This window comes from Neolamprologus multifasciatus, chromosome 13, assembly GCF_963576455.1.
Source record: "Neolamprologus multifasciatus chromosome 13, fNeoMul1.2, whole genome shotgun sequence".
NCBI classification, from domain to species: Eukaryota; Metazoa; Chordata; class Actinopteri; order Cichliformes; family Cichlidae; genus Neolamprologus; species Neolamprologus multifasciatus.
The window spans coordinates 22,129,256-22,248,755 of NC_140451.1; the positions used below are offsets into that span (position 1 = coordinate 22,129,256).

At 39.8% G+C, this 119,500-nt stretch overlaps 5 protein-coding genes and 1 long non-coding RNA gene across 10 annotated transcripts; 4 read left to right on the forward strand and 2 right to left on the reverse strand.

Moving 5' to 3' along the window:
- Nucleotides 1–469: 469 nt before the first annotated feature.
- zranb1b (zinc finger, RAN-binding domain containing 1b) lies at nucleotides 470–25,929 on the reverse strand. 2 transcript variants are annotated; one of them, XM_085181785.1, is made up of 10 exons: nucleotides 25,845–25,929; nucleotides 23,697–24,779; nucleotides 16,188–16,375; nucleotides 13,446–13,599; nucleotides 12,570–12,641; nucleotides 11,618–11,816; nucleotides 7,666–7,786; nucleotides 7,137–7,266; nucleotides 3,239–3,468; nucleotides 470–2,310 (listed from the first exon to the last, which is right to left on the reverse strand). In XM_085181785.1, exons 2-10 carry the CDS (start codon nucleotides 24,685–24,687, stop codon nucleotides 2,089–2,091), a joined length of 2,307 nt encoding a protein of 768 aa, XP_085037911.1. In that variant the 5' UTR covers nucleotides 24,688–24,779; nucleotides 25,845–25,929; the 3' UTR covers nucleotides 470–2,088. The 2 variants fall into 2 exon arrangements, with proteins under 2 accessions (XP_085037911.1, XP_085037910.1); XM_085181784.1 differs by having other exon boundaries at nucleotides 25,693–25,852.
- A 500-nt stretch (nucleotides 25,930–26,429) lies between these two features.
- On the reverse strand, nucleotides 26,430–37,086 carry abraxas2 (abraxas 2, BRISC complex subunit). Of its 2 annotated transcripts, none has more exons than XM_085181786.1 (9): nucleotides 36,978–37,086; nucleotides 33,970–34,060; nucleotides 32,976–33,012; nucleotides 32,489–32,555; nucleotides 31,987–32,177; nucleotides 31,586–31,705; nucleotides 30,898–30,982; nucleotides 30,647–30,764; nucleotides 26,430–30,342 (listed from the first exon to the last, which is right to left on the reverse strand). In XM_085181786.1, the coding sequence occupies exons 1-9, from the start codon at nucleotides 37,047–37,049 to the stop codon at nucleotides 29,768–29,770; spliced, it is 1,356 nt and encodes a 451-aa protein (XP_085037912.1). In that variant the 5' UTR covers nucleotides 37,050–37,086; the 3' UTR covers nucleotides 26,430–29,767. The 2 variants fall into 2 exon arrangements, with proteins under 2 accessions (XP_085037912.1, XP_085037913.1); XM_085181787.1 differs by having other exon boundaries at nucleotides 31,586–31,708.
- Nucleotides 37,087–37,133: 47 nt separating this feature from the next.
- On the forward strand, nucleotides 37,134–45,341 carry eef1akmt2 (EEF1A lysine methyltransferase 2). Of its 2 annotated transcripts, XR_014877427.1 has the most exons (7): nucleotides 37,134–37,267; nucleotides 38,790–38,855; nucleotides 38,959–39,073; nucleotides 40,557–40,664; nucleotides 41,908–42,124; nucleotides 42,482–42,649; nucleotides 43,984–44,040. XR_014877427.1 is itself a non-coding variant. In XM_085181790.1 (6 exons), exons 1-6 carry the CDS (start codon nucleotides 37,158–37,160, stop codon nucleotides 44,079–44,081), a joined length of 714 nt encoding a protein of 237 aa, XP_085037916.1. In that variant the 5' UTR covers nucleotides 37,134–37,157; the 3' UTR covers nucleotides 44,082–45,341. The 2 variants fall into 2 exon arrangements, 1 of the variants encoding a protein (XP_085037916.1); XM_085181790.1 differs by lacking the exon at nucleotides 42,482–42,649 and having other exon boundaries at nucleotides 43,984–45,341.
- A 106-nt stretch (nucleotides 45,342–45,447) lies between these two features.
- Nucleotides 45,448–73,157, forward strand: LOC146505546 (protein FAM53B-like). 2 transcript variants are annotated; one of them, XM_085181789.1, is made up of 6 exons: nucleotides 45,448–46,577; nucleotides 49,504–49,566; nucleotides 57,251–57,503; nucleotides 59,173–59,227; nucleotides 61,259–62,091; nucleotides 69,320–73,157. In XM_085181789.1, exons 3-6 carry the CDS (start codon nucleotides 57,429–57,431, stop codon nucleotides 69,656–69,658), a joined length of 1,302 nt encoding a protein of 433 aa, XP_085037915.1. In that variant the 5' UTR covers nucleotides 45,448–46,577; nucleotides 49,504–49,566; nucleotides 57,251–57,428; the 3' UTR covers nucleotides 69,659–73,157. The 2 variants fall into 2 exon arrangements, with proteins under 2 accessions (XP_085037915.1, XP_085037914.1); XM_085181788.1 differs by lacking the exon at nucleotides 49,504–49,566.
- On the forward strand, nucleotides 62,098–65,598 carry LOC146505547 (uncharacterized). The gene is made up of 2 exons (XR_014877428.1): nucleotides 62,098–63,691; nucleotides 63,769–65,598. It is a non-coding gene; the product is annotated as an uncharacterized LOC146505547 (long non-coding RNA).
- Nucleotides 73,158–75,832: 2,675 nt separating the features above from the next.
- Nucleotides 75,833–107,642, forward strand: nkx1-2a (NK1 homeobox 2a). The gene is made up of 2 exons (XM_085182498.1): nucleotides 75,833–105,111; nucleotides 106,368–107,642. Exons 1-2 carry the CDS (start codon nucleotides 104,922–104,924, stop codon nucleotides 106,976–106,978), a joined length of 801 nt encoding a protein of 266 aa, XP_085038624.1. The 5' UTR covers nucleotides 75,833–104,921; the 3' UTR covers nucleotides 106,979–107,642.
- The last annotated feature ends 11,858 nt before the right edge of the window (nucleotides 107,643–119,500 follow it).

Below are 119,500 nucleotides of genomic sequence, written 5' to 3' on the forward strand. Positions count from 1 at the left end.
ACTTTCCACATCTGCTCCAGTTGTTCCTTAAGTTCCTGTTACGTCATTACGGTCTTTGAAATAATTGGGCGGGGGTTCAAATCCCAGTCGATGCTTGCATCCAGTAATGGTACCCAGGTTAGCCTCCCCCCACGCTACACATGCCACTACCCTCTGATGCAGGGGTGTCAAACATCTAATCCACGAGACCTTATGTGCTCCTTCATTTGACCACAGAGTTTGACCTTTTAACTGTTTTCTGTAAATTAATGGAAACTTTATATTTGAAACTACAATAACTTATGATGAACCTTCAATTCACCTGGTTTTAGTTCCACTAGAGGGAGCTGTAACCTGAACACATGACATAAAGCTTCAGAAAGTAGGACCAATTAAAAAAAACAAACAAACAATACAAAAAAAGTGACACACTTAAACCCGTGGACATGTTGAGGACATCATTAGCTGATAAATGAAGTGACAGGAAGCGTTTTAGTTGGACATTCAAAAAGGTTCTTTTATTTATTTTTTCCTTATTTTTGCCCATTTCTTTGTGTTACACTCTGTTTAGCGAAGTCACGCCTAAATCCACAAACCATCGTAGTCACAACTGCAACTATTGCATAAATACAAAGCAACGTACAGGTGATGCTCAAAAACGTGTATGACTTGAATGAAACACAAAGAGGTTACAGAGTGCGATGGCGAGAGGAAACAAGATGCAAACACTCACAGCAAAAAGAGAGAGAAAGGAACAACTTTTTTTTTCTTTTTCTGTCAGCTTTGGTTTTATGTGGTGAAATCTGTCACTAATCAAAAAAAGTGGGTTCACATGATGACAACAAACGGGCTTTACAGAGGCAGCGATGTCACGTGTACCATGAGGGTGACCTCCACAACACAGGCTGTAAGGAAGGTGGGGGCAAACAGGAACTACAAGACAGCGATTAGACAAGCGTGACTCAGAGTGGGTGGGGGGTGGGGTTATGTCCACACTCACCTGCCCAGAAAAAATAAAAGCACCAGGTTTTAGGCATCCATATGAGGTACTAAAAACCATAAGCAAAAAACCCAAGTAAACTTTTTCATTGATGGTTATGATTGGTTCTTTCCTCGCGGCAACAGTGTTTCTGTGCAATGTGTCTTCATCAAGATTGAATCATTAACAAAACCACAAAAAAGAGAGAAAATAATAATATACAGAAAGCTCTTATTAGCTCAAATAAGTTTCCAAACAATAAATATGTAGAATAAATTCATAGAAGATAAAACACACACACGACTTCAATCAGTCTGAAAAAGGTAAACCAAACGATCCAACATGAACGTTAGTGCGCTAAAACTTAGTGAGTGTAGATTTGACTTGTGAAGGGAACATCTCCCTTTTCAAGAGCTTCATATGTGACCTCAATTCAAGCAACGATACTGTATTTATATAGAAATGTTTTAATAAATGTGCAGTGCTTAGTATTAAGGATTAAAGTCATTTGTGATTACAGAATCTCTTGTTTTTTTCATTAATCTTCTGGAGATAAGATTTATTGGTTTTGTCCCTGCCTGTTTGAAAACAAAAAGCCAAACAAGCCAACTCTTATCTGGAAAAAACTTGGATGTGCGCTTCTTTTTTTCCCCCAGTGCCCATATTGAATGGATATAAAGTATTTGAATCACTGCTGGTATATTTCCTTACACTCTTTTTTTGTTTTTTGTTTTTTGTTTACAACCACATGCATTTACATCTATGGATAAAGATTTTTTTTCTTCCTTTACATTTAAAACTCAAATCAAAATTTTGCATTCGTAAATCTTTTTTCTCTCCGTTAGACTCAGGCTGGTCTGAGAAAAGTGTTTAATGTGTATATCCGAGTGCCTGTGTTTGCCAGAAGAGCGGTAGTGTCTCCTGTCAGGTGAAGGTCGGGTGGGGGTTCGTGGTTCCCTGCCCTCTCCTGAAGATTTTTCACAGTTTGTCCGTGTCAGGAAAAGGGGGGGGGGGGGGAATACTACAACAACAACAACAACAAAAATCCCCAACTCAAAGAAAAACTAAAAGAGAGAGGATGGGGGAGGAGTCCTGCCCCCCAGCAGATAGCCTCCTCCACTTCAGCTTCGTCACTCCTCGTCGTCGTCGTCTTCCTCCTCCTCGCCGTCGGACAGCGAGGCGCAGGGGCGGATCTGCCGGTAGCCGTCCAGCCACTTCTCCACCATCTGAGTGACGAGCGGGTGGTTGCGGCGGCGGGAGCTTTTCTGAAGCGCAACCAAAACGCCGCCCTCTGTCACGCAGCAGTCCAGCCACTCCCGCAGGAGCTTCTCCTGTTGCTCTTCATTACCCATCTGAAGGACAAGAGGGGACAGACATGACCATCAGAGGGAGCCCTGTCACCTCACTACAGCCCAAACACCGCTTACTCCTTCTGAACAGTAACTCAGAACAGAATAAGAGAAGCAAGGCTTACAAAGTGACACGGTCCAGACCACATCTACCTGCTGCTGAACTTCCTGAAACTGCTAGTTTGTAGTACAGGTTCTTTCCCCACGGCTTTTCTGTATGTAACACATTTGCATAACGCCTCTAGTGGAGAGTTTTAACACCCACAAACAAAGAATGGCAGCTCCAAGTCTGACATTGTTATTTACTGGCTAGATCTGCGTTTGCTAACTCCTCAGATACTTTTTCCTTTCTGCACGTCTGACACCAGAGGAACTGCAGACTGAGTGAATTTCTTTATTATTGGCAGCACCGACCCTGGAATAGTAATTAAATCCTTAATGTTAAACGCTGTGTGGCTATGCTGCTGTTAGTTTTGATCATTTAACCATTGCCCACAGCTACGTCAAAGCTGTATTTCAGAGGAACCACCGCCACCAGTCCAGTAAACAACACTGGAAGTGGGTCACTGTGTTTTCATACCACTTTTTATGCTGTAGAAAGAACTAAACTTAACTTCAGTGTTACTAGTTAGCAAATCTCTGTGTGTTTGTTGCACACATATAGTTTATGGAAGCACCACACTAACCAGCTGATAACAACTCCCCACCCTTTGGTCTAACTGTGGCCATTTCTGGCTCCTCTAACTAACAGCGCTGGCCAAAACACTCACACTGAGGCTCCAAAATCTGGAGTCCAGAAATCATTGAGTAACATCATGATGGGTACATCCATCTTTTAAATACAGTCTAAGCAATTTAGTTTGTAGTTTCTAAAAGCAGGTGAAAAGCTAAAAATAAAGTATAAAAACACCATGTCTGTTGAGTGCCTTACTTCCTGTGCTGAGAGGAAGTGAATGTGAAGCAGCTTCCTCTCGCTGTCGACCAGAGGCAGGAACGTCACTGTCACGTCATCGTCCGTGTTGAGGTTGGCGCCTGCGCCGCGATTGTCAAAGCCATCGTTCTCCATGGCCACCAGCGCTGAGAAGTGGCCCCGCGTGTATCCCAGAGCGATGGGGCTCTTCCAGCAAAAGCTCTGCTCCCACAAAAGAGGCAGGTACACACCTTGAGGGACGTAGAAGGACACAAAGAGATTTGGCTTGACAATATGCCAAAGTAATTCACTATACTATATCTTTTGGTACGCCATAAATATATACTGTACAAATAAAACAACATATAACTGTACAAATATATAAAAAATAGACTACTACACTACTGCAGCAGAGTCTGAAACGCTGACAAAAAAGGATGCACATCTGTTTACTACTTTTTTGTGAGGAAACTTAAAATATTTAATTTGAATATTTTGAATAACTTTGGTGTTATGATTCAAGGAGAAGATGAATTATGACGTACTTCCTTTAAATAGAAAACAAAAAAGATCCAAACAACTACTAAGTACACCTCATGATTTAATGATTTGTAGCAGCGATAACTTGACATAATATTTTCCCCTACGACTTTATCCATCTCTCACATCATTGTGGGGGAATTTTAGGTCACGTTTCTTTCTGATATTGTTTCATTTTATAGAAGTTTGTGGACATTCGTTCATGCACAACTCTCTAAAGATCCCACCCACAACATTGTAGTCAGTTGGAGATTGGCATGGTCTTTTACTAGTCCATTGCAACAGCTTGTGCATTTTCCAGTAGTTCATTTTGCTCAGTTAAGTTCCTAATCGATTTACATAAACTGGAAGTACCATAATAGGAGCTGTTTGACTTCTCCAAAGGCATTTCAACACTTTCACTAACTCCTTTAGAATGGGATACACTGGGGCTGTCCTTTATGAAAGGATCATTGCGATGGACCATCTGACCATGCATTTTCCATTTCATATCATAATCTGTTTTGTATTTTCAGCAATAACCTGTTAAATGCACAACTGGACTCTGAAGATCACGCTGCTGGAAGAAAATCTGCTTCTCATCCAGGTGTAGCCTTGCAAGCACTCTCTATGTCTGATCTCTAAATCCAGATTATGAACTAATTTATCAAAGTGTATTCTGTATAATTCCAGGGCATTAGTAAGGTCTGTTTTACTTTGAGTCAGCTGGGAGGGAAGGATTTACAATCACTACATAAAACATGATGCATTTAATTTCACACATTTACTAAGTGATTATTGTGATGCCACAATTACAGGGGAATAATCAGCCTTCTTTGGTGAGCAGTGCAGATTAGTGTCTCAAAAACGAGCTGACCCAATGAGGAAGCTGAGGAAGAGCTTGATGCAAACCCACCAATCAAAATACAGCGTACGTTCAGGTTTTACACGTTCCTCTCTGAAAATGCCATTTAGGTCAACAAGAGGAGGCTGAAGGAGGATTAAAATGTGCATGAGGTCCTGAGAACTGAGACTCAGGTGGAGCTCTGGATTTATTCAAAGAAGAGCTGCATTGTTATGAACTAATCCACCATATAAACCTGAGATCTGTACGTACACAAACACTATTTACAGTTATTAATGAGCCGTCTGTCTGTTAATGAATACACTGACACTGACACACTTTTATTTGTTCTAGAAATAGCAGAGAGAAGTCGTTCACTGTGTGAACACTGCTGATGAAAAATAAACAGCTTAATTCATTTCTGCTTTGTTTCATGAAAATCCCAGTATTAAAGTAAGTTGGGCTCAGCTTTAAATGCTCAAGTGAAGAGTTTTAGGACAGAGCCAAAGTGTTGGCACTGTACTCACAGTTTTGAGCCATCGAACCAAAATTCCAATCAGGCACTCCTTCTGATAAAATCTCCCCCTCTCAGTCTAAATAAATAAACATTCCTAGAAGCAGCGATCACGACCAGAACAGGCTTTTTTTGGTGTTAGATTTAGGGGAATTCGCAGTAAAACTGCATGCTATGAACATTACCAAATCATGCTCGACTGACTGAGATATTTTCCTCTTCAAAGGGAAACTCCTGCAAATACATATGCCAGAAGGTCAACTGCAAAAACAGCCTGATCCACAACTTGCAGTCACAAAACTGACACTGTGCCTCTTTAGTAAATCCAGAAGCTTTTTAATGATGAAAGAAAGCTTTGCACTGCTGCTGACTGTTAGCAAGTCTGGCTCTAGATGTAGACTCTTCTTTAAAATCCAGATTTTTGTAATGAATTGATATTTTTCACAACAACACGGTATGGATATGTTATAGTGACTTTAGATGCACGTTTTGCAGTCTACTCTCTGCACATTGTAGTTTCAACACAGCAGACACACTGGTGTCACACTGTTGAGGTGATTAGTGTATGGTCATTCAGATTCTCAGCGCACCCCTCCACCACCACCTTTGACAGCTGATATGAGGCATTTGTGTTTAAATGTGGTTGTGTGCATTACAGACAAACATCTCCACTCTGGTCTCAGCCGTCCAAATGACATTGTTCCAGATGTCTTGTGGTTTATTTAGCTCTAACACTGTGAACCCAAGCTCTGTTCTTTTTAGGAGAGAGGTGCATCATCTGACCACTTCTGGGAAGATTGTGGAATTGTCTGAACACATACCTGAATGCTTCAGACCAGCAAACTGCTAGAACATGTGCTTTTATAGAGGTACTCTCACTTGCTGATGGTCAGTAAACCAAGTGCATTTAATAAGCAGCTACTTACCGTGTTAACTCCTATGGAAGCAGCAGCTTCTCACAGGACAGCATACGGCCCTGTGAAAACTGTCTTTTTCACATACATGACTTTATGTTTTACACGAGCTATTATAATCTAGAGTAGGTACTAACTAACCCTCACAAACAAATGTAGAAATAGTTATGAGAACACTGTGTGCTGACACGCATCAGGGTAAAAGAATAGCTCAGCAGAAATTAAAACACTCAAAGTTACCCTGGATTAAAAGCAATGCTTGAATAAATGTCTCACAACAGTCGATGCTGACTTGCAAATACCAGACTGATTATAAAACAAAACAATGCAGGATGACAACACAGAGTGTCTCATATTTCTTTAGTTCCATAACACACAAAGGCAGCTCTGTAACTGACACCGCTATTGAGGAGCCTGTGTGTTGCTACTCTCCTAGTAACCGCTGTGGTTTTACTGGGTTCACTTGTTCACCACTTTAATTGAGGTACCCCACCCCTCTCTATAGGCGCCCATAAGCACGCCTTCCTCTGTGTGTGTGTGTGTGTGTGTGTGTGTGTGTGTGTGTGTGTGTGTGTGTGTGTATACATTGGCTCCTGGCAACAGTAAATCACTGGTCCATCAGGCAGGCTTTACCACAAGCAGTTGGCCCTTACATAGCACTTTCATCATCCCCTGTACAGCATCACTCAGCAGGCAAATTGAATCCAGACTGTTTTTACTGCTAGTTGTAAAGGTGGCCCCCGCTCTCAGTGCTCTCAGGATTGTTTGACTGTTGATGATTTTCATATGTTCAGCTGTATCTGGATGTCTGCAACTACAATATGAATTCTCTGTGCTCCTGTGACTCATCCTGGCATTTTATGTTGTTTTTGTTATTTTGAGCAACATGGAGCAAAATTACCCATTAAATGAAAGACACTAGACTAATAACTGTTGTAAACAATAATTACTGACTGATCAGAGGGGCAGTTATGTCACCTATGAAAGTTATACACACACACACACACACACACACACACACACGTAGGCTGGAACTATTTCACAAAGGAAGTCTAGTTCTACGTCCGGTGGAATGATGCTGAGCACAACAGCAAACAATATTTGACCGAAACGTTATTTCTTGCTCACCTTGAAAACGGGTGTACCCCAGTGTTTCACCACGGAAACTTTTGTAGTACTTTACTCCATAGACGATGATAGGCCTACGAAGTATGTGTGCAAGAACGAAAATGTGGGTCTGTTCCAAGCTGGATCCTGGCTGCAAAAGAAAAAAAAACACACACACAAAGTCAGAAAAATACAAAACAATGCTTTAGGACTCAGGGAAGCGATAAAATGAGGGTTCTTGAATGCAGCCAGGATACTCTAAATGTGAAAACATGGAAAACACTCATTTTAACGAGCTTTCACACCCAGATATAATAACAGCCCACCCAAATACTTAGTCAGTGAGGTCACAAAGAGCAGTGAGAAGCAGAGAAGTGCTGATGACAGACAGGATGCACTTTCAGAGGGCATTACAGGTTAAGTATACTGCACCAAGAGCAGTAAAACTTCTTGCATAATTCATGCATTATTAGTGTGTCACGTTTTAAGCACATCAAGCTCCTGTCCTCCATGTTTGTGTGTGAGTGTGTTTACTTCCATGTACATGTACCTGGCTGGCAAGGGACAGTATGAAAGCCCAGTCTTCCTGCCACTGTTCCTCTCGGAGGGAAAAGTGCAGACCAAAGCTTTGGGAATACCACGACTCCCACTCCTTCCAGCGGGTGTAAAACCTGCACAGACACACACAGATACACACGCACACAAACTGTTTAGCCTGTGACATTATTTGACCTCTGTGCAGCAAGGCGTGGGCTTGCAATTGACTACATTCCTCCACGTCTGTCGTGGTTTGGGCTGGATGGCATTACTCATTATATCTAAACAGCAATTATCTCACCAAAAAAACCACTGTTTCTCACAAATAGACGTGAGTCACGCTGGGCTTTGGAGTCAGACTCCGTGCCCCTCCACTCAAAAATGCGTTTTCTTTTTTTTTTTTTCCTGTCTCTTTCGTGTACAGAACAATTTATGTGAGTTTGACACCAGATGCCTGCATTCAATTTTCATCTGCCTGAACGCTTGCACCTATGAGCATGTTTTGGAACATTGCAATCATTTTGGAGCCACTCGTGATTCAAGGTGCAACTTAAATAATGTCATGTGGAAGTTTAAAGAAGAGAATGTTTTGGGGGGGGGGTTTCCAATTAAACTAAGAAGATGCAGGAGTCATAACAGATCTTTGAGGACATAAAATAAAAAAAAAAAGCCCTTGTTTCTTATTTCCAGATCAAAGTCTCTGATCTCTTTATAAGCTGCCAATCTAAACTTTGGATTCGTAAACCCCGGCCTCTAAACCACATGTTCCATAGACATGCTGAAGGAAAACAAAATGTAACTTGACACTTTTGAAAGTCAAGCTTTTGTTTTCCTTCAGTTGTGCACTTGAGCTCAGTCATTTCATGATCCACAAATGTTTCTGTGTAAAAAGGTCAGCTAAGCAAAAAAAAAAGGAAACACTGGACGAGACTAGAGATGGCACGATACCACTTTTTTATGTCCGATACCGATACCGATATCATGAATTTGGATATCTGCCGATACCGATATGAATCCGATATAGTGTGTTTTTTAATCAATAAAACGTTTTTTTAATATCTTGCTGCATTTTGTATAAGTTTATACTCAAGTTTAAATAAATAACAACACTAAAGCTATTCTGTTATACCTGTATGTAAAAAAAAAAATAAAAAAAAATACACTGTGCCCAAAATATTTCATAGTTCAGCAACACTGATCAATCTAATAAACTTAAACCTACTCAATCCTTCCTATTATGGTATTTTAAAGAGTACTTAGCAGAAATATTAAGCAACCTAACTAATAGGGTTGCAAACTCCCAGCAAAAAACAAACAAACCACCCTCCACCTCATGATGCTTAATCGATGTAATCAAATTTAATTTGATGCAGGGGGAAAAATGCACAGAAATAAATTATTTTTCAAGAATAATTAAATAGATTCAACATCTTTCTTCAACAGAATTGCAGACTGCACAGATGGTATCTTCCCAAAGGAAAAGGTACTATAGCTTACTAGGGTATATTAGACTTAACAGTTACTATATACAGTAATGGACTTCTATAGATTTTACATCAGATTAAAACTTTGGGTGTAAGAGTCAGATAATTATTTATTAAAAGCTAGACATTTTAAATGAGAATAAGAAAGAAAAGTATGTCTCTGTGCCCCCTTTTCCCTGTTCATGCCCTATCGGCCCCCCTGGCTAAACTTTGCTAGATCCGCCCCTGCACAGTTACCAGCCGTCGGCTACGTAGAAAAGGGTCCTGGTGTAGAAAGTAATATTAAATAAATTATAACAACAGCTTATCAAGCTTAAACGTGCTGCTGTTGTTCAGCCGCTGGTTTCCTCTTTCTGGTGAGAAGTGGGCCAAAAACTAAGAAGAGAGACGGACTCGCGACAGAAAAGCCGATCAGCTGATCATTAAGCAGTTTCACGATTGAAGTAGCAAAAGGAGAGAGAGAGAGAGAGAGGCAGTCGCTCCTAATATCTGTTGTTAAGCTTAAGGTGGGAACGCTTTACAGACATTCAGAGATGAACTTACACACTTGCTTTACTTCTCTCTGGGATAACTTCCTCGGAGATGAAATGCTGGTTTGCTAGTGAGGCTACAAATACACACAGCCACTCTATCACGTGATGCATATTGCTGCGACGTGCTACGGTTATGAGCCGAGTTACGCCGTGTAGCAAGTTTTGTGAGGTGCTTTTTTGATATTTAATGGATCGGATTACATTTTTTATTTCTCACCGATATCCGATCCAGTAATTTGGGTCAGTATCGGACCGATACCGATACGTAATATCGGATCGGTCCATCTCTAGACGAGACAGGGATGTCTGTCGGCAATAAGTTAAGAGTAAACATATCCCTGTTTATTCAGACTATAGTACTTAAAAAAATGGAGCTTTTTTGCCTATATAGTGTGTTTTTTAATCAATAAAACGTTTTTTTAATATCTTGCTGCATTTTGTATAAGTTTATACTCAAGTTTAAATAAATAACAACACTAAAGCTATTCTGTTATACCTGTATGTAAAAAAAAAAATAAAAAAAAATACACTGTGCCCAAAATATTTCATAGTTCAGCAACACTGATCAATCTAATAAACTTAAACCTACTCAATCCTTCCTATTATGGTATTTTAAAGAGTACTTAGCAGAAATATTAAGCAACCTAACTAATAGGGTTGCAAACTCCCAGCAAAAAACAAACAAACCACCCTCCACCTCATGATGCTTAATCGATGTAATCAAATTTAATTTGATGCAGGGGGAAAAATGCACAGAAATAAATTATTTTTCAAGAATAATTAAATAGATTCAACATCTTTCTTCAACAGAATTGCAGACTGCACAGATGGTATCTTCCCAAAGGAAAAGGTACTATAGCTTACTAGGGTATATTAGACTTAACAGTTACTATATACAGTAATGGACTTCTATAGATTTTACATCAGATTAAAACTTTGGGTGTAAGAGTCAGATAATTATTTATTAAAAGCTAGACATTTTAAATGAGAATAAGAAAGAAAAGTATGTCTCTGTGCCCCCTTTTCCCTGTTCATGCCCTATCGGCCCCCCTGGCTAAACTTTGCTAGATCCGCCCCTGCACAGTTACCAGCCGTCGGCTACGTAGAAAAGGGTCCTGGTGTAGAAAGTAATATTAAATAAATTATAACAACAGCTTATCAAGCTTAAACGTGCTGCTGTTGTTCAGCCGCTGGTTTCCTCTTTCTGGTGAGAAGTGGGCCAAAAACTAAGAAGAGAGACGGACTCGCGACAGAAAAGCCGATCAGCTGATCATTAAGCAGTTTCACGATTGAAGTAGCAAAAGGAGAGAGAGAGAGAGAGAGGCAGTCGCTCCTAATATCTGTTGTTAAGCTTAAGGTGGGAACGCTTTACAGACATTCAGAGATGAACTTACACACTTGCTTTACTTCTCTCTGGGATAACTTCCTCGGAGATGAAATGCTGGTTTGCTAGTGAGGCTACAAATACACACAGCCACTCTATCACGTGATGCATATTGCTGCGACGTGCTACGGTTATGAGCCGAGTTACGCCGTGTAGCAAGTTTTGTGAGGTGCTTTTTTGATATTTAATGGATCGGATTACATTTTTTATTTCTCACCGATATCCGATCCAGTAATTTGGGTCAGTATCGGACCGATACCGATACGTAATATCGGATCGGTCCATCTCTAGACGAGACAGGGATGTCTGTCGGCAATAAGTTAAGAGTAAACATATCCCTGTTTATTCAGACTATAGTACTTAAAAAAATGGAGCTTTTTTGCCTATATAAGTTGTCTCCTAACTACTAGTCATTAAAAAGAGCAACATACAAGCTCCAATTTCTGTTAACACCTGTCTAAATTTGGTGCACTGTGTCATTCAATGTAACATAATTTGAATTGGTTTAAAACAAGATGCAAATCAGCTCGAACTACACACTTAGTCCCCGTGGCGTTGCCTTACCAGTGAGAACAGTCGTGCAGACTGTCATGGAGGGTTTTGCGGAGTACTGAGTCCTTGTCATAGATGCCCCACGTAGCCTGCAGCACAGAGTCAAGGAGGCAGTCCCCAGCTGTGCGGTTCCACAGGGCATAAAGTCGACTGTCTAACCTAGTCCCCAATTCCAAGGACCAGTTGATGATGGGAGACTCCTCTTCAAGTTCTAAACAAGAGGGGAGACGACAGGATATCTCTTCAAAAATGAAATAAAATAAAATTTAAGCAATAACGATAATAATAAGGAAACATGCTGTACAAGGAAGTGCAACAGTGTGGTTGTACAGTGGTCATGGTGTTTCAGTATTAGCTAATGCCTGCTCACATCTGTGAAAGTAGTAGTGACATAACAATGTCTGTTTGTAAACCACAAAACCAAATGACTACTAAGGCTCAGGTTATGACAGGAAACCTAAAAAGAGATAAAGACAGAAATAAAGATACTGTATGGCCTAATATAATGTTTGACACACACTGAGACGGTGAACCACAGAGAAGGCTACACAAAAGAGCAGGGACCTTTAGGAAGAAAGGTGATGGCTTTTATAAGCGTTTATGTGTGACCTGAAAGGAAGTACAATCATTCAACAGTGATCAAAGAAATTCCTAAAACTCATTTAGGCTGATTAGGACAAAGGCAACTGGTACATATCCTGAAGTGAGAGCGCTTGGCAGATTGACAAACAGGAAGAAAACAAAAACTGTTTGCAAGCAAGAAAATACCAGTTAGACAATATAGCCAACCCTCTGCTGCCTCCTTGTTATAGTATACAGTTTGTGAGGGGACTCCCCTTGTGTGCCAAGCAGCCAGACCATCAGGGGATCTGGTTTCTCTCTCACACGCTCAAAATAAGTGCATGGATACTTGAGGACAGCATGTGATTTGTGTTCATAAAGCAGAAAAGAGTAAATATTTCACCTTTTTGTACGTCTCGGTCCAGCACCTCATCAAACAGTTTTTCCTGAACTGCTGGAGGCAAGTCCTCAATGTCTGAAACACAAAGAAGAGGAATAGGAGCAGGTCTTGGTTTGATTTACATTTTACCCTGATAGATGTGTGCATCTTTGTTTTAACTACCTGTAAAACTTTACTAAAATGACTGAAAAATTACTCTGACTCATTTCAACTCAAGCCACCATGTTTTGTTCTCTTCACAACAGCCCGTGGCTTTCACTCTCTGCCCTGAGCTCTGCTCAGCACAGTAGCTTATTCTTTAGCTAAAATAAATGAATGCATTGACTTAGTGGAACCGAACAGAATGTGTTTCTATAGTGGCCAGAAGCCAAGGTCGGCATGTCCTGAACACTCTGCAAAACAAAAATCCTTAGCTTAGCTACCAGCTTCAGACTGAACCACAAGATCAGTTCCACACAGTACAATTCAATAGAAATAGCACTGAGTGCCTACAATTTTACCAAAACACACTGGCTAAACACTAAATATGGCTTTGCTATGAATGAAAGTCAAGCATAGCTGGTGCATAGTTGGCAGTACGTGGTATTTTCGGTTTGCTATTACAATACACAAACAATGTAGCCTCCATGTTGTGGCAGTTGGAAACAGACAACCGTGGCATTATGTCCCCGCAGCGATCGAGCAACAAGCAATCTTATACGCCAGAAGTAAACAAAACAAGCATTCTGATACACACTCGGAAAGCCAGACGGAATGGCTTGGCTGGGTTTATTCAGCTACAGACACTTTGAAAGGCTTCTGGAATTTATGTTATGATATTTTGTAAACTGTTTTTTTCCTGGCTGCATTTACTTGTTTGTCTGCTAATGAGGTGCTGACCTGCAGGGAGGGTGAATGTCACTAGATCGGTGAGGAAATAGCAGGTGAAGTCTCCCTTGCGCTGGTGAAGAGAGGCCGCTACCTCACGACGGATCTGCTCTGTTAGCTCAGGACAAACCATGGCTGGAATACACTTGGCTGCCTGTTGGGATACCTGCAGAGAGGAGAGCATATACAGAGGGAATTTAAATCTACATAAAGTGTACAGGATGCACAGAATAAGGAAAAAGCAAGAGCATTTCCTGCAACTACAAAGAACCATAAAACCACAAACTAATGCAAAACCAACTGAATGCATTGCTCCACCGAGGCCTAAGAAGAATAAAATTTAACAGTCACAGCTTCAGCGCCCTGAAAGTCACTTGACTTTGATAATATCTGATGGAGTTAAGATAAAGAGATCTGGAGATATTATTCTGAACAAATCCTTTTGTCTGATACGTTATGTCAATGTAGAGAGGCCAAGAACAAGAAAAGAAGTCAGTTCAAGAGATCAGTAGGCCATTTTTATATTCTTACCTAGACTGAAAAACCAAAACCTTCTATGAAGAGAGAGATTATGAGCAAAGCGGTAAAATTATGACTGTGTGAAGCATCCAATTTATCTCTCCTTTTAAATAAACCTAGCAAATTTCTGGAGATGCAATTTAAACAAATTCTACCACATTTGCCGTCTGAATACTTGGGAAAGTCATTCATTTTGGGGTCTGTAGGCAGAAGACTTAGCTCACTGTGTTCTGAGCTAATTTTACTTTCACTAATCAAATCTAAATCACCTCCAGGACACAGCAAGTTCACGCAGGTGTCAGGCTTTGGGGCGTTTCAGGGACATGATCCAGTGGTTACTCACTAACCCTCTTGGAAAAGAAACTGGGGCAGCGGCTGAGTGTGGGTGAAGAGGTTTGTGTACAGATAATCCGTGATCACAGTGCTGAAGGCAAGAGGGGTGCAATCAACATCAGCACATGCACAGTTCAAGCAGACACACATGAACTCAGCGAGCCTCACTGCACAGACACAGCAGGATGCTGAACATACAATACCAATGCTATTAAATAATTACTGACAGAGGAAGATATTATTATAAAGTTTGCAGAGCAGGAGTGTGCAGCTGAATTTAGTCCCTCTCTTTTCTAAAAACACTCTGGTCCTAGGACTTCTCCTGGCTGATCTCACTAAATGAGAGTAGGAGAAAAAGCTTGATCCAATTTTGGGGTCATGCAGATACTCATATTCAAAAATAAAACTACATTTAATAGGTTGAGTAGAAGAGCTCAACCAATAGTATTTTTCTTATTTAATATTTATTTAAAGTATCCATGTGTAGGTGTTATCTAATTAAAAGTTGTTGTTTTTTTTTAGATTGAACCTAATTTTACTTTCCATCCGTGCATTTTCTTAATCGCATCTCCAGCTAGGGGCATCGGATGTATGAGTCTGTCCCAGCTGAGCCTGAGTGAGAGACTGGGTACACCCTGGACTACGTCTGCACAATAAATCGAATGTCAATCACGATTGTGATTTTGGCTACCCACAAAACAAATGAACACGAACAGCTCCTTAAATTACAGTTAGATGACGTGCCTGCCTGTGCCAGTCGTAGTGGTTTTCCCTGTATTATGCAGCGTGAAGTTTCCTGGATGTAGCCTGGACAAGTAACACTACATTAAAATGACAAAACTACAAAACAAATATTAAGTGTCTGGCACAGCAGGAGGTGAAGAACCTGTTCCCAGAAGTGGATCATCATTGGTTGGTTGAAAATATTTCAGATTTAGGGCGAGTGGTATTAACCAAGAATGAACCATATTCAAAGAGTCCTGTAGAGCTGCGTCTGCATGACAAACCAACACAACTAACCCATTCAACCACCTGAAAACACACCACTAACTACAGTGTAATCAATACATGAAGGCCAAGAAAAATAATTAAATGGTTGCTAGTATGAATTGTCCATCATCAAGCAGCAAAACAATGCAAATGAAATAAAGTAGAAGCAGTGTAGGGGAGTGTTATTTATAAATAAAACATTTTGTCGCTAAAATCAATAAATAATTTGGTAGATAACGGTGATCTTATTATTGATCCAAACAATTGTGATAACCATTTTGGCCATAATTGTGCAACCCTACCCTGAACATGTCACCAGTACATGTAAGCAGCGCTAACACAGACACAGACAACCATTCACACTCTCACATTCACAACTGCAGCTAATTGTAAAATTGCCAGTGAGTCTAACAGGTATATTTTTGGACTGTGAGAGGAAAGCAGAGCACTTCGAGGACACTTGTACAGACAAAAGAGACCACCATGGTTGTGTGTTAGTTAGATGCAAAGCTTTGCAGACTATCATTTACAGTTGAGTACATCCTACAAAGAACACAGAAGTTATAATATACAAAGTGTGCCTTTGTAGTGAAGTGAAACGGAGCGTTAAAAACAATTTAAATGCCAACTTAAGCCAACTATGCTCTTGGCGTTTTGAAGGACTTCAGGCAAGATCCCCAAATCCTTTACTCTGTGCAGCTGAAGCCCTATGAAAACAGACACAAACTGGGCACCACAATTTCTGCTACAAGGACTTAAAAGCTAAACATGAAGACCCCAGCCGACAAGGCGTCTTGTAATTAATCATCTACAGTATGACCTATATAGTCACGTATTTAATATGGTCTAGTGCTTTGATAATCTACAAACATAATTCAGAAAGTTCTGAAAGTGAAGCAAGTTTGCACTGACCTCTGTGAGCAACACTGCCAGCATGTCCTGTCTCTGGAAGCGGATGGCTAGGTGAACCAGCGTGAAGCCATCATCGAATGCTGAGGGCCGGTTTAATAGGCGCACCTCGTCGGACGTTAGCTGTCTTGCGATGTCACCTCCCGATGTCTTGTAGGCTTCCACAGCTGCCAGGTCACCTTCTACAACACCTTTCAGACAAAGAGGGGGAAGGAGAAAGCTCCCATCAATAAACAATGTTAACAAGTGATCACTGTGGACACAGTTTTGAAGTGAAGACCTTTTTTTTTTTCTGCTTTGCCCCACATTAGCACAAATTTTGTGCATTTAACTGGCAATCATTTTCATGAAGACATTTAAAATATAAAAATGAAAAGGCTCTGCTAAGAAAAATAAATGCTTTATCAGTCCACTTTTGGCTGTGGAAAAAATAGGAAATGAGCAGACGTGCTGACCGCTGCAGTCGAATCATACCAAGTCTTAACACAGCAGAGACATAAAAAGACAACCTTGCGCAGAGGTCAGTTTACACTACACTAAAATATATGAAATATTGGAGATCTGAATGTGCTTTATCTCTGTGGCAGCTGTAACAGCTTTGAGACTTTGCTGACTTTGAAGACAAGGGGAAAAGACATCAGGGGGCAGAGTGTGATCTTTCAGTTATGTTTTTTTCACCTCCTTAATCTTCATGTTTATGTTGTAGCATAAGCGTTGACGGATATGTTTGAGCAGCTGGTGGTGTGTCTGTTCTTTTCTGGTGCAAAGTGTAAATGAAACAACCAACTTCCAGAGAACAAACTCAAATAGTTACCAGCTAATGAGACACTACTGCAGGAAGAGTCATTCTGTGAAAAAAACCCAGCAGATTTTTTTAATATATTAACTTTAGCATATGCAATGAAGCACTGCAAAATTGTATGTTTACTTTATGCAAATTGAGTTATAGTATAATTAAAAGTTTTGTCCATGAACTCACACACGTGATTTGCGGACATGAACTGTTAATAGTCAGCTTTGTTTTGTGTTGACTGAGACTTAACACGTTCTGCTCAGAATGAAATAAATAAATTGAAATATTTGGTTTTTACATCCTTTGTTAGGGAAGGTTAATGAAGTTAACTTAAACTAAAGAAAAAGCTCAAATTAAAGGAGAAGCAATCCATGTGGCAAGCAGAGAACATAGAGGTGAGTGATTGAAGTGGCTACCAATGAGAGTGAAGGATACTAACTGACAAATCACAGGGCTGTAAATATGTTAAAGGGTTACCTAGGCAACCGGAGCTAGGCTCACCTGTTAGCAGCCAACCATCAGCAACAAACCAATGTGTGATGAGCTTCCTGCCTGAATAACTCTTAGAGTGTGAAGAACATTTAAATAGAAGCTTTATTTTAGAAAATAAACAAAAAACTAAAACTAACTCAAACATTATTGTGTAAATAAAAAAATAGCTATAATAATAATAATAAAAAAAAAACAGGAACAGGAAATATGCTCAGCTTTAGTCTTTGTTATTTTGATTTTTGCAATATTGAATTTTATTATTGCACTCGTCTGAACTTCGTAAATCTTACAATTTGCCAAATTATTATCAACATTATAATCACCAAACTAATCCTGACATTGCAATTAATAAAAAACATAATTAAAACACTTATACAATAAATGCTACATTTAAATAAGAAAAACCAATACTGAAACGGAACTGAAAACAAAACGTTAACCCCACAAAAAACAAAGAAAGTACTGGTATCCCTCAGCCTCCCCGTAGATGCACCTATGGTATCAATTTCAAAATTCTACGTGGTCTCGTTCTCGAGTTATCGCATTCACAAACTTGGGTGTCCACGCCACCTGTACGCTTGCCCTGCAGGGTGATGACAATACCCCATCAACCTTTTGCAACTGAGGGGTAAAAACTGATAGAAAATACAAAGCTATAATAACTCTTGTGCAAGCCTCTAGTTCTGTGATCAACCACAGTGAGACAAAATAACCTATTAGTAGTTTAAGCAGAGTAAAACATTGAGCTAAATGTGTTTTTATGAGTAATGAAAACAAAATCAAAGTGTAAATTTCTTTCAAATATGACAGCAGCCACAGAAATATCCTCTTCCCATTTCTAGCGTATACAGTAAATGCTCATGTGGTAGTCTCTCGTACATTTGATAGCTTAAAACAATGTTGCGCTTTTGTTCTCGTGTCAAAGGACCACACACAATGCTCAGCTGCATAATCTGCATGTGAGTGAGAGCAAGAGAGACATGGAGTGGGTAGAAGGACTTGCTGTGCCATGTGGAGCTGGCTAGCGCGGTGAGGGATGAGGAGAGAAACTACACAATAGCAGCGCAGCGTGATAGAAGGATCACAAAACCACTTTCCAAAAAACACTCCATTAGCGTGGGTGTGCCTGTAGCCCTGCAGTCAGTACTGTACTCACAGATCCTTTGGTGAACACAAAAGGCTCCAATATTCAAACAGACATACACTTAAAGACAGACTAATTAGACAGAATGGATCAGGCTAAGTGATTCTTGTCTTGTCTATTTCTCCTACAAAGGACGCACATTTCAATAATGGCGATAGCGGCCCTCTCCATCATAGCAGAATCAACAGATGAATGTGGGTGATTCAAAGTCTATTTGTGATTGGTACAGTTTCCTGTTTAAACAGCCGCTTCAGAGAGAAAAACAGAAGAAGTAAATATTCTGTCAGCATAGCTTCTTGTTCAAGGACACCTGGATTGGACATATTACATATCTTTATTTAACAGGAGCACTGCTGAAAAAAGTACGTAAAAGTAAAAGAAAAACACAAATTAATAAAGCACAACTGAATTTACAAACACATTTTATAGTAATAAATTCCTGTGTACTGTGTGGGTTGGCTAAGTGGCATTTCTTAGTGTATTGTTTTGTTACTGTTGGTGTAATAGTAACATGTTGGCTTTTCCCTGCAATCACATGTCAAAATGATGGCCCTGAATGAGGTATGTAGTAGTCTGACATTATATTGAGCATCCTGCTGGTATTGACACACCAGTCTGCTTTTTGTCTGAAAGGCTAGCAAGACAATCTCTAAGTATATCACACCTAACCAAAACAATGAAGTTGGCATTGTTTTAGCATTTTATAATATAACAATATGATTTATAAACATTGTGATATGCTGCATCGTAACAAATGTTAGCATTTCCTTCAGGATTAATAAAGTATTCTGATTCTGATCATTCAACACTACTGTGGAAAAACAGGCATTAAGAAACACAGTTTCATTGCATACACTTCTGTTGTTTTTCATATATTTAATGCCAGCTTGGAGTAAATATTACATAAGAGAATACCATAAAATTATTAATATTCATGGTCTTAAGGGAACTAAAAACAATCCATCATTACAACTGCATCTAGATAGAGACATTACAGATGGACCCTTACCATGGAAAATCTGCCCATACACTAAGATATTGTCCATATCTGACAATGAGACTTCAATAAAGACTGAATTAAATTAATGTTCTGATTGAACTATATCATAAACTATACAAGTATATATATAGCAATGATGTATAAATGTGTGGAAATATTACTGCATTATTACTTTTATCCTTCAACCGGGAAAGGAGGACATGATTTTGTTTGATGTTTGCACATTCCTCTTGTGTTCACATTGGCTTCCGTTGACTATGCACCTGTTTCCTTTCACATTCCTAAAGTAGGAGGATCCAAGCCTTTATGCTGGATGAGCACTCCCCTTTTGTACTAAAATAAAGAAATTTGCAATGTGTAAACGTAAATAAAACAGAATGTGATGGTTTGTAAAATCATTTGGATCCTATTTAACTGATAATTAAAAAAACAAAAAAACAAAAAACAATATATATCTGAGGAACAGTATTCTGAAAAAATGTATGGTTATTTTGAATTTGATGCCAGCAACACAAGAAAACAAGTTCAGGTCAAAGAGGAGAGAGAGTAAGCAAAAGTTTAAATGTCAGCATGTTATGGGGGCGCATCAACGCACACTGCATGAGTATATGCAGTGTGCGTAAATGTGCCGGTAATTCAAAATTACACCAGACTACACCTTTCTCAGGAAAGGCCTTGCTTATTTTAGGAAGATGTTGCCAAACCACATCCTGCCCATATTAGCGTGGTTCTCTAGTAAAACCACCGGGTATTTAATGACATAATACTAAGCATTTTGTTTATTTACCAACACAAATGCCACACATTTGTTCAGTTTAAGGATCATGGTCATGCCCACTGTAAGAGTGATGGTAAGTTCTACAGCCACAGGCATTTTCTATTTTTGACTTATTTTACATGGATCGTGCTAATTTTAGTGCATCAGGCTCCTCAGGAAACAACTTCAGGTATTGGGAAACCGTGACCACAGTTTCAAAACTATAGGAGTGAAATTTTAACTTCTTTGCCCCAGCACTTCATCACAGGTTTGATTTTGTGAGAGGCTCTTTGGCACATCCACTATTCTACCATAACATTAAAACTACTGACAATCTGAAGTGAATAACATTAACAATCTATTTAATATACAATGTGCAGATGTGGCTTGAGGACCATGGCAAACTTCACAGCACTGACTTGAACTCATCACCCTTATGTGACTGAGCATCAGCAAGCAGAGTCCAGCAGAACCATCCCAATTCACAGAGGACATCACTGTAATCACATTACATTTTTCTGTAATAATATAATGCATTTATGTACTAATTTCAATAATTACATTAGTCCCTAATCAACAATTATGATGTTACTTGTATTATATAAACTATTCAAACTGGCTTCTGTAGGAAAACGGTCTACAAACTTTGAAGAGCTCAGATTACTTTCATTTTTAATGCATGAAAGGACAAGAATGTTACTGTAAAGTGGGAGAAACAACTATCCACTACTGCTAATACAACTTTGTGTCTCTTTGTAAGCATCAGCAAAGACAGCATGGTCATATGAAGCTAGCAGTGAAGAACCCTGGATCCAGAGTGCATGCTGACCCCAGCCTATTAGCCAAAGCTTGAACAAATAATAAAAGCTATGATGAGCAGACGGGCTTGTACCCATACCTGGTGCGACGGGTATGGCCAAGAAGCAAGAAGTGCTCTTTGTGCTGTTTTTCATAAAACACTAAAAGAAAGATCCTCTTTAGGACTGGGATTTGTGTCAATGTGTGGGACTGTATGTTCGAATTATATGACAATAAATCTCAGGTCATGTTGTAGAGTACTGCAGAACATATCAAGTAATGTAATAAATTACCTTTCTGCAGGGAGTAATTAAGTAAGAAAAGGCTTTAGGTTTTTCAAAACATTATAAGTAATTACTTCAGTGTTGCTCAGGACACACCCTATTATGCACTGCACCCAAAGGATGTGCTGTGAGCATTCTGGTACCAGATGCCAAAAGACACCCCAAGGACGTGTCCATGTTCAAAACAGAGTTACTTTGAGAGCACCAGGGATTCCTACATATTATTATGCAGGTGATTTTATTGTTTATGCTGATTGGTGTATGTCTATGAACTTCAGCTCACGAACATTTTTGGCAGCACAACAGATGTTGTTTGTCAAAACATGAAGCCTTAAAAACATGTGATTTCTATTACTCTTGCATGACGTGTTATTTCATATTTAACGCTTTAGTCTGGCTTCATGCAGGATCAGAACCCGTGACCAGGCCTGATGTAGAACCACATAACCATAATCTCCCATTTGTTAGTGAAGACCTGTTATGTCTTAAGTCTCAAGCTGGGCGTTTTCACCATTGCCATCTTTTTTTCAAATGTTTTCTAATTAAAGCTGAAGAGCAAGGAGTGGTTCTGACAGTGAGGACACTGTAGAGTAATGGGCTAACAATTTAAGATTAACACATCATTAACCAATAGGGATAACCCTGGATGATCCTCATTTCTGTGTCTAATAACTACCATAATTTACAAACTGAGCTTCATGTTTTATTCAAAATTTCTTCAATCTAGTGACTTAACCAAAAAGTCATCAAGAAAATGCTCGAGATCACAAAGTGGGCTGAGGGAAGTTTTCCAGTAGACTTCTATACAAGTGGACTTTTTTGGCAACAAATAGAAGTGGCCCTGCTGGGTATGAAAAGGTTCTCAGGTTTAAGGCACATCGGCACATCTGCAGAGGCTTCACATTTCAGACCCAGAAGCTGCAGCCGTCTTTATAGCATGTATCTGTAGAACTCATGCTGAACATAGCCCAAACTAATAAAGGTTATCCAAAGCAGGTTTGATGTGTCAATGCTGACTGAAGTGACAAAGGTTGTATTAATTTGCAAAGCTTTGTAAAGCATCATTTTATACTTAAAAGTATACCAGATACTTTTAAAATGGAGGATTATTGACACTTTTTGTTATTTACTTTCTCTTATTAACAATAGTGCAGCATTTGAGCACCTTAACATCAACGACAAAACAAACAAAATGCGTGTGGTTCCACATGAGCAGCAGATCTAATACACAGAATAATGTCTGTGCTGATAAACACAGACATTATTCCTCAGATCAGAACAGATAGCATGAGGCAGATATTGATATAAAACTTTCCGAAGTATGTCTAGTGAACCTGCCAAATAGGGAGTGAATTTAAAGAGATGTCTTTGATTTCTTTTCCTTTAACAGAAGAGGAATGAATTAGGAGACATTTCCAATCAGATAGGGAATGTTAACACTTGAATACGCCTAAACAAAATCATGCCTACTTGCAAGAGAAATTTTTTGACCAGATGAGATTTTGTCCCACGGGAACAAGCGACACAGACATGAGGGAATTCAACATCTGACATGCAGCAAGAGACCCAGAGCAGAGCCAGAAACAAACTATCTGCAGTGATGTTGCTCTTACAGGTTTTGAGGAATGTAGCAGGATAAAAAGGCACGATTTTTAATCACTAAAAGGACTTCATTGGGATACCAAATGCAATTTGTGCATATATAACACAGTATATATAACACAGAATAATCAACTGTCAGAGGGACAGATAAGGAAAACAGACGGGAGGTTGAGTGGGCATACAGAACAAACGCTACTCATCCATGAAAAAGGCAAGAGAAAGAGTAAGACAGTGGTGTGAGAGAGGGAAAAAAAGCAAAAACTAGTTGTTCCTACAATGCGCATCCTTCCTCCCACTCTGCATTCGCCAGTGTACAGTGTGGGTGGCAGGACACTTGCTGTCTTTATAGTGAATTTTTTACTAGCTGAATGCAGAGGACTTCCAAGCATACATAGTGTGTCTGCAATGTTAAGATTACATTCAAGATAATCTAGATACAGTTCTATAAACTGCTTAGTAAATAGTTGCCTAGCAGGTTGTTAAGTGACATACTGTGAATCATTCACACAAATTTGGGAAAAATGTCATTTCACGGTGTTAGCTTGCCTTATATTATTCACTTGACTCACTGCCCATCTCATAACATAAGCAAAATACAAGTCAAACATACTTCAGTGAAGTCATCCATCCTTAAAAACTCACCAACACAAGCATTGAGGAACAGCCAATCACTCCGTCTCATCCTGTTCTTAATCTGCTTGAGTTTTTTGAAATCCACCTCAAGATCTTCTTTGCTCCCAATCCCAGCGCCTGATGCCAGTTCAATCCTCTGAAAGTCCATGTTCACCTCTGACTCCCGCTTTAACGTTGGCGGTGACCTCCTCTGGCTGCTGCTACAACTCCCTACACCGCCCACCACACCTCCTACTCCTTGACTAACCATGTGGCCAACAGCAGCCCTCCTGTTGTCCCTGTCCTGGTCAAGTTTTGAGGATGACTGTTGACTCTCAGGTTCCGATGCCAGTTCGATGGGCTCAGCCAGCAGACTATTGGGTCTGGGGTGATCGCACACAACACACTTGAGAGCCTTGGCCCAATTTTCATAAGTGCAGGCAGTGCAGGTCCAGTGCTGTGTATGAGTGTTGAGCCTGTTACGGTCATTATATTCCTCACAAGTGTCTGTAGTGGTGGTTGGGGGAGAGGGGCGACATCCAGAGCCTGAGGTCTGGGGTGTTTCTGTGGGGCTGCGTGGCTGCTGGGTATGATGTCCTTGATGGGCTGCATGCTGCCCATGCTGTTGTTGATGTTGTTGTTGTTGTTGTTGTTGAGCCTGCTGCCTCTGGCACAGGCACTGAGTACACCGGATAGCTCGAGGCCAGTTCAGATAGGTGCACATGTGGCACGACCACTTACTACTAGGCTCAGGTACGTCAGCAATGCGAATGCGGGGTCGGGCGCTGGAGTCTGGACAAATAAGTAAGCTAGATCCGCCCTGGGATGGACTGTTGCTTTGGTCTGCAGGGTCCCACTGATGCACACTAGCATCCAGGGCAGGGCTGCACTTGAAGGGCTCCTCAGTAATGATGGCACCCCCGCTGGGCCTCTGAGCGCGGCACATGGTGCACTTGATGGCTGACGGCCAGTTCTCGTATGTGCAGTATTCACAGGCCCACTTGGCAACCAGCTCGGTCATCGTCGCACCGCCGCTAAGGGAGGCTTCCTGCCGTTCAGAGGGACTCAGCTTGGCAGATCCACTCTCAAGGAGATCACACAGCAAGCAGCACACTAAGGTTTAAAGGTGGAAAAAACCCAAACAGATATGTTAAATAAATAATAAAAAAGACAAACCACAGTATCTTATTAATCAAAGGCAAACACTTCAAGAAGGTAAAGGGATTAAAAATTAGCTTGTTTCTCGGTTTAAATGAGCAAAATACACTGCCAAATGTCCCAAACAAAGCCTACTTATTTACAGCCACCTGTGTATTCAAATTATTGACTGGCAAACAAAATTTTAATAAACAGATATGCCCACTCTTGATCTGGTATTAATTTGTAGTAATAACCAAACTACTGTTTAGAGACCCACAAAAACAAAGTGCAAGGGCAAAACTGCAGCCTAGAGTGCAACACTGCTCGTAAACCTTGACACTGACTATAAACACATACAGTTAAGTTATATACACCAGGCACATGCGCCCTACAACAACCAGGCAAGGTAATAAGAGACAAGGACAGATGAAACCTGACGCCCAGCAGGGAGGCGCGTGACTGGTTAAGAGACTTATGCACTGAAAGCAAATTCGCCGTAAAGCTAATTAAGACCTTAAATGATCCAACTGTATGTGTCCCACGCTGTATTCTGAACACTATTTCCACGCCAAAATAAAAGATAAGGCTGGCTCCGACAGGGCAGCTCTGTAGTCCCGTTACTGTTTACGCCACGCCTCCCAAGTTTACCAACACAGTGAGAAATTCAACAATTTTTTGTGAGCTGCATGTTCTGAAAACAACTGTGTCAAGTAGCTTTGGTACTCACAAGCAACTAGCAAAACTGTCAAGACACTCCGCTATAATATACTTGAGTTTATTTAAATAAGCATTTGACTAGTGTGATTTACAGCCAGTAGTGGTAAACTAACAAATGACACTATACGGCTGTGTCGTGTCTTAACAAAACCAGCTAGCTGTCACTTACCTTCCATAACAACCGCTCGGTTGCCATCCAGGATTTATGGCCAAGCTAGCTGGCTGCGGCTCGCTAACGTTACGGGATTATGTTTTGCTCGTAACCGTCTGAGAGGCCCTTATCAACTCTACGAGAAGGTGTCTCAACGCTGTAACCCTCACCTTTTGCTTTGCTGTGTTTACACTCCTCGGTCCCCCCTCCCCACGCCCGGTGCAGCCAAAACCAATGGAGTTTCTCCCCCCACCCCACCCCACCCCCGGTCGGAGAAACCAACTCCAATCCGAACTCAGGCTCCTCTCACTTGGACGAAACTAGCCGCATATGTACTTCTTTGGGGGCGCCGTTTACTTGGCAGTTGACAGTCCACACATACCGCGTAGCAAGAACCCTCCCTCCCCCCCTCCCCAGGTCCCGTCCCTCGGCCTGTCTCTTCTGAGTTTTTAAATCATTTTCCCGTTTTCCACAAACACCAAGCGGACGGACTTTAATGGCGGCACAGGGAAGGGAAGCAACCGAGGCAGGGCTTAAAAATACACTACGAGGGAGAGCTGAGAGCTCTGGGCCGTGTTACAGTCAGAGGCAGGATCAGGATTTACCACCCGAATCTGCTGAGCAAGCCGATTGGTTGACACATGTGTATCCCTTGACACGGACCAATCACATTCTACGTCTCTCATTCCAATTGTTAAAAGGCTCAAAGCAAAACAGACTCGAATATCACAGAAATAACGAAAAGAGCCATTAGAGCGCCCGTTCTTTTAGTCGCTAGGCTTAGTTAGTCAGAGTAAAATGTGTTTGTTTTATAATTTATGCATCGCAATATGTTGCATCTCTGGCAATCAACCACGTGGTATTCCCCCGTAAAAAGGGACGAAAGGATGATGTCATCGTAAAAAATACTGCAGCAAGCAGTCTGCAGTAATGCATGACAGCTTGACCAACAGTTCCCAGCGTGAAACTAGTGACGATATTGGTGAGAAGCTCCTATCATCAAAGCAGATATTTATATTCCACAATAATTAATGATTCCCCAATTCATTTTTCACATGCAAAAATAATAATAAAATTAAAATCTATGCCTAGCTTTTTTTTTCTTCCCAGGAAATCCCAAACTCTTCTAAGCACAAAGTTTGCTTTACATAATAAAGACAATACATCCAAATAAAATGCACGTATGAGGATTTACACCCACTTACATGTTAATGTCTTTGAAAAATGGAAACTTTAAAGCATTCAATGAAGACTGTTCATCGCAATAAGAAAACAAAGAGGCATTATATCACATATGCATGTCTCATTTATTACCCTCCCAGTTCAAGAACCTTATTCTCTGTGCTCATCTAAGCAAGTCCTTGGTCAGCTATTGTCAAGTACACAAATCCAGATAAAAGCCAAGAAAATCTAAACTGCGCTCTGGACTTTGTGCTTTGGGGAGGCGTTTATGTTGCGATGAACCACTTGGGGGCGGAGGAAGTGAAAGGTCATCCTATACAGTAAGTACATGAGTGTATTGAAGCTTAAAAGGTATACGATCCTAACAATGTTAGGTCTCGCACTCTTTACACCAGTGGTCTTCTGCCCTTTTGGTTTCCTATTTGACCATCTGGTCATGATAGGATGGCAGAAGGGATTTTTGTTTTTAAAAAACAAAACAAATTTTCTAGGGCTTGAAGACCAGGATCAAGAGTGAGGACCAAGACTGAGAACTGCTGCTCGATACCACAACACTCAACTGAGACAAGCTCATACGGTAAGTTCAATTTAAATGCTACCCCACCCCCCGTGTTTACTATACATTCATTATTTATTTCCTTATTATATTCCAGTACTCAAAGGAAACACTCCTAACAAGTCAATTTTATCATTTCTTTTAACATTGCATGATTGTGTTACTCTGGGTGATTATTCAGCAACATTTCTGAGTGCCAGTTCCTGATCAGTGATGCATTGGCATTACACATCAGGGCAAATCAAATGCCTCCAAGGCCAAAAAAAAAAAAGAAAAAGAAAAAAAAAGAGACATAAAACAGGCTGTGTAAATAAAGCAGAGCTTGTTCACAAGGCAAAGTGTCTCCACCCTGAAATGTCTTCCAAACTGAGTGCAACCTCCTCACTATGTCAAACAACCTCCACAAACAGTGCAAACATCCATTCCATGCTTAATATAATAATGTCTAGAGAACACCCCCCCCAAAAAAAAAAAAAAAAACACCACTCTCACTATGGCTGTCCTCAAACGGGCCAGAGGTTTAAAAAGCTGTTTGTCACCTCACCAACTTTGCCCTGGGTGCTGCTAAGTCGTGACACAGATTCGTTCTGACTTTACATTTATGTTTCCAGTTTCAAATAATAAAGCAAGCAGTCACAGCTGCAACATTAGGATACACATCCACTCAGAAGCCACCAGGACAGGTAAAAAGAGGGGAAAAAAACATCTTTGGGAAGCAGAAAAGACAGTTTCAGGGAGACAAAACATGACATTATGGAAATGCATGCATTAAACTGCAAGGCTCAATTAAAATAAAAATTAAAAAACAAAAACAAAAACAAAAAATGTGTTGATTATTGCAAACACAACACAGTATTTTTTTTTAAAATACAACTTTCCCCCCAAAGAGAGGTCTGTGAATGTGTTTTGTGTGCAGACTGAAACTGCCCTGAGTGGAAGGCACTGAAGCAAGGTCATGATGTTTTCATCACATTAAACCAGGTCCTTATACTTTACACTGAATCAGGCAGATCACAACACATGAGGTCTGCATTCAACTTTGCAAAAACGTGAAGGTGATTGCTCAGTCTCTGTTCCCAAAGTTGCAATTCACACTGTACAGGGGTGCCAGCCATAATTTCATTATGATTTTAATAAAGGACATATTAGTGAGAAGTAAGCTCAAAGTGGTTAAATGAACACAAACATGGTCAGTAGTATTGAGAAAACCAGCACTGTAAAGTGGAAGCAGCAGCCAGGTTTTTATATGAAGAAGTACAGATGGATGCATTTTTTCTTTTTTAGTGGCAGCTCTCTGTGTGTGATGCAGCAGCAGAAGGGAACCATAAGCATCTGGTTAGTAAAGCTACAGTACACTGTTTGCCCTGTGAACCCCATACAATGCAAATAAGCTGAGCTAATTTTGGCTCAGGGTGGTCAAAGAGGACTACTCAAGTGGCACAACATGTCAGCATTGGTATAGCACATTATTAAAGAAATCTAAAATTTTGTTAAGTGCAGCAAAGCGCATACAATTTCAGTGTTATCCTAGAAGAACGAGACATTGACACTGTCAGTCAAATTAGATCAACTGTTAATCTGACAAAATATATATATATAAAAGCACCCATCCTAGAAGTGGCAGAGTAAATTTTGTTTGAAATCTAATCATTATTTTAATAGGCAACGGTACGGTTAATTAAAGACCGTGAAACATGAAAAAGACACTAACAAGTTGAAAATTGAAAAGACAAAATGTGCACATTGAATAAATTCTAGTTACATATATATTTCTTTCTTAAAATTAAAAAGTAAACAACCATTTGCCTACTTCACTGAAAATTGTTTGAAGGCCGCAGAATAGTTTCCCTTCATTTTCATAGTTGGTTTGTGTAGAAGAAAGCAAGAAAACAAAAATAGTGCAAGAGGTAATGTAAGAGTGGGTGCTTAAAGTCAGTGATCCAAATTTGAAACAAAAAGATATACACTTAACATACAGAAAGCATGGGCTAATCTCTTAGCCAACCAGTTGGCCTGAATAATGTTTAAATCTTCACTGCTCGACCTGAAATCCAACAACGCCACACTTAAATACCAAAACCGGCCCACTTTGAAACAAAACATAAAGACAAACGACTTTTCACCCAGTGAGATGCACCTGTTTAAGCCTGCAAAGCCTAGTAGGTTTCCCCTTAAAATGGAGATCAGACTAAGACAAGAATACACACAGTGGGACATCACTTGCACATGCCTTTCACTTTCAGGACTGGCACTTCTTTTTGTCTGTATTTGCCCATCTTTGATTGCTTCCGATGCCCACCTCTCAAGGTGTGTCACATATTTGTGTCCCTTACACATCCTGTGGCTTTTTTTTTTTTATGTGGCCTGCGAGCCATGAGCATCCCCGTCAGGGCTGAGGGCAGCTGGTCGACCTTGAGCTAAAACGCTGGCAGAGACCATTGGCAGGTGAGCACCTTCGCTCACTAAGTTCTCATATTCGCTACTGTCCTCGTCGTCGTCGTCCTCCTCCTCCTCATCATCTTCCTGCCCTGCAGCTTGTCTGTCTAACGAGTCAGAGCTTGAGCCGTCACCATTGCCAAGGTACGGAGTGCTGGGAGTGGTAACAGGATTTGAACTTGCGCTGAGGCCCAGGCCCAGCCCGTGGCCAAGACCCAAGCCCATCACCGTAGGGCCAGGGGTAGGGTGTCCTGGGGAGCCCACAGCTTGGGGTCGGGGTAACAGAGCAGCACTAGTAGGGGGGGAAGAAGAGGGTAGGAGAGAGTCATCTTGGGACATGAGGTCAGTGTAAGATGGTGGGTTAGGTGAGGTACTGGGCCGCTCCGGAGCAGAGGGTGTGGGGAAAGTTATCCCGGACAGCGGAGAACCCTCACAAGGTTCTGTGTTTTCCTCTGGAGTGGAATGGGAGTCTGCATTTTGGGCTTCACGGAGCCCTGCAGAGAAAAGAGAAAGATGTAGCTATTAAAAACATGTAAGGTAAATGTAAATGCCACTTATATGCATATTAACTGTTGACTGGTCTAACATGAACTTAAAAACTTAAAACTGAATTTCTCTGAATGTGTAGCTTTGCATTATTAGCTATTAGCTTAAAAGGATGTTATAATTTACAGGATGTTAGTTCACTGTCTGCATCCAAGTTTAAGCCTAAATTTGTGGTTCTAAAATTTAAAGCAGCACACATTTGAAATATTAATGACATAATTCCAGTATACTGAATGCAAATCAGTTACGTACTTCTCTCCTCTTCTGCAGTCTTGCGTTTCCTGAGAGCAATTTGTTGTTTGAGTTTGTTCACTTCCTCTTGAATTTTCTCTTTAACACGCTCACTTTGTTCTACCTCACCACAAACAGCCTAAAAATAGGGCAAACAATTTATCAGAAAAATAAACTCTCGTGCAAAATAGAACAAAATAAAATAAATATTCTACTGCCCAAAGAAGTTCATAAAATGTTTTAGGTGAAATAACAGGAATTATTCAACCCACCTGCAGTTTATCTTGTAGTGCACTGTAGACTTGGAATATTGTTCGGATATCCTTCATCACACCGTCTTTGTCAAAAAATTCAGCCCTGCAGACATAGTCACCAAAAAAGATTTCAAAGACATCTTTCAAGAAAACAAAACGATACACAGCATAAACCTACATATTTTATCAATCAAGACCACAGATAAATTGTGGTTTTTGTTGCTGTCTTCTATAGTAAAGTTAAACCGTAGCTAACCACTGACTCTTCAAAGTACAAGCTGAATAAGCTGAAGAGACAGGCCTGACCAAACTCTTCCTGTAACACACACGGTACTCTTCCACAGCAGAAACAGAGGGTCTAAGTTTAGATACAAAAACAGAAATAAGAGATGAAGCACGTGCATGCCTTCACATACCAGCTTTGCACTGCAGTCACCAACAAATATATGCTGATCCTACTTGCACAAAGTGTCAACCATAAACTTTCAGAAACACATACACACATTGGGATTTAGCTGCTAATTATGCCCTTAAGGGTAAACTATACTATGGCATCGGGTGAAAAACAGGTGGATGCTGCAGCCCCATTCTTATCATAGGAGAAAAATGGCTGTACAATCCGTACCCCCAAAATGGTAGTTACCAGTGGCATAGGATAAACAGTTAAACAAAACAAAACAAAACAAACTGGTAATTCAGACCTTACCCATGCTCTTTAATGACCTTTGCGTAGTTAAGTGAGGTATTGGGAACTGAAGAGACTTTGTATTCCTGCTGGCTCGTGTTACCAAGGTTTGGGATTGAGAGTGTAATCCTCTGGTTGTACCTACTGAGTGGATATAACCAGTTAGTGCTTTTAACCCATGAAAAACTTCTTCAGGAAACATAAACACTATGTTGCGCTTCATAATTTGCTATTTACACATCTTTAAAAAGTCCATTCTGCACCAGCTTGTTATCAGAAGTAACAAGTAGCACCAATCCATTTTTTTCTTTTAATAGCTTAACTCAGATTATCTTCTGATACCAATTCACAATACAATCCCATTGACACAGAAATGCATTAACTGTGGATAAGGCAAATAATTTATCAAAAGCTGTCATTACCTTCGATTAGGTCTGAAGAGCACATATTCCAGTGCATGTGTGGAGCTGTTGGCGGTGGAGATGAAGCTAAAAAGAAGGAAGACGAGGTCGGGTACACCGAGCAGCTGGGTCAGCTGTTTGTGGATGATCTGTTCCCTGAACGACATCTGTTGCTGCGTATTCCTTCGGAACCGGTACCAACCAATGACATTCTGCACGGCCACAGAAACAACTGTTTTAAAATATGCTCAAGCCTCTCTATGTCCTGTTTAGGACAAAGTACCAAGTATGTGCAGAGGCTGAATGAACAAAAGACATCATAGTATGTCTGCAAAAATAGAAACTTTTAGGTCATTATGAAACTTGTACATCCTTTGTTAAATGCATATGTAAAGAGGTGTAATGCCATCAAGCTCAACGCAATGATGATTTCACAAATAGGATTTGTTATGATTACTTTCAGCATAAATGTAACAAGACATTTCACAGCAATTCAGTCGTCTCACAAAAAAAGTTCACTTACTTTCCGTCTATCTTTAAGAATGCTGTTGAGACTTTCTTCATTGACTTTACCTGCGTAGTCATAAAAGCTGATGAGAGAGAGGAAGAAACATGTTTTAAATGGATTCATCATGTTCCCACGCCGCCTCTGCTTTAGCCTTGTCATATGGGGCCATCTACTGTCCAACTGTCAATACCATAAGCTACTCTTTACATACTCTGTTTTTTTTAGAGAAAAAAAAATGAGACTGAACAATAACACGTGGTTTCAATGAGTTAGACAGTAAGAATTCATCTACCTACCTTATCTTGTTAAGCGTGTGTTACAATAAAGTTTTACCTCAAGTTTTCCTAAACCCCTAATGGACCGAATTGCTGATGTACAATGTTAGCTTGCATGAAACAATGTCTGTACTACACTATTACAACAAAAAACTAGTACATATACTGTGTACTGTTCAGTGAACACTGAATGAAACCTGTTTAAATGAATTAAGGTCATATCTTACCTAAACAACTGTGCACAAGGATCATGGTGATGGATTTCTGGTGAAAATAAGCAGTGACAAGATTCTTTAGTTACTTATCATTATGTATGCAAATCTTTATGAGTGTGATGCAAATTTAAGGCAACATGTAGACCCACAATTTAAATATATAACACAAAACAACATCAATGAGATGTCATTGACACTGGTGTATTTATCAAATTCAACAAGACACGTGTAACTTATAAGAACAAAAACAAATGTCTATAGGGCCCCACAAACAGCAAACATGACCTTGCAAAGCAGAAATGCTTCTCTTGCTGATTATTTTAGACTTGCTTGCTATTCCAAATACTTTAAGAAGAGATTATAAGCAAAATAAAATAAAATAAGCAGAAGCACGAGAATATGTAGTGAACAATAAGAACACTGACTGTCATTTCTAGACACACTCAAGTATGAGGAGAAAGTCAGGAAGCAGTAAACCTAAGAACTCCACTCAACAAAGAATAAAAATTTTAAAAAAATCTTCAGTAACACCTTACAGAGGATTTCCCCAATTTAAAATGCCTGACTGTCCAAATAAATAATTTTAGACTCATAATGTTTTCCTTATCCCCAAAGTCCTTAAACATCCTATGTCCTGGCAGGGATGATGTGATGTAAATGTAGATATTTTTAAATTACATTTATTATTATTAAATAAGTTTAGTATGGAGTCAATAAAAGTTACAAGGTAGTAAAAGGGACGTTAACATTTGTCTGTATACACCTGCGCTGTCTCAGGAAATGGAAGTTTCTCAGTAAGCCATGGCAGTGTGACAGAGTCAGAAAACACATACAAAAACCCTAAGATCAAAGCATGACAATTGAAATACCGGTACTTAATTTTAATCTGCTCATTTCCCGCTGTCATGTGTGCCATGAGAAGGAGGTTTAAAACTGTGATGTGTGAGCTTCTCTGTCCTGTGTTAATCGGTCAACGCAAAAGTGTTTAGTCTGTTTCAGGGCTTACCTACTACCTGTAGCAGTTCAGCGCTGCTGATCTGTGTGTCACTGATGCTCACAGTCTCTTCTTGCCTTACATCTCCTAATAGGAAGCCCTCCTGTGTAAAGATGTTTTCACAGAATAGTGGTTAAGACACCGGTGTTATTAATTTCCTGATGAATTAACGGTTTAAGCATAAGTTTGCTTGTCTCTACCTGATAAAAACAAAAAAACAAAACAAAAACATTAAAAAACAACAACAAATCCATAATTACATAAATGTTCACATTCCCTGATTATTTTAAAAATGCTGCTTTACTCCTCAAATTCTCCATAGGTTGGCTTTTAAACTTAATACTCCATTTTATAACTCAAAGTCATTTGGATTATCAACCCAACAGCTTCTACAGTTTTGCCCTTATGTTTTTTTTAACCTATTCTTGCCCTTTGGACCAACTCCTGTTGTTTTAATATGTGTTACAAAAATAAAATGATCTGATCAAATGATGAAGTCACAAGTCACTTAGTAATAAATGCAACACATGATGTGAAATAAAGATCACTAGATTACTAATTCTGCTAATAACACTCTTCCATTAGAGATGCCCGGATCTTTGTTAAGAGTGGTGAACAGGCTGTACTAAATAGGATTTACAAAGGAGTCACACATAAAATAAACAAATGACCTGTTTTACAAGTATTGTTATGACTTCGTGTTATTGTATCTATTCTTTGTTTTACACAGTAAATCATCCGGTCCTTTTTGGCAACTTAAAATATCTTTATAGAACTATTACATTTTTTGCAATTTCTGCTGCCCTCTTGGCCAGATCTCTCTCAGAAAAAGACATTCAGAATCACCAAGAGAATTTTTATGTGGATAAATAAATAAATAATAATAATAACAACAACAATAATAATAATAATAATGGATAGCATTTATATAGCGCTTTTGGGGCCCTCAAAGCGATTTACAATTCCACTATTCATTCATTGTGACAGGAATCTTCTACCTACCTGAAAATGACTTCATATCAATGTAATAGAGATGCTTCAAGTGTTTGACAGAATATAGGTCAACAAGTCATTTGCTTTTGGCAAATACCTGAAATCACTTTTTGGCACTACACAGGAATCAGATTTTTCAGCATTCTCAGCCTCCCATATGGCTGACTTCAAGCTGGTCTGTTGAAGTCAGCTACATGCTGACATGCGATTAGTGGTAAAATGAGTAAAAAAGTCTGTCAAATTAAACCACTGGAGGAGCGCCAGAAACATTTACAACAACAAACCTAATCAAACCAAACCTAATTAAATCGCGCTCACCCAGCTGAACATAGTCATTTTAAAGAATCTAACAAAGTGGCTAAACATAAAGTTATCTAGCGCTCAGAGCTGGCTGCAAGCCAGCAGCTTCACTATGAGCAATAAAAGAATCAAAGCATCATCAGGAAAATTATGGAGACGAGTAATCTTTCATATTTAGTTTTATTATGAAGACAATATTTTGCATTCAAGAAAATGTGATTTTTATTTGCATGTGCTGAAAATTGGAATCTGATACATTTCTACTGTTCATAGCAAACAACAACATAAGCCAGACCTATTTCACAGTAGGTAAACACATGTAACTAATCACCTTCTATTCTAGAAAATAAACTGTCATTAATATCAAGTCAGGTCAGCACATTTCTATAGCACATTTTAATACAACAGAAGTTGACCTAAAGGACTTTATGGGCACATTCATTTGCAATCCAGGTCTCAAAAACCCAATTGCAAACATAGGACTTACTTAATCATGGAACATAATAAAATTATTAAAAATATAACTAAATTCTAACAACAGCAAAACAGTCATAATAACAGAAATTGAAAACATTTATGGCGGGTTTGACCGAACCACGTTTTAACCACAAATTAAAACAGTCTTTAGAGCTGGTTTCAAGGGCCCAGTTGCCTTTAGTTTTTATGCGAGAAGTGGGCTCTAACCGAGGTTGTAGGAATGGTAACCTCAGTAACCTGAAGGCAAAATGTTATTAGTAACACCTGTGTTTACCTAAGACTACATGTCAAAATATCTGCTGTGAAATAAGTCCACTGCAATTAAAAGACTCCTTGTAACCTGTAATATTAAACAACAAATACACTTTTTGTTCCTGTGTGAACATTCGGTCGCGTCAGCTGCTGGTAAACAATCAGCTCTTTCTGCCTATGCCAGGAATGCAGTCAGACTTGCAGCCCAGTCAAGCTGCAACTATCCACCTGCTCAGGGGCGACTATTAAAAGAGGAGAACGGATGTGAACAGAGGCTGTCGGCAGCTTGGTTTCCTTATTTCACATATGCTATTAAAATCATTTCTCATCGACGACGTTTCTTCGATGTTCTTAAAGAAAATAAAGAAAAACAAATCTGCGCATCCCAGCCGTTTAAATAGACACACTGGTGACTTAAGAGTGAAAATCAGCGATTTGGCTACCAAGCTAATCTAGCAATGCGGAAACAAGAGAAACAAATCTGTTTGTGTAACTCCGTTTGTTTGTTTTTTATTGCATTATCTCGTTTTTGAGGATATAGCAAATTCCTTTAAAATAAAAGGTCGACATGACTTTAAATTTTAGGAGTACCTATACACAGAAGTCACTTAACTTGGTAGCTTAGCTAGCATGCTAAGTAGTACGGGGTATTTCCTGGAATCTAAACTTTCCCAATATGATTGCCTCCATAGAAAACAGGTGTTCTTTTATAGGCAAAACTATGACTGTATATGTTACAGCTGTGCCACTGTAACACGTGACATCACCTTAAGATTACTATCCCTGTGATCATGTTGCCCAAACTGAACACTCTGATTAAATATACTTGCCGGTAAATAGACGGAACCAATACTAGCTAGCCAGCAACAGGATGATGACACTGGGAAAAAAAACAACACAAACTAACGTCGCCGGTGAACGAACAGACACACCGTTGAGCTACACACGTCTCAGCAACCATCGCATGACAGTTTGTAAGCACAGTTTAAAACACTTACATGATCCGCGTTGCTGTTGGCGCTGTGATAACACACAGAACTAAAAGTATAACCTGAAATGGATGCCGCCATGATGGAAACATCCCTATCAATCCCGATGACCCCTGCGGTTGGAAGCACGCCGTTTAGACGCAAAGTCTTGTGGGAACTGTAGGACACGCCTTGACAGGCTAGACAAGCATGGAAGACGCCGGAGAGAGCACGCGTGGCTGTGAAAATATCTCGGATTCCGAGGAAGACCGATGCTCAGAAAATGACTTTGGGACGTCCAAACTCGGAACTAAAGAGTTGTGAGTGTTTGTAACGTAAATTTATGATGGTGGACGTCTTGTGTCAGGCTAAACAGTTAGCTAGCGGATACTAGGGGTGGGTTTTTATAATCGATTTATCGATTAAAATCGATTCTGGCTTGGATTACGTAAAATCGATTCATTAAAATCCTGAATCGATTTTTTAATACAAATTTATTTTGCCCGAAATGCCAGAATCTCTGGTGAAATCTCACAAAATTTCAACAACCACCAAACAGCTAAAACAGTAAATGAGAGCAGGAACACGGATTCTGCACAAAGACTTAAACACACAGCGCAACCCGCGGATCAGAATCAGTTAGATGTCGAATTTCTCACAGTCGGGGCTGAAAGCCGACAGCTCGCTGATTCTGATCTGTCGGCGGGTCCGCGCTTTGTGTTCACGCCCTTTATGCGCTGATTGTAAAGCTGTTAGTTTGATGTCTCTCCAAACAATATTGACCGAACCAGCAGCAAAAGAAGATCCAAACTACGCTTCACATAAACATGGTCATGAACTCACTCTGACTTTTACTGTTTTGCTTCTACCATGAGGCACAGCTCTCTCTCTCTCTCTCTCTCTCTCTCTCTGTCTGTATGGTTTTCTGCATTATTCGCTTGCTTGTTACGCACAAGTCTACCGTTGTTTACAGCGCTATCGGCCGACTTTTTTTTTCTTTCCGTTTTATATACTTCCGAAAAGAAAACCTAATTTCTGCCGTTCAATGCTGAACAAATTTAAACTTTTTAAAATTATGCAAAATGCAAAACGCTTAGCCGTGTCTCTAATAAAACCGCTGTAACTTCAGAGGTAATGTTCATATGTTGATTAATGGTTTTCTTTCGTTTTTGATGTACTGCAGAATATTTTTATAAAATCCCAGACCAGGAAAAATCACCTTCATGTGTTTCTGTGTTTTATCTTCATCTACTTTGACACAAAGGCATCTGCTGTGACGCTCACACCTTTGATAAAGTCTTGCGTGTGTCAGCTTCCTTTTTATAGATACAAAAATATGTAACTGTACTGATCTGAATTATAATATTTCTGACTGTCAAAATTTCCCATATTCAAATCGAAGTGAATCGAATCGAATCGAATTAAATCGAATCGTGGATCGAATCGATTCTGGACCTTGTGAATCGGAATTGAATCGATTCTAGAAATCAGTGACGATACCCAGCCCTAGCGGATACCACTCTCAGAGTCACTTTACACATTTTGTCCACTGTGCTATAAGATAAACACAACTTATAGCCAACAAATCGAGCATGAAGAGGTTTAATTCTTAGTTACAAGCGTACAGGTAACCATTGATAGAGCGAATGGTATAAGTAGAAATGTGTAACACTTAAACCATTAAATTAGAATAGATTAAGTAAGCATTAAATACGAGCTTTTTAGCTTCATGCTGCTGACTTATTTATTTACTGAGCTACCTGAGTAATTTGTTTTGACCTAACAGCATGTCATGTGTATGCCATAGTATTAACAAATGATCTGGGGGGTTGGGGTTTGCAGCTGGGATGATGCATACCAAAAAGAGCTTGAGACGTTCAACGATATTGGAGATGTTGGTGAGATATGGTAATAATGCAGTGTATTGCCCACAGATGTCATAGCCATAATAATTTCTTGAGACAAACTGATGGCTTGCTTCACTTCACAATATCCTGTGGCTTCTTAAAAGGTTTGGTGAGGAAAGCATGAGCCGTGTGCTGCGATGGATGGACAAAGCGAACATCCCAGAAAATGCTGCCATTCTTGACATTGGCACTGGAAATGGAGCTTTTTTAGTTGAGCTGGTATGGATAAAGTAAAATTAATGACACTTTATGTTTGTTTTTTTTTATGTATACGATGCTACCTGGCCCTATGTGAAAGGGTAATTGCCATCTAAAACTAATAACTGATTGTGCCCCCTTTACCAGCAATTATAGTAATCAAGCATTTGCAATAACTGGCAATGAGTCTTTCATATTGCTATGAATATAGAGAATTTTATCCCAGTCTTCTTTTCGTTTCTTTTTTTTTCTTTTTTTAAAAAAAATGAACACAGTTGGAGGGTTTGAGCACAAATGGCCTTCTTAAGGTCATGCCAAATGATCTCAATCATATTTAAGTCCAGACTTTGATTAGACCACTCCAAATCATCGAGTCATTGTCCTGCTGCATAACCCATGTGTGTTTGAGCTTTAGGACACAAACTGGTGGCTGGCTAGAGAATCTCCCTGAGGAGGTAGAAGAGCAGAATTCATTGTTCCATTCATTGTTCCTGAAGTAGCAAAGCAGCTCCAGACCATCACACTACCACCACCATGTTTGACTGTTGCTATGATGGTCCCTCTATGACTTGCTGTGTTAGTTAGACAGATGGAATGGGATACAAACCTTCCAAAAAGTTTACATTTTCTCTCATCAGTCCATAGAATATTCATCAAGATTTTTTGGCTAACATGAGACAAGCTCTTGTGATCTTTTTTTCAGCAGTGATTTCCCATCTATCTGCTCTTGGAGTAATTTTGGTCGGCCAGCCACTTGTGGGAAGGTTCACCACTGTTCCAAGTTTTCTCTATTTGTGGTTATTGCTCTTACTGCAGTTCACTGGAGTCTCAAAACCTTAAAAAATTGGTTTGTGACCCCTTCTAGACCTAAAAATGTCAGTGACTTTCACTGACTTTTTTCTTTTTAAAAAATCCCCTCAAGAACAGAGATTTTGGCATGATGCCTTGGGTTTTGAGACCTTTTAGCTTTTAATACTTAGTCATACAGGTTCTGTTTGAGTAATTTCTTGATTCAGCATGTCTGACAGTAATCAGACTAGGTGCAGCTAGTGGGATTGAACTCTGCTTTCCAAGAAAATTGTGGTTAATCACAGTTAATTCATGATGGTCATGGACTTTCTGAAATGCATCCAACCCAGTTGTAGTTTGTTTTTTTTTCTTACCAGAATGAAACTGAGACTTTTGCAAACTATTTTATCCACAGCTATTAAACCAAAAATCTACAGCTAATGTATATTTCCCATTTCCATGCCTTCCTCTGTTAACACTTGGCGCTTCTGGTACCACTCTAATACAAAATCCCTTATCTTTTTCTCATTGTTGCTTTTCCTCTGAAGTATTTTTACAAGCAGCTAACTCAGTGTCCTGTTTTTACTAGCACACGCAGGGCCAGATCACATAAATTGTTTCGTTTATACCTTTACAGACATGTTAGTAAGGACAAAGGTTATTATTGTAACTGTTCATAATTTATTTTTTATTTGTTTGCTTTTCCCCCCACCAGGCCAAACACGGATACAAGAATCTGACCGGCATAGATTATTCTCCTGCGTCTGTGGAATTGGCCAGAAGTGTGCTTCAGGCAGAGAACCTGACAGATGTCACTGTAAAGGTGTGTCCAGTCAAGATTTGGAGTTCATTTAAATTTGTAAGGAAGATGATACATTGTGTTCATGTTCACAGAAATGACCAGCAGTAACGCCAAACACACTTTATAACTGAAATTTTAAACATGTGTGGATTTTGTGCATTAAGTTGCTGCCACTCAATGATGATCATAGCATTTAAACCTTTTAATTGATTCTGCATAAATATTTGGAGGGCTAAGTGAATCTTTTTTTTCTGCAGTGTACAAATCACACTTTGATACAAAAGGAATCCCTCCTAAGTTCCAATAATACAATATAGTTTTCAGCATACAGTGAGCCAACCTAGAGCCTGGGAAGGTTGGAGGAAACTTTCTTGTGTTTACTATGTGGGAGAGTTGGATAGGAAGAAGGCCTTGAATGTGGTGGAAGTCTGCCAACCTCATACCCCAAATAACTTGGCAGGCTTTAACACACATTTTCTATCATATACACGCAAGAAAAACAAGTTATGAATGCTGGCTGGTCTATAAGGGTTGTGATGAGTGACTTTTCCACTCCTTCATGTATAATACAGTTGCATATATGTTGTATGCATTTCACACCTATGATGCTGCCTGCTCTGCCAGTGCAGAAAGGCTGCCACTGAAGTCAATATTGACCTTAGCTGTGCAGGGGAGGGCTCAGTGGTTGTATGTGAGAGAGAAATATGTATGTTGGCATCTGGGTCATTTCTGCACAACTGCCAACGTAAGTTGTATGAACGTGCCTGTCACTCAGAGGTCATTCTTAGAACTATGTCAGAACCCCTTTGCAGTTTCCATTAGTCACTGTCTACTGCTCCTTTGACACTTTCACCTTCACGCATTCCTACAACGTCTTCCCACTTTTTTCTATTTTACAGACTCACACTAAAGTCAGTTGTAGCAGTATATAGCTGTACCTGTCCTCAGGGAATCTCTGTTGATCCTCCTCCATAAATCTAATATGTGTTGTGAGTAGGTAGCTCTAGAGCTCACCCCAGAGATCTGGTGTTCAGCCATCTGTTCAGATAAAGGAGTCCTTTCACTAGTGGTATGGTGGGCCAGAACCCTCAGCAAAATTAAGTGCTGTCATGTCAACAGTTGGAATTTAGTTTTAAAGTAAATCATTGAAGTATAGCACACTTCATCTTGGGATCTGCTGAAAGATTTCTTCTGCAGGTAACTGTACACATTTCTGTAGTGTTGATCACTACATTTTTACCTTCTCGCTTTTTCTTTATTTTAGGAGATGGACTTCTTAAGTTGTCCAAAGGAGTTAAAAGGTTTTGACGTCTGTATCGACAAAGGAACATTTGATGCAATAAGCTTAAACCCAGTCAACACCAACGAGGGCAAAAGACAGTATGTCCAAGCCCTAAAAGATGTTCTGAAGGATAATGGATTCTTTGCCATCACTTCCTGTAATTGGACAAAAGAGCAGCTACTTGACAGATTCAGTGAAGGTGAGAAAAAAATGAATTACTGTTTGGAGTGCACTGAGTTATCATGGCTGAGGATTGGTATTAAATGTCAGTTTTGTGTTGGCGGAAATTTCATGATGAAGACCTGAACGCCTTAAAAATATGTACATGCTCACTGGCCATATTGTTGTTAAATGCTGATATCAATGCCAGTCAAATGGCAGCAACCCAAGTTAACATGTTAACATGATCCAGATGACCTGCTTATATTTAACGGAGAAAAAGAATGGAGAAGAAAGGTGATTTTAGGCGACTATGAATGTGGTATGGTTGTTGATGCTAGATGGGCTGCTGTGAGTATTTCAGAAACTGCTGATCTGCTGGGATTTACCCACAGAGGCATCTCTAGGATTTCATGAGAATAATCCAAAAAAAAGAGAAAATAACCAGTGAGTGGATGTTCTCCTGGGAGAAAATTGGCTTGTTGGTGTCAAAGGAGAATGGCTAGACTGCTTCAAGCCAACAAGAAGGCAACAGTAGCTCAAATAAACACTTGCTACAGCTAAGGTATGAAGAAGAGCATCTGTGAGTGAATTACATTGAACCTCGAAGCAAATGGGCTACATCAGGCCCATTAGACACTTTAAGTAAACCTGACCTTTGATCACGCATTTAATTATGCAGCCACGGATGATGTTAATTAATTCCTCTGGCAGTTTTGTGTCTACCTTGATATTACTTAAATGCTTCCTGATTTTTATTTTTTTATTTTTTTATGGTGTTGCAAAAGGCCAGTGCACTGGTCTTGGAAAATTGGGAAAATTATATATGCACCTTATTTATTTTGTGTTGAAAAAATATTAATTAAATATCTAAATGTATTTAAAACACTTTACTAAGGCTTTAGTGGAGCTTTTAACTTCAAGTAATGTCATGGGGTTCTTTTTTTTAGTGAGCGAATCCTAACAACAACTTTAAGATACGGGAGTGAATTATTTCTTTGACCTGCTGATGACCTAACCCAGATCAAGAATTTGCTGGAGTAAATCACACAAAAACCTGCTTGGCTGTTTTGTTTTGTTTTCTTGTTTTCTTTTTTAATGAGAAAGGGAATACATTAAATTTGTTTGTTTGTTTGGGGGGGGGGTTGTTGTTGTTGTTTTTACTGAAAGGATTGATAAGTTCAGCTTTCTTGAGTAACCTATTTTCTATGGGGTTTTTATGTTTGTTTGTTTTTTTAGGGTTCTCAGGGACTCTACAGGCACACTTGCTGAGTTGTAAATGGGTTAAAGCATTTGTCAAAACATGTTGATCATTTGGGTGTGCGGCAGTATGATTTAGAGTCGTCTCTCTTTTTTGTTGTTGTCTCATTCTCATTTGACAGACAGACAGTTCCACAATCGCTACCTGGCAGGTTGTTAAGCTCCAGGCAAAAAGAGCCTGTTAAGTCAAAATTTCAGTAAGATAAGCTGTCATCTGTTCCCTCATTGTAGTCACTCTGGAGAGCCTGCAGGGGGCCAGAGGGCCTTGTGATTGAATAAGGAGTCTCTGCAGAACACAATGTGGCTTTCCTCAATTAAAAGAGGGTGTTCTTTAATGTTTTGAATGTGATTGGCTGTCATCAATTAAGTTGGTCCTAAGTCATTTCCACCTAATAGTTGAGCAATGTCCACTTTGGCTGAGGAGGGCCCACTACTTTCTGAGATCTCATCTTTCACAGTGACAGCCTGTCTTCACTAGCCCCCCAGGAAGCATCACAGATGGTCAATGGATCTTCACTCAGTTCTGCTCCTTTTTTTAGTAACAAAACCACAGAAGATGATAAAAGATTCTGGCCATCTGCTAGTTTTTTTGCAATGTACATTTCATAACTTGCACATTTTCTTTGTGTTGCTTCACAGGATTTGAGTTTGTGCAGGAGTTGTCTACACCCACTTTCCAATTTGGAGGCAAGACGGGCAACAGTGTAGCAGCGCTCATCTTCAAAAGAGTGCATTGATTTACGTCAGACAGGATATCACCACAGGAAATCGTCACATCTTTGCACTTTAAAACTCTTTTTTTTTTTTGACTGTGTAATGAAACAAAGTTGATCAATGGAGTGGGATGGTTTTTTTCTTAAAATAAACTTCTTCTTTTTTCTTGCTTCCTTTCCTTTCCAATCAGCCTCATTACTAAATGCATATTAACTAAACACCCATTTAGAAATATTTATTTTAAAAGTTTATGATCAGAAATGCACATACAAATAATACTGATGTTTGTCTGTACTTTAAAAAGTGCTGAATTGTTAAATTGTTAACTGTTAACTGAAATGTTAACTGCTTAAATGAGTTAACGAAGTTGGCACACAATGTATACACAGTTAGGTGTATATTAGAGGAGGTTTTCATTGAAACGGTTGGTTAACAAATTTGGTTTGATATGACATGTCCATCCAAAGTCTTTCCATCTGTTACAACATTATTTAATCCAGTGGAAAATATTTAATGGAAATTTAGCTTCGTCAAAGCTGATTGTAGCAGAAAGGCATCCAGACGATGGGTCAGTGTTTGATTTGATTAGTGATCATAAGCTTATGGGCAAAATGCATTATGTCATCTCTGCAGTAGCTTGTACTCAGTGTTTTTCCTTATTCCATAAATCATCTTTTGACCTTTAAAGTTGCTTTGCAGTGACCCCGTTATGAGTCCTGACACTCAGAAAACAAGTGTTCAGCCTAACAAGGTTCTTAATTACAGTCATCTTTCATACCATGCAAAGAAGCCCCTAACTAATTGGATAAACTGGAAGCAAGTGGCACTTGGGGGTCCTGGGTACTGTGATTAAGAGGTGCTAGCATAATGAATAAGCAAGAGGCCACGGCTCCAGTGGGAGGAAAGCTTGTCTGCCATTTCCTTTCTCAATGGCATCATTAATAACTGCCAAACCCTGGATCCTAATTGCAGGCTGGGACAGTGGCCCAATGGGAGCTGTCGATGTTGAGGCATGCTGTTGAGTAAACACATGCAAGCTTTACAAGAATTACTGCCTGGAAATTTACAAGGCTCTGGATATCCTGCCTGGATGTGCATGTTAGGCCCACATTTGAAGCTCTCACAGAGATTTTCCCATGAAGAGAAATGTGCTTCATTGAGCTTCAGCTAAATAGGCTGTCCTTTACTTTTATCAACATTTAATCTTTCTGTGTCTATTTTTTTAAGTTGTTAAGAAGCTCAGAAAAGTTTAACACCTGTTTAAATCAAGGGGGGGGGGGGGCATTAAAAAATCAAATAAAAACACATTCCTTTCCTAAGCAACCCCCCCCCCCAAAAAAAACAACAACAAATAAACAAACAAACAGGTAGACAGTTACATCAACTCAAATTATCTTTTTTTTTTTTTAAAGAGCTCGACTAATTTCATTCCTTCATCTTTAAAAATATTTTATTTCCAGCCACCCAATCATGAAGGAAAATTAGACAAGAAACTTGTTGGTTTGAACTCAGCTGTAGTCTGCAGCAGATTTACCCTCATCAGCGCTTTCACAGCCTTCGGGTTGGCACATGGCTCAAGCTACACTTTTATTCCATTCATAATGTTAGCCTATAAGGTTTTAGACTCTGTGCCATAACCCGCTGGCTGCACTACCAGCACGAATACCATGCTTTCATTTCAACTTCTCAAGTGTGATACTTCAAATATTTATGTTTTTTCCACTCCATCTCCCTGGAAACACGTTTGAAGGTCCCCTAATAGGATTTTTGTGGATTGATTGAATTACTTCAGCATGTAACGGTGAACATTCCATGGCGAGAGGTGGACGAACAAGTATTTCAGACCTTTTCGCACTGAGTAATGACTACCACTGGTACACTGGGGCGCAATAAGGCATTAATTAACGATTATAAACTTTATTTACTCGTGGTTCACGTTATTACGTGACGACATGTCTCGTTGTTTTAGGCAAAACGCATGGCTCCGCGGTAGCAACTTTTAGTTGAGTTGTTTATCTTTGCTTATTTTGACTCGTCAACACTCATTTACCTACTCAACATCAATGAAACGGGCTGCATAGTAATAAAACAATGACCACGAGTATTGTAAATGCCCGAGGGCACTGGAACGTACCAACTCGAAAAGGGTGGGGGTGCAAGTGGTAAATAAAACTTCGCCCCTTGTGTGTTGACATATTAAAGACTTTTAGTGTTTCTGGATTAATAATTATAACTCTACGAGAACACTGCACAACAACCCGGTGTCCCTGTGTCCGCATTAGTTTGCTAGCCGGTTAACTTGTTGCTCGTCTCTCCCCCCGCTGACTTGAACTGCATGTGTACGCGGATATTGTTACAATCAATGCTGAAGGCAGAAGCTCAGCTCTCAGCTGCTTGCAGTCTTGCTTGGTCCTACGCTGAGGACGCTGAACTGGCGGCTGCAACTGCGATAAACTTTTTCTTTTTCGCTTTCTGTTTGTTGAAGATGACCTAACCTCGAAAGAGCCTCTGCTAGCCAGGTAGTAGCACGTTAGTTAAATTGTATGCACTGAACGTCTTTGTCTTTGTTTCTTTCACTGCTCTGAAGTTTACTCTGTTCTTGCTGGGTTTCACCATATAACTTGTAAGGTTACTTTAAGGACACGTACTTTAAGAAAACATAAATGGCTTTTTGGGGGATGAATTTCTTAAAAGAGTATAAACCTTTTTTGTTCATATAAAAATAAAAAAAATAACAATGTGGCGTGTTGAACTCTTTTTGGGTGACTGCAACTTAATTGTTCTGCACTCAGTTCCTATGGAGCTTCTAAATAAATATATGTATATAAAATAATCTACATGACCGACCTGGTGCTGCTATAAATGTCCCCGCATAATTCCCGTTTTGAGGTTTAGGGGCTTCACACAGGCAGCAAGCTCTTTGGGGCTGCAAACTCCCCCTTCATCTGTCAGGCAATGCAGTGAATCTGAGACTGCTGTAAACTACACAGTACCTGTAGGTGGAGAGGCAGTGTGGTTGCTTTGCAGCATTGACACACAGTTCCTCACCACAACCCATGAGATGATGTTAAGAGAAGCTTTAGTGCTTTGAGTCATAAGGCTTGGCTGCACAAGTCGCACCAATCTCCACCGCACATTTAGGTTTTTGTTCTCTTTTCAGAGAGGAATCTGAAATTACTAAATCTTGTGCTTTTTTTCCCCTGAGCATCAGAGTAGGTACTTTTTTTAGGCTTAGGAGCCCGAAACTATTGGCCACTTTGTTCTTCCTCAATTTCAATTCTGTTTTATCAGCTAATATATAAGGCTGCATCCTTGAAGTTCAACCAAAATATACACTGTTCTTATGACTACGTGACAGAGATGAATGCATTATAAACTAAGACTATGATGTTATACATATATGAAACTGAAACCTACATGATAAGAACTGATAAGATGCTGATAAGAACAATTATAATTTAGGTTTGTTATCCGCTGGCATAGCTATGAGGCCTCTGTTTTGTTTTAGGCTCAAACTGTAAACGAGGACTCTGAATATAGGGCACAGTGGCAGCAGAGCACTAAACTGCTTATTTGTCATCTTTGTTTCCTTTGTGGGTTAGGAAGTGTTGCCGCTTATGTTTTGGTGCTTATATTTTGCCCTTTCCGATGCTAACCACAGCTGGCTGAGCTTTGTGGACACCATCAACACAATACCCTGAAGAACTGGTTTGGTATGAGGGTACATTAATTGGAAATATCTGGGAATTTTCACAGGGACACAGAAGCAAGAGGTCATCCTTGACTGGCTAGGTTGGTTGGTAAACTAAACGTGAATAGACGCATATTTGCAGAAAATGAAATGTCTTCGCAATTGCAAAGGTTAGCTGAAGTTCAGATTGGAAGTGAAGCAGAGTGCTTGAGCAGATTTAATCACCTCTATCAGCATGCCAATAGTCTAGTGACTATTGGCATGCTGATAGAGGTGTCTCACAAATGCGGGTTTGACTTAGATGTAACCTGTTCTGAGTACTTCTTATCTAATTTTCCAGGTTGGAGAAGATTTTGATCACTACACAATGCCTTGATTTCCAAAATAAACAATTGCTGGAATCTTTCAGCTTGATGTGAACAAGTTCGTGAATCTGCAAATGTGCTGTTTGCTCTTGCGAATTATTATGTCTGACTAGGAGCAGGGTGAAAGTGATCTGTCCTGGTGCCAGAAGTTTGCAGAGGTCCAGAAAACAAAAGCAATCTGTTGTCTTCTATATGTTACTTTGGCTGTTTTATTTAATTTCTAACACATTTGGAAATGTTGCTACTGGCTAAGCAGGCATATTGAAACAAGTCAATCCATAGGACTTTTTCCAAAAAAGTGAAAACACTCCTCGCGTTGAGTAGGAAGCAGTTTACACATTTTCATCACAGTTCCTGGCGATCGCTTTTTGTACTTAGTGTACTGCAAATGTGCTCAACAACAGCTCTGGTATTGTTCATCTGTAGGCTTGTTTTGGACATACTAGAAACATAATATATGGAGGCAATTAAGGGCGGTGGGTTTTTAAAGGGGATTGCTCTGCACTCCAGTGTGTGCTTAAGACGCACACATTTGCAAGGTCTTTGTGTTGCAGAAAAAAGGCCCTATTAGAACTCTATTCTGTCAGTGGGCAGCTGTGTGCCTGTGTGCTGAGCAAGCCACTGGCCCATTCTCCGTCTGTGTGAACAACTCTCACTCAGTCCACACGCTGACGCACATGCTGCCACTTTCACCCCTCTCGGTCCTTTGCTTTTTGCCTTTTTTGCATTTATTAATCATGCTTTTTCTCCTGTTTTTGACTGTTATTTGTCTTTCTGTTCCACTACTGCTCCACTGTTGCTCTCTTTCCCTCTCTTGTTCCCTGACCCAAGGCATTATGCAAACCTACCAGAAAAGGATTGTTAGCCATGGCTGTCTCTGCCACCATGGTACTCTTTATTCATTTCAGAAGCTTCCCTTTCTTCTCTGTGACCTGCAGTCATAATTGCTGTGGCTTCAGACACATTTAAACTCACCCCCACCTCCCCATTTAGTCTTAAAGAAGTTAAAAACAAATACCTCGGTTATTTGACTCTGTCAGTGTATTTGTTTCATTGTCAATATTCCTTGTTTTGTTTATTCCTTCCTCATTAACATGATGGATTTGTAAGTCTGGCGTCAAATCGCCCACAGAGCCACAGACCAGCAGCTGAAAAGAAAAGAAAAGAGGCATTCTCACATACACCAGAGAAGCACTCCCCCAACCCCCCAAGACAGGCACCAGACTCTACTTAAAGATGAAAAGCATTCTGGGATGCAATAGAAATGCTCCAATGAACACTCTGCTCTAGTCTTTATGTGGCGATAGTGAGGAATTATTTAAAAAAGGGAAAGAAAGGATGCCCACACCGTGTTTGACTCTCAAATAAGTATGTCTTTATTTTTTTTAGTCGTTTGCATATGTTGTGTGCATGTGCATAACCTGTATTCTTCTGGAAAACCCCAAATCCCAGGTGAGCCAATATTTTCTCTTGTGTTGCCTTGTGTCATCATAACACCACACTTATGAATGGCAGCAGTTGGCATTCTTCTGTTTATTTTCCTCGACTGCTTTGGATTGGCCTTTCCTTACAATATGAGCCAAAGCATAACTCCAGTCTCATTCATGCCGTTCTTTACCGTAGATCCAGGCTGATGAAGGAATCTCCCAAATGAGTCCTTTATTTATTTAAAAAAAAAAAAACAGACAGAGAGAACTGAAAGCTTCTGTTAGTGTACAGACAGCCTCATCTGATGCATTTTTAGAACCTGTTTTCCACAGTTGTGACAAAATCTAAGCATCTAACTTCCTCTTTCAAGTATTAGGACTCTAATTAATAATGACAATCATTTTTTGATATATACTAATGTGACACTTAATGTGTTACATCCTTTCACAAGCAGGGTTGTCTGGTCACACTGGCTTCTCATGACTAGCCTTGCACTAACATTATTATTGATTGGTAATCTAAAGTCATACTTTTTCCCCCCGTGGAGTTGTACAGCATACTGGTTCTCAGTATTTGGGATGGACTCTGTTTTACATACTTGTTTTACATGCACCTGCATGTCATTACACAGAAGCTCAACAAGTAGCTTGCTGTGTAACATATTAGATTACTTGAATCGGATGAGCTTATTAACTGCCAAATAACAAACAGTATTTTTAAGATGTTGTATATGGAAATGTAACTGAAGTATTACAATTGAGTCTTAAGTCAGAGACTGATTGGAATTCTACTGTGTATTACTATGCAAAGAAAGCTTCTGGTCCAACTAGGAAATGTAAAAGCTTTGTCTACGGACATTATCTTGACCTTTACACAGTAGCAGTTTACTTTATTCCAGCACCAATTTGATTTGCTTTCGTTTTTCAACAAAGATGAGTGAAAACAGCGCATCCCACAATTATAATGTGAAATGGCTTGTTTAAATTATTCCCAGTCATCACTGTTGAAACTAACAGATATGTTTTAAATTGATAATATGTCTTCTTCCTATTTAGCGCTGCTTAACATAGGACTCATGAGTCCAACATTTACTGTATGTGGTTATTTCAATGAAAAAAACTTAAAATGACACGTCTTCAGTGGGATTTTCAAATATCTGTTTTACATTCCTAGTACACATTATGCTGAGCAGTCAGACGGTCCATATGGTGAGCTGAGCCCCCTCATGAATGAATGAATGGGCTGATGGAATGCTGCTCATAGTTTTTGTTCTGAAATTCTCCCACCGATACTCACTAAAAACTCACCCACATCTCCAAAAAATGTATGTAATAGAGCAGCAGAAAGTAATTGATTAATTACTCAGTGCTGCCAACATATTTTAGAAACTATCGGTGGAACTTGGCTCCAACAGGGCCGCGTGGCTAAACGGCCTCCATCTCTCATGATGGTATGTGCAGCACTGTTTTGCATGGCGGCTTCATACACAAAGTCAGTGTAATTGTTGTTTTGTAGAGCCCTTCTGCTTAGACTCCTCTTGCATATTACAGACCTACTGTATATCTTTATGTTAATAAGCATGAGTATGCAAAAGCTTATGGCTAATTAACATACCATTGCATATGAATATTATAAAAGCTTATTTTTCAATCTAGATATACACAGTTTGGCATTTACACAAATGCCTTTTGTGCTCATTTGGACTGCACACTTCACCACAAAGCTTTTCTAGCTTACCACTAGTGTCGTATTCAATGTCAGTGAGGAAGCAATTCCTCCTGCTTCTCCAGTCACTGCTGTCACGAAATCATCTTCATTTGTTTGATTTGACGCCATTGTGCTTCACATAACAACAGAAGCACTTTTAACCTCATATCGGCTGCAGCACCATGGGCCACTGGCTCTATACAACACTTTCATGGACTACTTACATGCTGAGGACACTATATAGAAATCAACTGGTTTTAAGAAAATGTATTTGTAAATTATGAGCTCTATCATTTTAGTGATTACAGTATACATGATAATATTATGTGTTAGACTGAAGATGACTGCTGCTCTGCCAGAAGCATGCATCTCTTTTTCTAATAAGCATGGTTGTTAGAATTTGGTTAGCATTGCTAAACTATGATACAGTAGCCACATCTCTCTGACAGTTTTTCAGATTGACTTTGACTCATTGATGACTTATGCTTTGACTACTGTTAAAAATCTCGTGTAATAGCACTAGTCAAAGACTGTTAATTTTCAAGCATGTTGAATGTTTGGATTTGTATTCTTTTCATTAGACAATGTGGAGTTTGGATTGGAAGGGGGGGGGGTGTATTTGTCTTGTAATTTAGTAATTTGTTGTTTTTTTTTCTCCTTCAAACTAGAGTTATTATATTGATCTTTAAAAATCTACTATATAGGGTACTTATTAGATCATTGGTACTGACAGTGAGTATAACATCACTTGTTTATACAGCATAGGAATGGCCCCTCCTATTGAGCTAAGCAATTGCTTGGGATTGCTAGGAGAACTGGAGCCTCTGGTGTATGTAATGTACCCCTAATGGATTAGAGCTCTAGTGTGCATAGAACAGAAAATGGAAGAAACCACAGGCAGAAAAGCAAGGATTGCTGATTCAGTTGGAGAGGACAGTATAATTAGTGTGGTACCTACTCAAACACCTTATCCTATGCCTGTCAAGCTCCTTAAGCTTTCGGTTAACTAAACCCTAGTCTAAGAAACAGAGGTCAACCCCTAATAAATTTAAAGCTACACTAAATAGAAAGAGTGTGGTGTGTTTGCGGGTTACATGTCACAGTGCTTCACCTTAGTAAACTGGCCTTGCTCAATAGTCCAGTTTCCTATGACAAACAGATTTACTGATAAAGACTGATGAGCTGTCCAGACATTATTATTCACTAGATGGGTGACATCTGCCTTTTTCACATCACCAGTTGTCATTGTTGTCTTCTGTTGTGTGCTTGGCTGCTATGGCTACCTGTTAAAATCCTAGAAACAGTGTACTACCTAGCAACTGTTTTGTGTCTTAAGTCAGAGTGAAACTACCCCAGGAAGTATCAGAGATTCATTTTTGTGGGAAAAAAACCCAAAACGAAAACTTTGACAATTTTACCTAACATATAGTAGATAACATATCCGCTCTCAGGCTGTAATGTAGGATTTATTTAATCCTATGATTAAATAAATGCTAACGTGAAATGATGGTAGAATATGTGTATGTGAAGTTAACTCGTTGCCACAATGCTCTGTGGATATCACTTGGGGCTTTCTCCTTTCATGTATTTAGTAATGAAGTCAGTATGTTCCACACCCAATTCAGCAGTGGCATGTCATGTGACCACAAGGGAAGTAGAACTCCTGCGGTGCAAAGGGAAGTGTGCTTGCTTATGTGAATTATGTTAGTGTCTTCATGCCAACATAGTCGAGATAAGAAGACCAGTATTAACTGGACTTGCAAGTTAATTCTAAAGGAAGCTTTGGGGTTCATGTTTACTGCTCTTATTTCTATTGTAGATCTGTTGTTAAGAGTAACAGCAACTTAAATTGGAGCTTCAAGGCTGTATTCATGCAGAGATTAATGGTCACTGTCATGAGAGAAAGCATTCAGGGTAATCTCCAAAAAAAGGCCACAACTTGACTACTTAAAATACATAAAGTTTCACTGAATAAGCTTTTCAGTGTTTATGTACCTTTGAAGGAGTAGACGGTACTAGGGTGATAGCCAAAAGATTCAATGGTATGTCTTGACCTCACAGACCATTTTTACAACCTCGACCACATTATCCAAGAGAGGGGTCGCTGTGTGTTCACCCTGAATTAACAATGGACATCTTAGGCTTTCACAAAAGAAAGCCTCCTTTATTCTTTTTTAAGGCTTTCATTTAGTTTCTCATGGACATCTGAATTATTTAAAACAGGTGTCAGCGTCTAGCCTTTTCCGACATTAAGTGCCACTTTGATTAAGGAAAACTGTGACAGTAATTAAATTTAATCTTATCAAAACAAGAATATGATCTGCCGAGGCTTTTCAGCCATGCCATATTTTGAATATTTGGGCTTCAACATTTCATTAGTGCCAAATCAACTGGTTTCCTCCAAGTACAGCAACTGATCAAAGTCCTGACACCAGACGCACTCCACACAAGTATGCAGCAACCAGAGCCAATTAGTGATGGACACCAAACACCCCGTTACAGAACTTTAGGGGCGGCGCAAATAGGCTTCTATTTATCTGCCTGTACAAATCACAGCCTGGGCAAAGAGCCACATTATCTTAGCTGCTCTTTCTTGTGCCCTCCTGAGTCACTGACTATTGTGAGCCAAGATCTTCTTTCTGCAACCCAGCATACACAAATCAGTTCTTGAAGTACCAGTGGATTTGAACCCACGTATGGTCAAAGTTTTGTTAGTTCGATAAGTTACGACTCAGCAAATATCATATATATTTGAGATTTATTGGGAAAGATTTCCTTTATTTGAATCAAATAGGGCTGAAATGGGATCTGACAAAACAATTGATGAACCTCAGTCATTTTATCCTTGACAGGCAAAGCAGTATTGCAAGTTGATCTATAGCAAGTGGAAGTCTTTGACTAAATCAGTCGGTGCTTTGTGCAGTGTTCACTGTTTTGTACTGTTGAGCTATAAAAAAAGTAATTAGTATAATAAAAGTATTAAGTTAAAAAAAAAGCACCTGTCCCATCACATTTATCATAATATGAGACTCTAATGAAGGGAGAAGTAGCTCTTCCAGTTTCAGTTTTACGCCTCATTTAGTATCCACAATGTCTTCTCTGGTATCTTAACTGTAAAGGATGAGACAAATCGTCATTTAAGTCACTTGCCTTTGTTTGATGATCAGCCTGACTTATGATAACAAAAACGACATTTTTCTGTGTGGGACATCCAGCTGAGTTTGTGAGATTTTGTCTGGCTTTATGAAACATATTTAACTTAAAGCTTAGTAAAATTGATAGTGTAATGTAAAGCTGTTTGATCATAAATCATAATCACAGCTATTTAACAATTGTTCAGTTACTGTGGAAACACAAATTTACTGAGCAGTAGATTTCCTCAACAGTGCATTTCCTTCCTCAGGGGTGGGGTACAACCCTCACTATCACAAATCACTCAGCCCACAGTACAGGTTCCACCACCCTGCAGTATTGTGACAACTAGGCAGGCCTTTGAGGTGTTCATTTATGGCCCCACAGATTTTATCTTTGCACCATGAGGCAAGCACATGAGTGAAACAGGTCCATCTGCGGCCCTTTAAGATTGCTTTCACAACGACATATTATCCGTAGGATAAAACCAACTTCTCTTAAGATGGTATTTTTCAGATGATCCAACCTTACCTGTCATTTCACCAGTGCTTGGTGAACAATGCTTTTGTTTTCAGGGAGGCAAGACAGGAAAAAGGTTGATGTTGTGCTGGATATATAGAAACACAGTAATGATAGTTTTTATAATCTTTGAAGACCAAAGTTGTAAAAATGATATTTAATTCTTCTCCCAGTGGAGTGTAAGAGGGACCCATGAAACCTCAGATGAACTGATAATTTCCTGAGTTTTTGTTAGGACTGACATCTAGTGAAACAAAAAGGCTTTTCAAACAGTGTGATGTAGCCAGCAAGGACTCTTGCTTTGAAGAGCAAAAATCTGATCGGATCTGAAAATGGCTCTGCACAAGTGCTCTACACAGCCCATTAAGCTCTGGTTTCCCCATCATGAGAAGTCGGTTCATTAAATAAGCATGGCTCCAGGCTTGAATTCACACTCGGTCTGCCCTCTCCCATGACCCTGCTTGCCAGTCACTACACACACAAGTGCAGGTTAGCATAAGCAGACATGCATGTACAGAAACACATGCACAGCTAGCTCTTGTTCTCAGTGTGGAGATGCTGTTTCAGCCTTGATCGGACAAGTCACGCTTCCTACCTGCATCAGTCAAACGGCACAATATAACAACCTTTAAACACAACCGTCACGCTCCTCGACCCTTATTCTGATTAACACACACACACACACACACACTGCAATACATTGCCCCACTCATTACTCAGTGTCACTTCTAATCAGTAGAGTAATCTGCAAAACTGATTATGAAGAACATACTCTTTACTTTTTACTCCCACTAACAGTACCACCTTCTCTTGCTTGTGGAGGCCCGGTTGTGCTCCACCGACTCTCTGAAATGAATGGAGATAATGGGAGTCATATGCCGGCTGTTGGTTTCAGGCAGGCCTACATGAAACATTTATTTACTTAGTCTTTATGTAGTCATGGGGCTGGAAACAAGAAAAGGGACAGAGATGACATTGTTAAGTCGGAAGACATGACTAGACTGGTTTAAAAAAACAAAACACTTTTTATCGATCCATGTTGTTGTTTTTATTCTGTTTTTTTTTCCTCTACAGAAGTCAATTTTTTTTCAGTGGTGCACACTTCTCCCTAAAGCATCTTGTGTAAGTGCAACAACCCTTACTTAACACAAAACCACATGTTTCATGGGCAGGATAGCATAGTAGGCCTGGAAGATCCATTAGCCTCATGTGTTGCTCCGTCGAAAGTCGAAAGCTGTCATTAGCCAGCAGTTGATTGGGGATCTGAACTATGCTGGTACTCTCTAATTGGATACTGTCAGTGTGTTTGGTGGTTGGTAAATGACGGAGTCCAAAGTCACTGCAGCTACTTTTATTAAAGAAAGGATAACTGAACTTGCCCATCCTCCGCCATAGTCATTCACATGCATTGAAAAACATCAGAAAGGCTGAGTTGAGCAGATGTGACAAGGCATGTTTGTCCCAAAAATAAAAAAGATATAGACCATCTGCCATACATATAAAGCTTTTAACGGTTGTGTTTACTGAAGCAGCTTCTGTCTGGACTTTGCTATGTGTGGGTGCAGGCAGTCTTTGAGTTAACCGCAGCTCCATATATGCTTCTTTTCTGTTCGTGTTTTCTAGCCACATCTGTAGTCATGTGACGTGGGTAATGTCTTTTCCTGGATTAGCTAAAGCTAGCCTTCTGTTACAGCATGTTTAGATTCCCCCGTGTTCAGGGTAATATTGCTGACAGGCCAAATGTTCTGTTATCCACAGGGATGAGGAAGCAGTTTAACATATATCAGCACATTTTGTTTTAAAGCTAGTAGGTTGATAGGTGTGTGTATGTAGTGTGTGGATCTATATCGATGACTGAAGTTGCTGTAAGTTTTCGGATTTTAAATGATGAATGGAAAAACTTAAGGTGTGCATATAGCAAACATGTATCGCATTCAACCGTGCCCCTTTCAATCACTGTTATGGGTATGTTAGTTAAAGCAGTGAGGAATGTAGATATTGAAGTGATTTATCTGTGAATGACAGTTATCACCTTACAGATTGATTAAAAAGGCAACCTGTTTGTATTTGTGAGAAACCTTTCTCTCAAGACATGTTTTAAGACAAAAATGCACATGCCATGATTTTTGTGTTTGTTAAAAATCTTAATGAGAATGGCACAGAACAAGTTAAAGCAGCCACAATTGGGGTTAAGAAGCCAGATTTGGCACACTATTGATTGTTATGGCTATGCTTAAACCTGAGCTTTATTTAGGCCCTGCTTCTTGCCCATGTGTTGCAGCCAGAAACATCCTTTGCACTTTAATTCAATGAGTAATGTTTTTATTTCCCTTTTTTTCCATGATTACAGAGATTGGCTGACATTTGAGAGACCTACCTCCACCACCTTCACAAGTACTGCTCTTCAAATGGGAAATCTTCCTCTGCTTTTTGCCCAGATGCACTGTCTGCCCTCCGCTCTCATATAAGATGGCTGCCTGTGGCCTTTTTCTGCACCTGAACAGACTGGAGCAGAGCTACTTGCTACCATGGTGATTGTTTTCTCACAAACACTGGAAAAGAAGAAGGCTGCCAATGATGTAACGTCCAAGAGCATTGAGCTGGTGAGAGAAACTTTACGTTTTGACTTTCACACAAGGCAAGCTTGTAGGTAGTGTACCCACAAGCATGTTAGACCACAATAAGTTGTTCACTAAAGGATTTTAGATGTCTTTAACTGTCATTAATATGATAGATACATTTTCACTTTTGAGGTTCTCTTACTCAGATGAGACATTCAGTGTGAGCTTTATAATTGTCCCTTGAAGACAAAGAGTTCTAGTTCAAGAAGGAACCAGTTCCCTAATAAAATAAAGGGAACTGGTTCAAAATCAGTCCAAAATGTCAATGCATGGTGGATCAGTGGTTATAGCTATTGGCTCACAACAAGAGGGTTTCTTCAGGAGCTTTTTCCTACTAGTGGAAAAAAATAGTGGTTTAATGTTGACTGTGCCAAGACAGTCTTGCAAAAGACAATGTCAAGAGTTTCACGTCCTGAGACTGGTTAACAATCCCCTGATAATCACTGGTTGCTTGGGAAAAATGTGTATTCTCCAGCTGGTTGGCAAGTGGTTGCAGGACATTGCTTGCAGTTGGTGAAATTGGTTGCGAAGAAGAATGCTGCACTGAAAACCTCCTCCCAGATTGTTGCAGCCCCCCATAGTACTTACCAACTACTCTGAGCGGTAGTGAAATGGTGAAAATTGTGATGCTGTGCCTTTTGAAATTTGTTAGTTTTAGCAGTAAGGCTCAACTTTTATTTTACAGGCTGCAGCACTTTTTAACTCACCACCAAGCAGCAGTGAAAATGTAAAGAGTGTTTGCACTTTACATCAAAACTACAGGTGACCGTGGCAATATTCAAGCAAGCAAGTATTTGGTACAGCATACTCTTTTTGTAATATTGTAAAATCATTGTCCAGCTGTCCTTGAAGGTATTTCATGCACCCTGCAGTGAGTTAAAGGATAATCTTTAGGAAGTAGTTTCCAGCTCTGACAAAAGTGAAAGTGTAAAACCAGTCCAAAAGAGTGTAGTTCACCCACTGGATAATGGACTACACTCTTGAATCCTTGAGTTTTAAGTAGCAACAACAGCAGCGATGGTGTGTTAAGCTGCTTGTGCTAGCTAGCTAGCTTGGGTAGGTGTAACTGTAATTTACTATGATGTCAAAGGACTTGAGACTTAACTAGCTTTAACATTAGAAACTATTTAAATGCGCAAGTCTTAAAAAAATGTATTAAAATGTATATACAAGCGTAAATTATTATGAAGTGTAAATTAGTGCATTTTTTTGTTTAGTAAGCTCGTTGGGAAACACCCTATATATTCAGCAAGAATGGAGCAAATTAGCATTCATTTGGAGTCTTTATTCATGGAGTCTAATGCTCACTCTTTTGTGCGCTGCTTATTCTCCGCCTCCTCTTCAGAAATGTATCTAATTCTTTAGTCACCCGCTAGTTGCTGAGTATGAGCTAGTTGTTGCTGTGAACCAAGACGGTAAACTCACAGACCATAAAACGTAAACAGTAAGCTTAAAGTAAGTAACCATTTGCATTGGCTTTGGTTGACGCAGATCTTTGACTATTTCACACTGGTCGTTGGCAGCAGCGTGTAAATAATCCTGACCTCAAAATGAAGACAAATCAGTCTTCTCATTTGATTTGAGGGCTGAACTTTTGTTCCTTGGCTTTTGTTTCTGACTTTTGCTTTATGTTCGCCTGTGCCCTCAACAGTGTGAGGTCCCCACCATGAGCAGAGGGACCACCCTCCTCTCCCGTGGAACAGTAGGTGAGTTATCTTCATTATCACTCGTTATGTCTTTCTGTTTGTCTTTCCCCCTTTGCTCCTGCTTCCATTTATTAAACGCCATCCCTCTGTGCTCTGCATTTAACATCTGGAAAATAGCAGTGGCTGATTATTTGTTAAAAAACATTTCACAACTGATATAACACAAGTAATTGTCCCCTTTAATTCCCCAATAAGTTGAAGTATCAAAATCAGCGATTGAAGTTGTCTTGTTGTTTATCCCCTGCCACACTCGATCACTCACTTCTCCCTTTTTCCATCTGTCACTCATCCCCCACTCATGATCAGAGTGCACCTGCCTCCACACAACGTTGCACAGCACTCTCATGGGAGTGAACTGTAATTGAATATTCTGCTGCCTATGTCAACAATTTCCCTTTAGCTGTGTTTGTGTAATTATCCTCTGTGTTAAAAGAAATACTACTGTCAATACAAATCCAGCTATCTCCCACTGCCCTCTTTTTTTCTTCCTTCCCCCCCCCCCCCCCCCCCCTCTTTCTTTTGGGTAAAGATTTTTCCACTGTTAATCCTGACATTAAAATTGGCTAGCGTGTTTTGTTAGTTCAACCACTTTGTCTTTTGCTTTCAAATGGTGGCCTTTTGAAGTTCATCCCTTTCTCCTTTTGTCCAGTTGTTTTCCTAACATTCCTGTCAGGTCGTCACTGTAGCCCCCGTACATTGTTTGTCCAGCCAAAACAATGATTTCCGTCCAGTAGTCTGGGAGAGAGCGTGCCAGAATTGGAGGCAAGCATCCAAAAGGATGGTTTTTGGATCAGCAAGGGGCTCTTTTTGACAAAAGCTTCAATAGAGTCGAACTTAGCCACACTTTACTGTAGGTGTATTATCCTCCACAAGACTCTTTTGTCCCGATGGTGAGACAGCTGGAAATTCATACTGCTTTGACGCATATCCTACTAACCACTTGACTAATGGGAGTGACTGCCCAACTGTTTCACTGGCTGATTCTTATCATAATGTGTAGTTCATGTTTTTGGAATCAACGTTCTTGCATGTCCAAGTTTTAAATAGTCAGGAATGTTACTGCTGGAAACTAAAAAAAAAATGGCCAACATAGCAGTCAGTGGAGTGAGCTGGTTCGTGCTGAGGAAGAGAATTTATTGTAATCTGGGTTTTTTGTGTGTTTTTTGTTCTGTTTGTGTGTGTGTTGGTGTTTTAAACCACAGCATTATTTATTTATTTACATATTTAACTCTAAAAGTAATGGAGGCAGAAATGTGTTTCTCATGCTCGGAAACAGTAATGTGCCAGTAAGAACTCACAGCTGAGGTTTCACTGCATGTCCTGCAGCTGTTTATGTGAAAAACAAGCAGACAGACAGTGATCTTGTTGAGTCCTACTGGGCATGTAGTGTGTTATTCTGAGCATTGTGACTTTTTGGGGGGTGGGCAGCCAACTTTTTAAGACTTTTAAAACATTTCCATCTTTGAATGCACTGATGGTTTTTTTTTTCCAGAAAATGACTTTTTTTGACTATTTTTTTCTTTCAACATTATTGGGAATTTTCAGTCCAGCTTTCATTACAGTTACTGAGGAACAGCACTGGTTTGGCATTCCTCGTTTCCTCTAGGCATAACCTTGTCAATCATGTTAACACAAACAACCTCCCACCCCTTTTTTTTGTAATTCTCCAAAGCTCATGATTTCTTTTTTTGTTGTTGTTGTTGTTGTTTCTACTTAGCTTTTTCTTTCTTCTTAGTTAAATAGCTCACCATTGCTGTAAGCAGACAATAATCTCCCTTTATTCTTCCAAACAGTTTGTTCTTACACCAACCAATCCTCTTTGCCTTAAGCTTATTTCTGCTTGTGTGTTTCTTTGTGTCTTTGTTATTAAGTACTAAATTATCCTTCCAGATATTGCTGCTAGAATTCATCATGCTCTAGTTAACAAATGCAGTTTTTGCTTAATATTGCTTGCTGCACAGATAAAGATGTGTCAGAAGGGCTGCTGTTGAGGTCAATTAGTGTGAGGCTTTTATGTTTTCCCTATTACAGAGGCAGATAGATGGTTGGATATGGGGCGAAGCTGTGCCATCCAGCAGAGAGCTCCATGCCAGTCTGGTACTCCTCTATGGGATGTGACGCCTGATCACAACAGCCACTGTGCCAAGGAACCAGGCAGCTCCACAGCAATCACCAGCCTGATAAGAGATCTGAGTCTCTGCAACAGCACTCACGCCGCATCCGCCACTGCACACTACACCACTACGGCTACCAGCCAAACTCCTACGGCACCCCCGAGCAAACGTCAGTGTCGCTCTCTGTCGCTCTCTGAAGAATTCACTGGCTTCCGCTCATCTTGGAGGCCCCAAGGGTCCCGAGTATGGACAACGGTTGAGAAACGAAGGTGCCACAGTGGAGGGAGTGTCAGAGGTGGGGGAAGCCATTTTCCCACCATGCAGCGTAGCTCCAGCTTTAGTTTGCCCTCACACTCCAGCATCACTTTTGATGGAATCCAGGACCTGCCATTCTTCAACCAGCCGCTGCCTCTCCACCCTCAATTCACTGCCTCTCCAGTCTCCCCTACCTCTCTTGCCACACATCATCACCACTCCCAAAATCACGTCTTCCTCAGGCCTCTCTCACTTTCCCATGAGCAGATCAGCCTGCCACAACACCAGAGGGAAGAGGCATCGGAGACCAGCTCTTCAGACTCCACCCCAGAGCTGGGGAGACGAGCTAGCCAGAGAGCCAGGGGAAAGGGGTGTTTGTCTCGGAGCAGGTCTCAGCCCTGTGTGCTAAATGAGAAAAAGGTCGGCATGAAGCGCAGGAGACCAGAAGATGCTCAGGAGCAGCGGCCCTCCCTGGACCTGACAAAGATGACTCAGGTTAGCTGGAAATGTTAAACATATGTTGACCTGCACAGACAAGCACTTACATATTCATTGATTTGAATGCATTCAATTGGAATTTGACTAATTTCAGAGTTTAATATTACATGTGTTTGCTGATTGCACACAAATGAGTATCAGCTTATTTCTAATCTTGCTTTAATGCTGGGAAATGCGCTCTGTTGCATTCACTTTAATCCTGAACCAGATGCACTTACAACACAGACAAATGCTTTTTTGTTCTTAGACTAAAGGGAAGTTCAAGACATCTTCAAACAAAACTAAGTCTGTCTCTTTCTCTCAGAGTTTGATCAGGGAGTGGATTAAATTAAACTGTATTAAGTTTTCTGCGTCGTCAGTCCGAGGCTTCGAGGCTAAGTGATCTCAGGCTTTCCTCCCTCTAGCTTAGGGAGCGGTACTTACTAAGAAAGCATTCCTCATGTTCAGTCACGCTGCCTTGAACCACGCTCTAGCAAGGCCCTCTCGGGTTTATAATTTCATTAACTCTGTTGGGTAAACAAGTCCATCCAAAGGTTGGACTTCTCACCATTTATTTGCTTCCTCTCTGCAACTCCTATCCAATATTTCTACCTGTCAGAAAAAGCGGCAGTGAATTATGGGTATATTTGGATGCACAGAGCGCTGGATTGATCTCCCATGTCAAGGGTTTTTGTTCTTTTGTAAGGTGAGAGGAAACAGTGCAACAGCCAGAGAGTAAACCCAAACCCAAAATAGATCCAGAGAAGTATTTTAATGACATGAACTCTTTTGATATTTGGCAGTGCTGTGTTTCTTCTTTTTTTCTAGTGCCCTGAAAGATCTTGATCTGATTCTTGTATCACATTCAGCTCATTATTTATGTGAATGCTCTGGGAATTTTACACATTGTCCTATTTACCCATCCTTTCCTGATGGGTAAATGACTTAAGTCATTTGATACTCAAAAATCATCCTTCACAGTACCTTGTTTCAGGAGAATATTGTAATTTTCCTGTCTCTTACTAGAAAGTTATCATCAGTTCATCCATATACCCCCCTTTTCCTTTCTGGAAATAATATTAGTTCCCAGCCAGTCATACTTAGGACCTAGCCAGGGTTGGATTACAAGGCATGGGTAATGGAGCCTAGCAAACATGTTTCCCCTTGTATTGCCAGCTTCTAAGAGGGGAAAAATTAGGCATCCAACATATAAAGAACGAATCCACAAACACACACATGGAGCCAGTTTTACATTAACTCGACTAGGGCCGTTCGATATAACGATATATATCGGATGACGATATAAAAAAGTCTATCGTTTCATTTTACGCTACCGTTTGTTTCGTGGTGTCGCAAAATAAACTGTTTACGGCAATATTTTTTCAGCGTTTTGATGGTCACTGTAGTGGCTATATTAATTTCCTAAAGTTCTCTCTTTCTCTTATATTTAATATAACCACACTACCGACGGACAAGCGCCTGTTTTTATACGTTGTCGTTAGCAACAACGACGGTAACGCCATCGCGTGTCCGTTTGTTTATGTTCCACATAAACCTTTCACAATAAAGCTCAAGATCCTGTTGAGACTTTTCAAAATAAACTGAATCACGTGAAATAGTATGCAGAGTATTGACGGATGAGAAGCAAAAAAAGAGCCGTGCTAAAAAATAGATTAGACTCAAACGTTAGAACAGGCTTTTCCCCGCAGCATGCCGTGTAATAAATACTCACAAAGAAAACGGCGGCCGTTACAACTTATAGAAAAATAGATATTTTCACGCATCAGTTAAAAACTCGACTCCAGGTACACGACGCCCAGCTGGAAACACTTCACGCAAGTCGAGCTGCCCGAGATTCACAGAATTTACAGAAAATGTTACATTTTTGTGATTTATATCGTTATCGGGCGATAGATGTCTTATATCGGGATATGAGATTTTGGTCATATCGCACAGCCCTAAACTCGACTTGCCATTAGTCATTGCCATTACTCTGCTAGTTACAAATGATCTATTCTCAAAGGTTAGCGGGTCAAAAAATGTTTTCACTTTTTTCGGGGGTTTGAGTCGACTTGCATGAGTGCATGTTGATGAAAGGAGTCCAGTCGTACAGGTTAGATGGGTCATTTCAGATCTACTGTAACCATGTTTAACTGCTCATCCTCATGCACACCTCGGGAAAGTTACCAGTAAAGCATTGCATACAACAAAGATAGTATGATTAATACGTGCTCCCTTGCTTCATTTTCTTTTCCTGTTATTGAGACTTGATGTCAATAACTAAACCAGGTCAAGTGTGGCCAGGAACTTAAACAAGCAGGGTTGTAATATCTCACTCTAAGTTTAATAAACCAAAAGCACAAAGAAGATACCGCTGGAGATTGACATTGTTGTTACCAAAAGTGGTTGACCTTTGTGAGAGTCTAGGGAAAGAAAAAGATCCCAGCTGGCAGACTGTCTGGAAAAGGAAGTGTTAATGTGGAAAACTAGGGCTGGTTACAACCTGTGTCTGATCTACTGAGGATAGAACATGCAAAGTACTGCCAGGGTTGGGAATATAATAGATTTCACCAACTCTGATGGGAAATCAGTTATTTAATGTGATCTTTCTTCTGACGTTATATATTTGAGCATCACAAGACTTCTTAACTGGCCTCTGTGTGATTGAAGTGGCAGTTTTTTTCCCCCTGGTTACGCACACACAATTCCTCCCACTCTTTCTCAAGAACTGGGTGAGCCTAATGACAACATTATTACTTTTCATACCTATGTAAACAGTAGATTTTTTTTTTATTTTTTTTTTACTGTAGGTGTGTTTTGAGTAATGCTGTCTAACATTGATTAAAAGAATAGCAAACATGTTGTAGATGGGGCAGGAAACTGTGACATTTGTCTGAACTGCAGTGGATACAGACAGGTGTTGTTTGATTAATTTTCTATGGAACGTGCGCCAGAGACTCGCCGAGTGAAGGATCATGGTGGTCAACAAGCCCTCAGTGTGAGTTAGTGGAACATGGTGTAATTTGGCCTTTAGATTCCTCGACCACGTCAATGAAGGCGGGTGTGAATTCTGGGGATGCATGTCATGCTAATCAGCTATAACTTGACTACCGTGGGGATTTAAATGCAGCCACCCCCAAAATTCCTTGAATGTCCTCCCAGTCAGCCATGTAGATAAGTTATCTCTGCCTGCCCTTCCACCTTGGCCTGTCATTGTTGTCTTTTTTTGGGGGATTGTTTTTTTGTTTTTTTGTTTTTTTTAATGGACTGGCTATTGGGCATAGCAAACTCTATATCCTTCATTGAATGATTGTTGACACTTCTTGCACAGTGAATTTGAGGAAGCTGTGTGCTTAAGTCCAGCCTGGTCAGTTAACTTCAGCTGGGCTATTGTCCATTTTTGTCCAAAATATTTAAATGTGTGTGTTCGCGTGCTTGTGTGTGTGTGTGTGTACAAACTTGTATCCCTCCCTATCAATATTGTCTTTCTCTTGGCCCAAGTTCAAGCTGCTCTGGTCTTCCCCTCCTTCTTCCATCACACACACTTCATTCCTTGGATGGCAGACATGATGATCATAACTGAGCCCTGCATGCTTGTGGGAACACCTAGGTAGGCATCTTGAGGTGCAGCTCTCACCGGGTATAATGACATGTTGTGACTTGTCATAAATGTGCATTGTAGAGCATCACCAAACATTAGTCTGTAGTCACACATTATTATCGCCTACACTTTTTCAACATCTGACAGCCCAACATTTTAGTCTTTTATCATCATCTTACCTCTGGGCATTTGCATGAATAAGCCAGGCATTCTGTCTGCAGAGGAGTAAAATAGTGGATGAATACACACACCAAAACAAAGAATGTGTGCGTGAATGTCTGTTATAGTCTCCTGTCTTTGCTTGCCGCTCCTTGTCCTCTCTTTTGCTTCACAGTTGTTTGTTGCTAGAGGTCTGATTGCATGTCATCCTCAGACCAGTGTGTCGCTGAATGTTTATGTGACCTAATTTCGGCACAGAGCTAAACCAAAGAAGCACCATCGACTCGTATACTAATAATCTGAAGTTGCACAGTGAATGCAATGTAAAGTACCTGCACCTCTCAGTAGTGTACTATATGTGTGATTGTGGTTGTAGTTTGGTTCACAACAGGGCCTTTGCATAGCATTTAGCTCGGTGATTTTAGTTGTTTACCCAAATCATCAGGAGGGTATTTGCCTAACCTCCTGGCATGTGCTTGTGCTTCTTCGACAGCAGCTGCCTTTTGAACCCATGCTCTAAATAACATCCTTACAGTCCAAGCCATTGTTGTGTAGATCATGGTATAAAATAATCCACATTCTCTATGAAAACACCACTTAGCTCTGAAATATTTGTTCTTATAGGATTTTGGTGAATATTAAACGTAAAAACAAAAAAGGTATAAACCAATCCAGTGGATCTCATGTCTTGTTCACTTTTTCTATTCAACATTCAAACATGACTTGCTGCAAGGCATGCGTGGCTGTGGTGGACCTGATGTGTCAGATATAACTGAAAACAATGCTCTCATTTCCCTTAATGTGTATGGCAGCATTGATGAAGTTGTATGGTTAAAACATGGTACTGCTTGGGACTATGCTGAGTTTTGCAGAGGCATGTATACAGTGCTATGCAAAAGTCTTGAGCCACCTTTCATTTCTCTATATTTTCTTAAGAAAATGTAAAATGGGTTTTTTTTTGTTCTTTTTTTGTTTGCTTGGGGTTTTTTTTTTAACATGTGAAAACATACAAAGAAGTGTATCTTTATTCTTCAAAAAAGCTTGAACTCACTTAGGCAAGCTTTCTTGGAATGTATTTAAGTATACTTCGGGAAAATGTCTCCTGGCATCGTGAAGGACATTCAAAGCTCTTCTTTGGATTTTGACTGTCTTTTGTTTTGTTCTGGGCTCTGGGGAATGTCTAAAGATACAATGTAAAATCGATTGTTTCCTAAGTTATCTATTACATGTAGGCATAACATAGGTTCATCCTATGTAGTAGGTGCCTTTTTTATGCTTAAGTGATTTAGGTCAATGTTAAGTGGCTTAAGAAGTACCAAGAAATGAGTGAAAATGCAGCCAGTGTCTAAAGAAAAACTTGGCCCTAGACTTTTGCACAGTACTGCACATGTTGTAGCTGGAGCTGGAATGTAGGGTGCTCTTGATCAAATTATCAGTGATAGAGAAGTCACTTGAGTGAAACAGAGTAATACACGTCAATGATTGAGCTGCATTATTGACAGGTATTTCTACTCTTGAGTATTAGAGAAATTTATATCATCATGGGAATACTAATTATCCTTTTAAATTATCCATTTAGATGACACTGTTGCTTTCTTTGGCCTTATTTATTAATTTCTTTACTAAAATAACATGATATTGCCTAGCCTGTCAGTCCAAAGTTTTTGACTATAAGATTAACAGGCCCAATGATTCCTCTTTTGTATTTCTGCTTCTGGTCAATGTGCATTTTATTTTACAGAACAGATGTCCCAGACCCATGCTATTTAAATGCACTTGCCAAATCAGCAAGAACTGAAAACTGAAAGGAGCACATCAACAAGACTCCAGAAGTTCACTTTATTAGTCATAGTCTTTAAAATCTGCTGTATAGTATTTTCTGTGGATTAGGACGAGATGTGTAGAGTTTAAAATCTTTTAAACTCCTGCTTCAGTTTTTGTTGTTGTTTTATTTTATACTTTTTTCCAGTAGCTTTGTTTGTGCTTGATTAATCATTTTTGACTAAAAGTAGAAATTTGCTCTTATATTCTTTTAAATTTTTTATTGTGGTTCTCCAACCTTAAATGAAGTGTGTTTCTAAATAGGACATTTAAGGATAATAACTTTAAAGTGGTTTTCGTCTGTGTATGGTTAGATTCCTGGTAATGGCAGTGGGTAATATGAGATATGACAGGTCCAGGGTAGCGAGCCCATGTGTGTGGTAATAGTGATTTGTGTGTGTACATGGGTGTTTTTCATCTGGCAAAGCTGGGTACACAGCAGAAATTTAACCCTGCTCCCTCAGCCTACCACCACACCCACCCAAATCCCAGTCAGGCTCAGTAGATTTTATAGAAAGCATATTGTATAGAGACAGCCTCTCCACCTCCTTTCTCTCTTGCTTTCGTCTCCTCCTCTGCTGTGATAATTAGTAGTGGGGTAATACCAGGGGTTGAACTGAGAGAGCAAGAGCTCTGAAATCCCCTTTTCCACTCCAGTGGGGTAACTACAGCAAAGGCCTCCCACTCCTCACATGATCACCTCAAGCGCTTTCAGTTGAAGCATGGTGTGTTTGAGGTACTTGCATGTAAAGTTAATCCTGAAAAAGTGAGCTAACCTTAAACTTAGTCAGCCTCAGCCTATGTTATAGTTTTCTCTTGGACGGGGAAACGGCAAGCCTGCTAAAATGAGATTTGAGAAAGGGTGTCTCCAAGCTCATTGTAAAAGGAAAGGCAATGTCTCAACACATGCTAGGGAACATTAGAGGTGTCTGTCATGAAAGCCTGGGCTTTATAGAGAAAACCTCATCTCTATTCACCTCCATGCCTCCAACATCTGCTGCTGAGGGCACTCCAGAGATCATTAACCCCTTCACTGCGCTGCACGGCTGCCTTTCTTTGTTGCAGAGAGGAATTCAGGGTGGAAAGAGAGCATGAAAGCAAACCGGGAGCCTTTGTGAATTGAGTCTCTTTAAGGTCAAGTTTTGAGAGCAAAAACGCAGGCAATTGTTCACATCCAGATTGTCCCTGGCACTCCCTAGTGTGAGCTACAAAACATCATAACAACTGTGAACAACAATGGCTGAAATAAGAAATGTCTTTTACCATACAGGGTTGGGTTAGGTATGTGTTTCAAAGTGGTTTCCAGTGATAAATAAGCCTAGAGCACAGTTTGACACAAGATACATTTTGTGGTTTGGTGCTCATTTCAGTGTTTTGCTCAAACAAACCAGAGGGTTAGCGTTCTGTGTATACTCTTCAATGCCTTGTACGTGTACTGGTGTTTTTGCATGTTTACATGTTCACATGCCATCAGTGAAAGGGAAAGCCGGCTTTTAAGATGCCCAAACTGAAACCCAATCTTAAACTGACATTCTGGGAAGCTCTGAGCTCCCTGACATAGTCTTTGACTTCTGTAGCTCTTCATCAGAAAGAGGCCATGATGTGAACGTGTGCAAAAATGTCCAGACTAACATGGTCTTTTCTTTTTCTTTCTTGTTTTTTCAGACTTTACAAAGCTTAAGCTGCCCTGGATTTTCATCTAGTGACAACTGCCAGTCAGTCCTGTCCCCGCCCACCTTCGACTTAATCGACCAACCGGATTCAGACTTCACAGGCGTGTCTGAGCTGGGACTAGAGTCATGGCAGGAAGTGATAGGAGATGACGAGGAAGAAGATTCATCTTACGAGGATAGCGACTCCGCTTGTAGTGTGGACTCACGGCCTGGGTCTCCTGTAGGCATCGAAGATGGTAAACGCACCCTCTGGAAGGGTGACTGTGGGACACAGAGGGACATTTTTCAGCTTGGGGGAGAGCTGGATCTTGAACAGATCGAAAGAAACTAAGCTTTGCATCGACGATTTTAAGACTGCGTCTGGACTGTTATGGAGAAATGACTATTAAGATAAATATGAGGAAAAATAATAGCTAATTTTGTAAGGGAAAGGCTTTGAAAAGACAAGGATGGTGATACATATGATGAAGCATTGCATATGTTGCTAATGGCTGGCTTCTTTAATGACACCTTTGCCTTGAACATTCTTACTGTTTGTTTAAAAAGCAGTAACCTTAGTTTGTTTTGTGTTTTTTTTTGTTTTGTTGTTTGTTTGTTTTTGTTTTTTTGGATCAGATATTCAGCTTAACTCAGGAGTGGGAAATTGAGGGTTTGTCTTAAATAAGTGTCTCAGCCCCCCGCTGTCTTTTAACCTGATGACCTTTCCAAAGTCAGCTAACCTTAAGTTTGTAGTACTGTAGCAGTAGCTGGGCTCTCTTATATTTAGCTCAAATTTGTTTTTCCAGAGAAAGTGGAGGGCATCAACAATGGGGTGACACAGAAAGAGGCAAAGACAGACTTACCCTTGGCCTTCCTCTTCATCTTTTGTGCACACGTGAAAATCTGATTTGGGTTTTTTTTTGCTGAATGTAGGCTCAATAAGCTTTATGTGGAGTTCAGAAAATGTAAAGTGCCTTCTTCTGGATGCTTGCTGTCTCAGTTCTCTTCAAGAAACTTGCCTCAATCGAAGCCACCTTTTCTGACCCAAATAGACAAATTGTATTTTTGAATTAAACACTGAATCTCAAATTTTCAGTTCTAACATCAGTGTATATTTTTCTAAGTAACAGGTTTTTTTAATGAGCTGTTTGTGCAGGATTAAGAATATAAGGTCTTTGTTCTATAAGAATGAATATGAAATAAACGTACATCCTGCACTCACTTGTCTGGTTTAATTTGAGTTTGTAATTTTGTAATGATTGCTCAGTGGTAATCAAGATTTCTGTAAAAGATAGCTTTCACCCAGACAGATCAAAAGTCTGAACACGCTGCAAAGTTTCCAGATAATCTTTAGAAGCCATACCCACACGCAGTCGTTTCCTGCATAACATTTCAGAGCCATTTCATTGAAGCTCACTCAGCTTGTATTGTTTTGAATATCCACAGGTACATAACGTGATTATGCAGCAAATCGTTTCTCTAGAAATGTTTTCTCTGTACAGTGGCTACCTAGGCTATTGAAGAATACAGCAAGTCAGGTTTAAAAACAAAACAAAGAAAATTATATTGGTTGGGTGCAGTTCCCAGACAAAATGGCAGGATGTCTAGCAATGGAATATTCCTGTCCAGTAACCCTGCACGGGCCAGAGGAGGTGATGTCAGGAGAAAATGTGTGGGGAGCCAGACATGTAGACCGGACTGGGTTCTTCCACTCTGGGATTTCCTATCATTTCTGTCCAAGCTTCTGAAATAAGCTCACAGCACCGTCACCTTAATAAGACTTACCTCCATTTAATCTATTAAGATTAAATTTGAGTCTTGTCTCATCATCATCAATGTTATTGGCCACGAGGGAGGCTGATTGCTGAAATTAAGTGATAGGACAGATTGTTTTTCCGGCATGGGGAGGAAGGCACTCGGTCCAAAACTGTTTATGCTGAAAACAGGATGTTGGAGTCACTTGCAGCCTCTCCTTCAATGATGGCCTTGAAGGAAGGTGAACTCCGACATCTCAGCGCTTAGGTGTTGGCTTACATAAACATGCACCCAAACATGTACACTTATTCAAAGGCCCTGAAATAGATACTGAATGTGCTATGTTTGTATACGCAGAAAACCAGTCACCTGGCGTGGAAAACTGGATTAGCCATTGCTTCTCTTTCATTCCCAGTGGATCGGTCCATCTGATGTTGGCAGAATAAGGATTTGCAGATGAGAAGAAGGTCACATGGCTCAGATTTTGAATATGGCACGTGAAAAGAAGCACACGATGTCTGAAAGTTCACACTTCAATGGTGAACTGGACACAAAAGACTGGAAACATAAAATCATGTTGCTATCAACAGTAGTCCGGTTACTCGTTGCTCCCAGAGGTCAGTAAACCACACGCACATACACAGAAAACACACACACATATTTCCTCTTTGGCAGGAAGTGGCATGCTATGCGGGGGAGAGAGTTAATATCTGAGGTAAAAGCACTATAAATAGGGAGCATTGTAGTTCTGGTTGCCAAATGTAGATTTTGGAGAGAGGGAGACAGGAAAGGCCACGTTAGCGCCCTGGACTGATCGACCTACATTACATGTGAGAAAACATTGGCTGCATTTTCAGAAAAAGCTTCACTTAAACACTGTCAGCAAAATGACTTCAACTGTCCTTTGAGAACTACAGAGGAGGAGAGATTAATGACATCAGATTTTCATCAGCCTTTTCAAGTGTAATCTAGTGTTTGCGTCCAGATGGGTGGGAGTCGTACTTGCACTTCAGCATTAAAGGATACTGAATTGCTTGATGCCTCCAAGTCTCCTTCGGTTATGCTCGTCTGTGGCTGTATACTTGAAGCAGAGGCTGCTTGTTTTGTTAAAAATGGCTTTGTCAAGAATAGCAACAGGGAAACAGATGAAGTAAGAGTTGAGCAAAAAATAGCATTAATATGTATAAAAAAATACACTCAAACAAGCAAGAGAAGTGGTTTGTTTTTTGAGTGTCACTGTGTCTCCCATTGTAATTATGCCATTCCTGTGTAAATGACTGTCTAAAATCTTTGTGGCACAGTTTCAACAAGGTGTTGGAAACATTCCTCAGTGATTTTGAGCCATATTGACATGATAGCATCAGAAAATTACTCAAGATTTGTTGGCTGCTCATTCAAAATATGAATCCACAATATCCCAAAGGTGCTTGTCATTCTGTTAGATTGAGATCTGGTGGCTGTGGAGACCATCTGAGTACAGTGTGATGTTGAAGGAAAGCACTTTGAGATGATTTGAGCTTTGTGACGTGACATATTGTCTTGCTGTAAGCAGCCATCAGAAGATGGCCACACTATGGTGATACTCAGGTAGACTCAGTTGGTACTAAGGAGCTCTAATATGTCAAAAAATATTCCCCACACTATTACACCATTGGGAGGACGAGCCAAAATGACAAAATGGGCCATGCTTTTATGTTGTTTACCACAAATTCTGAGGACAGGTCTCAGGGTAACTGGTCTTCTGCTAGTGTAGCCCATCTACTTCAGGGTTTGATGTATTGTTAATCCAGATGTGTTAGCCCTGAGAATTGGCGCTCACTGCATATTTTCACTTTTTCACACAATTCCAGATAGGTTGTGTAAGAAATTCCCAGTCGATCAGCAGTTTTGGAAACATTCAGTCTAGTAAGCAATCATGTCACATTTAAAGCTGCTTAAATCAGTGTCTTGATGATGCCTATGTGCCTAAAAACGTTGGGTTGCTGACTTGTGATTGGCTGATTAGATAATTGCATTAACACGTGGGTCAACAGGTGTACCTAATGAAGTGTACATCATTTCTGGTTTTAGCATTTGCACTGTTTTACTATATACACCATAAACCACAAAAACCCACAAACTTTTGTGGGTTAACATTCAGGTAGTAAATGCAAAATAAGTGAACATCAATAAAAATGTTTAAACATTTAAAATAACGATGATTGTATTTAGAATACAAAATGCACTGGCAGTTGTATTGACATCAGTACTATTGCTTCCAGGCCTTTTATTACCTCACATTGAATCAAACTTTGTTAATAAGCACACAGTGTGTGTTAAGTGTAAGGGAAAAGAAGAGAAAAAAAGAGGCTACAGTTAAAACCAAAGTCATAATTATGTAAAGGTAGCTCCCAAACGGGCATTCCCACCTCGTTGTCCATGAGAGAAAAATGCTGACAGCTGCACCTTCTGTTTATTGACGCTACATTTGGACAAATGAATCATCCTGCTTTTACCTGTATATACATGTGTGCTTGGAAGTGCTTTGGCAGACACCTAGTTAGACAGGTGGCTGGGAGTGTCATATGTCAGTGACTGTCTAGTTCTCCTCACAGAGGTGATAAAGTGCAACCCAACACGTCGTCACCATGGTTCCCATGAACACAGTCCCATCCCTTCCCCCTCTCAGTGTGATTTACATCTTCATAGTATCCTGTAATGACTGGTTTTCTTATACACCAGCCCCAAGAGCACCTGAAAATCCCTGCTGCGCAAGCTGTAGATATATCAGATCCAATAATGAGCTGACTTTCAGTAGGCTTCATGAGTACAAAAATAATAACAATTAAAGTTAATGTGCTTATAAAATAAAGTGAAAGATTATTGGCTGCCTGATTTGCCTTTTCCAGCAGCCCTATTAATCAATAGACATTTATGTTCTTAACACAAAAACCAATAAAAAGCAGCTATAAACACTTTAGGCCATTCGAGTACTATTTGTCATCAACTTCAGAAATCATTTGAATTAAAGTAAGAAGTTATGTTGTTACTTGGAAGGTATGGAATGACAGAATAATTGTATCATCTGCACAGTACCTGACCAAAAAAAAAAAAAAAAAACCCATCCAGGAAAACCCAGACTTAATTTTGTTACACTGCTCATAATGACTGCACAGTTTATGGGAAGCAGTTGGTAATATTGTTTGGTGTTGATGTCCTTTGTGGTATTCCCAGCAGCTCGTTCAAATATTCAAATCAAGTGCTTTTCAAAGGCAATGATCAATGCTGCCAGCTCTCCCTGTTATAAGAAAAAAAAAGTGCCACAGGGCCACAGACTGACAGCAGACTTTGACAACACGTGCACTGCCAAGCATTTATTCCATTTTGGAAACATGTTGCCATGCCACCCAAACATTTCCAGTTCTACATGTGATGCAACCAAGCATGTGTTGTAGAGAAAATGAGAGAGATGAAAGTGGGAGAAGGGCATTTTACTCAGTGGAAAGACGTGTGCTGAGTGAGAGGAAACACATGCTCCTTTTTTCCTTTTTTTTTTTTTTTTTTTTTTAGCAAAAGGGTAGTACACACAGGAGACTGGCTGTTGACTTGCTGTATACACAATGATGACTGAATACCAAACAATGGGAGACTGAAATAGGCATGTTTTTGCAGCGGCTAGTCCTCCTCCATCCATCACACCGGTTACATCTGGGTCAGCGAGTGCTGCCTGGATTGACTTTCCCCCTGCTGTAGCCAGAATGGCTGCCTCTCATGAATCAAGACAAAATATTAGCCATGTGCTGGAAATTTAAGTAGGTGAATATCTGGAGAAAATGTGCTTTGGTCTGTCTGTCAACAAACAATAAATATGTCCTTGCCCTTTCACAACAGCTCAGTTTATATGTGGCAACAACACTGTAACACACTGTGCATAGAGTTAAATCCCTAGATCATGCAAAAGCACTGCACACAGATTTGTCATTACTGTATGAAAGTCTTGATTTATAATCTGGCTTCAGGTCCTCAGAGGACGCTGCCCTGTCAGTTTGACTCGCTGATGTTTGTTTTGCATCTCCAGTTGGCAAAATGACTGACCAGAGCAGACAAGGTTGACTCAGGACTTGCCACTTGGTCTGCAATCAAACTGAAATCAGCGATTACTCAGGGGTGACTATGAGAAACAGCTTCGGGAGCAAGAAGACAGTCAACACAGCTGCTGCTTGGCTGTTCACCTTTGACCATGGGCATAAATGTAGATAGCAGTGGATGATAGCACGGAGGTGTCATGCTCACACTGGCTAAACTTTTGTAACCACCACCTGCTGTGATATTGGATGTAAAACGACCCCCTGGGTTTGAAAACAGTTTTACTGTACACATTTGTAAGGCAATATTATAGTTTATAGTACATAGTAGTCACTGCGTAATAAAGCGTATGGTTAGGATTGAGTGGCCTTGAGTCCTTACATAGTTAAGCTGCAGTAGGCCTAATCTGCTGGGGGATTCCCATGATGGTGTTTCTTCTTCACTCATGTTTTCTCACTCTCTACGTGTTTATACACCCCTTTACATTTAATCGTTAGTTGTTATTAATCTGTAGCTTTCTTCCACAGCTTGTCTTTCTTTTCTTCCTGTTAAAAGAGTTTTTCATTCCCACTATCGCCAACTGCTTGCTCAAAGGTGATCGTCAAAGGTGATAATTATATATACTGACTGGCTATATATATATATATATATATATATATATATATATATATATATATATATATATATATATATATATATATATATATATATATATATAATTACTGGCTTACTACACATTTATCCAACTGTTATAAGCTATTTATCAAGCTGTATCCTCTCACACATCTAGTACATCAGTTACTTCAACTGGCATGGTGACGTTGAAATGGATAAACTACTGCATATATTATGCAGTACAACACATACATGGCTTTGCATTAGTCAAATGTATGTGCAATAGGTGTTTTTAGTTTGACCAGACATTATGTTCATGATAGGTAACTTTATTTTATAAGGGGCTGGAAAATAGTGAGTTACAAATAGTACGTCTTTTTTTCTTCACATGAACAACAAGAGAGGGACAAACACACACTGGGCACTTCATTAGGCACACCTGTTGGGCTAAATGTTAACACAAATCTTTGATCTGACAGACAGCCATGACAGAAACTCAATGCCCTTAGACGTGTAGAGAGTCGAGTTGATTTGCTGAGGTTCAAATTGAGTATCAGCATGAGGAAGAAAGGTGGTTTAAGTTATTGGTGGTTGCTGGTGCCAGACAAGCTGCTGTGAGTATTTTCAGAAGCTGCTGCTCCACTGGGATTTCCCCAAATGACTAGCATTCTAGTATTTACAGAGAGTAGTGTAAAAATTTGAAAATATTCAGTGAGCGACAGTTCTCTGGGAGAAAATGCATTGTTGATGCCAGAGGTTAGTGGAGAATACCTAGACTATTTAATGCTGATAGGAAGGCAACAGTAACTCAAATAAGCACTCATTAAAACCAAAGTATGTAGAAACACATTGCTGACATGCTGAACCCTAAAGCAGCAGAAGACCACACCGGGTGCCACTTCTATCAGTTAAAAAACAGGAAACTCAAGCTACAGTTTGCACATGCTCACCTGAATTGGATAACTGAAGATTGGAAAAACATTAACTGGACTGGTTCAACCCATAATTGGCAAGGTGTATCTATTAAAGCGACTTGTAAGTGTATGTCCAATTTAGAGAAGTAATAATGAAGGATTCACTGACCATTTTATATCAGCAGAATAACAACCAGTATGGCTTCATGGTTGTCTTCAATGCTTGTCACCAGTGTTCTGCTACCATTTGTCATTATTTTTTTTATATAGTTAGCAAGTAACACTAGAAGATAATTTACAGTTCTTACTCCCACCTACCATATTCTTGTTGGTGTTATTTAAATGGAAATCTGTTTGAATTGCAAAAGAAATGAGGTCTGTGCATGGTACTGCAAACAGTTTATGAAGCATGCAGTCCTTATCCTAGCTGAGGTTATTCGTCTTTCTCAAATCTCTACAATACATCTAAAAACATGAAATCAGCCCCAGTGGTCACAACTGAAAAAATACAAGCAAAACCTCAAAGATATGATATCTCAAATGGTTCCAGGTGTGCAAAAAGTAGAAATGCTGAAACGTGTTTTTTGTTTAGCACTGTAGCACTTGTAGCAAGTGTCAAGCCTTTGCAAATTTGCTTCAATAAGAATTAAAAACATGCAGTCCAAAATATGACTAAAACAAATTGAATTGAAACCAGGCTTGAAATATGTTGTGTTTTTAGAAGTGTGTTGTGTAGATATGAGAATAATAAGTTTGCTGTCTATCAGATTTACTCTACCAACCTACAGCTGGGCGCTGTGGGTGTGTCCAGGAAAGGCGCCTGCCATGGCCTTACATCTATAAACATAGGCAGACGAGTAGGCAGCAGTTGCCGATGTTATCACAGGAGACATTAGCTGCTGGGCAGACGGCAAATGAACATAAGAATACTAATTAGGTTCAAATTAAGTCCCTGGATAAGCTGATTTGTGGGTTTCTGCCTGATGAACAAGCACACCTATTTGACACTTGATTGTGTCAGTAGATTAAAAGGATGCTGTAACAAAATATGCTTGATCTTCTTAGTCATTTTAGTCATTTCAAAGTCTCAAAATCAAATACGCAATTTAAGAGTTTTACAGTCAAACAATGCCAAACAGACTTGCCGAAATGGCACGAAAACACTTTCAATTATACAAACCCAAAGTCATTACTGCTTTCTTGAAATTGAAAATAATTCTTTCATTAAAGACGTTTCCCTGGATTGTTTCTCAGGAAGTCTTCAATTGGTCCACTCATCCTTTGACAAGTAAATGTTAACGTTTCTTAGACTGAAAATACTTTTAGCCCCTTTATTAGGATGAAGATTTAGTGTATTTTCCAGCTCATAGCAGCTGCATGTTTGGCTTGCACAAAAAACTTAAAACATTAATTAATTAATGAAGACACGCTGTTGTCACAGCTACTTAAGTCATCGTCAGACATATGCATGCACGCTTGACTTTGCTTAGGACACAGTGTATGATGAAGTTAAAATTGCAAAACTGGTTTGTTAAGGGAGTTATTTGGCAATGTTCTTTTTTTGAACCACCTCTTTGCTTTTCCTGTAAAGCAATTATAATAATTCCCATATTTCAATCCGCAAAGTGCTCATTAAGGAGCTATGCCTGTGTGATGAATGGATTGAGTTTGATCAATGTTTTCATTTCTTTTCAAGCAAAATCTATGGGGAGGAGGAACAAACAGGATTCTGTGAGTGTGGGAGAAGATATTCTAGATGTGGCTGTTTTCAGTCTTTTCGGGTTCCCACCAAGCACTGACTGATTTCTAATCTGTGCGAACCAGTGTTGTTGCTTTGGTGCGAGTTTGTGTCAAGGATAGATACAGATAGTTTTGTTTGATCTCGGTGGGAAGAGAGAAAATTAGCGTGCGTAGAAAATCCCTAGTAAAGCACTGGCAGCTTGCCAATATCTTAGAAGTAGTGCATCGTGTGTTGCACTCTTTGTACGTCTCATTTTATCTGAGCAAAGATTTCAAGGTTAGAATGAATACATTCTTCCTTTTGCCTGTCTGCTTTGAAGAGAGGGAAAGGTTACACCTGTAACCGACACAAGGAGTGACAAAGGGAGGTTTTGCTGTGTGTATACACTCATCTGTCTGCAGCTCTCTGTTGGAAAGCTTTGACTTTCTTTATACTTGACTGTCGAGTCTGTCTCCTCGTGTTTTCACTTCCCCTTACATCTTTGGTCTCTGTGTTGCACAAAGTAAACCAAACAAGCCGCCCATAAAAGCTCTACGGGGTGATCAAGAGCAAACTGTAGGTGTATTTGTAATGGCAAATGCTCCATGATAGATATATATGAAACACAGAGGACAATGGAGCTCCAGGGTTAGTGTAGTGTCTGTTTTTTCTGCCTCCCTATAGGTTTGCAATGACCGTGACAAAAGAGAAAGGTCTCTTCCCATGTTTGCACTGTGAGCGCTTTCCGAGTGTGCACCATGCTTCTGTACTTTTCTCTGCACAGTCTATGTATGCCTTTTAGCAATTAAAGAATGCGGTTGCCTGTGTAGGAGTAAGTCGCTGTTTGTGTATCGTACTGAGTGAGTCAGTTGATGCCCTTAATGTTTGTCTGAGATTTGGATGTTTCCTTTTATTTGGGCTCTTTTTACCGAATCCCTTCCTTTTGAATACACTCATAATCAGTAAGATGAAAGGACGGGAGGGAGTGTTGGAGGAAGGAGTTGAGATATGGGGTTCCCATATCCTTTTTTTCCCCTACTCTTCCTCTTTATTCTCATTCTCTGCACTCCATCATGGAGCTGTGCGAGCCCTCCTCTATGGTGCACGTGGCAGCTCTTTCCCAAGAATAGGGAGCATAGTCCATTCCGAGAGAGGAAGTTAAACTGTCACTGATGCTCCAATTTAAGCTTCCTGTTAAGATTTACAGTTGTAGCATGGCCCACTCCTTTACACACGGATCCTCATGCTGCTACAAAGAGTGACACGCACACACCCACCCACACACACACACACACACACACAGACATAGATATTTGTGCACACCCATGCATAAGCACTGACATGCATGCATACCACAGGCGTACAGTCCGAGTGCACACTGTGCACACTTCTCTCTGTGAGAAAAGAAGAAACATGATGGGGAGATAATGAGTTGTGAAGGGGAGAGTTGTATAAAGTACTGGACCAAGAATGCAGCAATAACACATGCGGCCAAGTTTAAAAACTTGTTCTCTACAAATATACAGTGTTACAAGCCAAACTGTTGTTTTTCACAATGCTTGCAAGTGTGAGAAAGCCAGTCAGGCCACAAAACATTTTTCATCCTTTCTCTCTCATCGAACACTGGATATTTTGTCACCTGAGGTAAATACGAGTAAAATTCACTACAATGTAGTCTATAAAGACCTTGTAAGAAGCTAGGATTTGGAAAACCCCATAGCATGCTGTTCATTTTCCCTCCCCTGCACTCGCCAGCCCACTCCACCCGGCTATTATGGCGGAGTTGCTCTCCAGGGACCCCCAACACAGACGCTAGTTTGGAAACCCCAAGCATGCAGACCGCGTGCATTTCAGTGAGGAGAAAGGGGGAAGGAAGGACAAAGAGAAGGAGAGAGCAGCTTTGTTCCTGGCTGCATCTTCCTGCGTCTGTGATTTCCATCCCGTGTGAATGTAAACAAACAAAGACATGAAAGAAGAAAACATGGCCAGCATGAAGAAAAGAAATGATTTAGAAAAGGATCAGAGGAGACTAACAAAACAGTCCAGAGGAAAAACATGTCTTGGCAAGAGGCGTGAGATATAAGTCACCAGCTCATTTAATGGTGCCACTGCCAGACACTGAGACAAAAAACACATGCGGGCAACAAACTTTGGCTCCTAGACACATTGGCACAGAGAGAAGTTACCAAGAAGCCCATGACAAACCTCTGACACTCTAGATACCCAGACAATTTGCATGTTTATGCACACTATATCACTTATACTTTGCAAGCTTAAATGGTTGTAAAATATATTTTGTATTTCGTTGAATACAACAGCTGTCTCCTTTTCCAAGACAATATCAATTTTTCATGAATTTCACTTTTCAAAGTGAAAGCCTGGGTGCAGATTGCCTGTCTCTTCACACAAAACCACAAGGGCAAACATGATGACACTAGACAAAGTGGTTGTGCAAAAGAAGAGGAAGAACTGTTTGCTCTTTGGCTTTAAAAATAAAATGACATTGGCCTTGCAGAGATCTGTAAATGCCATTGCAGTTCAGAGAGCACATCATCCACCAACAAGATCAACGGCCTTTCAAGCAAATTTAAAGGAAATGATCTGGATTTGCTCCAAAATCTAATGGGTTCTTCTGTGACTGTACTCCCCCTCGGTTTGATTTTTTCATACATCTTGGAGTGAGTTGCACAACTAAGTCAGCTCTTGCACTGCTGACCATCAAACAAACAGATAAATGCCCCTGAAAAGAGTAAATGTTTCTTAAAGCCTGTCTTCAGGCAATACTTGATTATGGAGTTTTCATAACTTAGGATAACCACATGATTTGAAATCAACATTACACTGACATAAAAATTGCAGTGAAATCTGTATATGACTACACTGTTAACAGGTAAAGTTCCTGTCAGCTAACAACAAACTGTTAGGTAACATGTGCAGAGCAAAATAGTTCAACATGAAGGCATATGTTCATGGGTGGATCCGTGCAGAGAACTGAATGTCAAAGACTGATTGATTGGGTGTCAAAAGAGGAGGTGGAAGGAGCTTTATGAGATTTTAGCCCCAGTTTCTGTTTTCAGTATTAGTCACTGTGCGCCTTTCTTTCTTCCCCACTAACCTGTCTCCTTTTCCTTCTGTTTTCTTCCCTCTCTCACGTGTAACGTTTGAGTGTTCCAAGCTGTACAATTTTGTTTCTGCATTAAACTAAACACGGCCCCTGTCAAGCGAAATTATCAGATTATTTTTTCCTCTTCTCTAATTTCCTCTGCAGGGGAAGACTGGTAAACATATACTCACCGGTTTAAGCCCATATGGAGCCATCTACATGGATCTGGGTGGACTCAAAGACTTGGAAAGTCTCATTGCAGAAAGAAGGGAGGTTTCATTTAAGGCAATTTCCTTCTTTTCTTTCATTTTCTTCCCTCCATTTTATCTTCCCCCTGTGCATAGCATAGACGTTATAGTGGTGTTTCCAGCTGCCAAAATCAGCCACAAAGTGCTTTAAAATCTGTGTCATATGTTTCGTCTCTCCTTTGCTCTCCCCACGGCCTCACCACTTAAAATACTGTGGCCGCACTGACAGAAAGACAGAACACACTGGGTGTTCATCTCATTTTTTTTGTTTAGACATATTAGCACATAAACACTGTTGAGCTTCTTTTGGATCTTTACACACCTGTAATTTAGCCATCTAAATATTTGCTAAAAGCTTCCTCTAATTCAGAAAATTTAAGGTTCAGAACATTAGGAAAAAAACATCCACCCATGCATAATATTTCGGAGCCAGTCATTTTGGCAAGCAATCTTTTAAGGATGTGACCCATAAGAACTGGATTTGATACTGTAATGTAATACTGTACATTGATGTCCTCACACAGGAAGTAAGAATAACTGAAGTACTGTGTTTCAAGGCTTTAAGCGTATCTAATATAAGAAAGGAATTCAAGAAAGCTGATGTTTTTGGAGCACAAATGGCAGATGAATAAGTTGAAAATAAGCTATCTGTATTAACAGTTTTTTTATTAAATGTTTGCCCTGATTATCTCTTTTATGAAATATCTGCCTTTTGTAGCTGCAACTGATGCGCTATAGGCCTGTTGTTATTCTTGTGAATGCAAGACAGGTGGCATTAAACAAGTACAACCTCAAGTTGTGATAGAAATGCTAAAAACTGTAGTTCACCAAATGGCCCTTTAGGCAGCCTCCAAACAGAGAGCCAGTCCCCATAGACTACCATGTTAAATTAACCAACTTTACTGCTTCAAAAAGCCTATTAACCTATTAGCCTGGATAAAGATGTTTTTAGCCTTTTGAGTCTTTTGAATGGCTTGACAGGTGTCCAAAAACAGCCTCATCCACCAGTCATTAAACTAGACGTCGACACTGCGTAGATACTTTGGTGCTCATAATTTTTAACGAATTTTCTCACTAATACTATAACTTTCTACGTGGTGTAGCCCAGTGATGTTCCTGGTAACTAATTTGCTTATCATTTGAATTAGATTTTTTTAATAATGTAAAACAAAGAAAACCCTCAGAAAAAACTGACTGACATGAGTCACTGAACCAAAACTCAAACATATCTATTCAGTTATGTGTCGTGGTATGTGGTTATTTTTATTAACAGACAGCTAAAGAAGTTTCTTGGTGAGCAAATATAATTACTTAATTTATATTTTACTGAAGATGTCAAGCTTAGTCACACTCTCTGCAGACCAGTTGATCTCAACGCCAGCCCACATCAGCTGACACCTTACCTGATAGCTCTCTATGTATTTGGTTTGCACATCCCATATAAGGGGTTCTTTTTAAGTTTATTTACTCTGTCTCCATTTGCTGTACACATGCAAGCTACTTTGCAACCACCTCTGCTGCTGCTTTCTTCTCCTGTGACTTTCCATGTAAGCATGTGGAAGGAGAGGTAGGTGTAATCTCTAGAGAGATGTTGGCATTCTAATTATTGCAGATGAAAATGAGAAATTTCATTATGACTGTTGGAGTTGACGGGCACAGCATGCTAAGCAAACTAACAGATTGTTACAGCTGGTAACTTACCATTTCATCCAATTGCTTCTGGCTTCAGAAAAGCACGACATCAAACTGCCAAACTGCTAAACTGCCAAAATGCCAGAAATTGAGTTCAAAACATTAGCTCAATGGTTGGTCACAGTGGTTACTTATCTTTATATACAGTCTTTGATTTATCCCCCAAAAATCTGCTTACTACACAGGAAACAAACAAATCAGCTGAAAGAACACTCTGTCTACTTAAACGCTCTGCCGAGTTGAGATCATCAAAGAAGTTGGAATAATTTTCTCTGGGTTCATCACAACAACTGAGATCTTTCACATGACCGCTCAGTTCTTCATTTACTTCATTAAACCCATAGATGATACATGTATTGATAAAAAAACGTGGCTTATGGGGCTTGGGAAGCTCATCTGTAACTGGAAGGTTGCCGGTTCAATCCCCCTGCTCCCTTTGTCCTGGTCGTTGTGTCCTTGGGCAAGACACTACCCTACCGCCTACTGGTGGTGGCCAGAGGGGCCGATGGCACGATATGGCAGCCTCGCTTCTGTCAGTCTACCTCAGGGCAGCTGTGGCTACAACTGTAGCTTGCCTACACCAGTGTGTGAATGTGAGAGTGAATGAATAGTGGAATTGTAAAGCACTTTGGGTGCCTAGAAAAGCGCTATATAAATGCAATCCATTAAAAAAAAAAGATTTTTCAGAATAAACAAAGTAACAGAATAAACAAACAAACACTGTGGCTTATTCTGTTTTCTTTGTCTGCTTCTATCTTTGTCTGGAATAACTCCAAGCTTGTGGCACTGCTGGTTTTTCCACATAGATGACTCTTTCTGTCCCTTTTATTTTGCCTGTAAACCTGCTGCAAACACTACCCTGTGTGTTTTGCTTGGAATTACTTGAACACCGTGTCGTTATTGGCATTGGGCCCGTTGGATCACTGAAGGTGTTGGTCCAACAGCAAATGTCAGAGAAGGAAAAGCACTCGGTGGTTACATGGAAATTGCGGGTTTATAAGAGAGGGAGTGATCTGACATGCAAAACAAACAACACTCTTCCTTCTTTTGTGAAACACTGAAGGGAGAATTCCCTGCATGGTGCTATCTTTAAACTGTCAGAGGGTGGTTCAACACTACATCAGCACAGGATTGTTTTTCTGATAAATGCAGTGCCGATGATGCAGGTTGATCAAACAGCTGTGGTACTGTAAACTTCTCAGAGGAGTCGTCTCTTCCTCATCTACTGACTGGTGTAAGGTTTCTGCTCTCCATCTGTCTGCCTGCAGACCCCACAACGCGCCCCCCCATGGCTGATAAAAATCAACAGGCACAGGTTAGTGATCTCCCACATGCAAGTAACCTGGTTTGACACAAGCAGGCATCATAAAGTCAGCGTCTTAATTTGTTGGACACATTTTCAGTTTTGCCCCTTTACACCACCACAGTGGAGTTTATCCAAGCAGATGAGACATGATTAAAGTGCAGACCTTTACAACAGTCTTACATTAACTGCTTAGGAATTCCAGTTATGTTTTTTACACAGTTCCTCATTTTCACTAGATCAAAATTAACTACCATAATTTTACACGTGTGGATTGTTTTTAATACTTGGATGAAAATCTTAGAAATACTGAGTTTCATCCCTTGAGATGCTCTAGTAAGCCTCTACTGCAGCTGTCTTCAGTTGCTGCTTGTTTGTGGGTCTTTCTGCTTTCGGTTTTTGTGTTTAATAACCGAAAAGCATTATCTACTGGACTGGGTCATTATTAAGCATTGGGTCATTATTTATTTGTGTGATCAGGTTTGCAGCATTTTAGAGAATAGAGCATAGCACTGTACACTTTCGAATCTATACTGCTACTTCTGTCGGCTGGCATATCATCAATAAACACAGTGATATGATCCTACGTGCAGTTATAACACCCAGTGCCATAACATTGCCTTCACAATGTTGGACAGATAATGTGGTATGCGTCAGATCTCATTCTTCCCATCATACTGGTACAAGTGCATCTCCGCTTCATCTGTACAAAGATTTTTTTTTTTTCAAAGATGCCATTATTTGGTGCACTGACATCTCTTTAATCCTCATATTTATAATTACAGTGAAAACCTATAAAATATAAATTTAACCTTAGATCTTATGCCTGTTTCATTTCTCATGAAATAATAAGGGACCAAGCTTTGTCTGGCTGTGAAACTGCTTGTGGGAACTAAGTATTGAAACTGCTGCAATTTCTAAACAGTTAATGCAAAGATTTTTGTAAAACCCCTTGAATTACAGCTGCAAGTCTGCACTTCAATCACATCATGAGTGTTTGATTAAAAAACACCATAAAAGTTGTGTTATGGATCTAACTGTAACTATTTTAGAATAACCTGATTTAATTATTACTTCCTTGTGATGGTGGTCAAGATGTAATTTGTCTAATGGTTAAATTAGTTACTTTTTAAATTTTACATTACTTTTACTGAATCATTTTGTGTTGAAATGTTGTTGCTGGTGCTCTCTATATAGTGATTACAAAACATCTGTGTTTGTAATTACCCATCAAGTTAGATATTATCCAGCATATCATGGATTGGTTACTTAATGGTTGTTTAGTTTTACTATATGGTGAAGCTGTTCCTTCCAATATGATAATCCTTCTTGATTTATCATAGTGACTTTAAAGGATGAAACTATAGCCAGCAGCAGGTGAGCTTAGCATTGCACACAGACTGGAAGCTGCAGGAGACTGTTGGCAGGTTCTGTATAACAGTACACGACGCTCACTGTCAAAATTACAGCGTACAGTTTTATTGGGAGTTATCTAGCAGACTATTTCCTGGCTGGAACCATGTGCTAGGCAACCAAATGAGACTCCAGGAAGTTACTGTTCAGAGCCAAGAATCTGTCAGCATATGACGTCCTTTAAATGGGCAACTTGTTATTTTTATACTTAATGGGTTTAATGGGAACCAATGAGATATAACTGGTTAATAGGTAAACTTTGAGGATGCTGGTAGCTACCAACAGAGCTACAGTTGGTGGCCTTTTGCCCCTGTGTTTCCAGTCTGTATGTTAAACTAAGCTAACCTGCTGCTGGCTGTAGCCTCACCACCCTCATCTATACCTCCACCAATGCAAATCTCAAAATGTCCAACTTCCTTGAATTTATATAAACTTGAATATAATTTAAAGGGTGTAATCGTGTCCTTACAGATGAATATACAGTGTAAAAATAGGGAAGTGTTTACTTTAATTCCGGGGGTGGGGGGGTTATCTATAATTCAGGAAGTGCGTGTGTAATGAAGGAAGCCTAACTAAAAGATAAACACACCACACCTCATACTGTCTTGTCCTGTCAGATCCTGTCTCACTCTGCCTGACTTTCTGTTGCTGCTGCCATCGCTGCTACCTCTGGGTCGGTAGAATCGGCAGCTGCATGCGCATAACTTTTTAAACTCCTACAAGGCTTCAGGTTTAGCGTGAGGACGTCAGAGGCAGCACTCTCAGAAGAGAACGCTATCAGTGTGGGCAAAGTTGAAGAAGAGAAAACGTGAAGAAAAATGATACTAGGTGTGTTCACTACACCCCAACTTATCTCAGTTTCAAGGGAACAGCTTGTACTTATATGAGAAAGATCCACCAACTGACACTCCTTAAGCATACTCATGCTCAAAACCACATCATATCACGATTTCATGAAAATCTTTTCATTCATGAAGTAAGCACTAGGCCAGACTTACCTGTCACTCCCTCATGTAGGCAAAAAAGAAAAGGAAAATGATAATAACGCAAACAGATTCAATCAAAAAAGAAAGTGAGAGAGCAGGCAGAGCACCGTGTGTTTATTTTATCAGCCCGCCATGGCACAGCCAGAACAAAAGACCTTGTTTTTGCCACACAATACTCCTTTACAGGTTATTTCTGTTGCTCTGGCAGTGAAGAAGGATGAAAGACTGGCCACAAAGGAAAGAATGTGGTTCCTGTTGTGGTCTTAGGGGGTCATGAGCTCGAGTAGTTGTGGGGGTGGGGTGTCTGGCTTTTCACATTGGGTGGCCTCTGGGGTGCATGAGTCAAGGTCTGCTATAGGAAGAGGGTGAACTGAGGGAAAAGTAGGTGTTTATAGGCCTGAGTTGGAGGGGTCAAAGGTATGAGTTGCGCGATGGGAAAACATGGTGCAATGGGTGCCTCCTTGGTTTTAATGCTGCCAAAGATAAGAGTGTTTCATCAAGGAATGAAGACGGTCAGGCTTGGCACTGACTCACGATAGTGAAGTGGAGTGTGCTACGGTGTCTTTTTCGTGCTTTGGCAGCCCTGACAAATCCCCTGAAGGGATATCTCGGCCTCTGCTAGTACGACCAAACAAATACTGACAGAGTAGATATGTAAATTCCTGTAGCAACTCTGTGTACACCTCTTCCGAACACCTCTGTTCGGGTGTTGCAGATGTGAATGTGTGCTTGTTCAAGAGAAAGATTATGTCGTGACAGTAAAAGATCCTGCATCCATGTATGCATGTTTTTGTTGCACTTATTTTTTCAGGTTGTGTGCACATGCTCCGTTTTTGGCAGACTCTCGTAACTGCCATCGAGAAACGCTGTCACAACATTGAGTTCTGCCACTGTCTCTCTTTGTGTCTGTCTATGTTTACTATAGCCACAGGGCTGTCATTATCACACACAAAAAAGCCCTGTCATAAATGAGCAGCTGATGAAAGAATGCATAGGCATGCAACCTTTTATTACCTTAAAGATTCTAATCTGAAAGTTGCAGAAGAAGCTGGATCGACTCCAGACAAAACAGAAGAAACAGTTCAGACAAAATTAAAATCAAGAAAGACATAAAAATGATCTTTTATGATAATAAGGATGTTGAAAGAAAAAAAATAAATAAGAAAACACTCATACTTTTTTAGTGTTCAAGACACTGTGACCTCTTGCCTGGAAGACTGGCACAACAATACGAGAAGCCAGTGCTTATCTGGAAGATTTGAGGAGGAGGATGCAAAAAAAGTCGAGAACTATGAAGCATTTCTCACTAAACATGGCTGGATTCTTCTTTCAAAGATAGATCAAAAGGAATGAAAACAACATTTACAGAGGAGGGCAGCATGTGGGAAATCAAGATGAAGTTCATGCCTGAGTGTAGAGGTTTAGAATCCAGAGGATGTTTATCATCCATGGATTTGAGTGTGTTGTCTAAAGTACACTTGACATACCTGTGGGAGGTATGGGCCCAGATGGCATACCTGTGGGAGGTATTGAAATGTCTAGGACAGAAGTGGAGTGGCAGAGAAGTATGTGAGGGTGGTGCAGGACGTGTATGAGGACTGAGAGGACGTGGAGAGGTGACAAATGGGTTCAAGGTGGGAGGGGATTATGTTAGGGATCGGCTCTGAGCCCCTTCTTGTTTGCAACGGTAGCGGAGGGGCTGACAGATGAGGTCAGGCAGGAGTCTCTGTGGACTATGATGTTTGCAGATGACACTGTGATCTTCAGTGAGAGTAGGGGACAGGTGGAAGTGAGCCGGGAGAGAAGAAGTCAATAGATGCAAGTTTAAATATCTGGAGTCGCCAACCAAAGCAATAGACAGTACACAAAAGAGGTGAAGAAGAGAGTTTACAAGACGGTCTTGAGTCCTGCTGTAATGCATGGTTTGGAGACGGTGACACTGATAAAAAGACAGGAGGCAGAACTGAAGATACTCCGATGTAATTTGAGAGTAGACACTATGAGATCAAGTTGAGTGGTTTGGAGACAAAGTTTGAACATGTGCAGGGGAGGGATAGTGGAGATATTAGGCAAAAGATGTTGAATATGGTGCTGTCAGACAGGATGAAGAGAGGAATATCACAGAGAAGATTTATGGATGTGGTGAAGGACATGCAGAGGGTTGGTGTGACAGAGGATCAGCTGTGGCGACTCCTAAAGGAACAAGCTAGAAGAAGAAGAAGGAGAAGAAGGAGAAAGTCTAGAATACCACTGATGTCAAAGGACACTCTGTGCTTGAAATACCCCAAATACAACATAACAAATTTCTCAGTAGCCAAATTTACGTCTTTCTTGCTGCAAAAGCACTTAACGAAAAGGACATGCACAAGTTAAAATTACATTACTCTTTTTAATGTAAACAGCACGTCGTTATATTAACACAACTGACTTTAAACAGTTGCCACACTATTAAAAGTTCCAGTGACATTTTTTTGGTATTGCACAGTCACAGAGCTGGTGTGACTCTGGGACAAGATTTCAACACTATCCACGGATTAATTTTATGGATCTGATGTAATTAATAGAACTCCTCTATGCTGTGCACCACAAGGTCAGCTCCAGAGAGATGTTGAAAGATGATGAATCAAAACTTAAGCAGTCATTAGTGGAAGTGATTTATTATGCTATAAATCATATGAATGGGAGCTTTAATCATTGAAATAACCTGTTAGTCGTGCAGTTCAGGGAGTATTGTTTTTTTTTTAAATGTTGGTGACAAAGTTTTATGACTGTTCATAACCTCGCTTGTTGTGTCGGCACCAGATGAATGCTGGCACTATCTTGTTCAGCACTCCCTTTGGAGAATCAATAAATCTGAACTTATGCAAGATAAAAAAAAATCCTCTTGAGATAAAGAAAAAATGTGTTGCTGTGGTTTTTTCTTGTGCAATTATTTAAAGTTTAGTCTGGAAAAATATCCACAGACAGATTCTGTTAATGTGACCCCTGACACTGAAATGTAGAAATGTTTGGGAACCTGATTTCTCTGCTTTTATTTTTTCCTATTGAGTCATGCTTGCTATCCACATGAAATATTGTGAGCAAATCCATTTCATAACAAACATAAACACGGAAATTCTGAACAAAGACAAAGAACTAAATTTGCTGATGTTCTTTAAAGAGACAATGATCTAAGGCAACGAGATAACAATACAGAAGGATGACATTTAGCACTCGGTGGCCACAGGGCTATCCACTTTTAGGTAGAACTGTGCAACTGCTCATTTCTTAGTACATTTAGGCACACGGTGAAGATAACCTGCTGAAGTACAGACCAGGAAAGCTGATTGATGGCATGGCAGTCAGTCCCGGATCAGCTGGACTGAGTATTTCAGAAACTGCTTTATTATCTCTGGGGTTTACAAGGAACGGTCTGAAATAGAGAAAGCATCCAGTGAGCAGCAATTTTACTCATGGCTCCATCCTGTCCTTTATGAGTCATTCAGGGTGCTGGTGGTATAATAGTGTGGGGGATATTTTCTTGGTACACTTTGGGCTCCTTTGTACCAATTGAGCATTGTTTATTGCTACAGCCTACCTGAGTATCGCCATAGCGTACCCATCTTATGAAGACTGCTTGCAGAAGGATAATATGCCATGTAACAAAGCACAAACCATCTCAAAATGGTTTCTTAAACATCTCAGTGAATTTTCTGTACACAAACAGCCCCCACCCTTACCACATCTCAGATCAACAGGGCACCTCTGGGATGTGGTGGAACAGGAAATTATGGATGTGCAGCTGTCAAATCTGCAGGAACTGCATGATGTTGTCTTGTCTATATGGACCAAAATGTCAGAGGACAGATGACTGTTTCCAGTATCTTGCTGAATGTATCCCATGTCAAATTAAAGAAGTTCTGAAAGCTAGGTGTACCTAATAAAGTGGCCATAAGTGCAGGCCCACATAATAGATACAGTTAAGAGAAATATAATCATGAAGTAAGAGCATAATGGATTAGAGAAAACCATTACTGGTTAGTAAGTAGCTTTGGTTCTTAGTTTTGAATTGGCAAAATAATGGTAGCTGCCTCTGCAAAGGTTAACCCACACACACATCTGCACATAAACACATGCACAGAGTAAGAGTTGGAACATGGAGCAGGACATAAACAGGTTTGGGTTGGGCAGCATATAACTATTTATGCAGTGAACCAAACTTTGTGCACCTGACCTTCAAAAAAATCAACATGTGAACAAATTATACTCAAGTTTTAAGTAAATGTAACTTTACATTAGCTGTAAACTCAATATATTTACACATAGTCTAAGGTCTTTTCCTGAAATGTTGTTTACACACCGAGAAAAAGACAACTAAATGCCTATCTGGCCTAAAGTTGGGAAATTTGAGAAGCCATAACTACACCAATAAATCTGCTGATGATTATTCAGCACCCTGGCAGAGAGACAGCTGTCAGAGATATGTAGTCAGAGACAGCCAGTGTCTTTGAACCTGAGCAGAGTCTTTGTGGCAGTAGATAGATGATGCCGGGTGGAGAGCTACACTGATACTTCAGCATGGCAGCTGTGTGTGTGTGTGTGTGTGTGTGTGTGTGTGTGTGTGTGTGTGTGTGTGTAGCTTAGGCAACAATCTAGCAGTTAACCTTCCTTCAACTGCCAACTGAGATCACCCAGAATAACACTGCTAATGTTTAACAAACACAGGTGACAGGGTGTATATATGTGTGTTTGTGTGTGTTTGTGTGTTTATATCCTTTGATAACCCCGTCTTGACCCGGCTCATCTTCTAATAGTCCTTGTTAGGGCCACTAATCATTTCACAGACTGTTACACAACATATTTCATTCTCCCCCAGGAACACGCTGTGCTGCCAGTGACGCTCATACTTACTAAAGCCTATCCAGCAGCCTCACTGTGCAAAACAAGCACAGGCACACATGCATGTAGGAAACTGTATGTTTTAGGAATAATGTGGCTTGGAGAACTTTATTACCGTGAGTAAGATGGAACATGTAAAGACTAAATCTGGTGATAAAAATATTAATGTCTCCAGGGAAGAAATCCAGCTTGGACAACAGCACTTCATTACAGTACTGTGGAGAGCCAGCAGATGGCATCATATCATCTTGTTTGCATGGAGGTGATTAGAAACTGAACAGCCAGTCTGGGCTGACTTGTCCTCAAGTCACGAGTGAGAAGTTTGCTGTGCCTTTATTATAAAAATAAATTATAAAAGGTTATTAATGTTATTCTGTTTGTATTTCTTTTCTCAGGTCATGACATCTTTAAACAGTGTGAAAAAGTCTCTAGACGCTCCTCATTTCTTTATATTTTGCTCTAAGGAGCAAATAATGTTTTTAAAGGTGGTTTAAGTAGAAGCCTTCTGGTCTTTCAAAGTTCTTCTTTGGATATACGCTCTTTTTTCACTCAGTTGGTTTTTATGTTTTCTGGAGCTAAATTAGAAAAATGTTTTACAGTTTAACAAAAAATTGACATAAAATGATTGTATACTCTTCCACAAACAAGAAAATTTCCCAAGAGCTATTAGTTGAAAGCCTGGCATATCTCAGTGTGCAGAGTCCTTAAAACAACTTGAGGAAACTGGACAAATGTAGGACAAAAGTTCTGATAACTTCTGATAAATCACCGCATTTATTTCCAGTTTTTCTAGCAAAAGTCAGTATGTGACGTTTTCCCTTCCCTCTCCTCTGCACTTTCAACGCAAACACATTTTCTTTTGTTATTTTGTGTCATTTGTTTGATTATAACCTGTTCAGATGAATAAACTGAGGCTGCTGAGGAACGTTTGAGGTAAGATCTTTAAAGTCACAGCTCCCTCTTCTGACAGAGAAAATATTAAGCAGCAGCTCACTCCTCTCTCTGAGAGGAAAATAATGACCATACTGAATGACTATATTGCAAATAATGCTATGAAGGGAATCAGAAGTTTAGGATAAGATATAAAGTGTTTGTACTTTTAAAAAAATGAATGACTTATCAGTGGGAAATACAATCTTTAAAATCTGAATGATGTAAAATTATTTCTAATGCCTTTTTAAGTTTGAGTATTTTATAATGAAGTAAACTGATGCTGATACTTGTGAAATAAGCAATGATGTAATACTAATGACCTGAGATTTCAGCTTAAATAAGACACAGAATGAGGCAGCATGATACTACCCTGATTCATAATCCAACGTAAGAGCTCATATGTTCTGGTTCCAGAGTTTAAACCAGTAATTTGAGCCAAACTTTAACCTTAAACCTTAGAATGTCTTCAATATATTCAGTTTCTATTTTAGAAACTGAATGTATATTTCTGGAATATACTAATAGATAACTTGAAGGTACTTTCCACCTAACTTCCATATCAACAAGACTTTAAAAAGCCCTTAAAACAGATAGTTTTGGTTTCAGTGATCATGTTTTGAGATTCCCCTTGAGTTCATAAGTGTTGCACCAACAGGCCACCTCACAATAAGTGGTTTGAATCCACTGGCCAGCTGGGGCATCTCCAAGTACTCCAGCTTCCTCCCACAGTCCAATAACATGCACGTTTGGTACATTAGTGATTCTAAATTGGCTGTAGGTGTCAGTGTGAGTGGGAATGTTTGTCTGCCTCTATGTATTAGGTCTGCCTGGATGGATGGATAAAACACTGGATAAAACAACATTCACATCCAGCATACTTGGGTTTAAAATCTCACAGGGTTATATTTAAAAAACTAAATTATTTGTGTACACATGACAAGAGGCAAAAGAAAATTAGGTTTTTTTTATTTCGGTTAACACTCCTGCATTGAATTATCCTCTCGTGTTTATTTTTAAGTGTTTTAAATTTCGTTTACCCACAGTGCACTGATTTTTATGAGGCTTTGATAAGATGTGGGAAAAAGCAGTTGGTTTGGACATACAGGACACCTACTAGGTGAGGGGTTTTAGGCATATCCTATTGAGAGAAGGCCCTGGGACTGACCCAGGACGCGTTGGAGAGATTATGTCTCTCAGCTGGTTTGGGAATGCCTCGGTGTCCTCCTGGATGAACTGGGGGACGTGGCTGAGGAGACGGGGGTCTGGGTGTCTTTGCTTAGATTGCTTCCCTCACATAATTGCTGACCTCCATAAGTGGCCAAAGATGGATCGCTGGATGTATTTGTGATTCTGTTATGTACTCTGTTAACTGACAAAATTGACCACAAAGGGACTAAAATTTGGAGATTTTTAAATCTGGAATCAAAAATAAAAGTTAAGAGAAAACAGACAGTGAAATGCAATCTTATTAACTCATACACTTGCAACCATCCTTTTAAATTAGACTTTTAAATGACAGACTATGGCCTGTAATTGACCAATATCTTAACTAACATAAATGGATTACTGGTAGGAAATTCAAGCTATTCCCTCAGAGATCTCTCAGTGTCCCAGAGGTCTTATCAGTTGCCCTTCTTGTCCCTTATACTCCCCTATTTGCTGCTAACTGTCACCCAGCCAGATAGATCGGGGTCTAATAGAGAGGCCTGCTCTGTTAAGTGATTGAGCTGTAAATACAGACTGTCCCGATCTAAGACTCTCATCATCTGTAAACTCATTCAACACTCTCTGTCCTCTCCCTTGACGTCTGGGAGAGTCTGAATCATTTTCATCACTAAGCGGGGAGGGGCCATCTCTGATCAGGAGACAAAAAGAGGAAAGAGAGTGAGCCACACAGCTCATATTTTAAATATATACGTGTGTGTGTGTGTGTGTGTGTTTGTGTGCGTGTACAAATGTGCATGTGAGAGGGTGCTGAAGCATCAAACTACACCCCCGAGATGATCTTTCTATCACCCCACAGAGAACTGAGATTGTCCCGGGCAAAATTTATGAAAATGGTCATAAAAGGTAAAGACTTCAGAAATGGAATATGTCGATAAAACCCACAGCGGCACGATATATGGCAGTTTACAGAAGAGATGAGTGGCCCGGCTGTTAGACAACTCAAACCTAATTTTCTCAAGTCTTGTAAGTCAACAACCCTAAAGGTTTCATAAATCTTAATATAGGACAGATTCATCTAGAACATATTTACTGTTTTGATGGCGTGCCAACGCAGCATTAATTGCATCAGTACAAGAGCTCTAATGGCAAAATTTTCTGTTTTATATCAAAAAGCATTAATGTGCAGAAAGTTACTCTAGCTCAGCAATTTTTAAACAATTGAAATGAATTATATTTTACGGGCAATGCCACAAGTATTCCCTTAATTTTGAAGCATAAATAAAATACTTTGATGCTTTAAATGTTTCAGATTCTGATTCTGCAAAATAGGAAATGGATTTCAGAAAATATTGAATCATGATCTTTCTCACTTGGTGGTTTGCTCCAAGTTTGAAATAGAAAACTGTGAAGTTAATGATACTGAGCTTATATAAAGACTTTAAAAAAGAAATCTGGCAAGTGGCTCTTTTATCTCCTAATCTGGATTCCTGACTTGAAATCAATCGGGTTAAAGTGAAGTCAACTCGTTTTAATTTCATGGACTGTCCAGTCATATCTCATTAAGAACAATTAACGACCCACTGCACCTCTGACAGACAATACTCTGATCAGCTGACCAGATTTATCGGTGAGTCACAAAATAATTTAAAGTATTTAGTGAAGAATTCTCAATGTGCATTGAAAATCTGTAAACTCTTTAATCTGTTTTCATACACCTACAGGTTTTTATTACATCAACCTTTCTGGAATGGGAATCAACAATGTGCAGTTTGGTGTCTCTGCTTTGGACCGTTTTGGCCCTAACAAAACACAAGTGCCAATTTAACTTTAACAAATATCCTACATTTTCCCCCTTCTGCACTCGGCCCTTTGACTGCAGGATGCTCCACATGGGCAGTGGAGCCTGCAGAGCCAGACAACCAAGGGGGACGCTTTATGAAAGCCGGCGACTCCTCCCACTGGAATCAAACCTCCCCCTGGACCCTAACCGTTTTACTAGCACAGAAGGGCAATAAGCGCTAAAGGAAAACAATTATACCCCAATCATTTCCAATTCTTTGGCAGCCATGGGCCAAAACGTCTGAGGATGAAGGTTGCAGGGCACTAGAACAGGGCACAGCTATGAAAGCCAACAAGAAAACATCTTCAGGAGATGCTTAAAAGCTAAACAGAAAAAGCGGACAATATTTTGCTTTACATCCTTTAAAAAACAATCTACTATGAAAAAATCATCAACTATGCAATGAGCAAGAATGGCTCTAAACACGTTTTTTTATGCCAAAAAACTGCTTCTGTAAAGGGTCAGTACAAAATACAAAAATAATATCTTAATAATAATAATAACTCTTTGTAGGTTACAGAAATAGTATGTAAAAAAAAATAATGAGGAAAGGCAGTATTGATTGTTTCAGTTGTTTGGCAGCAGAGATATCAGAGGCTTGTATCTTAAAGTGAAAAAATAAATCCAAAGTAAAGTATTTTCCTGTATATTATCAGGGTTATGTAAAATGCACACTGGGTAAATAGATCCATTCTAGCAGGTAGGAATCGGTCCTTAACTGCTATTTCATATGTGCCAGAGCATTAATTAAACCCTATGACTGCAGTTTATTACTACATTTATGTGCTTATAATAAATCTGAGATATATCAGGGCTACCTTTGAGTTTAATGTGAATGGCTAAAATATAACACAAAACTTTTAAGGCCTTGTATGAGTCAGTGGTCATGCTCAGTGTCAGCAGTGAAGCTGCTCTAGGGAAGCTGGATCAACACTAATCCTCCTCCCATGGAGGTCACAGTCTAGTTATGAGAGGCAAAGGTTCCCTTTGCTGTTTGCAGCTCAGCTTCCATTAGCAATCTGTTAGCCACAGTCCATTGAGAGGGAAGACCGCAGCACAAACTCCTGGGAGCACACAAACATACAAAGACGCACACACATGCTCACGGCACAGACCTTGTTTGATGAAAAAGAACAATTAAGGGAGAAATGAGGGAGAATCATCAGGGGAAATGGTTGATGAAGACTTTATTGATTAGAGCGGCTCCACTGATCCAGCTCTCACTGTAGCAATTACCACCGGCTGCCAGCGACAGTGGGGGCCTCACGATGTGGGGCCCCATTTGAAGACCGTGGATCTAAAAAAGAATTCTTATTTTGTGCAAGATTTTCAACAGAATATTTTCTTTATAAAAATAAGGGCCAAATGCAAGTTTTTTCCACTCGGTTCAGTCAAAAAAATAAAAAATAAAATCAGAGAACACTTCAGAAAGACCGTTAATATATAACAGAGACACCTTGATTGGAAAGTATCTCTGACCTCAGGACAGATGAAAGATGGCCGACGATTACAATGTAGAATTTGCTCTTCATTATCATAAATCACTTACCAAAAGAACCCCCCCTTTCGTTGTGTAGTCCATATGCATGAAGCGGGCTAAATTCTGCATATAATTGCACGGAATAAAGCAGCGTCTTCCTCTTTTCTTTCCCCCTCTCTCTCTTTCTCTCACACACACATACAAACGCCAATGATTAATTCAAATCCCTTGTGAATAAGGCAATAAAGTCTAATGGGGGCACATCTGAGTCAACATGCCTACATACCTACCAGAGAGGCCAGTTGCTGTTCGTTTGTTTGCTCAGCTAAGACAGCTTGGTATTTGTATTTAAATCAGACTGTTGTGCCTTCTCAGACCAAAGACAAAGGCAAAGAGTACGCTGCATTATCAGTGTTTAATTTGCAAAAGACAAGCTGCCATCTACAAACCAGTGTTTTCTCTACTCACAGATTGCAGTGTAGTTTAAGCTTACCAGTGCACATCTATAAGACAAGAGCCTGAATTTCTTAACAAGGGGAAATAGATTTGATCTAACTGTGTTATGAGTTTGTGGTCAAGAGCTTTATGTTAATGTGGCTTGGGACTTGCATCTTCATCACTGCAGCTGAGGAATCAAGCTCAAAGGTCAGATGAGGTGACCTTGGGAAACCTTTATTTGACTAGAGGATTTGAAGGAAATGTAATCTAGGAAGTGACCTGGTTTGTTGCAAATACAACATGAGTGGCTTCATAAAGGAACCCAAGCAATGGCCAACTCCATTTTTGAGTTATTGAGGGAAATGCCTGTTGAGAATTGACATTTTTTGTAAACACACAATGCTAAAACTAGGCTGAAATTGAAAACTCATTTTGGGCATGGCACGACACCAGTCCTTCCAATCGCATCTGCCATTACACAGCCACTGCGCTCATTCTGCAGTTCACTAACTACAGTCTCACAAATTCACAACCTCATGAACTATTTAGCAAGGGCACAGAAACAAAACAGAGATAATGGTCAATGGAAAAATATAAAGGGACAAACACAATCTGTTTCTGCCCTAGATGGAGATGAATGGAGTGTAATCCACCGCCTTCCATCACACCTACGCGCCCTCCACCGTGGCTGCTCCCTGCTTAACTGCAATGATGATTAATCCTACACCCACTATTTATATTTCCTAATTGTAATTAGCGTGAATTATCAATTATGGTTAGTGCCTAATTGCCCTTCATAAAGACAGCTCCCCAGGTTTAAACGGGTCCATTTAAATAATGTAACTAATAGCTCTTGCCTTTACGTTGCAGATATATCTTCATTGTTCCACGCGTGAACCGTGATGGTTGCTCGTAATTTAACAGGGCAATCGAGAGAAGGAGTGCAGGTGGCACTGCGGGACTAATTATTGTTAATGAATTATGATGTGACCTTCTCAGAACAATGGCTAATCAATGCTTGTGTTGAGTGACAGTGCGCTCTGTGCAGATGCCAGAGCCATTACTAGCAGGCCTCAGCCTTGTGGAAAACAGGCAGCTGCAGGTCTTTCTCCCTGTATCCTCTTGGTCTTTCTAATTGTGCACACTCTCCTCTGCTCACCACGACATTCACCTCCCTAGACTGCAATTGCATTTTTTGTGTGGACAAGAGATGCTGGCCAAAATACCTATGTAGACTAATTTGCACTCCATATAATCTATAGTCCAGCAGGGACAATAAATTAAGCCAACCTGGCTTTGTACAAATGACAAAATGCTGCTATATAACACATTTACACCAAGCAGTCTTTGCTGTTTGTATTTCATTTCTAAGTGTTTTTGCCAGTATGACATCAGGGTTTAATGCTGTTATCCAGTTAGCGTGTGACTGAGGTTAAAGAATAGAAGTGAGATCAAGAGCTCTAATTGCTCTCATCTTTCTCATGAGCCACAATCATGATTTTGATAAATGTGTACCTATAAAGCACACAAACCTTCCTCTACAATCTGTCCTCAGATACTTGGACGAGTTCAGATAAATTCAGATATATTCATGAATTCATTTTGTCTCAAATCGAACACTGCATGTGCACTTTTTCACTGTGATTGGTGGGCTAGATTCTGCATTTCCTGAAGCTTTGCAATTTGTAAAGCTCTGGACACAAACGTGGGATTAAATTCTTCCAAAGTGAAGAGAACAGGCTAACACTAGTGGTCAGCACTGCTACTTTACAGGAAATATTTTTAAGTTCCAAGTATTCGATCGACGTAACCATCGTGATGCCACCCATTGGCGAAGTCATGAAATGAAGCCTCCAGCTGAACATTTCCACTGTCATCATTTTGGTGTTTGAAAGCTGACATGATGAGCAAGAAGTGAATCTGAACACGAAACTGGGAACACCCCATACTCACTGGCTAACGACTGGCTATTGACAACGTGTCTGTAAGTGAGCATAGTGTCTGTAATCCTCAAATAAAGACCATAATTTACAAAACTTCATGTTTTATTCAACATGAATGCATGAACTCACCAGGAAAGTGTTTGCTGGAGCATTTTAAGTTCAGCAGAACAGGTAGACTTTGTTCAACTAGAGAAGCCGCCCCCTGCTGACATTTAAAGAGAATGCCACTTCAGGGTACTTCCACACTGGCTTCGCAGACCTAAGAGTTAAAATAATAATAAAGAATAATACATTTTCAATTAAAAGTGCTTTTCAAAACACCCAAGGACACTGTACAGAGCAAATAAGACAGGCAAAAAAACACATGTTTTACAATGTCCATGGTTACAATCTCTAGGTTGGACGCGTTCTTTGTGTGTGGATGTCTTTGTGCCTTTGTGGGTTTCCTCTGGTTGCTCTGGTGTCCTCACACAGTTTAAAAACAGGCTGCTCATCACATTCTGTAGCAAAAGTGACAGCAGAAATAAAAAAGCAAACAAAGAGAGCAGGCACAGGGTCATATGATGATAAACAGAGGGAAATGCAAGACTATATGTATATGCACAGGCGGTTGACTGGTAAGTGAGACACAGGTGGGAAGAAGGCATAAGTGGAAATAAGCGAGGTTGGGCAGAAAAGAATAAAAGCAAGAGAAGGAACAAACAGAGGAAGTAAAATCACAAGACACATGTAAAAACTAACTTTTCAAAGTAAAATAAGAAGTAACCAAAAGACAAAAAACTAACCTGCAACATTAGGACTAACACTAAAGTTGAAGAAAGAGGCAGAGAAACATGGAAGACATGAGGAAAGGGAAAACTAAAAACACAAAAGGGCCACAGATATGGTGAGGACCGTAATGCTCTCAATGTCTCTCAGTCCCCTGTTGAGCTGGTGATGGTGATCCGTCTCCATCCATTCAAGGTAAGCTACAGCTTTGCGTGCTCAGTCTCTGACCATTATAGTACACCAGATGCTTGTAGCGTAGGTACATGATTCAAACACTGGGTATTCAAACAGAAACAGGCCCGTTTAGCTTTGTGCATCAAAAACCCCACAAAAACTAACTAATAGAAAACACACATAAATCTAACTCAGGGCAGTTTTTCCATGACTGTGTATAAAACAAGTCTCGGGTAAAATGGCTACCCTTTCAACTACACCCTCCAGTCATTATTTGGTACAAAGTTTACACACTTTCCTGACCCGACTACACTATTCTGTGACGCTAGCAGACAACACCAATGTATGAACTGACCTTTACCTTGTTGTGACAGTGGTATGACTGACAGTGTCCCTCAGCATAATTTACCCCCATCCCACATCGCCCTCCATCTCCTCTGCGAGGCAGTTGACCCCTTTACAAATCACCCCCAACTTTACACATCTGCTGCCTGTCAGCATCTGCCAGGCGCACTCACCCGTCCCGCCTGTAATGAAAAACTCTCATTACTCGCCTCCACCCAACAGGTATACAGGCCGTTAGGACAATTACTGGGCAATGCCACTGACCTTGTTGTCAGAGAGTCACACAAACACAGAGGGCTAACTGAAAGAAGGCCTGGCTGGTTGTAGCATCCACAGGATTGTGGTGAACACAGAAGAGCTGGCAAAAAAAGGTGAAAAAGTTTTATGCCCATTTAGGAATATTATACTGTATTGAGCTACACTGGCACACATCAGTGCCAATGGCCTGCAAACACAGTGAATGCTTTGAGATAACTCCAGAAAAATGATTAAAACTACTAATGTGCATGTTAAATGCACTCAAAAATTGATTGACAGCAGGCAGGTTTTCTTTATGTTTCAGAGCTGTTGACTTCTTACACTTTTTGTTATTTATAAAACTGTCAGACCATCGGGTGCTTAATTTAAGAGACAAAACTGCCAGTTTGGTCAGTTTAGTTTAGTTTACAATCAAAACAATGAAACCTCACTTTACTATGTTGGTTTTAAAGGATCAAATTAGACTTTTTTAAGTTCACCTGAGTCATTGTTGTTATTTCAGTGAAACACTGCGCACCATAAAAACTTGATTTACTCAAAAATCTTATATAAATGGTGATTGCACTCAACTGTACTAAGTAGCTCCTGAGAAGGTGAGTGCTTTTTTACTCTAAAATGTTGAACAGAGCCACTGAAAAGCCTTTGTGTTAACATTCATAAAATGTGAAATCCCATTAATGTTGATTTGAAAGAATCCTCTTTAATAATTCAGTTCAGAAAAGGCCTACATGATGTGGGAATAAAATGCCTAAACAAGCTCAACATCAAAAGTAAGTTACAAATATAACTGAAAGGTTATATGTCAGAAACACTGGAATGAAGCAACGAAGAAGAGCATTCAACCTCTTTTCTTTGCTGTTTCTATGCTAACAGCTTTTTGAAGCTGCACTTAGAAGCACAATGTAGAATTTTGCTAAATGTCAACATAAGAATGGTAATAAAAACTCCTAACAATATTATATTTAGCAGAAATCAAATCAAATTTTCATGTTCTTAATTTCACATGTGTTAGTTTCCTTTCTTTTTTTTAATTTAATTTTTTTTTTCCTGATCATTCTCATTTATTCTTCCACACTCTTTTCCCGTCATCTTTCCACTGTCTCCCTTAACATTAACATGAGTGCTAAAGCATGAGAGCCCATGACTATATTCTTCAGTAATGTGTCTTAAAAAGTTTTGGCAGCTGGTGCAGAGGATATACTGGGCCCTTAAAGGTTAACCAGACACTTGCTGAGCCTTTGTTTGAGTCCCACTTTACAGGAGATTTGGGGAGACTGTGGACTTTTGAGAAAACAATAGACACTACAGTGTGTGAGTAGAACTGGAGCTCATAATGTTGCTCCTGCCATTAAGACAAATTATCTGATGTTTAGCAGACTGGGGGCAGCCTCCCTGTGAAGTGACGACTTTACTGACCTTGGAGGGGGGTCTTGGCTGGAAGTGTGTCTCTTTGGCTCCCCACTGTGTTCGACAAGGAATTCTCCTCCTCTTTGAAGTCTCCTTCTGGCCCGTACAGACTCGGAGCTGAACCAGCTGCTGTTCCCGCTCACTGAAGTCTACCTGAGGGCCTCTTTGTCCTCGAGGCTCGTCCCTTTTGTCCCACTCAAACAGATGTCCAGCCACTGGGCTTTCACGTAGGAAGTTGTAAACCTCCAATGTGCACTGGGCTCTATTCATATGGAGGGACTACAGTAATGGCCGTGCAAGGTGCCATACACATGTAAATGCTGACATGCGGACACCCTGTAGTGGTGGCTTCAACAAATGTTTGACTATGTAACTACAGACTGTGCCAGTCCAGAAGGCTATGACTGGAAAGTAATAAAACTCCCATGTAACACAGTAATCATCTTGACCTGTGTAAGTAACACAGGAAACTGTGTAGGGGGCCTTTAACAGTGTGCAAACACGTGTAGATCCCCCATGAGCAAGAAAGTAAGTAATTTTTTTAATTATATGGCACCTTTCAAAACCAATGTTAAGAGGTACTTTGCAAAAGAATAAAGAACAAAGACATTAACAATCATTACAGCACTGGTAGCCTGTATTACAGAGATATTGCTTGTCTGCCTTCTGTCTCATACTCACAACATAAGGACCTCACAGGCTTAGACAGTAAAATTTACATTACAATTTTATTACACAAGTACATTTTTGCAATGACTCTTAAGTCTATTTCTAGTAAAACATGAAAAAGAGCGGGGATTAACGCAAAATAAAGTATTAAGAATAATTTAGATCATTCTAAGATTGAAAGAAGTTTGGAGCAAGATGATCTGTGCAGTTTCACTTACTAGTTTAGCTTCCCAGTATCCAAAATAACTGCCTGTTACCCATCAGGTTTTATCTGTATTGGACACCTGCTGAGAATATTGATCCAGTGCTGGTTTCACCATTTTAGCCATCAGCAGGCATGAAGCTCCAAACAACCTCATGTCACTTTTTATTGAATACTAATTGCAAGCACTATGGATCCGATTGACTGTGAATATAAATCGATTGCACGAGGTGAGAAAACAATCAGCTGCATTTATACCGTGCCTGCAATTTAGCTTTGAATGTAGCATATAGATTAGTGAATCCTCATGAATTCCTATGTCTTTGTTTAATTTCCTCTAGTATGTGAGTAAATTTTACATCTTCAATTATCAATAAAGAACAGACTTTGTCATTTGAGGCTTTATCTTCTACCCTTAAAATGTATACATTTCTTGCAGTCCACAGGAATCTTATATACAGGGCTCTTAAAAATACTGAGACTAAGGCTACTAAGACTAATTTCGTGACAGATAAGATAAAAGAGTTATATCAGAAGGCTGGCATTATAAATAGGCAAACATTCTGGAGGGAAGGGTTTAAACTGCCATCAGAGATGCTTTTTTTTTTTTGCAATATTTTAAGCCAAATCTAATGTGTTAGAAGTGACAATATTGTCATAATACTTGTAAATAATCATTATCAGTGTACTCCTAAATATTTAGTCAACATCTAAATATAATCTGGCTACTTTACAAGCCTACAATTTCAGTGGCAGCAAATAAACAGCTATCTGTTTACAGGCAGACTCTTAAAACCCCTGATTTCTGCTAAAAGATATACGAAAGTCCCCGTCCTCGTGATGTCTACAAAAAAAGGGAGAGAGAGAGAGGGTCCAATTTGGGGAGACGGGGCGATCTCTGATATGGATCAACTGCCATCTGTGCACAATTTACTTTCAGGTCGCGAATTGCGGAATTTAATGATATGGGTGATTATCGGCGAATACTTTGAGCCCATTAGGGGGTCGTGTGAAACGCTAATAGTGTTTGTGTCACGTGTCTGGTTTGGAGACGGGTGGGGGGATAGACGCTTTAAAGACTGCGCTCCGGTCACGCTCCGAGACTGACAGACTGAAGCAGAGGAGTGAACACAACACTAAGAGGTGATCACCGCCACAGAACCCGGTCTGATGAAGTTTGAAAACAAGGAGCAGACTAAGCTATGAGAAGTTTCTCTCCGGGCGCGTAATCGAGCACATCAGCACATCTATCTCCAAGAGTCTTTCTGCGTAAAGGATGCCTCAGCTGAAGAAGTGACAATGACGTCCAGTCATAAGATTTCCTTTTCTATAGTTGACATATTGGATCCGAACAAATTCAACAGTAAGAAGGTAAACGAACTTTCCATCATCAAGGAGAAGTTGTTACCTGCGCCAAACGCGGAGAGAACAACTTTGGAGTCGGACAGCACTGCAGGTGGAGACTCCAGACTCGAGCGCACAGAAGCAGGTAGAGAAAATGCCTCAATGTTATTATTTTAAAACACACCTCATAGCTTGTCTCTAATCTTTCATTAAATATATTATTGTTTGTGTGCTTGGATCTGTAAATTACCTTAAAAACACACAGGCATATCTTGTGCATATTTACAACTGAATACCTAAATGAGACGTCTAAACACTGTAAAATGAGGACGTATAAAAAAAGTTAAATATTTGAAATACTTGAAAAGTTTTATTTTCCCCGAGCCGAGACCAAATAGCAGAAAGTGAGGCGCTATCTCTCAGATTTATTGTCATCTCTGTATGACCTTCCCTTAATTTCCAAGGCTGCGTTTCCTTTCAAGGAAGCCACAAAGGCTTGCTCCCAGAGCCCCAGTATGTGATTGGCATTGGGACAGGCAGGCTAGATAATTGTTTAAATCGTCCCATTGAGGATGCCTCTGCGCGCTTTGATCGATATCCCATTACTGCATCCTGCATATCTCCCTCCAGCACCTTGCAGGTACAAACTTCACACCCCATCCATGTCTGATCCTAAATATCGTTCGATTAAAACTTCCCTTTAAATAGATGACATTTATCGATCCACCCGCAAATATGAAACTCCATTAGCACGTCATGGCTGAGGTGGCGAAGCTGGATTTAGACGGGATTTCTTTCCGCAACATGACATTTGAGGCTCTGTGTGGTTTATAAATTATTTAAGGATTAGTGACCAAATCTTCCTCTCCTCAGAATCTATGCTTTGTTCCGCTCCAGCGACCCCAGGATCCTAATCAAACGCTTTACAGATGTCAACTCCTAGGCCTTCTATGTTTGGTAAACTGCAGTTCACACGGAACAAAGAGGAAAATCACTCCACAAGGAACACGCATTTCCTAATCAGGTTACAAGTGATGTCTGTCCTGCCAGGAACTGTCCTTCAGCACCACGGAGTTAAATTCACTCCTTGGCGTTTGGTCCCAATTGTTTAAATAACAGACTCACTTAAATGTCACCGTTTCCCTCTAAAATCAAATAAAGAACCTCTTTAAAAACACAGCTCAGTCTTGCGGATCACCTCAAAAATTAGTCACCTAATTTTGCCCGGGCAAAGAAAACTCCGGTTTCTTCTCATAGTTTGTCAACTAACACCTCACAACTGCAGCTCAACTCAGTTTTAAAGGAAAATAAATAATATTTAAATTGGGCAATTCTCCACTGAGTTTGCTGCTGCGACTTTCAGGATGAGAACTGACTTTTCTTTTTCTTTTTTTATCACAGAAGATGCAAGAGATGAACAATCTGCACTCTCCAGGCATCCCGAAGTTGTTGTAGACCCCAATGTTCTCTCCCCACCTGCGGACATGGAGCCCTGTCTGACCGGGCAACAGGACAGTGGAGACGGGGAGTCAGCGGTCACCTTGCAGGACCAGTCAACGCACAAGCGCCGGCGCCCGGACCAGGCCTGTGCCAAACCACGGCGAGCCAGAACAGCGTTCACTTACGAACAGCTTGTGGCCCTGGAAAACAAGTTCCGCGCAACTCGGTACTTGTCTGTGTGCGAGAGACTAAACCTGGCCTTGTCACTAAGTCTGACCGAAACCCAGGTGAAAATCTGGTTCCAGAACCGGAGGACCAAGTGGAAAAAGCAGAACCCCGGGGCGGACAGCACCTTGCAGCCCGGCTCTAACTCCCTTATTAATGTTAGTCCGAACCCAGCCACGTGTGGGTCGAGCTCTGCCAGCTTCCACCAAACTTTCTCCAACTTCACCTCTGGAAATGTGATCTTCCACGCAGCGGGTGGTGTTCCGCTTTCAACCACTGGAGGGCTCCTGCATCCCTTCATGTCCAGCGGATTCGTCCAGCCGTCTTACTTTAATCCACATTTATAAAACAAACCAAGACTGATATGTTGAAGCTGGTTATACTCAGAGAAAAGTGAATTTTTATAAGACTTTGGGACAAAATAAATGCTCACATGTTGTCAAACTGACTCACCACGATGAGAGTTTAAAATTATCAATGCCCTATAAAAGGCCATATTTCCAAAATAAGTGACCCATAACTTGTGAGCTCAACCATAATTTAAGCAATTATTTAAGTGTTTCTTAGTTCTGCACTAATAGTTTGTGTCTGGATCTGCCGACACACCCCTCAACAGTTGATTTGACAGCTCATATTCTGTATCAGCATATTGTGTTACACCTGAACCTGTGGCATATTGGTAAACTGTTTCTACCTCCCAAGTGAATGCACATTTTTTTCTCTTGCCATTTATACAAAATTATCAGTGTAACTTATAATAATAAAAAAACATGAAACGTGTATTTGTGTATCTTGTATCAGCATTAAAATGAGAGTACATTTCCAGTATATTCACTAAGACCGTTCCAATTTTAAGCGCCCGATGAGTCAAAACAGTGATTGTACTAAGAGTTTATTAATAAATGACTAATGATTTAAATATGAACTACATGCACCTAAAAAACGGGCTGTCCTATGTTAAAAAAAATCACTGGGAATCTTGCCAGGATCAGGCAAGATACACATACTAACAATGTCTGCAGATATTATTGATTCTTATTGATCATCGGCGTAACTGTTTGCTGAACATTGTGTGTGTGTGTGTGTGTGTGTGTGTGTGTGTGTGGGGGGGGGGGGGTATAAATAAATAAATAAATAAATCTGGGTAAATTCCCAGATGATTAAACATGCAACTATTTTGCTGGTAATACTTGGTTGGGTCTGATTATTGGGGGGGGGGGGGGGGGGGTCATAAGCCCCCTAACCCCCCTGGAAATCACGCCCCTGTTATTGATATTACTGATTATTCTGAATAATGTTAAATATTGTTGTTATTCTAAATTTGTTAGCAATGACTCATAAATTATTATTGTTATTAAGACTAATCAGTTTAGGCACATGACCTATTAGTTATTTTCATGCCCGACTGTTTGTTATCCATATTTACAAAACATCAGAGAACATTTTCTCAGCTAGAAACTCACAACTATATTGAAAGAACACCGGTTTTAGGTGATAAAAGATTTCAATTTAAACAATATTTATACAAGACAAAACTAAATACAGAAGAAAACACTAATAGGGGCCCAGAATTTCACATTCAGCATATCCCTACTTGGCCATCAATACAGCAGTTAATTTCAGTTTACACCTTACCTTATCACTTTATGCATATGGAAAAATGACTAATGCCCGACTTTACTATGACGATAATACTTTTTCAGTTTATCTCAAGTAAATTAAAAGATGTGATTTATAATTGAGTGAATTACTTTCTTCCAGTATAGTTCCTCTTTACAACCACACAGTGTCACTGTTTCATTTCTTTTGACATAATATGAGTTTATTTACAGGATTTCTTTTCTGGATACAAGAAATCCTAATAAATTAGAGATTATTTTTCATTTTAATATATTGTGCATCTCCTTTAAACCCATATGTATTTCTGCAGTGTTTTTTTTAACCAGTCTTGCTTTATGCCTTTTTAATCCTTGTAAGCCCCTTTCCTGGGAAAAAAAAGTGATATGTGATGCTTTCATTGCTTTGGAAATAATAGATATGAAGGGGACTAGGGAATAATCCATGCCGTTTTCCTGTGCATGCCATTTGAAATCAGAAAACAGTACAACAGTTCAACCAGATGTAAGTATAGACCCCCTGCTGATTCAGCATCCTTTTAGTATAACTGGTTGAGGATATACCGTTCTCGTCACCTTCTCTTCATCTATTTCTTTCTCCATGCATGCATGCATGACTGATCTAATGTATCATCCACTAAGCTGAGAGAAGCCAGCCAGCAGAAGACTACAGCTCTAGGTAGCCAGGATCATCAATTTAGTCTTTTAGCAAAGGTCTGGGAGCTTCAAATCCACTGTTGAGCTGTTGTCATTAGTTGACATCTTTCAACCGTGCATTGTGCGTTTGCTTTTTTGATCTACAATACACAAGCTGAGTAAATGGCTTGTGCCTATATCTGCAGATGTGCTTGTGCTACTGGAGGAAGAGCAGACTATGGCTGGTACGCAATTTTCTCCTGACATCGGTTTGATGGTTAGACGGCTGACAAGCATCCCTCAGTTAGATGGGATTTGCTTCTTTCTGTCAAAACATGTAAAATGTCAACCTGTCGCCAAGGTGCTGGTATTGGCGTGGATGCACTTATTTTATCTACTGCTATTGGTATTTCTTAAGCCTTAATCCCACACCATGAAAATATCCTCACAGACACATGAATATTAATACAAATAAGGTATTCTTTAAACTATTTTTTTCTGTTCTGACTGGTTTATATGAATGCCCCCCCATTTGGTTCTGCCTGACACGCAGCTGAAGAATTCCACAGTTATGACAAATATTCTGACAAAATCAGCATAAGGAACCCATCCTATATTTAAGCTTGAGGCAACTGTTATATGACACCGTGATGAATAATTTTGCAAGGTATTTAGGGGTCATTTAGGCCTGGGTAAAGAGGAAGCTTATTTAAAATTCATGCTGGGGAATGTGCAAGGTCAGATGTTAATGGTAATTGTGTTTTTAAGCTTTGATGTGTGTAATGCTATGGGGGGAAAATTTCATCTTCAATCCCTCATTCCCTGTACTTATCTTTTGCAGAGAAATGAGTGGGAGGCTTGAATAAATAAAACAGAGCTGAGGATTTCCTGGTGTTTGTGCGTGTGCTATCTTCAGCTGTGTCAGTCCACTGGGAGTGACATCCTTTCCACAGAGGTTCACAGGTCAGATAGGATGAATGGTGGGGTCGGGAGAGTGAGAGGAGATATAGAAAGAAATAAAGACACGGGAAGAAGATTATGAGAGTGATTCCCGAGGATATAACCATGCTGATTGGTTCTAATCATTTACAAAATAACCACACATTTAAATATTTATCTTTATATTTGATTCATGCTTACACAGTTATAATGTCAATTATTTAACAGTTACTCCTTGACTCAGCTACAAGAAAATGCATCCTGGAAAAGATGAGTAAATAACTAAAAAATTTAAACCAGTTATAACATGGCCACATTATTAACTTACCATGTCTTTTTAAAGGCTCTACAATATTCATTATAGTCACTAACTCTGCCATATTACATATTGATTTTTTGAACTGGAAAGCTTCCTGCTGAAAATGCTTGTAGCTAGAGAGGCTTCTCACTGAGTTTCCTTTTTCACAGCCAGTCTGTGATGCGATCCATTTTTAACATAAAAATATTACTCGTAAGCACAAAGGTCCTCAAAGAACTTTAGATGGCAATGCAACATCATGCACGGCACATCCTTTAAGTCAGGGAACAGAAGGTGTAAGTACCTTTACATCAAAGGCGAAAGTGTTTTCCTCGATTTTGGAAGCAGGGTCCAAAATCTGACACACTTTGACATACTTTCCACTTTGTGGCTTTATCCAGGGATTTTTAAACCGCAAATCTAAGTCTTCCTCAACAGATGGATTTCACTTGGTTGTCATGGAAACAGCTCTTTTGTCATCACGACCTTGACAATAACAACTGAGCAAACGCTATATGCCAACAAGCAAAACTGCGATAGCTCGTAGGTGGACTTTAGGATAAGTTTAATAAATGAAAACACGATAAAAACCTTAAAACTGATCTTTACATTGTGATTTTCAGTAATTAGTAAAACAACCTAACCATCCAGGTTTCTACTTTCTACTATGTGTAAGAATAGCAGCAAGTTGGAGTAGAACCCAAAGTGGCAACAGCTCTGATATCTGCACCTCCATACACCGAGCTTCTGCAGTATATTAAAAACTCAGCGTCTTCCTCCTCTTTTTGCTTCCTTTTTTTTTTCTCTAAGCGCAGTATGTGGGTTGTGTAGTCCTACTTTGGAGAGTTTTTAGAAGGGGATGATTCAATTCTTCTACATGCTCCAGAATACTGTGGGTAAGGCAATGCCACACAAGATTTGCACATGAAAATATCACTCCAAGCTCTTTAGCTTTAATATCTGATCAGCGGGTCTACTTAAAGATTAAACTTTCACAAATCATTGTATAGCAGCCTGGGGTTTTACAATTACAGCTTAACCGCATCCACATTATGATATTTTACCAACTTCACATAATACAGATATGTGTTCCTGCTAACAGTAGAATCACATGATTTTTTAATCTGTCTGTAAATCTGTCGTGCTGTGAGTAAAATGATGGGTCAGGAAAAGGATGGTTGAAGAGAGTTTGCATGCAGGGATCCTGCTTTTGCTTGAACTGTCAGAGTTTTGCTTGACATCTCTCTTAGATGCTTTGTATTTCAGCTGCATTCACCAACAGGGGCCCCAGCTGAGACAGGAGGAGATAAAACAAATTTCTCCAGTACCAAGCTGCAGTCAGCTGGCAAAAGGAGCCGAGCTGTAAATGTCTTTTAATCAGCTGTGGAAAATAAAAGTCAGGTTGGCTGAGCCTCTGAGGTTAAGGGCTTAACTGTCAGACGTGGGCTTCACTGTAGCACTTCAGCTCTGGGTCAGTTCAATGACAAACCGTGGAAGTCATAAAAACTTAATTAGTACCACTATGGAGACCTGCTGAACAAGTCTGAACATATTTCGACGTAGCATAAAGAATATTTACATTATGAATGTGACACCAGCTGTTAAAATCCTTGAAACTAAAACACAAATTGCACCAAGTTTGGACAGTTTTGCTTGAAAAGTAGATGAATGCCAAATGCTTGACAAACCAAATGCTCCATTCTGCTCGCCTGCAGTCTATCATCATTTTGGCTGTCTTCTCCAGCTGTTACCAGTCATTAGGAAAAAATGTAATGAAAAGAAATCTACAAGTATAAGTAAGCATCCTCTCTTCTGTATTCATAATTAAACCAGAGTTTCCATTTAGTGTAACAGATTCTGTTTTCTACTGTATTTTGTGTTTGGATTTGCCTGAGGCAGAAAAGCGTGTGTGTGTGAAAGTCAATATTTTGTCTCATTCAGTCTGGCATTGCCCTGCCTTATTGATTTCTTCCTCTGTGATGAACAGCGTGGTTTTGATAAAGCAATTTCTACAAAGAAGTGGGAAAAAAACGTTTCCTGTGAGGGTCAGAAAATTCAAAGTGGCAAAACCATTAAAGGAGCCCAAGTGAGCTACAGGAAATGCTATTGCGATTTAGACTGAGACTTCAGGACTAATCTAAGTTCAGTGGAGGTATTTGGACAACTTCCCAGCTGGGGTTTTCCTCAAGACAGTTCTGAAACGGCATGCCAGTGTGTGAGGGATTTCTTCAATAAATCTACTGCAGGCAATGCTGTTTAAGCTTGTCTGGACCATCTTTTCCCTTTTTAAACTGCATGCATTTTAAACTTTGCACATAGGCCAACGCTGACATGCTGATGTGATTACAAGACCGCTGGCACAGGAAAAGAGCAGTAAATGAAAAGAGATTTTCCAAAGAAAAAGTTTAAGATTCAGTTAAACGTAAAATGAGGGGGGGTTTCTATGTGCCTGCCATCATCCGGCTTTGAGAAGCCTGGAAATATTCTCATTACACACACGTTGGTTGAAGGAAATAATCCTACTGTCTTATCAGTATGGGTCATTATTAGCTAAAGATTTTAGTTATGAAAAAACCTTTATGCCATCCATTCTAGTCTAAATTTTGTGTTATTATCTCAAAATTTCAAGTCCCTAACTCAAACCTATGAGACAATAACTGAAGACTGAGAAAATATCCTGATGTTTTGAATGATTAAATAGAAAATCTGCGATAATTACCTAAAAATGTGACTTATGGATGCTGATTTTATTGTTTTTCCACTGGTGGAAGCAAGCTTCTGTGTTTGGTGATGAATCTGTAAAACATTTTTTCTGAAACCTTATGCAGTGGTTTAAAGGGAGGATGAATAATAAATCAAAAAAGAATGCATGTTCAAACCAAATCTGCATATTGATGTCAAACAAACAGCAAACAACTGTCTCTCAATAACTTCCTGACAGTCTCTGTTTAATATTCTCTTCACCTCTGCTTTTCTCGAACAGAGAAGCGTTACCAGATGTGTTGTTTCACTGATCTGATGCATTCAAAGGTCAGCTGAGCTAATAACACGGAGGAGGACAGAGTGCTGTTAATTACAGTCTGTCTCAAAGTCTACGACCACAACGGTGGAAGAGAGCTTGTCCTCCCTCGCGCATTTGTTCTCACTCCAATACGCTCCAATACCATCATTAAAGGACATTATCTCCCAGTCGCTGCTGGGTGATGTTCTGGCGTTCTCCTGAAATCTGTCCCTGTTGTTAGATTTGGAATAAATATGCAAAAGTCGCTTCTTACCTTCAGATTCTGCAAATCTGTATCGTCTGTTTACTGATGAAACCCTGTGCTGGAAAATAAAAACTTCAAGGTGACTGACATCCAAATATTTGATACAGAATTAGAATACTGGATGGGAGCAAAGTATGCAATGTGTGAGGAGAAACTTTCAGCTTTTAATGAGCATTGCTTCCCTTCTAGGGTCCACAATAGCAGTATAAATTACTTCCTTACCTTGTAAAAAGACTGCAGTCCTTTGAAGAACATATAAACTTCCCAGAGACAGAGAAAGCTTGCAGATCCGTGCTGTGTGCTTGTGGTGTAACTTAGTGAATTTAATAATGTATGCATGTTTAAAAAAAGCACTTAATCTACTGTTGATGAGTGTTTTTAAATAATAATAGAGAAGAACTTAAAGTAAGAACGTTAATATAATTATAAAGTACTTTACGTATCAATAATAATGTTATATTACAAATGAAGAGTTGCGGATGCAAAGGCCGTGAAAATACCATCTCCGTGAAAAAGCTCATGCTTGGTGTACGATAACCGAAGGATAAGCTCATACTGTGTATCTGCAAAGCATGTTGATAAAAAAACCTCTAAATGCCATTTCCCGTTATCTTAGTGGTAAAAACCAGTAAGTCCACGGCACCACCAATGAGAAGATGCAGTCAGAGCATGTGACATTGATAATTCAAATCTTGTTTATCAGTTTGTTCAGAGCGTTATCATGATGGTGGTTTCCAGTTTGGTGCATTGCTTGTTATCTTAACTTACTTCACATGACATGACTATTTTTCTGTTTATTTATTTTTGTTAATTTATTTTTGATACATAATTTTTTATATAAATGTTATATTTTGATCTTGACTTTGAGTTTTTTTTCATCCCACCCTGAGGTGCCAAGGGTTGGATGGAGGTCTTCAAGGTCCGCTGTTTATTAATCAAAAAAATTGACATAAGCCTTAAATCTTAGAAATTATGATTGTTACAAGTGTGGTGAGTATTTTCAACATATAGAAAGTACTGTATAAATATTTAAACTTTCATGTAATATTGACCTCTTACCTCTTCAATAGATGCTATTAATGCTATACGGAGCTATTTAAAAGTATGTTTCTTACTGCCATTGTTTTTTTTGATAACATATAGACATATAGGGAATGATATATGAGGATTCTAAATATCATGTTACTCTCTGAGATCTTCTTCAAGGTTAAATAAGGTCAAACTTTAATGAAATGCCTTTTAAAACTTTTACATTTCACTCCTGCCTTTCTTTCAAGTTTATGCGTAACAATTTTAAAGAATGTATTGTTAGCAGAAAGAGAATGAGCTAGAAATATAGTGTAGTGTAATATAGTAAGCTCAAGCTATTGACATTAGAAGCAGTGCAAGATCACACAAAGTCGCAAGTGCTAGGGTTTCAGCTAACAGAGTAGCAAAGAATGATCCTCAGCCACTACCTTAAGTAGTGGCTTCTTCACGAGCCTGTGATTCGCACAGGTGTGTTTGGTCACAGGCGGGAACAAGATACAAGCAAACAAGCACAGAGAGACGAGACAGAGAGAAAAACAAGGGAGAGACAGAAAGAAAACAACACCTGCAGCAGACAGCCAAGGAGGACTGAGGGACCAGGAAAGTTCTTGTAATTATTTTTTGCATTATGTGCTGGAGTTTCATGGTTATAATTTACTCCCTGAGTTTCAGTTTATGTCATTCTCAACTAGCATGTGGTTTATTTTTTCCTAGCCTTCCCTGTGTTTCCTGTATCCAGTTGTTAAATCTCCCTTGGTGTAGGTGTTCTCGTGTTTTGCTTACTCCCTGCTTTATTTTATCCCCCGTCCCTCGTCTTGTGTGCTTTATGTTCAGTTTTGCTAGATTTTGTCCACCTGTGTTTTATTTCCCCCAGCTGTGTCCTCTCTCCCTAATTAGTTCATGTGTATTTGAGCCTTTAGTTTTCCTCAGGTCCTTTGTGTTTTCTCTCTCATGGTGTGTGTGTTTTCCATCTTGTCTCAAAGTTTTGCACTTCTGGCTCCAGCCTGGCCTTGTTTGTATTTTGTACCTATTATCCATTGCCTACTCCAACACTAATGTTTGTGTAATCGAAGGAAACATTTGTCAAGCTTTCCTTATCTGATTCTTGCTGTACGATTACTAAGTATGTTTAAAAAGAACAAAGAAAACAGAACAAATACAAAACAAATACAAAACTGTTCCCTTATTAAAAGTAAATACTGCCCAGAGAGTGAGCTGCCTTGGCGGAGGATTATGCTCTCAGAGTGCTCCATGTTTTGTTTTTTTAAATATCATTACATGTGGTTGTACTGTGCGGTTGCTGGTGTTCAGGTGGTTTGATGTTTCATTTTGAATATGGCATTAATCATTTCCAATGTTTCCAGTTGTGTCTTTAGAAATGACGCACTCTGTGTCTCATCCAGAGGTGGACTTGGAGGTTTCACAGTGGGTTTTGGTGGAAAGACAAACAAATGGGTTAAAAACCAATAAATTGACTTTGGGTAACATTTTAGGAGACGTATAAACTTCTGTCTTTTTAAAAGTAAGGCCGGGCCCTATGGGTATTAAACTGTAGTGTAAGTAGTGGAAAGCAGATTTTTGGTTTTGGTAGTTTTATGATAATAATAAGCCGCCTGTTGTGGTTGAAAAAGCTGCTATAGGAGGGAGCTAGAAAAGTACACAAAGCTCAAAAATATCCATAAATCATAGTTTCTACATTTCTATGGCAATCTACTAAACAGCAAAATATTCTAGTCTGGCCCTAATATAGTGCCTCCCTCTTAGTTTGGCTGAAAATTCTTGAGATTAACTGTATTTGTGAAGATGGATAACCATTTTAAATTTGTGTTTGAATACAAAAACCAACAACAAGCTCATCCGATCCATTCAAACTGATCAAAACGGATTCATTAACTGCAGGAAATTAAACTTCTTGACTCCATTCATACACACAGCTTGTGCATCTCGATGAGATGTGAATAAATCACAATCAATTTAATAGGAATTAACAGCAATTAGACTCCCGTCTCATGCATATGGATACATTTGAAAGAGGAGGCAGTTTATTCAAATGAGACATTATCTTCATATAGCAGCGTCAGTCTCCTAGGGCAGCCTCTTGCACTTGTCAGAAATTAATTATTTTACCTCTTTAAAGTTGCAAGCGGTGGGAGTTCCAAAGATGAACGTCATGGCAGCCCTCAAAATTTCATTTCATCCCTCTCGGTATTTTTCTCCCTGTTTATTCCCTGCAAGAAACAGATGTCATGAAAGATGTTGAGGGAGTTGGCTCATGACAAAAGAGTTAGTTTCCTTCCTCTAAAGAAGAGGAAATGTGTCAATGACTTCAGCAATTCCTATTTTGTCTGATTTACAATAAAATGAAATGATTCCTTGATCAATAGTCCCCCTACTCTGTTAAACCACGTGTACTAATAAAACCAAAGGGGGGAGTTTGAATATTGGGCTTATTGTTGTTAAGTGGTGTATTCAGGGCTCTGTGGTGACAGCTGTGGCCAGAGTAACTAGGTTTTCAGGTTGTGTTTCCTTTTTAAGCGCTTCCAGAGAGTTGTTTTAAATTTAGCACAAAGCTTCACCTGAGATTTAAGATTTTGTTGAACAAAGGTCATAGGTCAAGCTCACCGTAGCCTCACAAAACACACTTTTATTTTACTTTTAAATAAATAAATAAAATCTTGCACTGATTATGGTGTAATTTATAAAGTGATTTGACAATTTGGTCCAGATACACTCAACATGCGCCACTTTGATAGGTATACCTTTGTAGCTGCATATTAGACTGGTGAAGAGGGCCGGCTCTGTCCTGGTCCCTCACGCCATAAAGGAGGTTGGTGGGAGGAGGGTACTAGCCAAGATAATGCCTCTCACACTCACCATGAGACTGTGGAGTCCCTGAGCAGTGCCTTCAGCAGCAGACAGCTGCATTATGCAGAACTATTACAGTACCTTCACCCCAGCAGCAGTCAGACTGTAAAATACGCACAGGATACAGGATAGATGCCTACTAAAAATACTCGAGTATATGTTTTGATTCCCACTGCATCTTTGTTACATGTCTTTTAGTGTATATAGTGCAATGTACAAATTTCTCTTTATTGTTTTTATTATTATTGCATTTTTAGCAGAATTAGCATTTTTTTGTTGTACTTTTAAAAAATTATGTATTTTCTATTTTTATGTTTTTCTAATATCTCTCTCGTTCACTTTTTCTTTCTGATCCTGATGTAACAAGTGAATTTCCCCAGTGTTGGATTAATAAATAAATATATCTATATCTATTTTTATGAATATAGTCATGGTGACGATGACTATCTGAAGCTCAAACTGAGATACAGGATGGGGAAGAAAGGTGACTTATTTGACTTCGAATGTTGCATGGCTGTTGGTGCAAGATGTGCGGGTCTGAGTGTTTCAGAAACTGCTAATCTGCTAGGATTTTTCAGCACAACCACCTCTAAAGTTTGCAGAGTTTTCAACTGTATGATGCTATCGTGTCGCTATGGACAAAAATCTTTGAGGAATGTTTCCAGCACCTTTTTGAATCTTTGCAATTAAGAATAAAGCCAGTTCTTAATGCAAAAGCAGGTCCAACTCAGAACTAGCAACGAGCACCTAATAAGAATGTCATATGCAGCTTCAAGTCCTCCCAGGCTGATGCCACATTTTTACAGGCCCTTAAATTCAAGCTGGAAGTCTCCACTTTAAACTCCCGTTATTCACATGCCAAAGAGTTAAATGTGTTTTGAAACACGACTAAACAGCAAAAGTTGTGTCAGTGTCCAAAAACATGGTTGGATCTAACACAGATGTATGTGTCTGGACATGGATGTAATGTAAATGACAGCGCTGTTAGAGTGCAGTTAAATAACACTTTTGGGCTTTTTGTGTAATCAGAGAACAAGTGCTTGCTTCTTAACCAGTCGTTATGTAACAACACTGACACACACAAACACGCATCATGCTGAAAAAGTAAGAAAACATATACCACGATGTGTTATTAGTAACAAACACTGCAGCAAGATGAAAATGTGTCTCTGAGCTGGCAGCGCATTGGCACAGGTGCTCAGCTTACACACTCGTGCCTGTTCTCAGAATTGTAAAAAATGGAAAACACTTCTGCGTGAGATAAAGAGACTGTGCGATAATCACTGAAATGCCTGTGGATTTTTTTCACACAGCATCAAGAGATGGCAAAGTGTAAATTGTATAAGTGGTAATTTGTATAAATATGTGTCCTGTACTCTGTAAACAAAATGATGAATACCACCATCACACATTTGTGTGCACTTGGAGTTCGCTTCAGCTTCAGCAGCTTGTGTTTTTGTCATTAGGCCCACTGACTCCTACTCATACAGAATGAGTCATGACAGCTAATGAAGGGAAAAAAAATCCCATTTATTTAAAAGAACATCATTTAAAGATTAGCAGCGGTGACCTTTCATGCGCATGACAGTTTTTCTGGTGATAAATGTCCCAGATATAAATATATCCTAGATATTTCACAACCCTGAAAACCCCCCTGATTGCATAACACTGTTCACAGCAGCTATGAGAACAGCTTCTAAAAAGTTAGCAAAAACATTCAACAAAAGCTTGTGAATGTTGGACTTTTGAAGCTCACCTCCACTTTGTGTTTTGCATCACCATCTTTTCATCTTTGTTTCAAAGGGGTAAGTGCCCAGTAGAGATTAAATAGTAATACGCTTTATATCAAGGCTGGAGTGCTACTATGTATTCAAAGAGTCTGGCCTGTTCATGAAAGTAAAATCACAGGGACGCAGCCAATCTAGATTAAATGGAGCATTTAGAGTAAGTGCTGTATATGTTATGGAAAGCTCATGTTATTGAACTCTGAGGAGTTTCTTGAGGACACTTGAGGGGTGTGAAATAGTCACACTGAAATATATAATTTAGTAAAATTCAACTGGTGCCAAACACTATAGATTTTTTAAACCTTTAGTTAACCAGGAAAAAACAACACTTGAGATGAAAAATGTCTTTTACAAGAACGTCCCGGCCAAGAAGGACAGCAGTACGACCATAAGCTGCACTAATTAATAGCAGATACACGTCAGAATCCGTACA

Coding starts and splice junctions, on each gene's coding strand:
- zranb1b (XM_085181784.1), bottom strand. Junction 16,376..23,696: donor GTTCCTCAATGCTTGTGTTG/GTGAGTTTTTAA, acceptor TTTGTCTGAAAG/GTGTTGTAGAAGGTGACCTG. Junction 12,642..13,445: donor GACATTCACCCTCCCTGCAG/GTCAGCACCTCA, acceptor TTTGTGTTTCAG/ACATTGAGGACTTGCCTCCA.
- abraxas2 (XM_085181787.1), bottom strand. CDS start 37,049: ATGGCGGCATCCATTTCAGGTTATACTTTTAGTTCTGTGTGTTATCAC. Junction 33,013..33,969: donor TGAACTGCTACAGGTAGTAG/GTAAGCCCTGAA, acceptor TATTTTCACCAG/AAATCCATCACCATGATCCT. Junction 30,983..31,585: donor AAGGTCATTAAAGAGCATGG/GTAAGGTCTGAA, acceptor CTATGTCTGCAG/GGCTGAATTTTTTGACAAAG.
- eef1akmt2 (XM_085181790.1), top strand. CDS start 37,158: ATGGAAGACGCCGGAGAGAGCACGCGTGGCTGTGAAAATATCTCGGAT. Junction 38,856..38,958: donor GGAGATGTTGGTGAGATATG/GTAATAATGCAG, acceptor GCTTCTTAAAAG/GTTTGGTGAGGAAAGCATGA. Junction 39,074..40,556: donor GAGCTTTTTTAGTTGAGCTG/GTATGGATAAAG, acceptor TCCCCCCACCAG/GCCAAACACGGATACAAGAA.
- LOC146505546 (XM_085181789.1), top strand. CDS start 57,429: ATGGTGATTGTTTTCTCACAAACACTGGAAAAGAAGAAGGCTGCCAAT. Junction 57,504..59,172: donor CGTCCAAGAGCATTGAGCTG/GTGAGAGAAACT, acceptor TGCCCTCAACAG/TGTGAGGTCCCCACCATGAG. Junction 59,228..61,258: donor CCTCTCCCGTGGAACAGTAG/GTGAGTTATCTT, acceptor TCCCTATTACAG/AGGCAGATAGATGGTTGGAT.
- nkx1-2a (XM_085182498.1), top strand. CDS start 104,922: ATGACGTCCAGTCATAAGATTTCCTTTTCTATAGTTGACATATTGGAT. Junction 105,112..106,367: donor ACTCGAGCGCACAGAAGCAG/GTAGAGAAAATG, acceptor TTTTTATCACAG/AAGATGCAAGAGATGAACAA.